This window comes from Rhinatrema bivittatum, chromosome 9 (genome assembly GCF_901001135.1).
Source record: "Rhinatrema bivittatum chromosome 9, aRhiBiv1.1, whole genome shotgun sequence".
NCBI classification, from domain to species: Eukaryota; Metazoa; Chordata; class Amphibia; order Gymnophiona; family Rhinatrematidae; genus Rhinatrema; species Rhinatrema bivittatum.
Window position 1 is genome coordinate 138,960,236 of NC_042623.1, and position 122,277 is coordinate 139,082,512.

Consider the following 122,277-nt stretch of genomic DNA (forward strand, 5'->3'; position numbering starts at 1 on the left):
CTCAAATTTCTCAGGTTGAGTGCTTGCCCTTACTAAAAGCATACTCTTGGGAAAACAGACATTCCTATTTTCCTTCCACATACTATGCTGGACCGCCTTTCTGGACTTCCCTTTCCCTACCCAAACTGAAGAGTCAGTTAAGGGTTGACAGGATGTCATAGTTCCTCCTTTGTCTCCTTCATTCCCCTACTTTGTTTCCTTTAACTTTGGTTAACCCAGCAATAAGCTGTTGTATTTGAAGCATAGTGTGGACTCTTAGTCGCAGTGGTGATGACTCCTCCCATGGGGAGGGGCCCCGTGAGGAACCACAGTGATAGGCTAGACTCAGAGAGCAGACACTGGAGATGGAAAGCTTTATTGTACTGTTGTAGATAGATGGTAATTGTGCAGGAAGAGATGGCACTGAAGTCGAGCGAGGTGCCAATATGCTCAGACAGCCTCAGATGAAGAAGTCTCACCCAGATGTACAAGGTTGGTAGTGTTCCGCAGAGTGGGATAAGCCGAACCTGGTGGGTGGAAATGGAGAGCTGGATCATAGAGGTACTCACTGAATAGTAGTGCAGGAATCCTCCTGGTAGATGGTGAAGGTGGGACCCGAGGTCCGTGGTGCGGGATACTCTGAGCTGGATAGGCTCTCGAGGAGCGAGTACCTAGGAGTGCAGATGATCCTGAAAAGAGGAGAGACCCCTGAGAAGCAGTTGTCTAATTAATAGTAGAAACCCCGAAGGGTAGTTGGAAGTGAGAGGCCCCTGAGGAGCATGTGCCCAGAGCTTCTTCAGGAGCGAGATACCCCGGAGGGTAGCGAGGATAAGTGTGCAGCTTAGAAGTGGTCAGAGTAGCTAAACTGAAGTCCTTGCTAATTGAGTGGTTCCATCTGAGTTAGAGCCTTAAATACCCCGGCAAGGATGGAGAACATCCGAGGAGTTGTCCAAGGTTTCCCGCGCTAGCCCCTTTAAGAAAGGGGCTGGCTTCGCCGTGCATCTAAGAGATGTCGGGGGCAGGGCTTCAGCAGCAGCAGAATTCCTGCCGTGGAGAGAGGCCTCCTGACACCGGAACATACTTCAGGGAGAGCAGGCATGCCCCCGAGCTCTGCATCGGAGCCCTGGAGAGCAATGGGCCGCGGCTGAGGCAGGTGAGCTCAGTCAACCATGGCCTCAGTGGCCGACCGGTGTAACAGTACCCCCTCTTCAAGAGCCCCCTCCGATGGGTCATCATCATCCATCAGATAGTCCTCCTCATCTTCTGTAATCCAATCCTTCTCATCGTCGTGAGAATCCAAGACGTGTTTGTCCATAGTTGTCAGTACCATTCAGAAGATGGGGTATTGTTGCTGGTCTCCATATAGACATGCAAGTGTCGCTTTCTTCTCATAGTTAAAATACACTGTCTGAGCTAATTCCTTCCTAATGAGTGTTTTGCTGCATCTTGAATCTATCAAGGCTTGCATCGGACAGTCATCCAATTTGACTGGGATCACAAAGTTCAAAAATCCCCCATGTGGACCATTTACCAAATTATACCTTTGCATTTTCACAAAAGAACACATCCATTGTTCTCCTACCCTTCATTCTCCAGTTGAGGACAGTCCTTCATAATGTGCTCTTTTGCTCCATGATGGGACTTGTTCCACTTTGATTTCAACAGTTCCTACAAAGCCTTCATCATTCCCTTCAGTTGACTGCATTTTCTCTTGTGCTGCTCCACTATCTTGTACTCTCATTCTATGTCCTCCAGCCATAGGCAGTTCTCATCAGCATGGTCGACTGTCTTACAGATAGGAACAGGCCTGTGGCACTTGCTCCACTTTAACTTTGCCACGTCTTACAAAAGGTTCTTCCTTTTCTTCTTTGTTAAAGGGACGACACTCTTTCTCATGTCCATCCTGGTACAAAATAAGCAAAAGGAAAAAGTGTCCAGATCCTTGCCATTTGGGTGGGTTAAGTACCTCCAAGATTCCCTTTTTCCTCCTGACTCCTCAGATGTCCCTTCTTTGAGATCCTGCCTTGTCAGTGTACACATTAGCCTCTGAGGTGGGCCATCTGAAGGGAGTCCAGGACTCTGCTCCACATCAGACAGGTTACAATTTCCCACCAATACCTCTCCCATAATGCTTTGGTCTGTAGTTATATCTCTGCTCAGAAATCAGTGCTTGCAGTCTTTAAATAAGCACAGGTCCTTGAGCACATTTAGAAAAGATGCTGAAAGTGCTTGATTTTAATATTCATTTGGAACATAGTTGAAATTCTAAATGTATTTTGGATCTTTTCTTTTATAATTATTTTTTTTACATTAATTGATACTCATTATGTTCAGAACATTATTCTGCCTGGATAGACTTAATTTGCAATTATCAAATAAAAGGCATCCTTGTGCCTGATGTAATTTCTTTTGTGGACCACTCGGCTGTACAACAACACATGCCTATAGCACTACTACTAGTTTGGATTAACAAGAAGACAAGTAAAGTCATATTTTCAGTCCCCAAGATTTCAGGAGAATTTTTAGATTTTCAAAGTTTCTTTTGTATGCAAACTCTTATTTCAAGAGAATGTCATGTATATTTTAGGTTGTTAGTCCTGTCTTTGTAACATAATTGAGAAATATGTGTGCATATTTTGGACACCATGGTAGAAGAATCAGAGGGATTAAATTAGCACAAATTTGAAACTTAAGAGCTGTAGCATCAGTTATCAAGGCTTCAGCCCTAGATGCTGTCCATTTGTACATCTCCTGTAAGCATTCATAAATCATCATAATTCAATTAACCTTAAAGTTCAGAACATCTATCAAAAACAAAAGTAAATCTTTCATTCGTCTCATGCTTGGATCAATAAAAAGAGCTGTGTATGCTGGCTCTGAACTCTTTAATGGCTCCCATTAGGGAATGTAAAGATGAATAAGGAAAGGAGGTTTACAGGGGAATGTGATTGCTGTCTGGACTGAGAATAGAGGAGAATAATTTTTTTTATTGTTAAAAACATAAAGGAACTAGGAAGCTGACTTGGGGGTGAAGCTAAATTCATAACAATATAGGAAGACTCATATATTGCCATAGATTCTGCCATGATCCCTTTCTATATTAATTCTTAAACTTGACTAATTTTGTTCAGACATTTAGATTGTTCAATTTAGGTATATTTACAGATACCCTCTTAGTTAAATGAACATCTCAGCCTGTCAAGGGCTCATTTTCCTTGGATCTGTGAAGAGAGTATCTTTGGCACATATGTAAAATATGTTACACAGAAAAATACATGAATATACAAACATGGTAATATACACAAAAGGGTTGAATTAATAAAGTTTGAAACTTGCGAGCAACAATGTCAATTGTCAGGGCTTCAAATCTAGTTACTGTCTATTCACAAACCTCTAATAAGCATTCATAATTCATAGATCATGTCTTGACAGTAGCTACTAGGGATAAAGCCTTATCAACTGGTGTACTTGCAAGTATCAAACTTGTGCTAATTCAACCCTTTTGTGTATCTCTTAACCTGTGTCAAGTATACTAACGGCCAAATTTTAAATCGGCCATGCACGCAAAAATCGCCACTTACGTGTGTGGCCGGGCCCTATGCGCACCATGCGCATTTTCAAAAGGGCCCGGCTACGCGCGTAAGTGGCGATATGCACTCAAGTGCCGGGCTCTGACAAAGGGGCAGGTCAGAGGGCATGTTCTGGGCAGGGAGGGGTGGGGTGGGGCAGGACAGAGGCCAGCCAGGACAGCGGCCATTAGCCGCTGTCCCGGGGAAGTGCGCGCATAAATTACTTCTGCACCCGAGGAGCAGTAAGTAATAAAATAAAACAATTCAGACAAGGTAGGTCAGCTTTAACGGGTGGGGAGGGGAAGGGGAAGGAAGGTAGGCAGGGGGTTAGGGAAGTTCCTTTCCAGTCTGCTCCTTAACTGGTCACTGTTGGCAACAGGATGCTGGACTCCTTGGGTCTTAATCTGATCCAGCACGGTTTATCTAACATTCTTAGGACCTTTAATTGGCCTCATAGTCTGTAAATCTGATACAACATTCCTGATGAGTAATTAGTAAAAAAAAAAAAAAAAAATGTGATAAAGCAGACATTACCATAATGGATTATTAAACAATTTTAAAAATCTAGCACCATTTCCTTGGACCTGTAAATAAGGTATCATTTGCACATTTGCCTACCCATAATTATATAGAAAAATATGTATACATATAGGGGTAGATTTTAAAACATATGCGTGTGCTTCCATGTGCGCGTGGTTCCCGGACTGGTAGGGAACTGGGGAAGGCCCGATTGTGTCGCCGCACGGACTTTGCAAATTTTCACACACACACACACACACACACCCCTCCTTGCGCACGACGCCCGCACATGTGTGCGCATATTATAAAATCCCTATTTTCAGATCCAAGGAAATGGTGCAAGATTTTTTAAATTGTTTAATAATGCATTATGGTAATGTCTGCTTTATCACATATTTTTTTTACTAATTACTTGTCAGGAATGTTGTATCAGATTTACAGACTGTGAGGCCAATTTAAGGTCCTAAGAATGTTAGATATACCATGCTGGGTCAGATTAAGGAATCCAGCATCCTGTCACCAACAGTGACCAGTTCCGGCCACAAGTCCCTGGAAGATCCTCCCAGGGATAAGCGATGGATTTCCTAAGTCTAGCTGACTAAAAATTGTTTATCGATTTTTCCCCTAGGAACTTGTCCAGACCTCTTTTAAAGCCTGCTATGCTGGTCACCTTGACCACATCATCTGGCAACAGATTCCACAGCTTGATTTGTGCACTGAATGAAAAATACTTTCTATGATTTGTTTTAAATCTGCTGGTTGGTTCTTATTATTTGAAAGTGTAAATAAACATTCCAGTACATCTGCATACTTTACCCAGATGCCTCGACAGTTGGCTTCCTTACGGCCACTTCATGCGTGAGCAAAATTTGACAGCATGTTATTAATTAAAAGTATCCCTAATTATGAAGAAGTAAAGGGAAAGGCAAAAATCAACTGTGGTCTTGGGCATTGCATCAAGGCATAAATTGGACAGATGACCCTTACAGTACATACAGTATCTGCTGTCATATTCTGTTTATTATGATGTTCAGATATCTACAATGAATATTCTTGAGATACATTTGGTCTAAAACAGTTTAATTTGCATATTTTGGTTACCATGAAATCAACCTGCTTGGAGATTTCAGGACCCAGATTTAAGAATCATTTATATAGAATAAGGGATGGACTCAGGAGTAATGTAAAGAAGAATAGTTTCACAGAAATGGTAGTGGATGCATGAAGCAGACTTCTCTGGGAGGTTCTGGGGGAAAGTGACATCAAATTTTAAAAAGGTCCCTAAGAGTGGCAAAGTGAAAGTAACCCCAGAGATAATATAGAATCTCTAGGCAGAGTAGAAGGGCCTTGTGATTATCTGCCCACATAGTCTATGTTTCTATTTAAATGACCATCATATCTACTATACCCGGTTTAATCTTGGATCATCATACCTATTACACCTTAAATTTGGAACTGGAAAAGTATGTTATTGTTTAATTGTTTGATTGTATTGTGTTTGCTTTATTGTAATTTGCTGAGATTCATAGATCAGTGAAATAAACATTTGTAAAATAAATAATACAAAATCAAATCCTCAACCATACTCTTAAAGTGTCTTCCTCTTCTTTAATGACTTCACACTTCCTTTAAAAGAGAAAGGAAAGGAAAAGCCCTTGATCAGACCAGATTTGTTTTTCTAAGTTACAAAAGGTTCTTGTAGTGTTTCATTTTGCTATTCACCAAAACTTATGTTTACAGATACGTTATAAAGTAGATGAATCCTGATAAATTACAAGGCCATTTTCCTTGGCAATTTCTAAGAAATATGTAGCAATACGGATTTAAACATTTCAGAACCATTTCAGGCCCTTAATACTTGTGACAATGGGTCCACTACACATGACTTTATTGTTAACTATAACTGATCCAGTCTCTTATTTATTTATTTATTTATTTATTTATTTATTTATTTAACATTTTTATATACCAGGATTCATGTAGAATATTACATATCATCTCGGTTTACATTATAACAGTAATAAGCATGTAAGGATGCAATTACATTGAAACAAGGGCGTAGAAACTTGGGACAAATACATGGGGAGTAACGGATGAAACGATATAAAGTATAAGAAATGAATAAGATTTTTTTTTTTGAGCTAAGTCTGGTCTGGCTGATGTATAAGATGTATAAGATGTATATAAATGTATAAGAGCTGGTCTGGCTCTTATACATTTTATAGCAGAGGGCAGATTTGCGGCTCTCTGTGTTCCTTCTAATCACTGTGGTTTAATCTTATACTGTGCTTGTACTTCATTCTATTGTAATGTGCTTTAAGATTTCATTTATGGAGGCTGCTGCAATACATAAAAATAAAAGACAGCTTAATTCAATGAAAATGTTAAAGACAGCAAAATATGCTTTACCTGGGGAAAAGAGTTTAGCACCAAAAATCTCAATATTATGGAGGGCTTAAATTTTTAAAACTGATTAACATTTGCTTAGGAGCATTACAGCAGTTTGGTTAACTTTTCAATATATTAGAAACTTAAACTGGTTAGCCCTTGTTGAATCTGAGTAGTAAATTCCTCTACTAATTAAGGTACTGAAAGCTGGGCATTGCTGGCCTTTGCATGAGAAGAGAATAGCAAAATATTTAGACATATCAAAAGACTGGAAAGTGCACATACTCTAAAACCTTCCTTGAAACTCCATTAGCAGATTTAAATCAAATTATAAATTGTAATCTTAGTCATACCTTTTTGGATATTTAGTGTTGACATGTTTAAGTTCCTAAAAATACCAAAACTGTTTTCAGTATGAAGAAATCTGATACAATCATTGTGTGTTGCAGATTGTCAGCAAAGAGCTCTCATTCTCTATTGAATCCTCCCTTTCTATTGATTCTCCTTTATCCCTCTCTTCCATATGAATATTGTATATACTAACTCTGTGAAAGCATAATTCCCATTGTGGTTAAAATTCTTGCTTTAATTGGCATTGAATTACTTTATTTTTGTCCCAGGAGGCCAATTACCACCCTTAATGGTATATTTCATTTTAGCAGTCATCGCGTTTCAGTAATTAAGCTTAGAAAAACATTAGTGTGATTGACATGCCTGTTGTGACTTAAGGTAAAATGAAATATGCTAGTACACTAAAATTTATACTTAGGACTATAACTATGTTACCAAAAAGTAACTATATGCATATTCTTGTCATTCTATAATACTGACAGTGTATGCAATACTGTATGTGGTAAACACAGATAATCAATATAAAGGTATAATGAATAAGAACATAAGATATGCCAAACTGGGTCAGACCAAGGGTCCATCAAGCCCAGCATCCTGGTTGCAACAGTGGCCAATCCAAGTCACAAATACCTGGCAAGTACCCAAACATTAGATAGATCACAAGCTACTACTGCTTATTAATTTCCGTCATAGCAGTTTGTGGATTTATCCTCTAGAAACTTATCCAAACCTTTTTTAAACCCAGTTATACTAACTGCTGCAATCAAATCCTCTGTCTATGAATTCCAGAGCTTAACTATGCACTGAGTGAAAAAGAAATTTCTTTGATTTATTTTAAATGAGCTACTTGCTAACTTCATGGAGTGCCCCCTGGTCCTTCTATTATCTGAGAGAGTAAATAACCAATTTACATTAACTTGTTCAAGTCCTTTCATGATTTTGTAGACCTCTATCATATCCCACCTCAGTCGTCTCTTCTCCAAACTGAACAGCCCTAGCATTTTTACCCTTTCCTCATAGGGCAGCCGTTCCATGCACACACTGTCACCATTGTATGCCAAAATATCGCATGCATATTCATTGTGTATATTCTGAAAACCAGGCTTGTTTGTGGCTCTCAAGGACCAGAGTCGGCCACCCCTGGAATCAGATTTTCTTGAAGACCAATGGAATGTCTCTCTGAAGAAGTCTAGATGTCAGTCTTGATGTTCTTGAGAAAGCGAATGTGGTATGTTGCAAAGAGGAAAGAATTCTAGAAGTAAGAGAAACCAAGGGGAAAGGCTTTGACGAGAGCGTGAGCTAAAAATATACAGGAGGCAGAGACGAGAGAAGCCTGTTACACTTCTTCTATATTAGGTACTGCATGGTTTCCATGCATTTGGAAACCTTATTGAACTTCCTTCCACCCAATGATTAAAAGGAAGTTACCCAATATACAAAAAATTAAAGTCCCTCTGGTCAGCTCCATAAATCCCCCTCCCACATGTCCAATGACTAAAACATAAATTCCCTTGATCCCCCATCCCCTTACCAAACCCTGCTAAAGCTCAATGCTGAGCCAGCAAGGCTTTACCACCTACCGTCCCAATGTCAGAGCAATTCTGGATGCTGGGCCAGTAGGAGGTGGGTGGGAGAAGGTGTCAAGGGGCTTCTTTTTTGTTTTAAATTAGGTGAGAAGGGGAATGGGGAACTTTGTTGATTTGTCATTGGTAGGTGGAAGGGGGGGGGGTTTGAGAAGGAAGATGGGGGAAGTTTATTTTTTGAACATTGGGTGAATGGAAGTTTAAGACAGGGCTTCAGAGGGAGTTGCCTTAAAATAGTAGGAATTTGCTGGGAAATTGGAGATGTCAGTGGTTTGGGAGCATACTTACCCCTGTACCTAGGTAAGGCCAGCCAAGATAGGTGGCTAGTGCTAATTTTCAGCGCTAGCCACTTAACTTTCTTTTCCCCCAACCTAAATCCATTGTCAGCTAGCTAAATTTAGCTGTTGAAGGGGGAAATTCTCATATAAGAACATGCCATGCTGGATCAGACCAAGGTCCATTGAGCCCAGCATTCTGTCTCCAACAGTGGCCATTCTGGGTTATAAGAACCTGCCAGATTCCAAATAGTTGATCTATTTCTTATATCTCACTCCCAAGGATAAGCGCTGGCTTTCCCAAGTCTACCTGGCTAACAGCTGGTTATGGACTTTTCCTTCAGGAATGTGTACAATCCTTGACCACATCCTCCAGCAAGTGATTCCATAGCTTGCTTATGCTTTGAGTGAAAAAAATATGATTTAAATTTGTCACCTACTACTTTTTTTGGAATGTCTTCTAGTCCTATTGTTGTTTGAACTGATAAATAACCATTGCCTATTTACCCGTTCCATGCCACTCATGATTTTATAAATTTCAATCATATCCCCTCTCAGTTGTCTCTTTTCCAAGCTAAAAAGCACTAATCTGTTTAGTCTTTCTGCATAAGGGAGCTTTTCCATCCCCTTTATCATTTTTGTCGCCCATCCTCTATACCTTTTCAACGTCCGCTTTGTCTTTTTTGAGATGAGACAACCAGAACTTGGGTAAATCTAGCTAGCTGGTTCCCTTTGAAACTGCACCCCTTAGATCTATAAATATAATTAGCAAAATTAACTTTTATTTTAGCCATTGAATGCATCCCAGAACCAAACTTTATGCATTATAGTTTCTGATTGTATATATTTTTATTTTTTGTCTTCCTTTACAAAATAGTAAGCTTGTACAAACGTTTCAAAGCAAGGTTAAATAGCCTCCAACAGTTTTTTATAATAGAAATTACAATGTTTTATGATGTGATATTCAGGAGGTTTCCTGAGCAGTTTAATTTTTCTTCTTAAATACTTGTTGGCACACCTGATCTTCACAGGTCAGCTCCTGTAATGAGAAAACAATGGGTGACTAGAAAATTACAATAGGTCACAGTTTTACTGTTTACATAGCAACTGATGAAAAAATATTTGTAGTACTTGCTACACAGCACGCAGAAACACCATCATTATAACATGTTATGTAAGTGTGCAACATCACTGTGATAGTTACTTTTAAACAAGTGCATGGGTGCACATGTGCTCATGTTCGTCGGCCCACATCCAGGGACACAACCATTTTATAACATACATGCGTACATGCACGAATTCTATAAAATAGCCTGACCGCATGCACATGTGCGCAGAATTTTAAGTGGACCCATTGCTATTCGCACAAATGCTGCTCATACCGCATAAGTGGGGGGATTTTAAAAGGGATGTGCGCCAACGCGTTTGCCACTTTTATCAGTTCGTTTCCCGTTCACTCAGGTAAGGAATAGGATTTCCAAACCCCCCTAGTTTAATAGCCTCCCTTCTCCTCTGTTAGCCCTGGCCCTTAAAACCCCGCCAAGCTGTCTCTTTATCTTTATTTTATAACTTGCGCAAGATCCATAGCAAAAGTAGAGTTATGTAGTTGGGGACCCCAGTGCGCGCCTGTGCGCGTATTTGCGTGCTAATTTCAAGTTACAATCCAGAAACGCCCATGTCCTGCTCAGACCATGCCCCACCCCTTTTTTGAATGTTTCATTTGTGCATGTAGAGGCGAATCCGTGCATATCTAGGCAGCTTTTAAAATCCACTCAGCGTGCGCAGCCCAACTTGTGCGCATATCTCCTGGGGTTTGGTGCTTGCTGGGTTTTTAAAATTCAGCTTTTTAGGCCCTGAAACAAAATTTAAATTAACTTGTGGGCCTATTGCACTGCAGAATAAGTTCCACTTTCCATATCATTGGTGATCTTGGCCTTGCTTTAGGTAAATCATTGTAAGCGAAAACTTTCAAAAGTGACAAAACAATTGGAAAGGCCAGAGCTACTGCAGAAGGCTGTCCTGCCAGTCTAAAAGTTATCATACCAGTATGGAAGCTCTGTCTAGATTATTTATTTATTTATTCATTTAGTTATTTGATTTATATTCCAACTTTCAGATTACACTTCTGCATATAAATCGGGGTTTTGCAAGTTATATTTTTTTTCATGGGTAAAATTTATGCGTGTATGCATATAAAACAGAAATAGCACTTTCAGTGCATTACTGATATTCGCACATAATCAGACATATGCGCTTATGTTGGGGGGGGGGGCGACATACACATATTTTATAATTTGCACGGATCAGATATGCACAGGTTATAAAATACTGTAGTAGATCTCTGCATTGTCACATACATGCATATATAGGGCCGTGCAAATTTGTTTTAAAGTTATCCTCAAGGACTGCATTTTCAACTCTACTTGTGTACTTTTTCCAGCAAAATTCTACTTTCAGAAAGAAACTGTTGCAAGTGGCCGCACATGACAGCAAGTTTCAAAATGAAAGAACGCTATATGCTTTCACTTTGAAAATTGTGATAAAGTCCCTGGATAAAAAGTATGCATGGTTTTTGTCCCAATGCTGAGAATTTCGAAGTTAGCCCTATTAATTGTTCCTTCCTGTTCGGCCTCGGAGGGAACTCTCTTTCACCCTTCCCTCACCTTCCCCTCCCTTCCTCTACCTAACCCACCCCCCCGGCCCTATCTAAACCCCCCCCCCCTACCTTTATCCATGGATTTACGCCTCCCGGAAGGAGATGTAAATCCACGCGCGCCAGCGGCCTGCTGGCGCGCCGAGACCCAACCCGGGGGCGGTTCCGGAGGGCGCGGCCACGCCCCCGGAATGCCCCAGCCTGAAACCACGCCCCCAGGCCCGCCCCCAAAACGCTGCGTCCCGCCCCCAAAACGCCGCGTCGTTCGGCCCCGCTCCCGACACGCCCCCGACCAAAAACCCCGGGACCTACGCGCGTCCTGGGGTTCTGCGCGTGCCGGTGGCCTATGGAAAATAGGCGCGCCAGCGCACAAGGACCTGCTCGCATAAATCCGGGCGGATTTACGTGAGCAGGGCTTTTAAAATCCGCCTGTATGTGAAGAGCTAAGTTACTGCAAATTGTATAATATTTTTGGTATTTCCTACATATAACCACTGGGGGAACCATGTTTATAAGAGAGAGAGAGAGAACAAACCTAGCCATAATTCCCTGCCCCTAGATTGGTATTATATCTCTATGGGAGGCCCACCAAGTAACTCGAGGTGAGGTTTAGGTATGAGTGTAAGGGTTAGGGGCCACTTTGACATTCAATGTGAGACATACGAACAGAACAGTGCTCTCTTGTGAAGATTTGATGACCCTCCTTGCACAAATCTCATCTTTGGGTGAGTTTCCTCACTCCGAGGGTCATCAAATCTTCACAAGAGAGCACTGTTCTGTTCGTATGTCTCACATTGAATGTCAAAGTGGCCCCTAACCCCCTACACTAATACCTAAACCTCACCTCGAGTTACTAGGTGGGCCTCCCATAGAAATATAAATACCTATCTAGGATGATGCTACTATGGCTAGTCTCTCTCTCATCCTTCACAAAGTGCTGCTGGGCCTGTTTACCAGGTAGACATACCTATTTTTTCCAGGAGAAACAGGACAAAGCAGAAGCTGGGAAATGCTGGCTACAAGCAGCAATTGGGAGGTCAGATAACCACAAAAAGGACATTGAACATAGAGTTTGAAGGGATTAATAGACCTAGACCTAGCCTAGCCCTCAACAGTGAGGGAACTACTGGTTGTATGGGCAGAATTCAATTAAGGTCAGGAATTGTTTGGTTCTGTTTTTTTATTCTATAATGTGTGCTATCTTCCCTCGACTTCTGTATCTTGTAAATAAACCGCATTAATATAGAGAACTGTATTTAGGTATATTTATACTCTAAAGAGGCCTAATCCCTCCGTCTTCTGTCTGAGTGCAGCAAGCCTTTGCCAGACCCCCAGTATGATACTATCCCTTCTTCAGATGTGTCCACAATAGTCTGCAAAACTGAGAAATACCTGTACAGCAAGCACTTTCACTCATCCATTTTTTATTTCTACGTCTTTGCTATATGTTATTTCAATGCAATTTATATCATTAATGCTCCCTGTTTGCCTGATATTCAAATATTACTCCCTTGGATCTAAATAGAGTGATATTATCACCTACAATTCCTCATGGGAATTTGAGGGTCCTGGAATTTGAAGTGGCCATGTCTACTTTCCATATGATATCTATAAGGTGCCAAAAACTGACTATTATAGAGACCCCAAACAAAGTCTCAGAGCTGTTGCTTGATGCTTTCTGTTTGATTCCATCCCTTTGATCCCTGGCAGAGCAATGGCTTTACTAGTAAAAGTGGTACATCACACAACTAATCAATAAAAAGCATTGCAGAATGGTGTATTTCCTCTGTGACACTTCAATTGAACCATGCAAAACTATAAAAATGAAAATGCAATCAAATTGCCCATGAATGGTGTAATTTTACATACTCTCTGATTAAAGCTGCACATCATAATTTCTTAGAAGAACAATTTCGTAGAAGAACAGAGGCAACAAGGGAACTGATAAAAGGACAGGCCAGAAAATATCATAAAACAGCAGGAAGGTAGACAGTATGTTTGTGTAAAAATAAATTGGTGCTCCCTTTGGTTGCCAGATAGTAACTATGATATCTAGGGTCTAATAATTTGGAATTTTCAGCAGCAGAATTCTTGACAACTTTAGTGTGATTCAACTTTCCTATTGTCATGGGATCCCAGTTTAGTCTTATATACTGTTTATAGGGGCTAATATTCAGTCACAGGGTGGCTAGTTAAGTTAGCCGGATACACCTATCCAACTAACTTAAATGGGATATGCTGTGCCACTGAATATACCCAGCTATCTTAAAGTTAGCCAGATAAGTATATCCGGCTAACTTTGGGACAGCCCTATGGTGCTACCAAATGCTTCCCGCCCACCTGCAGCCCACCCTCAATTTATGCGGCTACATTCTAGCCATATAACTTGTTAGTAAACTCGTTTGGCAGCTAGAATGTAGCCGCATGTGGCAATGAATATCGCCATTTTGCCATTTATCCATCCAAATGGCTTTTGAATATTGCCCTCATAGTGTTTTATCTTAGTTTCCCTTCCACATGTGACAAGGCTTTGCCAGTTACTAGCAATTTTACTCAATATTTTTCCATTCTGGGCAGTGGGAGGGAGTTTAGATGTTTTTAGAATCCTCTTCTGGATGTAGCCCCACCTTTTGGGGTAGAAACCACCTGGAGCATGCACGGTGATTCAGTGGAAAGGAGCTAGAGGATTAGAGATAAGTGGGAAGGCGACTGGAGAAGGAGTAGGAGTTTGGCTGTTTGGTCATTGCCTCATCCCTGGGAGCCTTGATCTGCAGTGAAGAGCTGTGATTAGAGTAGAAGAGTTTTTTGAGAAGATTGATTCAGTCTGGAGGGAAGGACATCCCTTCACCCCCCCCCCCCCCCCCCCCCCCCCAGATCCTGAAAGGCTGCATCAAAGATCTATTTGCCTAAGCGATCAGAGAAAAGAAAGCATGAGAATAATTGTGGACTCTTGACCAAAGAACTCAAGAGACCTGGAAATTTTTGAGCTTGCAGTTGGATATTTTTGTACTTGTTGGAATTTTATATGTTGGAAGTACACACCAATTATCCTACCATACAAGGGGAGGATATCTTTAACATGGATGCTCATGCAGGAGAAAGGAGACCAGCAAGGAGCTCTAGAATGGGAGGAAACTAATATTTTTTATGCTGTTTCTAATTTTCTCAATTTTGGCCTGGAATCTTATCTTTAAGTTGAACAGTTTATTTTGGACACCACCAAGGACTCTATTGTTTATTTTTTCTGTTTTCCTTGGGTTGAATGGATGGCGACTGGACTGACTGTTTCTTTGATCTTTCTTGCTCCTTTTTTCGGTTCTATTGTACCTGATGGGCCTTATCCAGCTGGAATGTGAACAATTGGAATTAAGAAATATTGACCATGCCAGAGGCCCAGGAAGCTAACTGCCTTCCTCTCCCCACTGTACTTGAACCCCAGTATTGTAGTATAGGGAGATATCTCATGTTTACCAATGAAACACCAAATATGAATTATAATAGCCATGTACAGGCCTAATTCTGACAGGCCCCAAAAGGCACTGTCACAGCAAGAAAGAAGAAGGACCTTTGCCCAGGTGAACTTTAAAACCTTATTTCTGTGGAAAATGAAGAGGCCTTGTCTTGATACACTGAAGGATACCTTATCAGATGTGCCTGTTTGTAGGGGCCTGTTTAAATAAAGAAACCAGATAGAAGGACAATATGACTAAAGCATAAGCAAGAGTCCTGGTTTTGCCAAAGCAGAGTGCAGAGGTCATAAAGCCCCCCATGCTTAGAAGGAAGAGGTGGGGCAGCCTGAGATGGAGAAAAACATTCTGACATACAGCTTGGCATACAGATGTGGCAGTTCTCTCCTCGAAGGAATGGGAGGGGAAAGAAGACCTGCAACATGGCAGGACCCCCCCCCCCCCCCCCAAAGTAATGTGGAGGGAGAAAAAGACCTGCAATGCGGCAAAAGACCCTCCTTACACCTCGAGGTTATATATGAGCTTATACATATTTATCAGCTGAAAAGTATAAGACAGGGGGGCAAGGAAGAAAAAAGGAAGGCAAAAACCCTGAACGCAAACCCTGGGAGAAAACCCAGAGAGCAACCCTGAAACCTGTGCCAAAGCATCCCTGAAAGTGAAAGAGGGGCCAGAAGCAGACCAACACTCCCTGCTATGGAGAAGGGACCAGACTAGGTATGGCCAGATGTTCAGAGAGAGGAGACCTTGGCTCAGGTACAGAGAGTGACACTGAGTCATAGACAGTGAAGGGTGAGAACAAGCCCAGAGAACCGGCAAGCACCAGAGCCAGAAGCTATTCTCCTTCCTGGACAGCCTGCCTATTCTTCCAGTACCAAGCTCAGGAAGCAAGCCTCTCCCCTTCCCACATTCTCCAGCTTTCCAGACAGAGCCTGTTTTAGAGGTGAACAGAATTATTGCCTGAAATTGGGATCCAGGGTGAGTAAGTTAGCCTTAAGTATTAACATATTAAGCAGGCTAAGGTTTATGGCATGTTTTGTTACAGGCAAAAGCACAGAGCAAGGGCGGAGTAAACAGCACATATATATGGATAAATACAACAAGAAAATAATGTGCAGCAAGCAATGCAATGGACAATAACCATTAACAAAATGATTTTATTTATAAGTAAGCACACATCAGTTGTGCATAGTTCTAAACAAACAGTTCAAATGTGGTGGTCCTTGTTTGTACACCCAATCAAATCAAACAAAAGAATGTGCAACATAAATTTATATAGCATTGCATGCCTATACGTTGCCAATTTTGAAGATCAGTTTATATATCCCTCTTCTTGGTGGTCTAATATCTACTTTTGGGTTCACTACATTGACGATGTCTTCATGATTTGGTTGGGCACAGACATCCAGTTCTTTATGTTTTTAGATTGGTTAAACAGCTGCAACCCCAACCTACAGTTTAACTTTAACATACACCCCTCTAAGATCTCTTTCCTTGAGATCAGTATCTCTTATGACTCCCATAGTTTTGTGACATCTATCTTTAGAAAAGCGACTAACCGCAATATACTTCTATCTTTTGACAGCCACCACCCCCAAGTTTTGAAAAACAATATCCCATCTGGACAATTTCTAAGGCTTAGACGTCTCTGCACTTCAAAATCTGACTATATTTCAAAAACCCAGGAAACGATGACTCATTTTAAGGAAAGGGGGTACCCCATACGCTCTTGAAAAAAGCTTTCAAAAGACCTTTATTTGCTAATTGAGATTTACTCTTCATACCTCAACCCAGATCCTCTGATGGTGTTATAAATTGCATTTTACCTTACTCAGTTCATAGTAAAACAGTGGTATCCATCATTCGCCATTACTGGCCTTTGTTATATATACACAATACTTTCAAATACCCTATTCATTTTACCTTTCATAGAGGTAAGAATCTACGAGATTTACTAGTCCACTCAGAATTACATCCACTAAGCAGTACTCCTTCCACTTACAATGGTCACAATCCTTGTGAAGGATGTTCAGTTTGCTCTCTATAGCTGTCTTTAACTTCTTTCACCCACCCTCAGTCTAAAAAAACCTATGTACTAAATTTCAACTCGAAATGCTTGACATCTGGTGTAATTTACAATATTTTTGTCCGTGTCAGAAAATTTATGTTGGAAAAACAACGAGGGCAATCAAAACTAGGATAATTCAGCACAGATCTAGTCTTCGCAATCTCCGGGAAAATGCTCCATTAGAGCCACATTGGACTGACCATTCACAAAACATCTCTGATCTCTGATTTTTTGTAATCGATGTGATCTTTCCCCCACATCGTGGGGGCAACTTCTTAGAAATCCTAATTCGAGGAGAACAGAGGTGGATTTTTAATTTGAATAATTTAATACCTCATGGTCTAAATAAAGAAATTGAATGGCGCTATTTTACCTAGTCCTCCCCTAGGTCCTCTCCTTCTGTTTCCACCTTGCTATGAGAGTTCTCTTTCACGTCTGATTTGCAGTGTCTTCTTCTGATTGGTTGCTGAATTTTCATGCCAAAAATGTTCATGTTAAATGGCTACTAGTTACATGTTATTATTGCACTCCCAGTGACGCTGAATGTTGAATTCTACACAGGTATGCTTTGAAGTTTTTTTACATTTTAAAATATGCCACTTCCATCTACCTTGTTGTCCACCGTGTTTAACTATTGGCTTTTAGTACATTTTCTGTTTTACTTTTTAGAATAACTAAAGTTCTGTCTGTCCCTCCCGACGCAGCCTTGCAGCGAAACTCGGGTCTGTGTCGGGGGACTCGCTTTATACACAAATTTGTTATGATAACACTGTAGAGTTGCCGTTTTGAATGAATACACTCTACTATTGAACTTTGTGTGGACATTGAATTTATGTTGCACATTCTTTTGTTTGAATTGATTGTTTGCGTGCAGCAGTGCTCCTTTTTTGTTTTTTGGAATTGTTCCTTCTTTGTACACCACATTTGAACTGTTTGTTTAGAATTATGCACAACTGATGTGTGCTTACTTATAAATAAAATCCTTTTGTTAATGGTTATTGTCCAGTGCATTGCTTTCCGCACATTATTTTCTTGTTATGTTTTGTTACCACCCATGATACAGAACTTTCTTTAGGGAAAACTGGTGCTTAGTGACCAGGATGTTAGAGATAAGAATTGTTATTTTCTAAATACTATGTCTTGCCAAATCTGATAAATAAAAATCTATTTCTGAGGAGAATCACGCCTTTTCCCTGATTTAGGATCGCAAATAAGGTGGGAAGGCAGCTGGCAATGACTTGCAGCAGACAGATCCCTGCACCCCTAAACCTGCTTATAGTAGCACCCGTAGATGATGTTCATAGTATAAACGGGGGACTAGCTATTTATTTATTTTAAACCTTTATATACCGTTATTTCGTGTACTATCACAACAGTTTACATTAAAAAGAAATAAAGATACACTACAATATAAAACAAAAAGGTGAAATTATAAATACAGACTTAAAATATCATTAAAAATATCAAATTAATAATAGTGGAGACATAGTAAAAAAATAATTTAAAATAAATGAAGATAAAAACACAATAAAATAAAGTGAATAAAAACAGCCTCCTGTCACAAAACGTGTCCGGCATATCATTAGAAACTCCTTCAAATCTCACATACTTATCAGCAACAAATTTAATGAGTGAACACATCGGTCATATCAAGTAAGCGTAGCCTAGTTCAAAAGCCTTTTTAAAAAGCCATGTTTTAAGATTTTTTTAAAAGATTTAAAATCAGCCTGCAATTTCAGGTCAGGTGGTAAAGAGTTCCAAACCTTTGGCCCTGCAATTGAAATAGTTGTATCTCTTACCTCACTCAAATGGGCTGATCGAATAGAGGGGACAGCCAAAAGGCCTTTATTGGCTGATCTGAGATTTCGTTGTGGGGTCTACAATGTAGGGCAGCATTAAGCCATTCAGTATTTTTCCATAAATAAACTTATGTAAGAGACAGAGTACTTTAAAGTCAATTCTGAATTTCACAGGAAGCCAATGTAAAGAGCTTAAGATTGGAGTAATATGGTCAAACTTTGTGCCACCTGTTAATACTCTCACTGCTGCATTTTGTAATAGTTGTAATGGCCTTAAGTACAACCTGGGAGGCCTAGTAAAAGAGAGTTGCAATAATCCAGATCTGAGAATAGTAACGATTGTAAAACCGTACGGAAGTTATCCAAAGTAGGAAGTGGTTTTAGTTGTCTTAAGACAAGGAGTTTATTATAACCATCTTTAATTTTTTTACTAATATGTTTTCTCAGATTTCAATTGCTGTCAATAATTACCCCCCAAATCTCTAGCGTGGCTGGCTATTTCAATTTCAGAATTATCTATTTTAAAAGAAAGAGAATCAGTGAGGATTGTTTTTCTATTTAATAGTATAATTTCAGTTTTATTTAGGTTGAAAACTAATTTCATATGGGTTAGTAACTGTCTGATAGCAGAAAGATAAAGTTGGATTAATTTTAAGGCATTATCGATAGTGTCTTTAATTGGAACAAGAAATTGAATGTGTGTAAACCCTAAACCAGCCAGGAATTGACACAAAGGCGACATGTATCTGTAAAAAGAGTGACGGATAAAGAAGATCCCTGAGGTACACAGAGGCTGATTTACTAAGCCATGCTAAAAGTTGGCCAGCATAATGTGCATTTAAGTACATTAGCAGCCACTTGAAACACAGCTTACATAACAGAGAATGAAGCCTATTTACTAAAGTGTGTTAACACACAGTAATGCAGTAGTGCACTTTAGTCAATCAACTCCATAGTTTTCAGTTGTATATTTGGACTGAGTTTCAGTACAGTTTATAATAAGCAAATTCAATTTCAGTTTGTTTTCATATGGCTACCCTTTGGACCAATTCTAAATATAGCAGAGGAACTGGTCAGTTTTGTCTTTGCAGGTAAAACACTACTACATTTAGCCATAATTTTAACATTTAAAAATTAATTAGCTAATGTGCCAACTGTACAAAATCAATCCATATGAAGAAAAATCCCAGGTCTGGCAGGCCACATAATTAGTTACATTCAAAGAAAGCCAGTCGGGCAGGCTGAATGCACCTTACAATCCTTTTCAGCTGTCATAGTCTGTGCTCCTCCAGAAGAAAGAGTACAATACTGCATATTAGTTTCCAGGTCAGCTGTAGTAGTGAAAGCAGTCATTCCCAGTCCCAAACATGGCAATCAGCACAAGATCCTGAATCAGAATTTTTCCCTAGAGTTTAATTATATCATTATATTATATGTTGTATGTTTTGTTGCTTGCTTAGAGCCCCTAGTGGATAAGCGGTTTTATAAATGTAAGAAGATAAATATTATTCAATTTCCTTCAAAAATGTGTCCAGTATTACTTTGAATCTGTATAGTGCTTTGAAGTTATTCACTGGTTGTGTATAGGGAATTTATTTTTCTATGTAATTATAACTAAAAAAAAAGTAGTTTTTAAATAAAGCCATAATCTGTACTGTCTATTAATACTGTTTAAAAAATGTGCATGGAAAATGGTAGTACTTATTGTTTTATAGTTAGTTTAGGTTGAAATGAAGATCAGGACCCATTGAGTTCAGCTTTTATCTGCTTGCCTGACAACATTTTCTACATGGTAATTCAGGGGAAAATTACCCCACCCACTGTGCATCTATAGTAAATGCTACAGGAATAGAAACAAATGGCTTCCCTAATGCTAAATATGACAGTCAGCTCATACTGCATAAAGTTAGAAGGTTACTGCTGCCATTGTTTTGAAATTACTCAGTCATTTCCTTGGCACTTCTCCTGAGCCCTTGGAATAGTATTACAAGTTGTTTCACATGGACCAGTCCAATGAGTCTAAAATTATTTGCACCTCGCTTGCTAAAATGGCTTTTCCCAGAAGTTCAGGAAAACTATACTTTAGCTGATTCGAGTATTAACAGCTAAATATTTCATGGATGCAGGGTATCAGTTCTCTTGAGTACTTTTGAAACACTGAGCTGTGCACAAAGGGCACAGCTTTGTTTTTAGCGTCTTCTAACCTTTTGCTATAGCCTTAACACAGTTTCTACAATACTGCTACACATTTGAAATACCTTTGTTATACTAGTTTTAGTGCATTGAGGTGAGTGTGCTATACAAAGAGAAATAACATTTATTGAAGGCTTTGTGGAGTATCTAGAAATCTATATATCCTTCCTCCCTGTAATTCCTGCACTATGTGCAGTTTTGAAATAAAAAAAAAGTTGAACAGCAAGCAAGCAGTTTTGTCTCTATGTCTTCTTTGAACAAATTGTAGAACACTAGTAGCATGGTAAATACTGTTGCCTAAGGTGACAAATCTGAAGCATTACCAAATGTCTATATTACCAATAGTACAAAAATGTGAAAGTAATATATATTTAAAAGCAAGCTATTGTTCAAAATACACACACATATATATATATATTTCATATATTAATTATCAGATTATTTTCAGAATAAGTTATCTTTTTTTTCGGTTAAGGACAGACAATGTGCATCTGTAGGCAAGAGAAGTACAATGTCTTTACTTGGCTTCTGCCAGTTCCCTGCTGGCATCTCTGATTGTCTTTGTCAGGCCTCTAGTATCCTTGTGTATCCCCTCATTTATTTGTTCCTAACACCAAAACCACTTTTATTTCCACCGCAAGCCATAACAGTGTTTCTCTTCAGATCGCCATTTTGTAATATATCTTTTTTTTTGTCTCAGTGTAGCAGAACTAAGACTCTGCAATCTTGGAACAATTTTCTGGTCTGGCCTTTGCTTATTGAACCATCCCTACTAAAGCTGTATTTATTTTAGAGGACTGAAGCTAGGATTCTGTCTAAGATATCTTTCTTAATAGATTTTTATTACAGTGAATACCCCTGGTTTCCATACCCTATGACTAAGAGAAAATGTGCACATATAGAGCCTGAAATAGCTAACAGCCATAATATGTCCCATGCATTTTAATTTTAGTATGCAATGGAATACCAAGAGTTACTTATCCTAATTTGACATGAGCAGAATATATTGCATCTGGACAGAAATTCCGGGCATAGAGCAATAAATTGAGCATAATTAGGCTTTGAGTTAATACTACAGTGCAAGAGATCGCAGCAAGCAATTTACCTATTTAACGGTAATATGTGATATAAATTGTATGCTACAAGCAGTTGCTCAGCAGATGTTGAACATACAACCATAATAAAATGTGTTGGGTAATATACTACAACTATATAAAACTGACAGGATAGATGTCTGAAGTGTGTCCTGAAATTTGTCTAGCCAAAGTAGGCACATGTTCAAAATGCATACATGCAGAATGGACTACTGAAAATCATCAAAATTGATTTTCTGTGGTTCTATCCTTGTAAACTTCATTAACTATTTAACATCCTTGCACAGTTTATAAGAAAGAAAGGGTAACAACCAATTTAAGAGACATTCATATATATGGTGATTTAATATAGCACTGAAGAGGATAGACTGATACAGACAATCAGAAAGTGGATGAATCCAATGGAAATCAGATGTTGCTCAGTAATCACTATACAATCCCCAGGAAAAATCCATGCAAATTGTTTTTGGTTAGTTTTTCACATCTCTCTTCCCCCTCATGACTTTTCCTGCTGTAGTTAATCTGCGGTTTTCTAAATGGTGGATGAACAATGACATTTAGTAGAGGCATTTGTGCATATAGTGTTGATAAAGTGATTGTGCTAAATGCACATAACAATAAGTTTGCCCCATGGTGCTTTTTTTTGGTTTCAGGAACTCTGCAAAGGAAAGTTTGTGTCATGACATTCTGAGACATTTTTCCCCACTAGATTTTTAAAATTTGCAATATGTTAAGATAGAAAGAAAACAAAACTCTTACCAGATATAACTTGTCCCCTTCAATCCAGTGTTTCCATCCTCTGTTCTTTTTTTCACCTTTCTGAATGCATATTAAATTATCACCATCCCAGGTCACTATTGACTGCAAAGAGCAAATTAAATTCAACAAACCATAGTAAGGATCCTAGATAATACTAACAACTCCCAAATACTGAAGCATTATGAGAAATATAATTGCAGAGTATATCCAGTGTATATAACCCCTGTGAAAGAAGGAGTATTGAAAAGGGACAGATTAATGCATACGAGTAGTAATTTCTGGCTGTAACCTTTTCTTTCAATGGTAATGACAGACAACAGCCAAGAAAAGAAACAGCTCATCCTTCCCAATGTCTTAATTTGAATTTACATGTATATCTTCCATTTTCTGGAATTTTTGAGCCAATATTAAATATTCTTTGATGAGTATGGGTTCCATTCTGCCAACTTTCTGAACTATTTACATACTAGGATTTCATTTATTTTCACATTCAACCAAATAATTATTTGCGATATCTCAGTGAATAATTGACTGTAGAACACAGAGATTTACTGCTGCTGTGTAGTGAAGGAGAAGAGGCGACCTTTACAGAAATTCCATATACTGTACATTGTAGCACCTGCACCATTTATTTAAACAATATAACATGGGAAGAAGACTCCGTCCCAGCTTGGAGAGAACATTTCTCACAACACGTACATCCATTTATAACAATCTCCATAGTCCCAGCTAAATGGGCTAATTACATGCATTCTCCTATTGAATGCATGCTAATAGCCATTTTAGCATGTGATGCTGAATTTGTGAATTTAGTACATTGGCATCCAGATGGAATTCAGCCTGGTTCCAGTGCAATTAAATTTGCAGATTTTCTATGGGTCCACCGAGGAGAATTGCTATTATGGATGGACCTATGAAAAAATGTTTTAAATACTTTGGATTTCTTCAGAAAGGTTTGATTAGCCAGTTTGATGAATCTTTGAACATTTTCCTGTTTTGGAACATTTTCCACCTTTGTGTGCCTGACCTTTTTTAACACTTTGCCATCCATTTCCATCTTCCTTCCCCTGCCCTTCGTGCATGAGCACGCACACACACACACACACACACACACACACTTACTTTTGAAACACAATAGTTCTAAAATCATGTCCCTAAAGGAAAAATGATCTTAATGAAAACTTTAGCCTGGTGTGTCTCTTCAAAAATATTTGGAGAGAAATATCATTCTTGGCCCTACTTTCAGAATAGTTTTGTTAAAGACACAGAACAGAAGAAGCAACTTTGAATGTAGGCCTTACTGAAGTCATTTGTGTTTTGTTAACCCTGCTCCTTATTTGCTAAACATAATGCTAAACAAATATGATAACTTACTTGATTGACAAAGTTAAGATATTATGTTCCTGAATGTTTTATAGAACATATGCCATATAAACTGCAATACATACAATGCTTAAACCATTATATTGCTACATTTCCAGTTAATCAGATGACTCAGTTTACAAAATTCCAAACCATCATCAGAAGTGGGTGAATCACAGACAATGCAAATCCTAAAAAAAAGACTTGCGAAACTCAAAATGTATTTGCTGAAGGAAAGAAGGGAAATATTAAAATATTTTCACAGACTTCAATAAATAATGGCAAGGGGAAATTTTCCATTGAAAAAGAATTTCAAAGACAAGGGGTCATGATATGAAGTTGGAGGGAGTGAAGTTGAGACGAAATATGAGAATTCATTGAGAGGGTGATAGATTCCTGGAATTATGTGTTCAGTTATGAGTTGGTTTAGTTCATATCTCAATAGCAGGTCTCAACTGGTTTGTGTGGGGGTATGGGGTAGCTGAGTAAACTTCCTAGGCTGGAGATATAGGCCATTCTGATTCCACCTCCTTTCTTAAAGATTTCACTTTATTATATACAGAAACAGAGTTCACAACATGTCAACTGTTTACTTTCAGCAGTATAACTCACATAACTCATTTCAGGACAAAGATATGTCAAGAGCTGCCTTCTCCTGGATCCACACCCTCAGTCTTGCTTAGCAGGGTCCTGCCCTCACTCTCTCTCTGGCTTTTAAGGTAGACCAGGCTCGATACCTGGTCCTGTACAGGTTAAGGAGTGGTTTTAGGGACACTCCTTCACATATCCTCCTTCTTAGCTTGCACCTGTCGGGGTGAGTGCCTCTACTCAATCCCTTTCAAGGAAGTAACTTTTCATCCCCAGTGCTCCTTCTGGCCTCTTGCCACAAACTCCAGGATGGGAATACAGGGTCATGCTCTCCCCCACCTATTAGGGTTATCCTTATCCAAGCCCTAATTACCACTACTTCCCACTGTGCCCTTTGTCCAATGTCCACCCATAGTCCTTTATGAGTCCACCTGCAGCTCTGAATTCCAATCCTCCTCCAGCAGGACTCTCGTCTACACTTGGGCATTCCTGTTGTGACTTCCCTTCACTTGCTCTATAGCTTGAATTTCTTCTTCTTTCATTGTTACAGTTACTACTTCTTTTCCAGTTTTACCATGACATCTTCTGATTCCTTTGCATTGTCTCCATCTGTAGCACCTCCCTCTGGCCAGTCTGCAGTGCCTCCTTCTGGCCATTCTGTTGTGCTCCATCTGACTATTCTGCAGCATCTTCATTTGCTACTCTCTGCTGACTTCCTCAGGCCAGTCTATAAAACTCCATCATAAGCTCCCTTGCATATAAGCCAAAGTCCCTGCAGGTTCATTCACTTGGCTTTCATTCTCTTTTCTTGTTATCAGCTGTGTTTGTTCCTGCAACTCTGGCTCTTCTCCAGATTTTCCTGTAGCAGTGTCCACAGGCTTCTCTCTGGCCCTAGCACATTAGATATTATTAACTTCCTCTGCTCTCTTGTCCCTCTGGAGGGTAAAGCACCAGTCAGGTGATTCATATGGCTGCTGTGCTTCTTCTACTTCCAGGTGAACTGAGCACTTCCCTGGTCTTACATCTGGCAGTCTGGAATTGTTTTGCAATTTCTTCTATAGTGTTCTCTCTGTCAAGGTGCCTTAGCTCACTCTCTGCCACAGTCCCTTGTATCTCAGCCACCAGCTGTAGCCATTCACTTCTCTGCTTGGTCTGGATTCTTGGGAGTGGGTTCTCTGGCTCCACTACCTTGGCTGGCTTTTCTGGCTGCATTATCTCTTCACTTGTGTTGGGCCGCCTCTGGTTCTACCTCCGTGCCTGCTCCTGAACTACTACCACAGAAAAAGTACATAGCTGCTTGTTTCTTTCAAGCATGCACTCTGGCAGCAGAGCTTTTCTTCAAGGCTCACGCCCTGTTCAAACACACACAAGCCCATTTAGGGGAGACCAGAGATTGTGCTTGTCTGGTAGCTGGCCAAACCTCTGGAACACCATGCCAGATCAATTAAGGACAATGACAGACTTTAAAACTCAAGAGGGCTCTTAAAACATGGCTGTTCTGGCAGGAATATGAAACATGCTAAAGCACAGTCTCCCAAAGCATCATGAAGCAACACTGCTAAGCTAAACTTGGTAGTCAGATATTTTCCTAATTAAACTAGCAGAACAGGACATAGGATCAGTTCACCATTTACAGGATAGTCAAAACACACAGAAACAGTGATGCTGACGAGATTTATTGTTTTTGTTTTCATGTTGTATTTAAGTTTTATGATGTAAACCGCCATGATCATGTGAGCGTGTGGTATAAAAATAAATAAATAATCTACCAACAAAAGAAATATAAACTGATACTGTGACCAAATTCAAGCATGCTTAGAACAGATATAGAGAACAGTGGTAGGAACAGGATTGAGTAGATGCAGTAGGGCAAACAACCGAGCCTTCAAACCTTCAAGAGCAAAGAGTAGGGGAGAGGTAATAAGGTGAAAATAAAGAGCAGATAAAAGAAGCACAATCTAGTGGCACAGCAGGCCATTGGATATCTGAGTTGGTACCAACTGGCTATAACGCCCCATAAACCAATCAGCTCAGTGTGGGCAAGTTGGTAGTATCTAGTTACTATTCAATAAGGGCCAGATTTTAAAAGCCCTACGTGTGTAAATCCAGAGGATTTATGTGTGTAGGGGGGGTTACACGCACCGGGCCTATTTTATAAAGGTCCGGCGATGTGTGTAAAGCCCTGGGACGTTAAGTCCCGGGGTTTTACAAAAGGGACAGTCCGGGGAGTGGGGTGGGGCAGTCCGGGGGCAGGGCGGGAGTGGGTCCAGAGGCCTCCGACATAGCGGCCATTTGCCACTGTGTTGGAGGATCGCGTGCCAGCAGGCTGCCGGCGTGCGCAACTTGCACCTGAAAGGTCGGGGGGGGGGGGGGGGAGGTTAGAATAGGGGGAAGGGAACGGGGACTCCTGCTGGACCACCAGGGACTTTTGGCAAGTCTTGTGGGGGTCAGGAGGGTCCCTCAAGATGCCAAAAGTCCCTGGTGGTCCAGCGGGGGTCCGGGAGCGATCTCCTCCACTTGGGCCGTCGGCTGCCAGTAATCAAAATGGCGCCGATAGCCTTTGCCCTTACTATATCACAGGGGCTATCGGCGCCATTTTGAATACCGGCAGCAGACGGCGTGAGTGCAGTAGATGGCTCCCAAACCCCGGCTGGACCACCAGGGAGGTTTGGCAAGTCTTAGGGGGATCAGGAGGCTGGGGGTTTTGTTTAAATTCGCTCCTTTAGACGGCCAAATAATTCTGTGAAGATTTGTTGTATTCGTGGGGAAGCGAAACGTATCGCGATTCCCACGAATACAACAAATATGGCCCTATACGTTGCAGATTGCCAATACTTTGCAAACGAATGCACACCCCTAGTGGCTGGGTACTTTCCAGCAAGGCCACAAGACCTGAGCAGGTTGAATGATAGAGCAACAGCCTTACTAGTTTTGGTAGCTGTTTAGATTATTAGAAAGCTTAGTGGTAAGACATAGGCATAGGGGGTAGGTGGTGGATTAAATATGGGAACTTCTATGCTCATTTAGCTAAGATGGTAGAAAACTAAATGGGAAAATTGACTTGAATAAGGAATGATATCCTATTATCCTACAAGTACTCCTGTTTCTATGGCTAGCAGCTGAGATATATCATTAGCAGTGTGGCTAGGAATACCTGGGCAGAATGAATGGGCAAATTAGTCTTTTCCTGTTTTCATCTGCCATGTTACTATGTATATTATTATGCTATTATTAATGTTTGTAATAAAATATAAAGACTGTATCTGGCTTTATTGATCAGGCTATAGCATTGAAGGTTTTGTGGTTTTGCCCAGTGAAGGAGGGAAGATGGTTGTCACTTTTATGGTGGTCCCTGCTGATCTTAGATGCTGAAGGTGCATATTGGAGGAGGCATCCTCCAGCCCTCCGGGTAGCACAGGTCACTTATTACTCATTCCCCCCGCCCCCACAAAACCGGTCAAGGCAATTATTAAAATAGCATTTGCCAGTTTACCTTCTGTCTTTAGGAAGGGGTGGGGGATCAAGAACGGTAGGAAAACAAAGAATATGTAACAATCTAAAACATTACAGATAAAAAGCTCTTTTGACTTTTAGTTGAATAATAAATGCTTTTACTTTAGAGACAGGGATATCAAATTTCTGTCTCTTAAGAGCTGAAACTGAATTGATTTTCAGGATATTCACAATGAATACTCATGAGATCTATCTGCATACAGTAGATCAAATTTCCAGTTACATATTTTGTTACTCTTGTCCTTGAGGATTAGAATTTGACACTCTTGCATAAGCATTTAATTATATTTTAAATAATATTAGTTTCATTCCTTTCTAATCATTATTAATCTTATTAGTTCTATGCCTATTTAATACTTCAGTAAACTATAGTGTTGGTAGGAAGCTTCTTTCTTGATATTTACTTAAAATTTAGGGACACTGGGGATATCTGATACCTGTTAGTATTCACAGATTGTTCTCTATTGTTTCTACAGCAAAATATAAAAAATATTACGAACATCAAAGCATTATTAATTGCTTTAACAGATAAAAATGAGCTGCTGTGGCACTAAATTGTCAAAATTCAGCTTGTGTGAAAAAATATTTGTAATAATGCATTCAGTTTTTTGCTTTAACATTTTATACTGCAAATTAAACACAGCTAAACATTTATGAATAGTTCTTTCTCTATTTCTTTCATCACATCTCCTGCAGGTACAGTGTGAGCCCTGATATTAACCACTGTGTAAATGGAAAAGTTAATCATAGGTTTTTTACCTGTACCACTCTATTGTCAAGTCCTTTAGTTTTCTCTTCAAATTCCACTCCGACCGTGAAATTCAACTCATAGTTTCTGAAAGTACTTAAAGTTTTCGTCTGAAAGTTGTTTCCGTCTTGAACAAATTCTTTGGTTTGTTTCAGATGCAGTGCAATTTTGCGTGTGGCAAAGTCTATGTCTTAAAAAAAAATCAATAAAAATGTAACATAATTTAGTTATCCAGTATCCGACCTGAGATATTCAATAGCAAGGCATAGTTAATTTTTACTTGAGTGTAATGGATGTCAGAAATTCTTATTCATATCACTAGAAGACTAAAGCACTCAAAACTACTGTTTGAAGGTCCCATATGTTAACCATGAATATTTAAACAAAAATAAAGGTGGAGAGAATGAGTGGTACACTCAATGGAAAACGTCCAAATGCAGAAGGTGTAGAGCTATGCACATTAGGATCCACAAAGTGACAAGAAGATTCAGTTAATTACTTTTATTAATTAACATGTATCAGAAGGAGTTGATTTCAGTCCCCTGAAATGGACCGGGTTTTGCCACTCTGGCTGTGTCGGGAGAAACAGAAGCCCAAACCAATGAATAACAAAGTATTGAAAAACAGTAGATCCCAAAACAAAAAAACACAGGAGATGCAAAAAACAGTCAGCTTCTCCAGACTCACAGTAGAATATCACAATAGAGTACCCAATCCCTCTAGAAAGTATGTAAACAGCATAAATATGCAGGACCCCATCAGGGAATTGTCAGGAAATCTGTGAATAGGGAGTGCGTCAAAGGAATTCTAAAATAAATTTGAGATGCTCATCGGGGCATCCTAGCATCAGATGTCCACTTCAATAACAAAGGGAAGGGGGAGAGAGAAGCCGTCAGATCCCTCACAATCAGAACTCCTCTGGTTCAGCCATCAAGGTTATTCCCTATGATCTCTACCTTTCCTGTCAGGTACCCTATTACATCCTAAGGAATCAGAGTGAAGCCTAGGGGTTCAATTCAATCAAAACCTCCCGATGGAAACTCATATCTCAAAGGGGATGATAATCTCCTTTATGCATCTGAACCAGCTTTGCCAACTAAGGGCAGGATTCATCATTCCTCGAGGAATGATGAACCCCGCGAAAAAGGGGGCAGAGGGTGAAGGGGGTGCGGGCCTGCGATAGGCCGCAGCCGTTCGCAGCGCGGTGGTGCGATTTCACCGGCCGCAATGTGGCTGGCTGCAGCCTTTCACACACATAGTGCCACCGTAAAATGTTCCTCACATTATCGCCGGCTGCGGTGCCACAGCCGACTCCTCCCCCCTCCCTGCCCCGACTCCTCCCCTCCCGGTCATTTACATCCTATCGCACACAAAAAGGTCCTTTTCACATGCGATAGGCTCTAATACACACGATAAACTTTTAGAAAATAACCTCCTAAGCAACTACCTTGATGAATACAAACTTGCTACCATGATAGCATTAATCATCCACCAAATTGACTATTCTCTGTTTAATGGCATCTCACAATACAGTATGAAGCATCTCCAACTCTTACACAATATAGCCACTAGAATTTTTGTAGGGGCCAAAGCAACTGACCACATAGAACCAATTCTACATCAGCTGCTCTGGCTCCTAGTTGAATACAAGATAAAATTCAAAACAGGCTCTTGAATATCTCTTCCAACTACTTTTATTTTACACTTCCACAAGAGAACTCTGATCCTACCAAATGGCACTACTTTCTTCCTCCTCTAGCTTTTTCCAGATTATCCTTTTCAAGACTTTGTGCTTTTAGCTTTTATGCACCTACAATTTTGAACACAGTACTCCTACCCTTATGCTTTGAGCTGTGTTGCCTCACTTCCACATAAAAAGCTAAGGCATGGCTTTTCAGCCAGAACTTCCCTCAGATTCCCCAGCAGAGGCCCTCAGTCTTTCTGACTTAACTACTAGGGATGTGCAGCCAGAAAAATGTTATTTCTTTTTTGGTTCATTTAGGTTTATATCTTTTGTTTTGTTGGGTATTTTTGTTTTTGTATAATTTTTTGATTTAGTGTTCACTAAAAATTAGGAGGTAATTTTCAAAGGAGCTTTATGCGTAAATGTAAATACTCTTAAAGCAATTTTCAAAAGCCATTGATTCGAGTAAAGTGCACATACGCAAGTAAAGCCTATGGACAATTCAATGACATATATTGTAGCAATTTTCAAAAAGCCCACTTACTTGAGCAAAGTGCATTTGCACTTGCAAAACCCAATTTTAAAGTGTGTAAATGCTTTAAATCAAGTCCTATGTGCGTACTAAATCCCAAAAAACAAATAAAATGAATGCACATCTCTATTAACTGTATGAATTTTCGAGTAAGGACTTTAAATCATATACCCCTGGATTCTCACAAGAACTTAAGAACATAAGAAATGCCATACTGGGTCAGACCAAGGGTCCATCAAGCCCAGTATTCTGTTTCCAACAGTGGCCAATCCAAGTCACAAGTACCTGGCAAGTAGCCAAACATTAAATAAATCACAAGCTACTATTGCTTATTAATTAATAGAAGTTTATGGATTTTTCCCCTAGAAAACTTATCCCAGTGTTCTTTAAACCCAGTTACACTAACTGCTGTAACCATATCCTCTGGCAATGAATGCCAAAGCATAAATATGCACCGAATGAAAAATAATTTTCTTTGATTTGTTTTAAATGAGCTACTTGCTAACTTCTTGGACCCTTCTATTATCTGAGAGAATAAATAACTGATTTACATTAACTTGTTCAAGTCCTTTCATGATTTTGTAGACCTTTGTCATATCTCCCCTCAGTCATCTCTTCTCCAAACTGAACAGCCCTAACTTCTTTAGCCTTTCCTCATTGGGAGCTGTTCCATGTCCCTTATCATTTTTGTCACCCTTTTCTGCACTTTCTCCAACGCAACTATATCTTTTTTGAGATGCGGTGACCAGAATTGCACACAGTTTTCAAGGTACGGTTTCACCATGGAGCGATACAGAGGTATTATGACATCCATCCTTTTATTCGCCATTCCCTTCTTAATAATTCCTAACATTCTATTTGCTTTTTTGATCGCCACAGCACACGGAGCCAATGATTTCAATGTATTACCCAGTCCACTATTTCGCCTAGATCTCCTAAAATAGAACCTAACATTGTATAACTATAGCAAGGGTTATTTTTCCCTATATGCATCACTTTGCACTTGTCCACATTAAATTTCATCTGCCATTTGGAAGCCCAATCTTCCAGTCTCACAAGGTCCTCTTGCAATTCATCACAATCTGCTTGAAATTTAACTACTTTGCATAATTTTGTGTCATCTGCAAATTTGATCACCTCACTCATCCCCTTTCCAGATTATTCATAAACATATTAAAAAGCAAGGGTCCAAGTATAGATCCCTGTTTACCTTTTTCCACTGAGAAAATTGACCATTTAATCCTACTCTGTTTCCTGTCTTTTAACCAGTTTGTAATCCACGAAAGGACATCGCCTCCTATTCCATGACTTCTTAGTTTTCCTAGAAGTCTCTCAAGAGGAACTTTGTCAAACGCCTTCTGAAAATCTAAATAACCACATCTACTGGTTCACCTTTATCCACATGTTTATTAAATCCTTAAAAAAAATGCTATTCTAACTGTAAACTTTACTCAGTTATGATTGTAAGTGATCTTCAACCAAGGTACTGTGACTGATTAAAATTTGTTGTAATCCACCTTGGGGCCATTCTTGGAAAAAGGAGGGATATCAAATGTCTATAAATAAATAAATAAAAATAAATGAATAAGAGGGTTGGGACCCTGGATCCAAACAAACCATGGCAGTGGACTGACTTGTTTATTGTCAACATGATAAAATGATTTTGTATATAAAACATTCTTTTGAAATCACAGTTACAGTATGCTCATTAAAAAAGGAGTGATCCAAACTCTTTTGATTTGACCCTGCAGTATAGTGTTTCTGTGGAACAAGAAGACTACTGAATCACAATATTATTGACTGAACTCTGGTGTGTCCTTATTGAACTCCATTATTTCTTGGTGTTAGGACATCAGGCAACTAGGAGAGGACAATTTTGAAAGTCATATATGTGTATAGTGATTTACCTGAGTAAAATAGTTTGGCTGAAACTTTCCCTCTTCTGCCCATCAAGAAGTATGTGTGGGCTTCCATAGAGAGCATCCTCTGGACAGGGTTAAACAAAAGGCATTTCTGGGGGTTATAACCTGGGGGTTATACTCGATAACCAACTTACCTTCAAACCATACATCAAATCTATTCTTAGCAGCTGCTACTTCAAACTACAAACCCTCAAAAAACTCAAACCCCTTCTCTACTTCTCTGATTTCCGCACAGTACTTCAATCTATAATTTTCTCAAAGATTGATTACTGTAACGCACTCCTACTTGGTCTCCCTGCTTCCCACATCAAACCTCTACAACTCCTTCAAAATGCCACTACACGCATCCTCACTAATGCCAATAAGAAAGACCACATTACTCCCACCCTCTGTAATCTCCACTGGCTACCCATTCACTCACGAATTATTTACAAGACCCTTACCCTCATTCACAAAAGTATTACCAACGAACATTACAACTGGCTAAACCCTCCCTTCCTCCCACGTACCTCCACCAGACCCACCCGGTCCTCGTCCCGTGGAACCCTTATTCCCCCTTCCATAAAATCCACAAGACTCATTTCCACCACCAAAAGGGCCCTCTCCCTAGCAGGCCCTTCCCTTTGGAACTCCATGCCCCTTGACCTTCATACCGAAACCGCCACACCCACTTTCAAAAAGAAACTCAAAACCTGGCTCTTCCTCCAAGCATACCCCCAATCACAATCATAATCATCATCATCCTTTCCTAACACCCTAATCCAACTACCCACCCTCACCAACACCCCCCCCAGGACCCACACCCTGCACCCCACCCCCCCAAAGAACTACAAACCTAAAATGTTAGTTAGCACAAACGCCTCTCTCCCTCAATCATTGCTCCTCTGCGCTTATACTACTTTGTATATAATCTATGTGCTTATCACTTTTTCCTCAAACCCCTGTACATATCTTTTCCTTATGTATCCCTCTCACCCTCCCCCCGCCCCCTCCTTTGTCTCGTCTACCCATATCCATCCCTCCCCTATTTATTTATCTTGTTTTTTGCTATGTTACTGAGTTTTATGTTACAAAATGTTCCTTGTAAAGGCTTTGCCTATATATCCTTGGTTGTAAGTTATCTGTAAACCGGCACGATGTGCAAACGGCTGCCGGTATATAAAATAAAATAAATAAATAAAATAAATAAGTGGGTTTAGAGCTGAAAGGGGGGGGGGGGGTAGTGTGCATACATTTGATTTTCAACTATACACTTGTTATTATGCCCCTTTGACCACCTGCACAGAGCAGATGCAAAGTACACTGCAGGTAGAGTACATGGTGGCTTTTGGTACATGTAATTTACAGCTGCTAAGTTTCAAAGGTAAGCAACACAAATGGTTTCCTTTTTAAAAATGTGTTGCCATGTACTCAGACTGAAAGTGCCTGCACACAGGCCTGGCATGACCGGGCCTGCATTTGTACAGGGCAGTGGTGGCAGCAACAGAAGAGACCGCAGGGCTACCAGTGGAGTCAAACCCACCGGCGGCTGAAGAGGAAGAGAGGCCGCTGGCAAATTCAACCCACCCGTGGCTGAAGAGGAAAAGAGTCTGCCAGCTGCAGCAAAGTCCAACCCGTTGGCAGGTTGAACAATCGTGCACCACAGTAGCTCAATACCGCGCCACTGCAGTGTGTTCCCTTCTAATTCAGCGCCCCCGGGGCCGATGAGAAAAGGAGCCCGAAGAGAAGAGGAGCCCGAAGAGAAGAGGAGCCCGCGGGGCCGTGGTGGAGCTCATCCCACTGTGGCCCAAAGAGAAGAGGAGCCCGTGAAGCTGTGGTGGAGCTCATCCCACCATGGCCCATGGCCCATGCACTAATAATGTCTAGTACTGTTGTTTTGGTTTCTGTGAAACTAACACTTGTCTGCAATGTATGGTTTTATGTTGTAATATGTATGTACTTTTGTATATCGCCTAGGCCTTTTTAAGTGTTAGGCGATTAATAAATTTTAATAAATTTTAATAAATGAAAAAAAATGAAATGAAAATGAAAGAGGAGCCAGCAGGGCCGTGGTGGAGTTCATCCCACTAGGCCCAAAGAGAACTGGAGGCTGTGTATGAGTGTGCCTGAGTCTATGTAGGTGTGTATGTCTGTGTGCGAGCCTGTCTGTGTCTGTGTGAAAGTTTGTGTGTGGTGTGACAGTCTTATAAAATCCGTCATACTTTTGTTCGCGCCGGTTGCGCGAACAAAAGTACGCGCGCGCATACTTTTTAAAGATCTACTTCATTATGTGTCTGAGGCAGAGAGGGAGTATTTGTGAGAGCATAGGTGTGTATATGAGACAGGGAGTGTGTGAGAGAATAAATGTGTTATTGTGTGTATGTGAGAGAGAAGATAAAGTTTGTGCAGCCCTATCTCCCTGAATCCATGAAAATCTCAGGGTGACTGGAAATGAAAAGATCCCAGGTATGGAGAGCAGGAGATATTTTAATCCTTAGTAGTTTTAATTATTAGGTGTAATTTGATGTTTCTGCTGTTTTGAAACATTTTATTGTTTTTTTTGGGAAATATTAGAACACTTTTTAATTATTGGATTTTTTGAAATACTGTATTGGTGTTTGGGAAATTTTGGATATTCTGTTCATTAACTGGTTTGAAATATTTATTCTTTTTATGAATATGATTTTACTAATATTATTTTTTATAATTCTCAATTTTATTATTTAATGTTTTATGAAGAATGTTTATGTTTTCCATTGTTGCTCTGCATATAGAGGCTGGCTTGTTATGGGTTCCAGTTCAGTTCTTCTAAGCATGTTTCTATTTATACTTTCTGGACTCTTTATTCTGTATTTGGTCAGGGCCTGTCTGTATTCTGCATATTGTACTGAGGTGAGCTATTTTGCTGGCATGTGGCTTCTGAGTAGGGATCTATAGCAGCCTGGCTTGTTTTGTTTTCCCAATAGGAGGTGAATTGGTGTTCTAGGGCCTGGTGTAATATTTGCAGTGTTGCTTTTTCATAGGTAAGATTGCTACTGTTTGAGTGCTTATAGTTAGGATTGTTTTGATATGGGAGGTTTAATATATTGTAATGGTAATTATGTTTTTTTATGGCTTTCTGAGGTGCCATTATAAATTCCATAAGAGTTCCAAGTGTCTTTTTTGCAGTTTTCTGGTTGGCACCACAGCAGTGCATGTAAATATAATATATACGTTATAAGTGATATTTTGCCTCAGAAGACTGTACTTGTGAGTGTTCTTTTTCATGTAAAATTTGTTACAAATGCATAATTACATTTTGTGTGGCTATAGAGAGTGTGGGAGTGGTGAATGTGCAAGGCTGTAAGGTTTCCCTAGGCTATGTAATTCTCTTCCCTTGACCATGGGAGGGAGCTGGGCTTTATTTGACCGGCCTGGGTCAGAGACTGAATGAATCGTGTGTGTGTGTGTGTGTGTGTGTGGGGGGGGGGGGGGGGGAGAGGAGCACAGTAATTGTTTGCACAGGGCAGCAACAAAGCTAGCACCGGCCCTGCCTGCACACATTGCAAACAATGCAGGCTATTCCAAATTGCCCCTTTAATGACTCCAAAGCTCTGATAAAAACTAGAGATGTGCATTCGTTTTTGCTGAATTGGAAAATTGCAACAAAATTGTCCAATTCGGCATGTTTCAGGGAGCCCGAAAAAAATCAGGATTTTCCTGTTTTTTCGCAAAAATTCGTTTTTCCGATTAGTGCGCACTAACGGGAGTCAGTGCACGCTAACTCCTCGTTAGTGCGCGCTGTCCTGTTAGTGCGCACTAATAAAAACTAACAAAAACTAACAAAAACTAACAAAATCTAACGGTTTTTGTTAGTGCGCACTAACAGGAGTTAGCGCGCACTAACGGGGAGTTAGCGCGCACTAACAGGAGTTAGCGCGCACTAACGGGGAGTTAGCGCGCACTAACTGGGAGTTAGCGCGCACTAACTAAAAATCGATTTTTCGCGAAAAAAAAGACCCGAACCGAAAAAAAACGACATTTTCCATGGCGGCCGAAAAACGAAGAACGACACGAACACAAAAAACTATGCACATCTCTAATAAAAACCCCTTGGAGGAAACTGAAATTTTGCATTAAAAATCCTGTGAGGTAAACTTTCAAACAACTCCATCCAGCCCCATATATATGAGTATATGGCTGTGTGGAGACCTAAGATAATATTTTATAACCCGCACATATTGGATATGCATGTTTTATAAAATATGAGCAATTCTACCCTGCAGCATATAAGCATATGTATGCTTATGTGTGAATACATGCAGTGCATTGAGAATGAGTATTTCAAAGCATTGAATACGCATACTTTTGTTGCCAATTTTAAAAATCTACTCACAGATATTTTATGCATGAAAATAAAGTTGGACTTGCTAGTGGAAGTCTGTATATTTTAAAACATGCACGAAATTGAAATTACCAATTTCCATTTCCTCCCCTAGATCTCCCAGTCCTTCTCCAGGTCATCGAGACCAGCCTAGTTCTTCAGCCTGAACTCCCCCCAGTTCACACAGGCCTCCCGCCCAGCCAACAGTACATAATAAACAATTCTGATATCATTTACACAAGATAATTAGCAAGTCTAAAATTACTGGAGTAAGTTGCTAAACGTATGCATGCAAGTCTGTTATAACAATTTACATGCATAAATGTTGGCCCTATCCCAGAACACCCCTAGACGGACCCTTACATTGCACGTGTATGTGTACTTGATACCAAAAGTACACATATACTTTTGATGCTTATAAAATGGCAATTACATGAGTACATGTTACTTATGGACAAACATCCTAATTTTTATGTGCATAACTCTTTAAAAATTCACCACACGGTTTTTATGCTAGCCTATTTTATTATAATATAAATATAAATTGTTTTGGAATAATATAATATGTAAAGAAATGGTTTTGTTTATTTACATATTTACCAACGCATGTGGTGAAAGTTCCAGGATGGAACCATATCTTGGAGTCTTGAAGTTGTGGTAAATATAGTGGAACTAATTTTCAATGGAGTTATGCGCATAAATCATAGCAATTTGCAAAAGCCCTTTTACGCGTATGGAAGTGGCAGATGGGCATACGTCTAGCACATGTGCGTGTCCACCCAATTTTATAAAGAGGGGAGATGTGTACCCACGTGCCTATGTGCACACATCTCACATTGGAGAAAAAAAAGAACATGGTGTGGGCGGGGCATGGGCATTCCAGGGTGTGGCCAAGAGATTTGTGTGTTTGTACCTACGCTTCTGGGCACATACCCAGGTCCAGTGCTGCGTAGGTTTACTTCTGCTATAGAGGAGGTATAAGTTAAAAAAAAAATACAGGCATCCCTGAGGGGTTTAAAGGGTCTGGGGTAACTGGGGGGAGAGCGAGCTAAAGAAGCACAGAGGCTTGGAAAACCTAGCTCTGGACTGGGAGAAATGGTGGATGAAATTGTGAAACTGGTCATGGTGTGAACATGTGTTATAAAATTCCATCACTTGCATGGCCCAAAGCCAACATTATGCAGCTATGCATGCCCACTTGCAAAATGAGGTACACATAAACGCGCTCCTAGGGTATTTTTTTTTTTTAATTTATATTTTTTCAAATTATAACATTTACAATAAATGAAATAATCAAGTATTACATATTTCTTATATCTCAATTTAAACAAGAAAAAACAAATCTTTTCTAGCCCACATTATTGGAGGAGAAGAGAGTCATTAGCACTGCAACTTTGACAATTTTCTTATACAATCATATATTCCCTTACCCTTTCATACAGCTTGGGTTTTATCCAAGATAAAGCGTTGCAGGTGGGCTGGATCGACAAAAATAAACTTATTATTTTGAAACAATATCTGGCATTTACACGGAAATTTTAGGAAAAAACTAGCCCCAATATTTAACACAGATTGTTTCATTGATAGGAAAAGTTTCCTCCGTGCCTGCGTTGCACGGGAGACATCCGGGAAGACCTGTATTTTTTGTCCACAAAAGGTGCGGTCTTTATTTAGAAAATATTTTTGAAAAAACAGGTCTTTATCCCGTCTTAAGGAAAAAGTAATGAGCAAAGTTGCTCTAGAATTTATCAAGTCCAGGGAATCTTCCAAAAAAGTGGAAATCCCTGGGCTTTCTAAATTATCTACTCCACCCTCCTGATTCTGCTCTATCTTTCTAATGGGCAGATAGTATAGTCTAGAGAATAAAGGTATTTTCTCTACCTCAAGCTGCAATATTTCTATTGCATATTTTTTATATAACTCCTCTGCTGACATATAACTCCTCTGCTGAAATAGGAAAATTTAGCAACCTTAAGTTGCCAGATCTCAATTCGTTCTCTAGACTCTCTACTCTACTATGTAATATGATATTATCTTTAATAGATGCAACATTTACAGCCTGCAACTTATTCAACAACGGGTTCAATTTTGCAACTTCCTGTTCTAGTCTCTCTGATCTTTTATCCAGTTCTACAAATTTTTCCCTCGCTTCTACTGAGAAGGTCTGTACATTTGTCATAAATCCTGACATTTTCTTATCTATCTTAGCGGATAATTTCCACACATCTAACAGTGTTACCTTATCTGGTTCCACATTACTATCTTCACCTTCATTTCTTAATACTGGTATAACAGAAGGGCATTTAACCTTGACAAAAACATCAGTTGCCTCGCCACCCAGATTTATATTTGTATGTATGGTCCGTTCCGGTGGTGATTCACTACCATTTAAGGTTTGTATCACTCCTCCCGTTTGGGCCATAACTTCATTGGCTGCATTTGTTGTTTCTGGTACAAAGGTTAGAGAAGATTGTAAGGCCATGGGGGTATGAGAGGTTCCTAAAGACGGTTCCCTCTCATATACTCCCCCAACAGCGGACTCACCGGTAAACACCACATGGGAGTCCATTGGGCCGTGTCTCTTAGTCATGGGAGTGGTGGTAGGGGAGGAGGCGTATGTTTTTGATTTTCTTTTTCTTCCCATAATTTCCTCCAGGGGCGCGCCCCTTTGGCGCGCGACTTCGGCAGCGCGCGCCGGCGGCTGCGCGCCGCTGTGCCCTCTTTTTGTAGCTGTCCCGGGGCACTGATGACGTCAAAAGGGGCGGGGTTCCGCCTCCCTCTCGTCCGGAAGAAGATCTTTCAATTACCACTACTCCAGGTAAACCGGGTAGAATCGGGCGAGGTCCCGGCTTGCAGGCCTCTCTCTCCACTCCTCGCCTGTACGCCGCTGTGCCCTCTTTTTGTAGCTGTCCCGGGGCACTGATGACGTCAAAAGGGGCGGGGTTCCGCCTCCCTCTCGTCCGGAAGAAGATCTTTCAATTACCACTACTCCAGGTAAACCGGGTAGAATCGGGCGAGGTCCCGGCTTGCAGGCCTCTCTCTCCACTCCTCACCTGTACGCCGCTGTGCCCTCTTTTTGTAGCTGTCCCGGGGCACTGATGACGTCAAAAGGGGCGGGGTTCCGCCTCCCTCTCGTCCGGAAGAAGATCTTTCAATTACCACTACTCCAGGTAAACCGGGTAGAATCGGGCGAGGTCCCGGCTTGCAGGCCTCTCTCTCCACTCCTCCTCCTAGGGTATTTTATAACATGCGCGCATACATTATAAAATTGCTGTGTCTCTGAGTGCGCGCTGATGTGCACCTGCATGTCCATTTGAAAGCTATCATCTAGGGTCCAATTTTAAAAAGCATTTACATGCTTAAAATTGGGTTTTACATGTGTAAAATGTACTTCACTTGTTTAAGTGGGCTTTTGAGAATTGCTACAATATATACCATTGAATTATTCATAGGATATTCATGTCAAATGCACTTTACGCATAAAATCAGTTTAAGCGTGTAAATCCTTTTGAAAACTACCTCCTAATATAACAGATATTCCATTTTAGAGTGCTTGAACGTCCTGTGAAAATTTGAATATGTTATACCAAACCAATATAGGTGCGGCGCTGGGCTGGTGCATGCATGCCGCTGATAACCCGACGCTACGCCTGGAGCAGGAGGAGGAGGGGGATTGCGGTGCTTGCCCTTTGCACATCAGCGTCATCATCGCAGGCTAGAGCAGCATCGGTGCCGTGCGATGATGTCGCTGATGCACCGTCACCCCCGCGGCGCAGGCATGTGCGGCCGAGCGCTGTGAGGCCGGCAGCAAGGAGAGAGAAAGGGGATGGCTCTGATGAAGGAACGGGCCCTGAGGGGCGTGTTGGGACATCCTGGGGGCAGTCCTGGGGGGGCAGAGGCAGCAGTGCATGCTGTTTGCCTTCGGTGGTTCTGGACCATTTCGAGCCGGTCTTGTTCTGAGTTGCCTTTTGCATTGCATTCTTTGCCACATGTCGCGTGAGCGAATTAGTTGCCGCAGCCAGTTGTAGACATGGCCACTCTGGTCTTTAAGTTTGTGATGTTTCCATCAGTGGCGGAAAACTGACTCTTCAGATACGGAGATCAAAGACTGGCCAGCTCAGCTGGAGGGCATCGGTCACGCTTGCTGAAGTACCGGGTATGGTTACATGTCCCGTTACCAATGCGGCATGCCACGGGGCACTCAGGCCCTCTAGGGGGATACAGTTTCTATTGCATGTCAACTCACTCCCTCTGAGCAAGTATCAATTTAAGTTTTTTTTATTTTTTATTTATGCATTTTACAATTTAAACACCAAGAAAATATCTTGTGTAGAAAGCATTTACAATAATCAAATATATATTGTGAAAAACAATCATATTACTCCCCTAAACATTACACATATATAGAACATAGATATTATTCCCCTAATCATTTATGCTTTTAAAGTCCTCTTTATGAAGGGGGGTTACTTACACAACCTAAAGCAATAACCAATATCCTTCAATTGAATGACAAGACCTTATTCGGGATATACATTTTTCTAACGGATCCAGCCATAAACTCTTAGTACTTTTAGCCTTCCTACAGGGGAGATGATGTTATAATCTCGGGAGAGTACTTTTTAATAAAATTCTCTAATTGGTCGGGGTGGAAAAACATATATGAAATATTTTTATACTTTATACAACACTTGCATGGGTACTTAAGTATGTACATAGCCCCCAATTTTAAAACCTGTGGTCTTAAATTCAGAAAAAGCTTCCTTCTAAGCTGTGTGGCTCGCGCCAAGTCTGGAAATATTCCAACTTTTAAGCCCAGAAATATTTCAGTTCTATTTCGAAGGTATGTTCTTAAGATCCAGTTCTTATCGGATTCAAGAAGAAACGTCACTATCAATGTAGCTGGTTTAACTTGGGCAGTTTGCGTCGTTTCTATTAAATTTGTTATATCCTGTTTTGAAGTATCTGGAATTGTAGATGTTATTGGAGTCAAAACTTGATATTCATTTTCACCTTCTTTTTCCTTTTTCCTAAAGAATGGTATGTAATATATTTTAGATGCTGGGGGGATCGCCGCTTCAGGAACCTTTAATATCTGTAAAAGATATTGTCTCCACATATCACGTGGGGTCACCATAGGGTCTTTAGGAAAATTAATTAAATGTAAATGTATCCCTCTAATTTGATTTTCCATATTTTCCATGCGATTCTCCAATATTGTATTTTCTTTAATGATACAACTTTGAAGGTTTCTCATTTCTTTTATATCGGTTTCAACCTTAGCAAATTTAATTGCTTGTGTTCTCATCTCTTCCTCAACTTTTCCAACTCTTTCCGTAATGTTATTTATCAATGAAGCCAAGGGATTAATCTGATTAAAAAGATTATCATTTACAGTCTGCACAGCTTCCCATATTTAATTTTAATGCTATCCTTAAGTGATGATGAGGATTTGCACATCATCGGCATAGATGTAGTGGGGGAGGCCAAGGTCTGATAGGAGTTGGCAGAGAGGAAGGAGGTATATATTGAAGAGGGTGGAGGAAAGCGAGGATCCTTGGGGAATGCCTTGGTTAAGTTGGGTGGGTGTGGATTCTGAGTTACCAATCTTCACTGTGTAGTGTTGTCTTCGAGGTAGGACTTGAACCAATGTAAGGCTGTTCCTAAAATGCCGATTTCTGAGAGGCAGCTGATAAGGATGTTGTGGTTAACGGTATCGAAGGCAGAGGAGATGTTGAGTAAGGTGAGGATGTAAGACTGACCGTGGTCAAGACCTTTGAGAATGGTATCAGTAAGGGAGAAAAACTTACGGAAACCGAATTGTGAGGCGGATAAGATGTGGTTTTCTAAGTGTGCTGTGAGTTGTGTGTTGACAATTTTTTCCATGACTTTGGCAATGAAAGGGAGATTAGATATGGGCCGATAGTTTGATGAGTCAGTGGGGTCATGATTAGGTTTTTTTAGGATAGGTTTTATTACTGCTTGCTTTAAGTCTTGGGGGATTTTACCGCGTGAAAGGGAGCAGTTGATTATCTCAGCCAAGGGTTTGGCGATTGTACTGGGGATGGATAGGAGGGACTTGGTGGGAATGGTGTCGGATGGGTATGAGGAGGGCTTTAGTTTTTTTAGAATGGATTCAATTTCTGGTGTAGATGTTGAGTCAAGAGTATCTAGGATGGTGATCTGATTGCTTGGAATAGCTAGCGGAAGGGAGGAGGGTGTGGGGAAGTGAATGAGTATTTTTGCGATTTTGTCATGGAAGAACTGGGCAAGTTCCTCACATTTGAATTTGGAGTCTTCATCAGTGGTGGGGGGAGTTGACATTTTGGTGAGTGCAGCCACATATGTGAATAGGGCTTTGGGATTGTATTGGTAGTTATGGATTTTGGCTGCGTAGTTTTGGCGTTTAGTTTTGAGCACTTAGTTTTGAGAATTGTGGTTCTATAATTATAGAGTACAGATTTGTATGAAGACAATTGGGAGGGGGAGGGGTCTTTGCGCCATTGTTTTTCTTTTAGTCTAAGGTTGTGTTTAAGTTTTTTTAATTCAGGAGTGTACCAGGGCTTTTTGGCGTTATGTGAGTAATTTATCTTTTTGGATGAGAGGGGGCAGAGGTTATTAGCAATATTGTTTGTGAGGGTGTTCCAGGTGGAGAGCACAATGTCGGGGTTTATTACGTGTAAGTGTTAGTGATAGTGGTGATTAATTCTTCTTTGTTACAGGGTTTTCTGAAGGTGTTGTGTTTAGAAGGGGGAGAGGGGAATTGCTTGATGGATAGGAGTGCTTTTATGAGTGTGTGGTCTAACCACGGGACTGGTGTGCTGGATGGTGGGTTGGAGGAATGTAAGTGGGCATTGATAAAGATCAGGTCTAGCGAATGTCCTGCTTTGTGTGTGGGGGGGAGGTGATACGTTGTGTGAAACCTAGTGCGGAGAGGGAGTTAAGTATGGATTTGCAGGAAGAAGAGAGGAGGATGGCGTTCACATGGAGATTAAAGTCACCCAGAATGATAGCTGGGATGTCTATGTTCAGGTTGTATGTTAAGTATTCTATAAGTGGTGAGGGATTGTGTTCTAGTAGGCTGGGAGGGGCATATATTAAATATATTTGTAGATCTTGAGACTTGAATAAGCCAATTTCGAGTCTAGGTGGGGAGTCAGTGTGTAGGAGTTTTAGTTTAAGGTCTTTTTTGGTGGCAAGTTGAAGCCCTCCGCCTCTCTTTTTGGGTCTTGGGATGGAGAAGAGGTCATATGAGTGGGTAGGGAGCTGGTGGGGGTTTTTTTTTATACTTTATTGAGATTTTAAACAAATTACATTGTTAAAAATTGAAAAAGAAAAAAGTTTGCAAAACAGGTATTTATAAAGGAAATACATTTTTCTTCCGTCTAATACATCAAAATTTCTAGTCCCCTAAATGGGAGGATTCTGCGAAAGCAAATAACCAGGAGAAATGTAAATAATCAACTTACAAAATCAGGAGATACATTTTTTTTTTTGCAGCCATTTTTATACTCAATATTTATATTATTCTTATCCATCAGAAAGGATTCCAAGTGAGCGGGGTCCTGAAATATAAATTTGTTCTTCTGGAATACAACTGAGCATTTGCAGGGACATTTTAAAAAGAATGTTGCCCCTAAAGATATAGAGGCGGATTTTAAAAGAGCCGCGCACATAAAGCCGCCGGCGCGCATAAAGCCCCGGGGCTTTCGAAAAGGGGCGGGAGGGGGCATGCCACGGTGTTTCGGGGGCGGGCCCGGGGGCATGGCGCCGGCCCGGGGGCGTATTTTATAAAATCCAGCGTACTTTTGTTCGCGCCTGGTGCACGAACAAAAGTACGCGCTCGCGTATTTTTTAAAAATCTGCCCCTTAACTCTTGGTTTCAAAATCAAGAATTGTTTCCTCCATAACTGTGTACTACGTGCCACATCAGGGAAAACTTGATCCTTTGTCCACAAAACAAGAAATCCTTTATTAAATTTTTATCACTTTGTCTACAGAAAGTAACCAACAAAGTTGCTCTTTGAGGAATATCATCTAATGATGATTCTAAAAAGGAAGTTAAATTAGGAGATTCCTGTTGGACCTGATCCATTCCTTCCTCGCTCTCCTGAATCCTTAATCTGGTGTTAGGAATATACTATATCTTAGATATACTCTTGTCATCCACAATAGTAATAGACAAAACTTCTAATAGATATTTTTTTAACAACTCATTGGCAGAAATTAATCTGGACACCGGAAAATTTAAAAATCTTAAGTTTCTCACCCTATTAACATTTTCCAGATTTTCCAACTGCCTCTGAGTTATTAAACTATCTTTAATAAAAGAATTATTTGCAGTCTGTAACGCAGTTATTTGTACCGACACTGTTTTACCAGTTTCCTCTAAATGAGTTAAACGATTACTATGTAATTCAAGAACTTTTTAAATCTCTTCATATGTCTTATTATTCTGAATTGTAGAACCCGACATAGTTTTCTGTAACACAATAATTGCCCTCCACACATCTCCCATTGTAACGTTTTGGGGGTCTATGGGCTCTGGTACTAGATCCTGTATACCAGAACCCCCCTGTTCCCCCATAACGTCTGTATCCCCACTAAAAGCGGGTTGTAAAGAATTAATTTTGATTGAGGTTGCTGCATCAGGCGGGGACTCTCAAAGGATCCTGATGAGAACAATATATCTGGAATTGAGTTTCAGGCAGTTTGACTTACCCTCCTCGTAACATGGGAGTCCATGGGTCCTCTAGCCACAGAAACAGCCGGTGATGATGTCCAAACTTTTGTTTTTCTTTTCCTCCCCATACAAATTAAGGAGAGGAATTAAGGAAAAAAAATCTGGATAAGGGGCGCGCGGCTTCGGCTGTGCGCCGCACTTCCCCCAAATTTAATCAGTGTTTAGTCTCCACTTGATGATGTCATGAAGGGGACGTGGCCTCAGATTGAGCTCTATATTGCAGGCTCCCAGGTGGTAAAGGAAACTTCAGGTTCAGTCCCTTTTAGCCTTCCCTCTCCTCAGAGAGGTCTCTCCTGCCGAACACCTCCGGGATTGTGGGCTGCACTTCCCCCAAATTTATTCAGCATTTAGTCTCCACTTGATGATGTCACGAAGGGGGTGTGGCCTCAGGTCAAACTCGATGTTGCAGGCTCTCAGGTGGTAAAGGATACCTCAGGTTCAGTCCCTTTTTGCCTTCCCTCTCCTCAGAGAAGTCTCTCCTGCCGAACACCTCTGAGGGAGCAGGTTTAAGAAGACTTTGAATGAGTGTTTAATCCAGGTTTCAGTGATGGCACAGATGTCCAGTTTGCAGTCCAGGATGAGGTCATTGAGTATGGGGGTTTTTTTTACCTAGGGATTGGGCGTTAAATAGAATGATGGATAGAGCTGTAAGGCCAAGGAGCTGTGTGAGTGGTGAGATCATGATTGGTATGAGAGATTTGCATGGTGCAGTTGGATAAGTGATGGTGTGTTGTGTGTCGGTGGGTGAGGTGTTTGAAGATGGGGATGGGGTAGGCTGACATGGTGGATAATGTGGAGGGGGAGAGGGGAGAGGGGATGCAGAGGGAAGGTGGATGGAGGGGTGGGCGAGCAGGGGAAGAGTTTTAGGAGGCGAGGGGGAGGGAAGAGAGTAGCAACTTAAAGCAAGGTGGGTATGGTGGGTAGAAGACTGTGGAGGATGGATTTTCTAAGGAGGGGGGATTAAGAGAGTTGTGGGAGGGGAGGGGGTAGGGGACACAGCTGGAGAACAGGTGTTTTTTTGGGGGGTGAGGGGAGAATGGAGTCTAGAGATAAGAGGGAAATAAGGAATAGTTAATGGCTAGGGGGAGTTGTGTGCTGGAGAGAGTAAATCGTGTGTGTAGTAAAAGAGGGGAAGGGGAAGGGTGGCGACTTGAGGGTGACATGAAAGGGCGCACAAAGGGGCAGGCCCCTTAGTTGCGCTCTTTTGGTGTATGACGCAGGCGCGCGGCGCCAAAGGCTCACCATCACAAGTTTTATCAGTCCGGTCCCACGACATCACTGTCCCGTGTCATCACTTTGAAGACATAGGAGGGCGGAGGAATGTTGCAGGCCAGAAAGGGGCGGGTCCGTCCTCAGGCCTGGGTGGCTGTCGGCGGGTTTCCTCACTGTGTTGGAGCTGCGGCACTGGATCAGAGGTAGGCCGGGAAAGTGGAAAGCAGATGGGCCAGAGGGCTTGGCGAAAGCAGCAGCTCTGCAGGCGATTGGGGTTCACTGGGTCCGTAGGGCAGGCATTGATGTGGCCAAGTTGGGAACCAGATGCTGCCTCGTGGCAGGGGCGGCTCAGAGAGGGCTTCTTCACAATCGGGTTAGCATCTCAGGCGCAAAAGGAATTAGAGGGCTCACCGTCGCAAGTTTTATCAGTCTGGTCCCACAACATCACTGTCCCGTGTCATCACTTTGAGATCGTAGGAGGGCAGAGGAACAGTGCAGGCCAGAAAGGGGCGGGTCTGTCCGCGGGCCTGGGTGGTTGTCGGTGGGTTTCCTCACCTTGTTGGAGGTGTGGCACTGGATCAGAGGTAGGCTGGGAAAGAGCCGCCACTTTTGCCAGGCTATTGGGGTTCGCTGGGTCCATAGGGCGGGCGTCAATGTGGCAGAGTTGGGAACCGGACGCTGCCTCGTGGCAAGGGTGGCACAGAGGGGACCTCTTTGCGATCGGGTCAGCATCTCAGGCACAAAAGATGCATGACATCTTTGCCATAAAGGCCAGGACAAACATCCCAGGACCACACATGTGTAACATGAAAACCCCCATGTGCGATTAACCAATCACCAATCTGCCTATTCAATTTAGCCCTACTGCGACCCCAGATTTTAGAACCTCCACACACTGGCCTAGGAATAATATCTGACCAACCCAAAATCGTGTTCAGGCAACCAAGACATTAGAGCAGAAAGGTCCTTTTGAACCAAAACTAAAAAGCGGTGACAAGACCAATCGCCCAGATCGTTGCTACCTAAGTGAATCAGCAAAACTGCCGGGGGTGTCCATTTGGATAAGAAGGATCGCACAAATGAGAGCAACTGGTCCCAGCACATTCCTCGATGCCCTAGTCATCTCACTCGCATTCCGCGCCAAGCCATACCCAGATGAGGGCCATATGGTCGCTTCACAGCAATGAGACCATACCACATAGGAATGACCAACTAGCCAAACACTTCACTCACATGGATGTGGACCTGGAAAACAAAGAAATTAACATAGCAAACAAACCAAGGCAAAGAACACCTAGCCACCATTACAATATATCTATACACACATAAGTTGCAAATGCCCCAGATTTCCAATGGCCAATGCGATGGATGACCCCACTGGTTAAACCAGAATCTACCGCAGAAGTGGCTGCCCCAATACGGAAGGAATGGATCCTGTATTTCCCATCCCTCAAGTCCAAAGTTCCCAATACCTTCTGTAACACCATGGCAAACTGTATCTGGTAAGAGGAGCACCGTTAACATGAACAAAAAAGGGGATACCCCCAAGTGGACGTAAGAATAAATACCTCAACCATGCGCCTTGAAAAAGGACAAACCTGCAATATGAGCAGACATTGCAGATCTCAACAAACCTAAAGCTTTATAGAAAGTAACATAATCTGATAGTAACTCATCCAAACAGGCCCCCAAGATCAAACATTAGCAAACAGAAATCGCAGTACTTTAGAACACCCACTGGTATAGGAAGTCCATATTGATGCTGCCACTGATGCCCTCAACAAGTTCCACACCTTGGCATTCCGAAATGCCAAAGGAAGTCTAGGACCACTGCCTCCTCTGGGTCCACATTCAGCACCAGCCCCGAAACAGCTCCCACTTGATATGAGAGAGAGAATCAGCAATTTTATTATCCACCCCTGGGATATGACCCGCTGAAACCAAATAATTTAACTGCAAGCAGCATAGTACAAACTCACTCAATAAATCAACTACCAGAACACACTTAGCTGACAGTTTTTTAATGACCTGCATGACTCCCAATAGACTACCTTTCTATCCCACAATCTCAAAGCAACCACAATAGGAAAGAGCTCCAGAAATGTAATATTCCGGTTGAACCATCTGCGACCCAAGCTTCAGGCCAGGCAGAGGCACATCAAGCCCTCTGACAGTAGACACCGTAACTGATGCCACCAGCTGCATCAGAAAATAACTCCAAATTATGGTTGGAGAGAGGCTTCACTTGCTAGACTGAGACACCATTAAAACCACTCAGGAAGGTGTCCCAAATCCTCAGATCCTCGCGGATCCAACGGGTAATCCTAATACGGTGATGCCGTTTCTGAACACCAGACATCGCTGAGGCTAAGCACCGCAAGAAAACACGACCAATAGGGATAACCCTGCAGGCGAAATTGAGGCTGTTGACCAACAACTGCATCTGCCAAAGGGTAATTTTCTTTGCCCATAACACACCTGCCACCAGGAATTTCAATTGCTCACCCTTAGCTGATGGCAAACGAGACACCATAGCCATCGAATCCAGTTAATGGCCAAAAATACCAAGCATGTAGTAGGACTCTCAAATCTATTTTGAGCAATAGGAATACAAAAGCTATGGGCCATGTGGAAATAACCTTCCATAATACTAGCTCAAACTACGGAGCCAGCCGGACCTACAAATAAAATATCATCCAAATAATGTATGATGCCACTAAAGCCAGCAATCTGTTCTGTCACCCAATGCACAAAAGAACTAAACATCTCAAAATAAGAGCAAGAAACAGAACAGCTCATAGGCATACACTTGTCAAAATAATACTGATTATGAAACTGAAAACCCAATAAAGGGAAACTGTCAGGATGTACCGGAAGGAGATGGAAGGTGGAATCGAATTTGACCTTAGCCATTAAGGCCTCTGGACCACAACACCTAACCAACTGCACAGTAGAATCAAAAGACGCATAACACACAGTATAAAACTCCTAAGGGATGAAATCATTCACTGACGACCCTTCTGTAAAAATAAATTATGAATCAACCTAAATTTTCCTTGCTCTTTCTTGGGGACCACAGCCAAAAGATAGAGAATCATCTTAGAAAATGGGGGCTCAGAAAAGGGACCAGCAATCCTATCCAAGGAAAGCTCCTCCCTCAACTTCTGATAAACCACCGATTCTAACATACCCCAGAAACCGAGTTGGAACCCCCACCCTCCATATTACCAACAAAAGGAATCCAAAAACTGAACATAAAACCAAAATGCAAAACACCAGCCACCTCACAGTTAGGATATATGGTCAGCCACGAAGCCCTAGCAGATATGATAATAGGCGTAGGAACCCTAGTCATACTTAAATTATTTGGTTGTGGAAGAAGATCTGGAGCATGCCTTATGGGGGCATTTGGTAGCTGGGTGACCGGAAGCACACACTGAGCAGAGGTATTTAAACTTACAATCAGGGAAAACCCAGGCCGGTTAAAGTGCCAACAGACATCCGATGCTCCACCCGCAGACTTCCCCCTGTGCAACTCCAGGACCTTCCCCACGAAAGGGCCGACTCTGCTGAGAAGGGGCTGCCTGTGCCGTTCACCCAGGCTGACCTGAAATGGGTGGACGTGCCGCATGCACTTTGATTGTCATCTGTTTTAACCAGAGACTCACATCTTGTGTACCCCAACACATCGACTTATTACCAGCCATCCTGTCCCGAAAACATTCATCATAGTTAAGCCAAGCCCAACCTTCGTAGTCCTTGTGAGCACCTAAGTGTCAGCATAAGTCAACAATGAGCCATATTGTGATGGATCATAATGACCCAACACACTAGCCAACCTGAGGAAACACTGGACCCAGTTCAAAATTGTTCTAGGGACCTTCCCTTCCATACCTGGAAGGCAATCAGCCTTACCTTTCCTTTTACCCTGATGCTTACCCCTCCTACTCTCTAATAAGCAAAATATATCGATGTACTTTTGCTTCCTATTTGCTTCCTATGAGTGAGAAATCTCTTCCCACAACTCGGTAAGAGTGGTCAACGCAGGAACACCCTTATCCACCCCATGAGCCAATTGAACTGCACCCGCATTATCCCTGGATGAGGAGGAGGAAGAAGAAGAACTAGAAGAAGAACTAGAGTCAGAGCTACTAGACCTCCTGCAGCTCCCGTGATGCTTACCCTTCTTTTTTCTACCTTTAACCTTATCCTTCCCTTTATTAATGGACTGCGCCTTCTCACTAGCATCCTTCGCACCCGACATACCAAGGACAACATTGCTCACAACGAATTTGGCCCCCGACCCAGAAGGTCCTGGATCCCCAATACCACAGGAAACACATCAAGGCCTCCACTTCCATCCCACTCAAACCAGATGCACCCGAACCCATAACATTTTCACCCCTAGCTCCCTATACTCACCAGTGGCAACATTGTACTATGAAAAGGGGAGTCCTGCAGACTGATGGGTACCAATATGACTTGCGCAGAAGGATTAAAATTCAGAAGATGGCAAATCCTGGACCTCCGATGAAGCACCTGTCAGGCGTACTGCCGTGGCCTGTTGGTTCCTCCAACTTTCCAACCGAGAGGGACCAGGATGATAGAGAATATCAGTACCAGTGCTGTTGCGACTCTTCAGCTGAAAATCAAAATCAGAACCCCCCCCCCCCCCGAGACCCTGCAATCTGTCCCCCACCAGGAACAACAACCTGAGACTGCCCAGCAACAGAAGCCTCAGAAGAACCATGAGCAACAGAAAAAGGCAAGGAACCTGGAACAGAAAAATTAGTGTCTCATCTCAGCGAAGGAAAGCCCACAGGAACACTAGAGACCCATTCCCAGAAGGGACCCCCTGGAATCCAAGACTGACACCAGAAAAATTACCCACACCCCTAAGATTGGACAGATGCAGCAAACCTGAATTCCAACCCAAACCTGAAGGCCCAGAGCCGGTGTGGGCCCCGTGCCCACCAGTGCAGAAAAAAACCCATCCCAGGATTACCAGCGAGGCCAGAAACAACAGGAAAAGGGCCTTCCCCCAGAAACCCCTAAATAATTACCCTAAGATGCAGAGGAAAAAGGCTGGGCTGAGGTAAAAACAGACCAGAATTAACTGACCTAATAGAACCAGGCAAGGCCATCATCCCACCAATACCAGGAGCATCTGCCCCAATAGTGGCTGACCCCCATCATCAACGAGGACCCTGGATCCACGGCTAATATTAACTTCCTGCTCGGGAAGAGAAATGGCAGCAGAGGCGCGCAAAGGGAGCACACCCGACATAGCCTGCACCACAGGAAAAATTGGTGAGATTCCCAGCCCCGAAATAGTGTGTGATGTCGGCTGCAGTGCGGCAGCGCCACACAGTCCCTCCTGCTCGCGCCGGTCAACCAGCAAAATCGAATCCGGAACACGCAACACTGCCAAGGGAAAAACACTTTGCACATGATCAGGGCGGCCTAGGCTGCTCCCCTCACTGCAACTCCATCCCTTCCCCAATCATCCTGGAGGAGCCCCGCCCACAATGCTAGGAAGAGGGAATCTACCCTCCACCACATGCCAGGGATGAGCATCATCGCCTTCACCGACAGGAGCTTGTACCACCGCTCCTGAACGAGCTCTACCCCATGCAGGCAAGAGTAGGCCAACCCCGGAGGAACGATGAAAATGAACTGAGCAGGAGCCAGCAAGAAGCTGCGCTGGAAGAAAAAGGGGCGGCACTAGAAGGCACCACCCCTTTTTATGCATCCCCCCCCCCCAGACACATCCCTAATTCCTTTGGTGCTCTGGGGCCAACCAACCAGGACACAAGAGTGTCCTGGAAGATTCAAACCCAGAGCACCAATTCAAAATTAGCCCCCCACCCCCATCACCTGCCTAACAGTCACCTACGCAGGAAGAACAAGCTTGGTGCCTATATTATCATGGGCATCCAGATCTGGCTCCTCCTGCCCTCCCATTAACAATGGATTTAAATGGAGGAGAACTAATTTGAGCACACAATTTTACATTTTTTGCTGTCAAGAGTAAAGTCTGCCCACAAAAAAAAGTATGCACATTCACAGTTAAAACTGTGTGCATGGCCTACTGTACCTTATTACAGCTGTCCTTTCATTGTTTGTTTGTTTTTTTTTCTATTATGTTTGCAAGGAGTTCTCTAGGGTTGATTTTTTTGCTCTCTGTTTTATAATTAAATATTTTTGCTCATCACTGGGGCAATGAAGTAAACCTTTCTGTCCTGTCTGATACTTCTACCAACTGTAGGGTTTAAACTAAGATCTAGACTGGCAAGAGATTTTATAATGCTGGGTTGGTATGAGCTTGTCATTCAGTTGGCTGCTATGGCAAATATTTGTTTGAATAGCTATTGGCTCTGCTTCAGAGGAGCAAGATTACAAGCATTGGATACATTTCCACTGCCACAGTATTGAGGCTGCAGTTTGGCATCAGTCATGAAGTAAAGATGATTATGTAAAAAAAAAAAACCACACCAACCGAAGGCTAAACTGTACAAGAAAAGCTGTTTGTGGATATATTGCATATATTAAATCTGAATGTATCATCAAGAAGTAATTAAATGAAGTGTTATTTTTCAGATGGTGAATGGGATCAAAAGGTACTTTATTTAACACATCCTTTTCCAAATGTAACCAATCAGTATATACAAGATACAATTTACCTTGTTGTATAATGCTGCTTCAAGACTTACAAGGCTCAGAGTGTGCAAGTTTAAGGCTGCAGCAACCTTCAGCTCGCTAGCTAACAGAGCAGCAATAATGAGACTGCACAACTCATTAGCATACAGTAGCAGAGAAGGTTACTATAAATTCAAACCCAACTCAGTTACTTGGTTTTAACAGACAAAACAAAAGCTTTCCAGGTTGACACAATCACTTTACCTAACTAGTAATTAGCAAGCAAATGGCAGCTGGAATGCATGCACAGCTATATTTTAGATGCTGGCAAGTCCTTTCCCTGAAATCAACAATGCATCAGTTCAGTGCCCTGCTGTGTGGCTGATCTGAATTTCAAGATGGTAGAAAGGGAGTAGCCGCTCCCCAGGCTGGCTGCTCAAATTCCAGTGCTGCAACCACCTGCGGGAAGACTCTGCATCTGAGAGATCAGCCACTCCGGATCCCCTCAATGCAGGCTCCTTAAGATACAAGAACAATATCTTCCTTTACACGGCAGCAGAACAGAGTCTGCCTAGTCCTGGCTAATGGAGCCAGGTATTTGCCTGGACATGCCTTGTGTGTCTAATCTCCACAGTGCATTTGCAGCCCTTAAAGTAACTGCACATAATTTCCAGCCCTGCAGCAAACATTCCACTGACTCTTACTTATAGTAGTGTGGCCCCTGGGTGCCACAGAAACAATTGCAGAGTGCATGGTGTAGACTGTAGAGAGTGTATTGTAGCAAATGTGATTTCCCCCTATGGGAAGTCCGAAATAGTGCAAAAGAGCAGGGAAGGTTCCAGCTAGTAAAAGGCTATCTGTTGGTCGAGGTGGTTCTGAATCTCTTGACAGACAGACAGACTAGTTCAGCCCCTAGGTGCTGGGTTTGGGCATGAAATATAACCCTGCTCAGAGCAAGGGCAGGGGCTTCCCCAGTGTCTCCATGTGAAGAGAAGGCAGCAGCTGGAACCCTCTCCAGGGGTTTCAAGGGGAGAAGGGGGAGAGAGAGTTTGGCAGAGATTGTCCTAGGGAGCCAGTATGAAGCATCTGGACATTGTATTTAAGAATTAAAAGTACTGGAAAGGAAAGTGCCTGTGAAGGGACCAGAAAAGAAAACCCTGTGCCCAGTTGGATCCTGGAAACAGGGTTGAAAGCCTTCCTTTGCCTCCTGCAACAAGGGGAAGTGAGTAGCTTGAAGCCATCCAAGATCTAGCACAGGCTGAAGAGTGGTGTATATAGACCGTAACATAAATTGTTTGAGGCTGGCTGGGAGGCAGAGAGAAAAATCTTAGATTTGCTGAGAAGCTGAAAGCTGTACAGTAACCAAAGATACTTTAATACACGATCTTTTCTCTTTGGAACACAATTTTGGATGTGGACAGTGTTGGGTTTTTTTTTTAAGTGCATGTGTGTGTCTCCTGCCCCCAATTTGGCCTTGCAGTTTAGCTGCCCCCAACCCATCACCCAAATGAAATTAATGTCCTCACTTTGGGAGAGTTACCCCAGAATTCCCAAAACAGAAAAGGTGACCCTCAATGGACAGAGGGTCACTATATGGTCCCCCTCTCCTATAAAACCTGATGTCCCCAACAGGTGCTTTAGTCTACAGCTTACATGTTAACTCTGCTTACTTACCATATATACTTGTTTATAAGTCGAGAAATTTATGCCAGAAAAAAGGCACAAAAAAGCTGGCTCAATTTATATACGTGAATTACGGATAGCCCCCCATCCCCGACCCCCCCCCCAAAAAGGGGGGCCCGAGAACAACCTTATGCTGCCAGTAAATACCTCCCTCCTTCCTCCCCCCATGGCTGCCCTCCCTTTTCAATTCCGCCCTCCCTCCTGACCCCCCAAGACACACCAAAAGTCCCTGGTGGTTCAGCGGGGGCCTGGGAGCGATCTCCTGCTCCTGTGCCATCAGCTGCCAGTAATCAAAATGGCACTGGCAGCCCTTAGCATTTGACAGGGGCTACCGGTGCATTTGGCCGGTCCCTGTTACATTGCTCCTTTCTTATTCCCTTGACTGTTTGCCAGTCCCATCAACAGATTATTGAGTGGCTTCACTAGGCATGAATATTGATTCATGACTCTTCGGTAGTAGCCCACAAATCTCATGAAGGATCACAGTTCCTGAATGTTCTTAGTTTGTGGACATTTGGTAATGCTTTCAATTTTTTTCTTTGTCTGGGAGTATTCCCTTCTCAGAGATATGATGACCCAAATACTTCACTTCTGGAAGAATTTACATTTAGATGGAGAAAGCTTCAACCCACATTTCAAAAGTGGCTGCAACACTCTCATCAACCATTCCTCATGCTGCTCCAGGGTGTCAGAGAATATTATACGATTATAAAAACATAAGAACATTCCATACTGGGTCAGACCAAGGGTCCATCAAGCCCAGTATCCTGTTTCCAACAGTGGCCTATCCAGGCCATAAGAACCTGGCAAGTACCCAAAAATGAAGTCTATCACAGGCTACTGATGCTAGTAATAGCAGTGGCTATTTTCTAAGTCAACTTAATTAATAGCCGGTAATGGACTTTTCCAAGAACTTGTCCACTCCTTTTTTAAACCCAGCTACACTAACTGCACTAACCACATCCTCTGGCAACAAATTCCAGAGTTTAATTGTGCACAGTGAAAAAACATATCTCTGATTAGTTTTAAATGTGCCACATGCTAACTTCATGGAGTACCCCCTAATCCTTCTATTGTCCGAAAGAATAAATAACAGATTTACAATTACCTGTTCTAGAACTCTCATGATTTTAAATACCTCTATCATATCCCCCTCAGCCATCTCTCCTACAAGCTGAACAGCCCTAACCTCTTTAGTCTTTCCTCATAGAGGAGCAGTTCTTTCCCCTTTATCATTTTGGTCACCCTTCTCTATCAAAACTATATCTTTCTTGAGATGCGGCAACCAGAATTGTACACAGTACTCAAGGTGTGGTCTTACCATGGAGCGATACAGAGGCATTATGACATCTTCCGTTTTATTCACCATTCCCTTCCTAATAATTCCTAATATTCTGTTTGCTTTTTTGACTGACATAGCACACTGAGCTGATGATTTCAAAGGATTATCCACTATGACGCTTAGACCTCTTTCCTGGGCGGTAGCTCCTAATATGGAACCTAACATCGTGCAACTACAGTATGGGTTATTTTTCCCTATATGCATCACCACACCTTGCACTTATCCACATTAAATTTAATCTGCCATTTGGATGCCCCAGTTTTCAGTCTCACAAGGTCCTCCTGCAATTTATCACAATCCGCTTGTGATTTAACTACTCTGAATAATTTTATATCATCTGCAAATTTGATTACCTCACTCATTGTATTCCTTTCCATATCATTTATAAATATATATTGAAAAGCATGGGTCCTAGTACAGATCCTTGAGGCACTCCACTATATACCCTTTTCCACGGAGAAAATTGTCCATTTAATCATACTCTCTGTTTCCTTTTAACAGGTTTGTAATCCATGAAAGTACATCGCCACCTATTGCATGACATTTTACTTTTCTTAGAATCCTCTCATGAGGAATTTTGTCAAATGCCTTCTGAAAATCCAAGTATACTACATTCATCAGTTCACCTTTATCCACATGTTTAACCCCTTCATAAAAATGAAGCAGATTTGTTAGGCAAGACTTCCCCTGGAGTTAATCCATGTTGACTGTGTTCCATTAAACCATGTCTTTCTATATGTTGTGTGATTTTGATATTTAGAACATGTTCCACTATTTTTCCTGGCACTGAAGTCAGGCTAACTGGTCTGTAGTTTTCCAGATCACCCCTGGAATCCTTTTTAAACACTGGGGTTATATTAGCCACCCTCCAGTCTTCAGGTACAATTGGTGATTTTAGTGATAAGTTACAAATTTTAACTAATAGATCTGAAATTTCATTTTTTAGTTCCTTCAAAACCCTGAGGTGTATACCGTCCAGTCTAGGTGATTTACTACTCTTCAGTTTGTTAATCAGGCCTACCACATCTTCTAGATTCACCATGATTTCGTTCAGTTCATCTCAGTCATTACCCATGAAAACCTTCTCCAGAACGGGTATCTCCCCAAGTTCCTCTTCAGTAAACACCGACCCAAAGAAATTGTTTAATCTTTCTGCGATGGCCTTATCTTCTCTAAGTGCCCCTTTAACTCCTTGATCATCTAACGGTCCAACTGACTCCCTCACAGGCTTTCTGCTTCAGATATATTTTAAAATGTTTTTACTGTGAGATTTTGCCTCTATGGCCAACTTCTTTTTAAATTCTCTCTTAGTCTGTCTTATCAATGTCTTACATTTAACTTGCCAGCACTTATGCTTTATCCTATTTTCTTCTGTTGGATCCTTCTTCCAATTTTTTAATGAAGATTTTTTGGCTAAAATAGCCTCTTTCACCTCACCTTTTAACCATGCCAGTACTCGTTTTGCCTTCTTTCCACCTATCTTAATGTGTAGAATACATCTGGACTGTGCCTCTAAGATGGTATTTTTTTTTAACAATGTCCATGCCTCTTGCACACTTTTTACCTTTGTAGCTGTTCCTTTCAGTTTTTTCTATTTTTCTCATTTTATCAAAGTTTCCCTTTTGAAAGTTTAGCACTAGAGCCGTAGATTTACTTACTGTCCCCCTTGCAGTCATTAAATCAAATTTGATCATATTATGATCACTATTGCCAAGCGGCCCCACCACCATTACCTCTCTCATGGATAACTTGCTAGTGTGGCAGTTACTACCCTTCACCTATAAGCCTTGATACTATTGATGCAACTCTATCATTGTTCTCTGCTTCAATGGCAGGAGGAAAAGAAGAATTGGATTCATAGAGTAACCAACAAAGGCCCCAACTAATACAGTCTGAGGAAACAAGCATGAGGATAACTTGCTGTTGCGGCAATTACTACCCTTAACCAATAAGCCTTGATACTGTTGATGCAATTCTAATATTGCTTTCTGCTTCAATGGCAAGGTATAACAGGGAATTGGATTCAAACACCAACCAAAGAGGACCCTGTCTTTTACGGTGTGGGAGACTGATAAGCATGGCAACCTACAGGGCGCAGCAGATATTACAATAAGCTTACTGGGCAGACTGGATGGACCATTTGGTCCTTTTCTGCTGACATTTCTATGCTTCTATGTATAGCATATGATCCAGATTATCTCTTCTCCATTCTGATTGACTGAACATGCTTGAGTATCTCATAATAACCTGTTAATCATTTACAGCTGCTAAATTAATCACCCTTAAAATGATAAATACCTCTTCCTTTTACATACTATTATCATGACATTTTGTACAGTGTAGACCATCTTTGAACATTTCTTACTTTATTCATGATTAAGACTAACGTTCATAAAAAGTGACTTGCAGCCACTCAATGCTTTAAAAGATTGCAAAAGAGAGTTGTAAATTCTTACCCATGCCACATTCAACCCTGAACCCAGTTACATTAGTAGTGCCTCTGACCATAAATATTTTTGACCAATTGAGAGTGAATATTATTATGGTGCTGTTTGCAAATATAATAACATGTTGCTAATAGACATTGAAAAATGGTCCATCTTCTTAACTGTCCTTTGACTTTTTCTGTATTTGAGTTAATCACTGTCACCATAGCAAAGCACTGTCTTTAGGTGAATCCATTATATTGCTACTGACTCACTAATCAAACTGTAGAAACTAGCTACTAGTAAAAGCCTAAAACTTAACATGTGCTTACGAGACATTTTTTCAATCACATACTGGAGAAATATTTTTAATCTGACTAGATAAATCATAACTGCTATTTGAATTATAACGGAGTGACATGATATGGATAATTCTTAGAGAGAAAAGTTCCAGAATCAGCCTTTTAAAGCAGATATTTTACTACTAAAGTGTTAGTTGCAATATATTTTTGAATGAATGGAGGTTTATGAAAATGCCACTTTCATCATCACTGTATCTATCACATAAAAGCAATGATGTTCGTGTTCTGCTAATATTTGTGGAATGTTCATTCTAAGAAAAGGCCAGTGTTTCTAGCTAAAGGGCAAAACTGATCACTCATGACTGTAGGATTGCATATAGTATGTATTAATTTTAAGGATGGCTGACCCTCTTGAAGGTCTGCCTGAGGGAGCAGTAATTCACTACGGCTGAAATTTTAGATGAAACTTTCTAAGTCTGGTTCCTCAAGCACAGATTGAGAGAAAATCATTAATGAACTGGACTTTACAGTATTTGCCTAAGTGGTATGCTGTTTATGCATGCATATAATACTTTTTAAGTAATTTTGCAAACATTGCAATTTCTAATTATTCTTAAAAGCTTTGAGAATTTTTGTAATACCAATTTGAATGTCTTCCTAATTGCTCTCTACTATTTCAGACTTCATCTAACAACATTGGGCCGAATTTTCAAAGCTCTACGCGTGTAGAGGGGTTACGCGCGCCAGGCCTATTTTATAAAGGCCCGGCGATGCACATAAAGGGGCAGATTTTCAAAGGGTTACGCGTGTAACATATGCGTGTAACCCCCGAAAAGCTGCCCCTGTGCTGCCCCTGCGCGCGCCGACTCTATTTTGCATAGGCTCGGCAGTGTGCCCAAGCCCCAGGATGTGCGTATGTCCCGGGGCTTTCCAAAATGGGTGGTATGGGGGCGTGGCAGCAGTCCAGGGGCAGTCCGGGGGTGTGGCCGGGGCCGTGATGACGGTCCGGGGGTGGTCCGGGGGCGGGGTCGAGTGCTCCGGCACAGCGGCCTGTGCTGGCACTTGATGCATCGGCAGCCGGCCGGTGTGTGCATGTTACGCCTGCCGGGCGTAACATGCACACACCGGCCTTGGGCAGGCGTAACTTTTGGAGCAAAGGTGGGGGGGGGATTTAGTTAGGGATGGGGAGGTGGGTTAGATAGGGGAAGGTAGGTGAAGGTGGGGGGGGCTGGAAAAAAGTTCCCTCCAAGGCCGCTCCAATTTCAGAGCAGCCTTGGAGGGAATGGGGAAAGCTATTGGGGCTCCTCTCGGGCTCGGTGCTTGCAAGGTGCACATGTGTGCACCCCCTTGCGTGCACCGAGCCTGGATTTTATAACATGCGCACGGCAGCGCACACATGTTATAAAATCGGGCGTAGATTTGTTCACGCCAGGTTGCGCGAACAAATCTATGCCCGCGCGTATCTTTTAAGATATGGCCCAAAGCCCCAGGAAGCGTCTAAGTCCCGGGGCTTTAAAAAAGGGGCAGTCCGGGGGCAGGGCAGGGCCAGAGGCCACTTCTTTGAAAATCTACTCCATATTGTAATAGTACTCACTTTCCTGCAGCAATTCATGGGTAAATTCATCAATAAGAGTTTGAAGTGTGTCAAAGTTTCTGAAATTCTGTGGTAATTATTTGGCATTTTTGCATAAATGTCCATCTTTACATATATTAAATAATGTATATTTTATGTAACATTACAAAAGTAACTTGCCAACTTTATTGTATGTCTGTATAACTGTATATTTTAAGGGGGGAGAACAGTAAAAAAGGATCTCAGCTATCAGTACAGTGGTGAGAGAGAAAGGTGGGGATTGGCAAAGGATGGAGATATAGAGAGGAACTTATCGATCAGGAATGGAAAGAGAGAGAGGTGATTTGGGGGAGAATGAGAAAGGAACAGGGATGGGAGGAGGAGAAGAAGAGGGAGGAGGAAGCAAGATGGAGTGGAGGAAGTGGAGGAAGGATTGGTATAGGGAGGGGAGAAGGAAGAAGCTTAGAGATTCTGAGCTTGGTGGGAGGGAAGGGAGAAAGTAGAAGGATTTGGGATCAAGAAGGTGGGAGAAGGGCAAGAGGGAATTGGAGATGGAGAAGGAAATGAAAGAGAAAGTCTGGGATCAGGGATGGAAGTGTCCTTCCCCAGGTTCCAGTCTTGCTTCTTCTGACATCTTCACACCTTGATCAGTCCTCCTTCTTTTCTTTATCCCAGATTCCCTCTTCGTGCATTCCATGAGCCCTATCTGTCTCACTCACTTGAATTTGTGTGTTTTAATTGCAATACAAAAATTTCAAAATAATGAGGCAAGTACCTACAGACCCATGATTTTACTTGCAGACGCAGCCCTAATGGGATTTATAATACTCTGCCAATGAGTGTGAGTCAGCATCTTTCAATGTATTAAAGTCATTTAAATATTCAACAGTTTGCATGATATGGTTCAAATGTTTTGAAATCTTAATTTTTGTATCAAGAATCAGTGGAGGGATAGCTCACTTTGTTTTTCATCTTGCTGGATTCATTTAGCATTAGGATTTTAGTTCGAGCAAGAGCCTATGCTCACAATTCACCAATTCTAAATTGGGTATCCATTTACTGGAGGATTTTTTCAAAGTGCTATCAATTGGAAGCAGGCGTAACTTTGCGCGCGTCGGCCGGCAGCCCCGCTCCGTCCTCCGGTCCCGGGGGCTGGTCCGGAGGCCTCGACCACGCCCCCGGGCCAGCGCCATGCCCCTGGGCCCGCCCCGAAAAGCCGCGTCAGTAGGCCCCGCCCCCGACACGCCCCGACACGCCCCCTTACAAAAGCCCCGGGGCTTATGCGTGTCCCGGGGCTTTATGCGCGCCGGCGGCCTATGCAAAATAGGCGCGCCGGCGCGCGCGGGCCTTTAAAAATCCGTCCCTAACTGCACTAACCACATCCTCTGGCAACAAATTCCAGAGCTTAATTGTGCACTGAGTGAAAAAGAATTTTCTCCGATTAGTCTTAAATGTGCTACTTGCTAACTTCATGGAATGCCCCTAGTCCTTCTATTATCCAAATCTATTATCCTTCTATTATTCAAATCACCGGAGTGATTTGTATTCCCTACAAGAACCTCGATATATAAAAATAATAAATAAATAAATAAATAAAATGTAAATAACCGATTCACATCTACTCGTTCAAGACCTCTCATGATTATAAAGACCTCTATCAGATCCCCCCCTCAGTTACGTGGTATATATATATATTTTTTTTTCTCCTGAACAACTGCAAGAGTTCTTGAATGCTAGAGCGACAGTTCCTGCAATTAATTTGTAGATTAACAGCCTGATTTAAAAAAAACCCTGCACGTAAAAAACGAGGGTTACGCTTGTGGCTGGGCTGAGCACGCTGCATGTATTTTAGAAGAAGCCCAGCCGCACGCGTAACTCCCGTTATGCGCACAAGAGCCAGCCCTCTGTGAAGGGGCGGGGTGGGGCGGGCCTGGATAGTGCCCTGAAGTAACTTGCTGATTAAAAGGTTTTAAAAAAAAGGGTTTTAGAGGGTGGGGAGGAGAGGGGAAGGGGAAGGGAGGTTAGGTTAGGGAATAGGAAAGTTCCTTAGTTGGAGCGGCCTGGGAGAGAACTGCTGAAGGCCGCAACGTGTCGCAGCGCGAAAGTTGCCAAATTCTACCTCCCCTTGCGTGCGCTGCCCCCGATTTTATAACATGTGTGCACCAGCGCGCGCATGTTATAAAATCGCATGTCCATGTGCTCGCGCCGGGTAGCACGCACACATAGATGCGTGCGTATGTTTTAAAAATCTACCCCTAAGTGTATTGGGTCACATTGTAATGTGTACGAGGTAACTCAAGTAGCATTTCCGAAATTATGTGTTCTCATTGCTCTCTTTTTTCTTTCCTTCTCCCCCTTCCCCTTTTTTCCCTATGATAAATGAGAGATTGCTATGTTTTCTTTCTTAGATATTATTTGCTTTAAGAGATTTATTTAATGTTGTCTCTTGTTTCTATTTATAAAGACTAATAAATAAAAAGTTAAAAAAAAAAAAGATTAAGGAGGTGCAAAAAGGGGCAGGGAATGGGCGGGACATGGATGTTTAAGGGCGGGGCCAAGACTTATGCGCATAATTCTGAATTTTGCAAAAGATGATCATGGCGGGTGTCGGCATGTTATCCAAGTAACTTTATTACTGGTCCCGATGAGGTGCAAGTCTGGAGATCTCAAGTATTAAGAATTTCAGTACAACATGAGGGTTCAGGCTGAAGTGGGAGGGCTTACAGGATGAAGAACCAGAGGGGTCTTGAAGACTTCAATATCAACTGGACAAACTGGTGGACTAATTGGAAAAGCTGTTTTTTCGCTCACGCGAGCATGTTTTAAAATCCGCCTGCTTATGCGCGTAAAAGCTGCTAAAGCCCTAGAGGAAATATGCGTGGGACATTTACCTGAGCCACCTCTTAAGATTCCACGCACAAATATGCATGGCAGGGAGATTTTAAATGATAAGCACGTACATGCGCGCATGACATCAAATTGCAGTGTATCTCAGCTCGTGCACCGATACACGGTGTTTATGGGTACATGCGCGTTCCTTTTAAAATTATCCAGATAGCTTTTAGGCGTTGTGCACCAGATCTATGGAATCGGTTTCTTGATATTTAGGGTGAATCCCATTAACTTCCTTTCTGCAAAATACTGAAATCTTGTTTTTTCACTCAAGCTTTTCCTGATTTGGTCTTGAGTCTTGGGCCATTTGCTTTGTGATAATTAAGTAAACTAGATCTTTACTAGATTGACGTCAGTGATGAAAGGGGATATATCTGTATGGTCTTAGAATTATCATTTGGTTTAGTGAGAGAATAATTGAGGATTTTTAAATTTCATTTTATTTCATTTTATTTATTTATTTGCCATGTTTATTGATCACTTCCTCAATTTCATCCACAACTGCCTAAGCAGTGGCTCAGGGTAGGAAGACTGACTTGAGAGGCTGTTAGGTTTTATATGTTTTACTTATGGTCCCATTATTTTTTTACATCATTTTTGTATATTTTATTGTTATATGCAGTTCTTCTTTGTAATACGCTTTGTGATATATAATGCTATGGCAGAATATCAAGTCACAAAAAATAAATAAATAAGGAGAGACAGAAGACAATATCTTTGCATTCCCCCTCCCACACAATGATCATTCTTTTATTCTCTTCCTTTCCTTCCCCTTTCTCCTCTCCCTCTCCTCTCTCTCCTTGATCCTTTCTCTCCCTCCTTCTTGCTCTGATCTTCTCAGCTAGAGGAGGAGAGCAACAGTGGTTTGGTCTACTTGCTCCTTCTTTGCCACCGGGGCCCAACTTGTGCTTTGAACTGTACAGCACACTGTAGTTCTGCGTAGAGCTCACAGCATATGTCAGTCCCCAGTGGCAGCAGAGAAGGATGTGAACAAAGGTGCCACCACGCTCCTGTTTTCCATGTTGGCTGTATTGGGGGGGGGGGGGATTACAAAGGGAAGAGAATAAAGGAGGGGATCAATAGGGGTGGAGGCAGGATCAGGAGCAAGATGTGTTCCTGGTTTGTTTGTTTTTTCTATTTTAAATAAATAAAAAGAAATGAAACAAAAAAAAGCAGATTGAAAAAAGGAATACAAAAAAATGAAGCTTGCTGTTGATTGACAGACAAGACGCACCCTCTCCAATAGGAGCTCTCTAATTTTACTATTGATGGACAGACAGACGCACCCTCCACAACAATAGGAGCTCTCTAATTTTACTATTGATGGACAGACAGACGCACCCTCCCCAACAATAGGAGCTCTCTAATTTTACTATTGATGGACAGACAGATGCACCCTCCCCAACAATAGGAGCTCTCTAATTTTACTATTGATGGACAGACAGACACACCCTCCCCAATAGGAGCTCTCTAATTTTACTGTTGATGGACAGACAGACACATCCTCTCCAATAGGTGCTTTCCAAATTTACTGTTGATGGACAGAAAGATGCACCCACCCCAGTAGGTGGTCTCTAAAACTGAAAATGTCCCTTAATATTTGTAAGCTCAAGACTCTTTATAATCAATTACTTCACTTTCAGTGATATAAACCTGCCCAATATTATTAGGTTCATTGACTGATTTAGGCTATTTATATTGCCATTCTTTCTTCAGCCCTGTAGAATAGTTCAGTCAGAAAGTAGACCCAAAAGATAAACTACAAACAGAGAGAAAATGTTATTTTAAATAAGTCTTATGCTATTTTAAAAATTGGTATTTTCTAAATGTAAAGGGTGGCATGGTGCTCATCATCAGAAAAGTAAATTACTTTGCTTAGCTAATCTTTGATGAAATAGAGCACTGATTTGGTTTTTAAAAGTCACCTAGATATTGTGGTCATAACAATATTTTAAAAATATACATATACAATTCTTGCTGAATTATAATTTAATATACCTTACTTTAGTTTTCTATGATTATTGAATTGTAAGAATGTTTTGCACATTTTTCTGGTGTAGTGTCACCAAATAAAAGATGTCACTAACTGCAAAAAATTCAGTTTTCTTCAGGATAGCTACAACTACTAGACCTCTGCATTAAAAGAAAATAGAGATGTTTTCATGCTATTAATAGTATGATGTTAGGCACTGTTCCGCAGAATGATAAAAACTCCTTTCTTTTGTATTTCAAGCTTCTAATGAAGCATCTTATGTCCAAAGAAGATCCAGAGTGGGTGCTTAGCCTTCATTTGCATATTACTTTCAATGACTGAAACAAACATTTTAAAAGGAACAAGATGCAGTATGTACTATCCAATTTTAATTAGGGTAAAGAAAGAGAAAGAGAAGAAAAATAACTTTCTCATGGTTATACAGTGCATTAGAACCCAGGAGTCCTGATTGCCAGTAATTTGCTTAGCAACCTTTCTTCTGTCATATTAAAAATAATGCCTTGAATAGGCCAATTACTATACAGTTTTACAAGTTACCCACTAGGAGAAATTAATGTCCACTTGAAAGCACCAATTACCAGTGATGTCTTAGTTTAGCCATCTGGAAACTGTAGAAAGACACATCTGTATATAGGCAACATGTAAATATAAAGCTTTTATCAATCTTATTTTTTCAATTTACCTAAAGCTTTCATATAGCCTTCAAAGTTGTCATTAGATTCCATTTCCCAGGTTCCATTGTAATCAGCAGGCATTGTGGCAGAGAGTTAGGTGTGGATAGGATAGCTTAGATGTTGTGTCTAGAAGAAAGAGCTGCAGAAAGAACAGGTTTTGTCCTGCTTTATATATTTTTTAGATAAGATTTATTGTTTTTGTGATAATAACAGTTTAAAAGTCAGAGAGATAACCCGGAGACCTTTGTCTTTATTAATAAAGGCACAATTCAGGAGTAAGGCAATTAGAATGGTACAACTAAAGGTTCTTTGGCAACTGAAGTCAGAGAGGAGGTGTGGTGATGACTGTACCCTTTGCGCTTTAGAGTTTGTGCATTTATCAACCCTTCTGATTGTATTCATTTTTTTGCCTTCTACAAGCTATAACATTTCAAATTCTGTAGTCATTATGGTTTACCTCGCGTATATACTGATGCATCCAAGTGAGCTATAGAACTTTTGTCCTTATTAAAACAGTCTTGTGAATTTTAGGGTTAGAGATCAACAAAGTGATTCTTAATGCCACCAGTCACTGGCTGGTGGCATTAAGTTGTGGCTGTGTACCTGACCAACTCCAGGTTGCAGAGCAGGAGTGAGCATAATACAGTTCAATATTTAAGTCTGAGAAGAAAGAGCAGCTGTTTAGTAGGAGAATGTGGTTTAGGCCTGTAATTAGCCCATATCTTAAATAAAGGAATACGTTGATTTAGCACACCCCTCAGGGTTCGTCATTGAGAACCCTATGTATTAAGAAATAAGTAAAAAATGTGTGTGGGCAGTGCAAGTAAGGATATCTTCCTGGCCTCTGTTTTCAGTCTTCAGCTGATCTTGTCTTGCCGTGGGGAAGATCCTGCTCCTCTCAGTTGGCATCTGATGTCACTCACTAGCGCTGACTGAGGAAGATAAAGGCAGTGCAACGCACAGTCACCGGCACACAGTTTCACATGCATGCCAAAGGGGCAAGCCGCTAGTGTGGAATTTGGTGGAAGAAGACTTCGGAAGATTTCTTAAGCTACCCTCAATTCAATTCTTATGGAGAGACGAGGAAGGGGGGTCTATCAGGTCCTACCCTTCTAGAGCTGGGGCCTTCCCTCCCCTTAGGTCAGCCAGCAATTGAAAAGTTCATGCTTTCTATGAATGTTTGGGACTCCGTTGGGGTCTGAGAAACGTGATGCTTTTAGCAGGCTTCAGATGGAGCCCCAGTTCCTTGTTCTCCTCTCAATGTGGGCACCAAATGTATTTTAGAGAGCCGGGGGGGGGGGGGGGGGGGGCGGGGTTTCTTCAATCTTGACTGAAAATGATAGGGTCTGAACGCCTAGAAAGGAGCAGGGTGCTGCAGAGGTGGCATCATCAGCCCCTGGAATGTACACGTTGATGTCATCCCATGATTTGTTGCTAGTTTCCTCCTTATCATGTACACTCAGATGCCATTTTCTATCAAAATTGGAGACCCTATGGATTGCATTAAGGGTCTAGAAAAATATGTGACTGATAGAATTGACAATGTTCTGTCAGTCTTTGGGGAATTGCAGATGCAGGTCAGTTCCCATCAGCAATCAGATTGCATAGTATAAAGATAGTTGTTAATCTGTACACACAATGCAAAGTGTCTAATAAATCGAATATGACTCTTGTTAAGGATGTAGAAGTATTTCATTGTAAGGGTTTCAATATTTTGATGATAATTATTCTAGGAAGGTTACATTTTTTTTAACATAGTAACATAGTAATGACGGCAGATAAAGACCACATGGTCCATCCAGCCTGCCCAGCAATTTGCTTATGGTGGTAACTGCAACTCTGTGCAGGTTACCCCCATGTGTTCTGTTAAAGGTAGTAACTGCTGCTCTGTGCAGGTTACCCCATGCATTCTGTTAAGGGTAGTAACTGCCACTCTGTGCAGGTTACCCCATGCTTTCTGTTGAGAGTAGTAACTGCCTCGCTGTGCAGTTACCATATGCATTCTGTTAAGGGTAGTAACTGCCACTCCAGCAGGTTGCCCCCATGCATTCTGTTAAGGGTAGTAACTGCCGCTCTGTGCAGGTTACCCCATGCTTTCTGTTAAGGGTAGTAACTGCCGCTCTGTGCAGGTTACCCCATGCTTTCTGTTAAGGGTAGTAACTGCCGCTCCGTGCAGGTTACCCCCATTCATTCTGTTGAGGGTAGTAACTGCCGCTCCATGCAGTTTATCCCATGCATTCTGTTGAGGGTAGTAACTGCCGCTCCATGCAGCTTATCCCATGCATTCTGTTGAGGGTAGTAACTGCCGCTCCATGCAGCTTATCCCATGCATTCTGTTGAGGGTAGTAACTGCCGCTCCATGCAGTTTATCCCATGCATTCTGTTGAGGGTAGTAACTGCCGCTCCATGCAGCTTACCCCATGCATTCTATTAAGGGTAGAGCAGCATGGGACAACAGTGTTGCACAGTTGTACATATAAGAGGTAATTTTAAAAGGAGTTATACGTTTAAATGTAATGTACTTTCGTAGCAATTTTAAAAATCCATTTACATATGTAAAGTGCACTTGCACATGAATATTCTATGGACAATTCAATGGCATATATTGTAGCAATTTCAAAACTGCATTACACATGTAACACCCATTTTTAAGCATGAAAAATGTTTTTAAAATCAGGCTCAACAGTGAACACTGCACAATGATGGCAATTGAGCTACTATAGTGCCTGCCCCAAAGAACTTACATATAATAGACCTTTGCTTGATTTATTTTTGTTTGTTTCATTTTAACATTTTGCTGCCAACATAAAAAATAAAAACACTTCCCAGAGTTCCACTTCAATCCCCCCCCCCTCCCGCCACCACTGTCAAACCCTCTTACTATATTTTTCTTTTTCTTCACTAGGCAGGAGCAATCCTGCCCTGCTAGTGGTATGCTTAGAAATACCCCCAGCAAAAAAAAAAAACCCCTGTCATCACTGATAATTTCTTCCATACAAATGGCATATGTCAGGGTACATACCTAGGGACCTGGAACACCTTAAGAACAAGGTTTAGATCTCTGGACCAGGTCAACCTTAAGACAGGGAATTCTGGGTACAGGCTACCTTCTCTGCCCCAGGGATATAATACAGGCTGAGAGGAGAGCAAATGGACTCCAGGAGAGAACAGTTTATGGATTGACTGAGTAAAAAGGGAAAGGTAGCCTCTTCAGTACAGCTGTCTGAGTTTGTATTACTGAGTTAGAATGTGAAATGTTGTTTATTTGCACTGTAAATAAAAGACACAAAAAGAAAAAGCCTTGACTGCTCATGTCTGTGCCATACATGGTGATATCAGTGGGACTTTTTGCGCTAAGCAATAGTCAAAAATCCATGCATCAAGAGGGAAACTCTGATTTATACAGAAGATTAAGAGGAAAACATTTTTTTTGTATATAGAACCAGAAGTCCAGGCCTCAAGGCAGAAAATAAGTGTTTGGTGCTTGGTAAAGGCTGTGTTATAGAAAACACTGTGGAATATAGCAACACAGAGCAGTGTTCATGAAAAAAAAATATTTTTAGGTTTGCTGACTTAACGCAGCAGCCTAGGGGTTTTTATAGAGCGGGCTAAAGGGCTAGTCCTGCCTGACATAGTCAGGTGACCATTGAGTGAGTTAGTCAAATAGGCAGAAGTTTATTTTGTGTATGAAATGGGACGAGGTTTCTTCCCCTCCCCTTACCTGCTGTGAACATTTTGAAAAACTGAGTGGATGATTCAGACCCTTGCTGAGGGACACATACAGTTACATACCATTATATAGGGTCAGGGAGTGGAACAACAGAGTCTCCTAGAAAATTTGAGCACCCTATAAGCAACATTGTTTGTACTGCAGGAGATTGCAGCCAAGCATACATGTCATTTACCAAAGCTTTTCAAGCTATAGCTGGCAGCTCCTATAATCCCCGGGTTAGGACCAGGAGAAAATCCAGAAGCTTTTCTAGTAAACTTTGTGCAGCAGACCACTGGACTGGCTGGGTGGCATGAGGCTGACTGAACCATATATCTGGGAAATCTGTTGATTGGCCCCCAACCAAGTGGTGTATCAGTCTGAAAACCTGCACAGGTGGGCTAGTTATTTAGACATCAAGGCAGCTGTACTTGAAAGGGCTGGGTATAATCCAGAGACACATCTACTGCGGTTCCAGAAAGGAACCCTCTGCTTTGAAGAAAGCCCTAGGAATCTTATCCATCATCTCAATGACCTTGAGTGGAAATAGCTACAGCTTAATCTGAAGTCAGACCAAGAAGTGGCTAACTTAGTCTTGCTTGAACAATTCATAGAGAGCTTCTGTCCATCCATAAGGTGATAGGTACGCCAACATAATAAGCTTATCCTAGAAACCTTATCCTAGAAGGCTGACACTTTCCATCAAGCCAGCTCGCAATGGGATATCCTAGGATACAACTGAGGAAGAAGGATTCCCTCTCCAGATGCGAGATTCTAACAAGGAGAATAGGGGGAACCAGCAACTGCCCTCAGGGCAGTGAGATCCCTCCTTGACATTCAGAGAAAAGCCGGTAAGCTCCTCAAATTGTTTCACTTGTGACAGGCAAAACCATTTTTCCAGATTGTCAGTTTGCAGGAGGTGAGGCTATGGATGTTGGCCTGGTATTCCAGCCTAAATGAGAGGCTATAGAGCATGTTAACCAGAAAGAACCTTTAAAGAAGAGATGATGAGGAAAAAGAGAAAAGAAATGGGTAAGGAAAGTACCTCTCTACCTGAGTGGTGATGGTACAGATCATTTTTCCTTTTGTGCCCTCTATGTGGGAAATGGATATGGAGAAAACTGTTGCCCCTATGGTAAGGAAAGTCTTGGGGGTATGTACAAGAAAAGCAATAAGAGTTAAAGGAAAGTAGGCCCCTGGGAATGCTCTTATTGCAACACTACAGACCATACAGTCAAGGAATGCCTATAGCTGGAAGATAGGGAACAGGAGCACTGCCTATTAAAGCAGACCAAAAGAGACACTAATCAACCAAGGGAAGGGACGGTTGAACCTTGATGGGCACAGTTGGATATAAAGCAAATAAGCAAATTGGCAAGAATGACTCCCACCTCAAGAATGAAGAATGGGAACAGGAGTGGGCCCATAACTTTGCAAAGCTGCAAATTTGCAACCTGGTGGATGGCCCATATCTGGGACTGGTGGACTTCATAGTCTCAGTCACATGTGCAGCAAGACACTTGTGAGAAAGGAGCTATGCAGAAGATATTGGGTTAGTCAGAGAGAGGCAACTCTTGCATGTGTATACGGTGATCAATAACAGTATCCCACTGGCCAGATGGTACTGAAAAAAACTGCAGGACAGGCCTGAATGGAAGCAGAATACTGTCTGAGCTCCCATATCCAGAGGTAATAGCATGGGTCTATCTACAATTTGACCACTTTAGGACTAGCCCAAACAGAACACAATATACAGTATACTTCAAACAAAAAAGGATGATTGGATCATGGAAGAACCAAGAAAGGAGGAGCCCCAACCTAATCCAGGGTTCAAGATCTGTGGGGAGTAAGACTCCAGGAAGAGGGACAAAGAGCCTCACTTGGTTAGGGATAAGGGGTTAAGCCATACTGTAGGTGGAGGAAAAGGGCTTTCTTACCCCAGGAAGGTAGCCCTGGCACAGGCAAGTGCTCAACCCTATAAGGGTAAGCTGAGGGGAAGGGGAAGTGACAGGATATATACCCAGGGACCTCAGAACATCTTAAGAATAGGGCTTAGCTCTCTTGACCAGGTCCACCTTAAGACAAGGAATTCTGGGTAAAGGCTGTCGCCTCTGCCCTAGGGATATAATGTAGACTGAGAAGAGAGCAAATGGAGGCCTCAGACTTTAGGAGTGAATAGCTTGTTGACTGACCGTGTATAAAAAGGGAAAGGCGGCCCTTTTAAGATAGCTGTCTTGTTTGAGTTTATATTACTGAATCGAATGGTGAATGGGGAATACTGTTGCACCGTAAATAAAACACACAAAGAGAAAAAGCCTTGACCACTCATTTCTGTGTCACATAGCAACATCTTGGATCTGAGCCTGACAAGTGCAATTTTATATAATACAACTTAAGAAAGACACTGACCTTAGTTTGCTGACGCCATTTCTAAGCAGCACTGGCAGGGCAGGAGCAACCAGAGATCACTCTTGAAAAATATAGCAAGAATGTTTATTTGATTGAAGAGGATTGGAGGGAAGGCCCAGGAGGGGTTTTTTTTCCCCTTCTTCAAGAGATCCCAACATTATTTTATTATTTTGTTTCCTTTTCTTTTTTTCCTTCATTTTTAAAATTAATTAAATAAAAAGAAATGAAACAACAAAACAAAAAGTTGTGCACTTCCCTACTATGTTATGTTACTATGACATTATTGAACATTGTTGAATTCACTGTTAAAAATATTTTGGGACTTGTTAAATTGCACTAGAATGTGCAGGGACTCCATTCTTGTGTGAGAATATAATGTTTGACTAGAGTGAAGAATTATTCCTGCCAGCAAGTCTAAAGCTCATATCCTTGAACCTTGAGATTTACCCAGATTTAAAAAAAGTAAGTACTCCTGAAGGCATTCAAGCCCTGCCATCTAAACTAAGGCTACACAGTTATTGCACAAGTTATAGAGTAAGATTAAATACTGCTATCTTATTTGCTGATTGTTTAGACCAACATTATAAACCTGATAAGAATAAATTACAGTATTGTAACGGTTGTGAGCCCTTTGTGCTATGGCATGGTTGAAGCAGCCTAGTAGGCGAATCTACTAGTCCCACACCAACACCAACATTGCTGGGACAGAGCTGAACCTTCACCTATACCAGAGCCGTTCCCCACTGGATGAGCCCTTGGGTTCCAGGGGCTGGCAGGACTTAGGTGAAAATCCCCAAGGGTGATCAGAAAGAACGTTCTGAGCTGGGTTGAGGTCAGGACAGGCAGTGATAGGACAGTTACCAGGTGCAGGCCGAGTGACAGGGCAGGCAGCGAGCAAGATGTTGTCGGGGTCTGTAGCAAAGGTCAGTACCAGGTGGCAGGCAAAGGTCAGAACTAGGTGTTCAGGCAGGCGGAGGACTGGAGACTGGGCATGCAAGGAGCCGGAACGAGGCAAGAAGGGGACTGGAGCGAGACAGGCTGGAGGAATCAGGAGCAAGACTGGCAGGCAGGAGTAAGACTCAGGGGAATCAGGAATAAGCATCACACACTGCAAGGTTGCAGGAGGACATGTTGCTGAGGCAGTATGCTGGTATCGTGGCTGGGTTTAAATACCCAGCCAAATAATGTCATCCAAAGGCACCAATGAAGAGAGTTCCTGCTGCGGAGCCAGTACAAGGGGGAGACAGCATGGTGGTGCACTTGCCTTGAGCAGCTCATGGTGTTGGGTAGTGAGTGTGGCCAGTCGCAGCATATCCCGTGGCTGGCCGAAAATGTTACAGTCCCCCCCCCCCCCCTTCTAAGCCAATTATCCAGGCCTCTCTGATTAGGCTTTTGAGGGAAGCATCAAGGAACTCCATTACCATTTGGGGGGGGCTTAGAGATTGGATGCAGGCTCCCACGAGTTCTCCTCTGGGCCGAACCCCCTGTAGAAGATGAGATATTGCCGTTTATTATTGACTCTGCTGGAATCTAAGAGGTCCTGAATGTTGTATATCATGTCCTCTTCTGAAATCACTTCTGCAGGTTTGAGATGACACCTCGAACGCCATGACATGATCCCTGGCTTGAGAAGAGAGACATGAAAATCATTGTGTATCTTGAGGATAGTTGGAAGTTTCAGCTGGTAGGCCACTGGTCCTACCTGGTGAGTAATGGGGAATGACCCCACGAATCTCAGGGCAACTTTTTTTTTTTCAATCATAGTTTATTAAAGTCAAACCAAACACAAGACAAATACAGCCCTGTATATATGTAACATCTAAATAAAGATATATAATACTAACCAAACTTGATATTATTCCCTGGGGCGGATTGGCCTATCGGGGGATCGGGCATCCCCCGGTGGACCTATCGCTCCAGTCACATGGTCTGCCATGCGCGGCCGTGACAGAGCCGCGCTCGGCAGACCACGTGATGTGACCTGGGTGGCGAATACCCAGGCCAGTCAGACATCGTGAATCCGCCGCTGATTATTCCCCTCCCTTTCCTACCCTCCCTCCCCTTTTGATCATCCATCACTTTTTATATAATGATATCGAGGCTCAGTCTGTAAGAGAAAGTTATAATATGGAATATTAAACATATGATCTTCATAATCTCTTAAACTCTTATTGCATTCAATATCCTTTCTTATCCAGTCCTCGTATGGTTGCCAGATTTTAATGAAGTTGCCCACAGTATCCAATCGGAGTGCTGTCAGTTTGTTTAAATAGTAAACAATGGATAACTTCTGTAAAATCTCTGCAACTCCTGGACTCGTCTCTTTCCAGGCCGTGGCTATTAGTAGACGGGTAGCTATGATCACTTGAATTACCGACAACTGCTAATATTTGTTAAAGTTTAGAAGTGGGAAAGTAAGCAGGCAACAAATAAGCCTGATACTTCACTTTCAATGCATATCCAGCATAGCTCTCTGCTTCAACGGCAGGGGAGAAGAAAAACTGATACTTCACGCATATCCAGCATAGCTCTCTGCTTCAACGGCAGGGGAGAAGAAAAACTGATACTTCACGCATATCCAGCATAGCTCTCTGCTTCAACAGCAGGGGAGAAGAAAAACTGATACTTCACACATATCCAGCATAGCTCTCTGCTTCAACGGCAGGGGAGAAGAAAAAAGGATTCGCACTCACAAAGCAGGGAGTAGCTGGCTTGTTACGGCGGTTACTACCCCAAACCAAATAAGCCTGATACTTCACTTTCAATGCATATCCTGCTTCAACGGCAGGGGAGAAGAAAAACTGATACTTCACGCATATCCAGCATAGCTCTCTGCTTCAACGGCAGGAGAGAAGAAAAATTGATACTACACGCATATCCAGCATAGCTCCCTGCTTCAACGGCAGGGGAGAAGAAAAACAACCAATAAGGGCTGAATAACACAGTCTGGGTAAAACAAATAAGCATGGGTGTAGCTTGCTTATTGCGGCGGTTACTTCCCCTACTACCCATAACTAATCAAGCTTGATATTTCACTTGGTTGCAGCTCCATCACTGCTCTCTACATTAATGGTGGGGGTGGAAGGGAAATAGAACCAAAGAGCTAAGAGAAACGGATAAGTATGAGAAAAAAAAATGTGAAGCTTGCTGGGCAGACTGGATGGGCCGTTTGGTCTTCTTCTGCCGTGATTTCTATGTTTCTATGTTTCTATAACATTTAAGATCTTTGGCAACTCATTGCCCCAACAGTTCAGAGAGAAATTGAAAGATGAAATCCCAAAGTCCAGAAATATCTGAGCACGACCACCAGATATGAAGCATTGTGCCTTCATGACCGCAGTTCCTCCAGCATTTATTAGACACTGTGGAGTATATCTTATGCAACCTGGTCGGTGTGAGGTACTAATAATATAGTAGTTTATAACCATTTTCCATGAGTGCAGCTGATATAGAGCTTAGTTTAATCATAGCGTAACATATGTCCCATTCCTCCTCCTCCTCCAATACCTCCCCTATATCTGTTTCCCAAGCTTTGATATGTGGTATAGGAGCATTCAATTTGCCCAATAAAAATAAGTATAACCCAGATATTTGTTTTTGATGTTTCTTTGTTGACAAACATAAGCCCTCAAACAAAGATTTTTCCAATCATAGTTGTGGCCGTATGTGAGGGGAATTCATGCAGACGATATTCAACTAATTTTACCAATTGAGGACACACTAGAGAAAACGTTAACCTTAGCAAACATGTACCTAGACGTTATAAAACAACTGCTAAACTGAATGGAACTTCTGATCAATATTGAAAAAACAGAATTTCTACACTTAGAACGGGAAAATATGGAAATCATCCAAACTCCAATTATCCTCAAAGACAACCAGAAAATTGAACTAGCTGAAAAAGTACGAAACCTTGGAATAATAATGGACCCAGAAATCAACCTAAAACAACACATATCCCTAAAAGTAAAAGAAGGTTATGGAAAACTCATGATACTCAGAAAACTATAACTATTACTAACACTAACTGATTTCAGAACAGTACTGCAGGCACTAATTTTCTCCAGCACGGACAACTGTAATGCCCTTTTACTAGGACTCCCGAATACAACATTAAGGCCACTTCAAATACTTCAAAACACAGCAGCTAGAATACTAACAGGAAAAAGGAGGAGGGACCATATAACCGAAACCCTGGCAGAATTACATTGGCTACCTAATGAACACAAAATTAAATACAAAGCCCTATGTACCATACATTAACTAATACATGATGGAAAATCGGACTGGCTAAATACAGCATTACAAGTGCACGTCCCACACAGAAACCTTCGATCAGCAAATAAAGCACTTTTAACCATTCCTTCAGTAAAGACAGTGAGACTAACTCAAGTGAGAGAAAGGGCCTTATCTTTAGCAGGCCCCACACTTTGGAACACAATGCCCCTAGAGATCAGGTTGCAAAGAGATCTCAAAACCTTTAAGAAAAGTTTAAAAATATGGCTTCTTAAACAAGCATTTCATAAAGAGGCTGGAGAATGAGAATGAAAATATACAGGAATAGGCAGAAGAAGAACACCAGCACACAGCACTATTCTAAGAATGCGCATCTCAATAATCTATGAAATCTACCTCACAAAAATAATTGTAAACACTATATATATGATTTTTACCTGTGAACAATACCTTACAGGTACACCTGGTCATGACCTACTTCACTAAACAAGTGATTGTCCTTAACAATTTATTGTAACTGAACCTTTTGTGGCACCTGTTAGAATGTACGATAGTCTGCACCCACTTACATTAATTTATGTGCCTACATGTAAACCGTTGCGATGGTTTATTACTTAGCGACGGTATAGAAAAGATTTTAAATAAATAAATAAATTAACTGTATATATGCAAATTGATCCTCCACCAATAAATGAAATCTATCTTGGAGTGTACTAAATTGCACTATTTGACCCTGTTCTCACAGTTGTTCCAGTACCCATAAATCAGATCTATGCCACTGAGACAATCTTCCTGTAACAAGGCCTGGTGGGAAACTCTTATTATGGCATATGGGTGTGCCTGCTGAAATTGTTTGATCTCCTATTAGCACCATTTTTCATTTATCCTGAATTTTGATGGTGTGTATGGTATATGATAATATGGTGCTCTTGAGAATCCTAAAACATCGACGTAACCATATCTGGCCTGCTAGGGGAAAAATTCGTCAGACTCTGTTTTTTGCCACTCATTGTTTAGCGCCTTCTATGACATGCCATTCGACAATGGCTTTCAGTTGGGCGGCTAAATAATGCTTTTTAATATCTGGGACGCCCAAACCCCCTTGAAGTTTTGGCTGGTATAGAACCCTCCTGGAAACCCATGGTGGTCTCCTTCTCCAAATAAAGTAAAACATGTGTTTTTTGAGCAGTTTCAAGTATGTATCAGGTAATTCTATAGGTATAGTTTAGAAAAGGAATAGTAGTCTAGGTAGAATATTCATTTTAATAGTCACTATTCTTCCCATCCAAGTTAAATTATAAGCATGCCATACGTCTAAGTCTAAGAATATCCTGTCTAATGGTTTAAAATTTAGGGGAAATAAATCCCTTCCCGTACCACTCAAATTCACCCCAAGTAGCAAATAGCTATCTTCGCCCACTTAAAAGGAATTTTTTATTTTACCTGTTTTTGAAAATTATATTTCAATACAAATTTAACAGAAGGCATCTTGAGATGGAGATTCCATGTGCTTAGCCACGCCAGTTTTCCTGGTTTGAACTGTGGAGCCGGGCAGCATTTTTTGTCTGCTTGTTTCTTGAACTGATTAACCACTGCAGTCAGAAGCTGGTGTGTTTTCTGCTATAAATCTCTGAGGTCAAGCCACAAGGCAGGAGACTGACACTGGAGCTGGGAGTGGTACCTTTGGATGTTGACCAAAGACCATTTGGAAGGGTTATTATCCAGATGAACCTCTCACATGGTTGTTGTAGCAGAACTCTGAGCCAGGGAGGAGAGAAGCCAAGTCTTCTTGACATTCATTTTTGTATGCCCTCAAGAAGGCCTTGAACGTCTGGTTGACTGTTTCCATCTGTCCATTGCTTTGCAGGTGATACACAGAGGTGAAGTCCAATGTGATAACAAATTTCTTACAGAGGCTTCTCCAAAAGCAGGCTGTAAACTGCATCCCTCGGTCCAAGAGGATATGGGAGGGGAGTCCGTGTAACTGAAAAATATGTTGGACAAAAAGATGTGTCAACTCTGATGCAGATGGTAGGCTGAGAAGTGCATGAAATGGGCCATCTTAGAAAAGTGATCCACCACTACCCAGCTAGTGGTGTAGCCATTAGAAAGGGAAAGGTCAGTGACAAAATCAGTGGCCAGGTGGGTCCAGGGCTCCTCAGGGGCTGGCAATGGCTGCAACAGCCCCCACAGGCAAGCAAGAGAGCTCTTATGTACCACACAGGTGGGGCAAGATTCCCTTGAGGCCACCAGTAATGGCAAAGGATTAGTTCCAGAATTGTCATGATGCCCTGCCATGCAGGAATCCTGGGCCCATTTGAGTACCTTTTTCTTCAGTTGTTTGGGAACTACAGTCTTCCTGGGTGGCACAGGTACTGCAGAAGTAACCACTATTCTTGTTGAGTCAATGATGTGGTGAGGGAGTTCTGGGAAGTCTTCTATTTCAAAAGACCAGGAAAGGGCATCAGCCCATTGGTTCTTCTCTGATAGGCAATATCACAGTTCAAAGTCAAAGCAGTTGAAGAAAAATGATCATCTGGTCTGTCGAGGGTTCAACCATTTTGAGCTTGCGTAAGATATTCCAAGTTCTTGTGATCCATATAAATTGCGATTAGGTGACTATCTCCCTCCAACAGATGACACCACTCTTCCAGCATCATCTGTTGAAGGGAGCTAGACACCACCGGAAGCTCCTTGTCCCCAATTGTATAGTTCATTTCCGGCAGAGTGATTTTCTTGGAAAAGTAAGAACATGGTGTTACGGTCCCAGGCCGTGACCAGGGACCTTCACTCACCTTGCGTCCAGGCCGGGCCATGGGAACTCTTCCCTGGCCGTCTAAGTCTGAAATCCAGCCTGCTGCAGCATCCCCTCCTTGAGGGAGACGCCGTCTACCTCCCGTCGTTGGCCCTGCCACCTAGGTGCTCGCGCGCTGGGGCTCCGGATTTAAAGGGGCCAGCGCGGGAAATGGAGGACAGCCCCAATGATGATGTCAGACGCTGCCAGGTTATTTAAACCCTGCAGCCACCTCTAGACCTCACCTTGCAACGAGGTTCACTCTTAGGATTTGTTAGTTGCTGTCCCCAGACTCCCGCCTATCTTAGCTTCGGACTTCTGACTTCTGGCTTCTGACCCTGCTTCGTCCATTGACTCCGACGTCAGCTTCCTCGTTGTCTACAGGTATCCAGTTCTTGCTTGCCCGGAGGATTCTCCTAAGTCCCAGCGGCTCGGGGTTTCACGGGCTCCTCCCGGGGGAGCCACATGCTTCCAAGGGTGAAGACTCTTCTGGCCTCCGGGGCCCAACCGCTCCCATCGACCATCTCTTCTGCTGCTTCCTTGATCCTTGGTCGCATAGTGTCACACCTAAGTCCAAGAGGCCTGGGTCCCTACGGGCTCCTCCTGGGGGGACCTCGGGCTTCCAGTGGTGAAGCCTTCTTCGGAACACTTCTTCAGCGCCACCTCCCGGCTGCGACGCCCACTGTGCGCCCCCACAGTGCAACACCTGCAGTCTCAGCCAGCCCAAGGGTCCACTAGCCTAACACATGGCAATAGAGTTCCTTGATCTTGTGTTGAAAGAGAACAGCCCCTACCCCAATGGCTGAAGCATCTACCTCCACAATGAAAGGCTTGAATAGATCTGGATGGTGGATGCGGGGGTCCCTTAGAAACTCCTTCTTGAGGCGAGTACAGCTTCGCCGGTTCAGTGACTGTTGTCAGCATTCCTTTTGATAAGGGTTGTGAGAGAAGCTGCCAGAGAAGTGTACCCAGGTACAAATTGTCGATAATAATTGGCAAAGCCAAGAAAGCATTGCAAAGCCTTGAGGCCATCAGATGGGGGCCAGTCCTGGATGGTCTTTACTTTCTCTGGGTCCATGCGCAGCCTGTCCCAAGAAACAATGTAGCCCAAGAATGGCAGCTCTGGCTGCTCAAAGGTGCACTTCTTTAACTTGGCATATACAGTAAGTAGTGTTCACAAAGTCTTTGCAGCAGTTGTCTTACATGCTCAGAGAGTGTGAGAAGATAAGGATGTCATCCAGGTAAACTATCATTTTGAAGTACAGGAAGTTCTGAAAGATCTTGTTGACCGTGTTGGAAAACGGCAGGGATGTTATAGAGACCAAATGGCATGACCAGATATTGATAATGGCCGTCCCTGGTATTGAATGCCATCTTCTATTCATCACCTTCTCGGATACATATAAGGTTATAAGCCCCATGGAGATAGTTTCATGAAAATTTGTGCTCTTCGGAGGCATTCAAACAACTCAGTAATGGGAGGCAGTAGGTAATGGTTCTTACTAGAGATGTGAATCGGAACCGGAATCGGTTCTGATTCCGGTTCCGATTCACATCGTGGGTTTTTTTTCGTCCGACCTGATGTCGGTTTTGTTTATCGGCTGCGCCCGAGCTGATAAACAAAAAACCACCCCGACCCTTTAAAACTAATCCCTTAGCTTCCCCCACCCTCCCGACCCCCCTAAAAAACTTTTTACAGGTACCTGGTGGCCAGTGGGGGTCCCGGGAGCAATCTCCCGCTGTCCGGCTGCCACTAAGAAAAATGGCGCTGATGGCCTTTGCCCTTACCATGTGACAGGGTATCCGTGCCATTGGCCGGCCCCTGTCACATGGTAGGAGCACTGGATGGCCCGCGCCGGCGCGCCATCCCCCAGCACAATGGCTGTTCTGGAGGCCTCAGTCCTGCCCCCGGGCCGGCGCCCCGCCCATGGCCCTGCCCCAGGACATACGCGCATCCTGGGGCTTGCGCGCCCAGCCCATGGCCCTGCCCCAGGACATACACGCATCCCGGGGCTTGCGCGCCCCGCCGAGCCTATGCAAGATAGGCTCGGCGCGTGCAGGGGAAGCTTTTCGGGGGTTATATGTTACACACGTAACCCTTTGAAAATCTGCCCCAATATGTCCAAGACCAATGGCCACGACCTGTACTATTGGTGCTTGGGTCCAAAACACAACCTGCCCAACTGTGCTGCATAGGTCGCATGTCTCCTTGTCCAGAGCAGCTACCACTGACAGGTTGGAATCCAGAAGCCTCCTCTCTTCTTCCTTTTCCAAGAGCAGCCACAATAAGGATTCTGGAGTAAGATCCTCCAGCGAGAAAGACCTGGACTGGACAGACCATGATGCATGGAGCCCATAGAGACCAAAATCATCAGGCTCTGTAGCAAATTTGACAAGACCAAAGTATTGTGGCTCATTGATGCACGGCACAATTGACCCCAGAGGCATTGAAAAAGATGAAGACTTTGATTCAACATTGAAAAAAGACTCCTGTTGCATCAGTTACCTCGAAGCACTTGATGCACAGAGCGGAAGGTGCGACTAAGATAAAGGCAGCATCAGACACTCCAATGCAGATCATGTCGGATCGAAAAGACACAATAAACTAACACACCCCAGTCACTTGATGTAAGATGCATCAATGCATCTGATGCAGAACACAACGATGCTGGTGATGCATGCTATACCAGAAGGTTCTATGCATGCTGTGTTGAGACCCTTGATGCATGCATCATCAAAACACTCAATGTAACAGGCATCCTCAACTAAAAGACTTGATATCTTCAAGCTCTTGAATCCTAAAAGTCATTTCACAATGAAATACCAGCCAAGTTTGCAGCATTGACTAAAGTGACCCAAGATGAGCAGTTGAGCAAAACTCCAAAGTCAATGCTTCCGTCGATATAAGTACTCACAGAAGCCTTCCCTCTGACACAATCACAGATAGAGTTGCTATCAGAGGAAGAACCTGTTCCCCCGCAACAATCTCCACGGTTTGCTGTATCTGACAAGTCCCAGGAAGGTCATCCTTTACTTTCTTTTTTTTTTTAAGTATATCTTAATTAATTATGTCATTTACATATAATGAAATAACAGGAAAATCTCATATTAAACATTACAATATTAAGGAAACAAGTCCAGAAAGTACTATACATTTCTTATTCGACCCAGCCTGCAATATTAGTGAGGATAAGGAGCATTAAAAAAAAATTATAAAAAGTAAATAACATCAAAAGAAATCATCAAGACAAAGAAATCAGCCCAAAAACTTATTTAAGCCTCTTCATCTAGTCATTCTGCTTAACATTGCAAAGGATAGAAGCTCTCAGAGTTTTATTACTTAAGAGACTGTCTAGATGTAATGGATCACAAAAAATAAATCTATTGTCTTGGTAAATTACCAAGCATTTGCATGGAATTTTAAGGAAAAAATAGCTCCAATATTGCCAGCTCCACTGGTGAAAGATATCTGCAGAATATTCTGAGGGCTGGGTTTTCAATGCTGCTATTTGCAGCTTATAGTGCCTTGCTGAGAGAGGCACAACTACGTCTCCCACCTCCCATCACCTTGGCCCAGTTGCTTTCTCACACTCCATCTTGATTCACCAGAACCTCTATGTTTAATTTTTCCAATAGCATCTAATTTTCCACCATTAAGGGAAAGAGATCCCATTCTCATCTCTGAAGAGGATGTCCTACCTCTCACATCAGATATCCCAACAGGCCATTGACCTGATTATGGATATTGTGAGTTTTTTTTCTTCCTTCATATTGCCAAAGGAACAGTCTTTTCCCCCAGCCTATTTTATTTTCCCAGTTTCTCCTGGAAGGCCCATGCCAGGCTGTCCTCCTCTACCAATGTCTTCTTTGTTGGATCACAAATGATTTTCATCCTTCAAGCATCCTCACCTTCGTCCAGTTCTGTCTGAAGGTCTCAGGCCTCCTCATTCTCCACAATCAGACTGGTCCAGTTACCATTCCTCAGGAGAGTCCCTAAGCAGCTCCATAGGCATCCTGTCAGATCCGTCTCCAAGCTACTGGATCACACATCTTCACCAGAGAACCTATTCTAAATTCATGGAGAAAATGGACACATTTCTGAACATTGCAGTTCAAAAAGACCCTGACCCCAGAGCTGAGGTAATGAGACTTCTAAAAATTTTAGAGATTCCTGCAGAGCAGTTAGCATTATCTACACATGCCATTTAGACTCTGTTCTAATGAAGATGTGAGAGACCCCAAACTAGGGATCCGAAAACTGGACCTGAAATTCAGGATAAGAAAATCACCAAAGTGTGGTGTAGTACAATTTTCCCATAATTCTGAAGTGATGAAGAGTGCAATGAAAAAAGCCAAGAAAGCCAGGCTCCATTCAAGCACACCCCCAGGGAAAGATCAACGTATCCTAGATGATTTCAGGAAGAAAATCTTTCAGAGAATGATGTTGGCTACAAGAATCAGGCAACATCAATTTCATATATTTCAATACATCTGTGATTTTATTCAAAGCTTGAAACCTTTCATTAAAAAAGACACAGGAGAACAGTTTTTGCTACCCTCTCTCTACGACTTGGAAAAAGCAGTATGGCACCTTCTACAAACAGTATATGAGTCTTTCGATATAACAGCAAGAACAATGGCTGCATCCATAGAGGCATGTCGCATGGCCTGATTAAGAGCCAGCTTGAGCAGAGATGACATTCATGAAAAACTTGCTAACCTTCCATATTTAGGAGATAACTTATTCAGGGAAAAGCTAAGGGAAATAGTTGTTCAGATAAAGGAACAAAATGTAGCCATTCAGTCATTATCCACTTCAGCTGAACTACATTCCTCAGTGTCTTATATGTCTTATAAATGACTCTACTACCCTAGGAGGCCATATAGATCTTATCAGCAGTCTGCCACCTCAGCAGGCCCACTGACCACAGCAACAACTGGCACTCACTAGAGGATGCCCCAGGGAGCACAGACAAAAAACACAACCACCACCACCACCGGCTAAGCTAGGACAAAGTGTTGATCAACAGAAATACAGCATCCAGAGATCAAGTGGGATCCAGAGTTCAACAATTTCTACCACATCGGTCACTCATATTGACAGACCGTTGGGTTTTAAAGATCATCCATATGGTTATTGTCTCCATTTCAAAACACTTCCAAGACTCCCACACATAGCATTGCCACCTCCTGACTTAGCACATCTACTGTTCCTGAAGTAGGAAGTAAACCATCTACTGCAGGAGAATACAGTACCTGCTACCCTTTACAATCAGGGATTCTATTTTCAATATTTTTTTATTCCCAAAAAGACAGGCAGAATCTGACCAATTCTAGATCTTCAGAACCTCAATCAAAACCTCTTAAAAGAGAAGTTCAAGATGAATACCTTGAATACTGTGTACAATTCTGGTTGCCACATCTTAAAAAAGATATAGTTGCAATGGAGAAGGTACAGAGAAGGGCAACCAAAATGATAAAGGGGATGGAACAGCTCCCCTATGAGGAAAGGCTGAAGAGGTTAGGGCTGTTCAGCTTGGAGAAGAGAAGGCTGAGGGGGGATATGATAGAGGTCTTTAAGATCATGAGAGGTCTTGAACGAGTAGATGTGAATTGGTTATTTACACTTTTGGATAATGGAAGGATTAGGGGGCATTCCATGAAATTAGCAAGTAGCACATTTAAGACTAATTAGAGAAAATTCTTTTTCACTCAACGTACAATTAAGCTCTGGAATTTGTTGCCAGAGGATGTGGTTAGTGCAGTTAGTGTAGCTGGGTTCAAAAAAGGTTTGGATAAGTTCTTGGAGGAAAAGTCCATTAACGGCTATTAATCAAGTTTACTTAGTGTTGCGACCGTTGCTGCCCGATGTCTCCACTCCACCCACCTTACCTCTTTGGCTACTCTCTCTTTGCTTGATGGAAGTTTGGCTGCCACGGCGTCCCCAGACCAGCTCGATGCTGCCTTCCGTCATGTTCTCCTGAAGCCTAAGGGCGCGTGAGCGACTCGGCCCCGACTCAAGTACCAGCAGTGGCGCGAACCTCAGGGGCGTCCCCCTGAGATGATGTCATCATCGCCAGATATTTAAGGTCTCTTGTTTTGCTAGCCTCCAGGTATCGCTGCGGATGGGATTCACTCTCCGCTTACCTTGCTACTCTGCCTCCTCGGACTTTAGCAGGGGTACCCGCTCCTCGTTGGCCTCGCTCTCTCTTTTGCTTTTTAGGTCGCAGTCTGGAACCGGTACTCGCTCCTCGAGGGCCCATGTTCCCGGACCTGCTACTGAACATAACCTGCCAGGAAGTCATCATTGAGTTACCATCTCTCTCTCAGAGCTTTCCCTCAAACCAGGTACTCGCTCCTCAAGGGCCTACTTCATTCCAGCTGCCGGGCTGTTCTAAGAGGATATCGTGTGAGTGTACCATCAAGGTTCTGTTCCTGAACTCTGCATACTCTGCCTACTCACTATCTCAGTTTCTCTACAGCTCAGCCTTCCTGGGATCGCTGTCCAGTGCCTAAGGGACTACAGCCCAGCCGGGCTTCTCCAGCTCACTACTGCCACCTCTGGTGGTTCTCAAAAACAGTTTAATAAAAGAACTTGTGTGTGTCTGTCTCCCAACTCTGAGCCTGACCGGTGGTCCCTCTTGGGATCTTCCCCCGTGGGCATGGTCATCTGCCACCGGCCAAGGATCTACCCACAACTATCACAAATAACACTTAGGGAATTGCCACTGATATTAATTGCATTAGTAGCATGGGATCTTCTTGGTTTTTGGGTAATTGCCAGGTTCTTGTGGCCTGGTTTGGCCTCTGTCGGAAACAGGATGCTGGGCTTGATGGACGCTTTGTCTGACCCAGCATAGCAATTTCTTATGTTCTTATGATATCACTAAAGACTATTCTCCCTTTCATCCATCCAAATGACTGGATATACTCCCTAGATCTCAAAGATTCTTATGCCCATATCCAGATCCACCCTTCTTGCTAGTGGTAACTCTGTTTCAAAGTGGTACAAAGCACTATTAGTACAAGGTTCTACCATTTGGACTCTCTATAGCCTCATGAAATGAGTTGCAGTGGTAGTGGCTCATCTATGACACTAGGGAACACTAGTCTTCCCTTACTTGGATGACTGGCTCCTTGTAGCCCCATCAAGGGACACACTCCTATCTCACCTTCTGATTTCAATCAATACCCTTCAATCACTTGGATTCATAATAAATTTCCAGTACTACATAATAATAAAAGTCATTACTACAACCTGTGCAGAGGCTCCAATTTATTTATTTATTTATTTGTTTGGTTATTTATTTATTTAAAATCTTTTCTATACCATTCAGTAATATACCGTCACAACGGTTTACATGGAGGCACAATTAGTAAATTGTACATGTAGCTGTTCCTATTATTGGTAATGGAGGTGCCTTTTAAGCTCGGTAACATAGTTTCATAATAATAGCTAATTGTTCAGTGTTGTCTAATCTGTCCTTTAACTACAATTTATAGGAACCATTATAGACACAGTCCAGAAATGGGTGTTCCTATTTCCAGAAAGAACCCAAAACTTGTACAAAATAGCCAATGTACTGTTGAAAATGATGGAAACAACAATTTTGTCATTTTCATTTTCTTCTGGGACACCTGGCTACAGCAAGTCGTGGTTCTTCTCATGTGACTATATATGAGACATCTCCAGTGGGGACTATGATCTAAATGGAACCAACTCTTACAACTGCTTTGCTTGAAAAGTTCTCTTATCTACCAAATGAAAGAAGAAAATATACTGGTTACACCTCTCTATAATACAGGAAGCTGCTCCCCTTCAACCACTCCCATATCAAGTGGTATTGGTCATGAATGCCTCAGCAGTAAGTGGGGAAGCTGACACTGGACAGTTCACCTGAGAGGAATTTTCTGATCAACCTGCTAGAATTCAGAGCGATGTACTAATGCTTTGAGAGCATTCAGTCACATTCTCAAAGAAAAGAACATAATGATTTAAATGGACAACCAAGTAGATATGTTCTATGCGAACAAGCAAGGAGGAACTGGATCATGGATACTGTGCCAGGAAGCCTTACATATATGGAACTTGGCAGTTCAGAACACAGAAACTCTTCAGGTCTCTTACCTACCAAGAATTTGCAACACTATGGCATGCAAACTCAGCAAAATTTTCCGCTCTCACGAGTGGTCATTAAACCAAGAAATAGCAAATTGCATTTTCAGGTTATGGGGTTGGCCCTTGGATCGACCTCTTCACGACCAATTCTGCTCCATTCATCCCAGTCTACTATGTGAAGCTCTAGATGTCTTTTTGATACCCTGGAACACAGGCCTTGTATACGCATTCTGCCTATATCACTCATATTGAGACCAATTCTGAAGATGGTATGGGAACGAGCCGCAATTATTCTAATCACACTAGCATGACCAAGATAAGCCTGGTATGCATGTCTCATTCAGTTTTCCATAAGATCTCCAAGACAGCTGGGAGAAGATCTCTCCCTTCTATCTCAGGAAGATGGGGATCTATGGCACCCCATGTTCCCATCCCTGCACCTGACAGCATGGACATAGAGCATGTGGTCTTAAAACAGTGGTCCCTTTCACAGCAACTCCAAGAAGTGATTCTTTCAGCTAGAAAGCCATCTACTAGACACAATTATGCTTTCAAATGGAAATGTTACTTAGTCTGATGTACTACAAACCACATTGGTCCCTTCCACTGTGAACCTAGACATCTACAGAAGATGGTAAATTAATTTCTACTCACCTACTAGTTTCAAATTTTATGAAGGGGCTCTTGCAGTTGCACCCACCAGTTAAAAAACGGCTGGTGCCCTGGGACATATAGTATTAACTCACCTGACACAACCTCCGTTTGAGCATCTATATTCAGCTCCATTGAAATTCCTAACCTAGAAAGTCCTCTTCTTAGTAGCAGTTACATCTACTCATGACAAAGTGGTACTTAGAACACACCCAGAATTTCTACCAAAATTCTGTGTTCTATTTGAACCAGTCCATAGTATTTCCTATCTTTTTTCAGAGGTCTCATGCTCATGAATATAAAAAAGACCCTATACTCTTTTGACTATAAGAGAGCTCTAGCATATTACAAACCATGAACTCAGTCTGATTGGAAAACTTCCCAACTTTTCATAACCTATGACCCCAGAGGCTAGGAACAAGGGATACTAAGAGAACCCTTTCTAATTGGATAATAAGCTGTATTCAACATTGCTACTCTGTGGCTGGTCTCCAGCTCACCAGATTAGACAGAGCCCTCCAGGTATGGATGACAGCTTCATCCATTGCACATATCAGGTTCCAATTGAAAAATTCTTCAAGACAGCTACCTGGTCATTGGTGCACACCTTCAGCTCCCACTACTGCCTGGATTCCATGGCCTCTATAGACACAGTGCTATGAGAAAAGCTGTGCTGCACCACTTGCTACAGGAATAGTCTGCTGTCTATGGGGAAGTCTGGGTTGCAAAAAAAAAAATGTTTTTTTTGGATTGCAGTATGCCTACACAAGTAATTAAACATAGATACAGATTTTTCTGCAACCCTCAGCTTGGGACTCCCCATAGATCATGGCTAATTCAGCCCTGCTTATCGATAGGAAAAAGCAGGTTTGCTTACAGTAAATGGTGTTTTCCGTAGATAGCAGAATGAATTAAACATGAGATGCCCACTCTCCTCCCTGTTCAGGTAATAATATAAAGTACGTACACCTCTGTTATTAAGTACAACCATACAACCTGTAACAGAGGACTCGGCACAAATATAATGCCAGTAAATATTCCAATAATTTTTATTCAAAAAAATTTTTCACCTTTAATTAGAACCAACATGTGCTAAAGAACATCACATATTAAAACCATCAACGACGCATCATCACTCTATCATCATACATCCCATTCATTCATACACCCATACCCCAATACCCTAAAATTATGCCAATGACCCTTAAATATACCGATACCATACAATGTTGACATGCCCAACATATAGCTTTTTAGTAATGTAACATGTATATTTACAAAATGTTATAAAGTGGCTAAATAGCCTACACACAGGATATTGTTAATTATACAATCATATGCTATGTGTGAGTATATATTGTTGTTATTATGCACCCAACAGAATACCTGTTTCGCCCAAAATTAGGGCTTCCTCAGGGAGAAAAATATATATTATTATAACAGCGAGCTGTACTGTCGTCACTTGATTGTCACTTCCATGATGCAGAAAATGTATAACATTGATGGCAACCCATCCCAAGATTATCAATTGCACATGATCCCGGTCTCTATACCTGTAAAAAATAATAAACAACAACTCCTATTTTAAATAACCAGATGCTTTATAACCGGGTGCGTACACCCTGTGCACCACCACCTTTAAAACAGTACCAACCATTCCGTTAACTTTATTTATATGCATAGTCATTATCAACTTAAAAACTTCCAGGAATCCAAAAAAACCTTTCGGGTAACTCCACTGAACCGCCAGTCATAGATAAAATCAGCCACGATTGTTATCTTCAGACTTCATGAATTGTCCTCCTATATTGCAACCATAACACAAAACATAAAAATGTCTACCAATAGAATGCATTCTTACTACATATCAAGCGAATGAGCATTTAATACGCATACCATGCACTAACTTCAGAGAAACACTACGCTCTGTACACCCAAAAAACAACTTAATATCTGATACATATACCGCTAGATTCAGATTAAATGCACATAACTGTCTTACCAGTATCATCATAAGCCGAATCGCCATGGGTATAAAGATGTTCTAATTCATTCTTCTTCCTGGAAAGCACATTATTCAACAGTGCTAGACAAACGCCACCAACTGCGTAAAATACCTGCCTCCTATACGCACCGTAAAGCGTTATTTAAACTATCCAAGAGCCAATCACTTTACCAATGCAGCCACGCCCGAACACTTGATGACGTGCTACGTTCACGCTTCCGTAACATACTGCTATTCTTGTTACCAGCGCGATTGCGCAATTACACGACTACAGGGACAGTAGAATATCCTATTCTATCAGCTTTGTAGCAGACTGAGGAGATGGCACAGAAGCCCGCATGTGGGAACTAGGGATGTGAACCGTTTATCTGACGATTGAAAATATCGTCCGATAATTTCAATATCGTCAGATATCGGGGGGTCCCCGATAGCGATAGGAAACCCCACGATTAATTTAGTGGGTTTTCTTATTGTTATGGGGGGGGGGGGCGGGAAGAAAGGACACAACCTAAAAACACAACCTGACCCTTTAAAATGAGTTTGTTAGTATCCCTCCACCCTCTGGACCCCCCCAAAATTTTTTTAAATACCTGGTGGTCCAGTGGGGGTCCCGGGAGCATTCTCCCGCACTCGGGCTGTCGGCTGCCACTAATCAAAATGGCGCCGATGGCCCTTTGCTCTTACCATGTGACAGGGGCTATCGGTGCCATTGGTCAGCCCCTGTCACATGGTAGGTGCACTGGATGGCCCACGCCATTTTTAAAGATGGCCCCGGCCATCCATTGCTCCTACCATGTGACAGGGACCGGCCAATGGCTCGGATACCCTGTCACATGCTAAGGGCAAAGGGCCATCGGCGCCATTTTGTTTACTGTCAGCCGACGGCCCGAGCGCGGGAGTATGCTCCTGGGACCCCCGCTGGACCACCAGGTATTTAAAAAATTTTTTGGGGGGTCCGGAGGGTGGGGGGATACTAACAAACTCATTTTAAAGAGTCGACTGTATTTTTTGGTTATCGGCTTGGGCGCAGCCAATAAAAAAACAAACAAACCCGATAGGACTGCAAGATAAAAATTTCACAATGTGAATCGGAACCAGAATCCGAACCGATACCGGTTCCGATTCACATCTCTAGTGGGAACTCCTGCACATGCCCAGTAGAGCTCAAAAGCTCTACTAGGAATGTCATCCAAGAACATATCTAATTCATCCTGCTATCTACGGAAAGCACAGTTTATGATAAGCAAACTAGCTATATCTGATAATCTTGCTTCTACTGATATGCTAAAACAAACAACCATGATGTACTAGTGCACTTGGTAATAATTTATCCATTCAAATGAATTCACCATTACTCTTAACAAAAAAAACCCTTGCTGTTTGGCAGGCAGTAGGGATGGGCATTTGTCTAAAATGACACAGACAATATCAATGACATTGTCTGTCATTTCATGTAGTTTTTTAGATGTTTTTTGTGTGCACTATTTGCAAACAGTGTCACCAGTTCTCCCAACAGACATCGAAATCTCCTGTCCCCTGTCCCTGGAGGTGGCTGAAGTTGCCCCAGAAATATAATGTCTATGTAAAAATGTCCCACCCCAACCCCTCCCCTTTGTTAAAAAATAATAGTCCTCCTGGCTGTCGCCCCCCCCCCCATTGTTCACCCTAGCCTACCATCCTGACCCCCCACAAGACTTACTATCTCCACCCTGGTGGTCTAGTGGAGGCCCAGAGTGACTCCACTGCTCAGAGGACCTGGCACCACTAGCCCCTGTCATATGATAGGAGCAAAGGGCTGGCTGGGGCCATTTTGGAAAATGGTCACTGCCGGGTCCGTGAGCGGAGGAGTTGCTCTGGGTTCCCATTAGACCACCAGGGTGGAGATGGTAAGTCTAGGGAGGCTGGAAGGATAGTGTGTGTGTGTGGGGGGGGGGGGTGCTATTTTTTAACAAAGGGCCCAAAATATGTGAACTGGAGTTTTTCTATAAATATTACCTTTCTGGGGGAACTTCGGCTGCCTCCAAGAGGAGTGGGACAAGGGTCTCTAGAGACCCCCAGGGTCTGACTCTGGCTTTTTCTTTTTTTTCACTTATTTTAGGTATTTCTAAATAGTGTGCACTATTTGCAAATAGCACTCAGTATTTTCCGAAACAAAAAACAAAATGAAAAAAAAAAAGGCACTAAAAAAAGGAAATATTTTCAAACAAAAGAAAAAAAATTACATTTTTTCTCTGCATACTGCTTGCAGACAGTGATGTTACCACCAATACTCTAAGGTCTAGTCAACTAATATAAGAAATATTTTGATCCTTGTGCAAATGGAGTGTCCATAGGTATACAAGTGGAATGAAATGTCTGTTAGCATTTATCAGTGTACTTTAACATGTTGACATTGGAAAAGAAGTAATCCATTTCTGGCAGATAGTATGTGTGGATTTTCTTTTGCACATTGAGGCATATTGACCCCAAGAAGCTTTCTTTCCATTTCAGAGAGAGAAGCTAATTTTTTTTCATAATCATCTTTCATTTTTTTCTCTGCAGAGACAGATTTAGGGACCTATTTTATCAATTTGTGCTAACATACATGAATACATATCATTAGTCAATAGACCTCATTAACTACAATGGTGCTTACTGACTATGCCTGCACTTTAACCCTTTTAACCTTGTACTTCCTGTTAACCCCTCTCTTTCCTTTCCTCTGCAACGCCCATCAGGCCATCCTAATCCCTGCTCATGTATTCTCTTGGGCAGTGGGAGAAGATGGTGGGGCTAATACAGGGATCATAAACATGTGCTGGCTTACAGTCCCAGTACTGAGTGAGTATGCAGCTGGAGGAGCTGTGCTACCCACAGTAGCTGCCAGTAGACTTGTAATGAGGGGGCAGAGAAGATAAGAGGTAGGTGTACACACAGAGCGGTGAGGGGTGGGGAAGGAAGGAGAGGTACAGGGCAAGGGGACAGATTGTTACTGGGGAGTTGGGTACTCAACAGATAGCTGCCAGTGATATTGCTGGTTTAAAGACTTTACCATTCTCCTTTAGTATAAACCAGCCATGCTAGTCAAATACTGGCTGTCTGGCCACTCTAGATTTAGTACAGATGTAATGCATAAAACACCAAGAAGAGATTAACTGAGAGATAAGAGTTTTAGTTTTGCTTTTGTGCAAATTCTGTTCACTTCACTATGGAAAATGAAATACTTCTGCCCATGGATATCAAAAGAATACTGTATTTATCAGCCACTCTCAATTATGCATGACATTTCTCAATGTTGTTTTTCTTTAAATATCAGTTTGTAACTATTGTTCTAATTATTGTAAATTAACTATCACCTTAATTATGTTACAATAGTTTTATAATTTAACCTGTTAACATTTAAATATAGAAATTAATTTCTGGATAGCTACAGTACAGAGTAGTAACAGATTTACAAAAAGTGCCTCTATGCCAAATAAATCCATTGAAACTTACTGACAGACCAGTTAAATGGAATAGTTTGCTGTCCTCCCTAAGACAACAGTTCTTTCCTGCAGAACATGTGCTTCGCTCAGAAGCGCCATTGTGGACTCACCATGGCAGAATTTATCCAAGTTGGCTGATGCTGCTTCCAGCTTGAATAAATGGATTCTCTGAAAATGCTTCTAAACATGTAAATCTTTTCTGAATTTTGTAACATGTTCAATAGTTGGTGTTTTAATTGCACTATAATAACCTGCAAGGATTTGCACACCTGCCAGATTTCATCATTGCCTCTGCCAGTTGTTATCTCCAGCTGATAAAGCATGTTGGGACATTGAACAGGAGGACTCATTGATCTTGTTTTGAAAGTTGTTCTGTAGATTGTCACTGCTGTTTTTGCACTACAGTGTTTTAACTTTATAAAAGCTCATGCTGCTTTCTCAGTTAATAACCATTTTTACCACTCTTTCATGTTTATATATCTTCTTTAAAACATGCATTCAGAGGTAGAAATCATTTTGTTTTGGGTTTGTTTGGTTTACATTGTGTGAAATATTTGTTTTCATTTACAGCTTCTATTTAGCTGTTTGCATAGATAAACATCCATTTTTTAACATTCACCTGTTTACTTTGCAATAAGCTACTGCATAGAGAAAATGCCTTATGAAAATTTTTTATTACATCATTAGCAATCTAATTCCAAGGACTGCAATAATTTATCTGATGGCTTGATGCAGAAAATAACGTATTTTATCATCTCATCTATATTCTTTGTCGCGCTACACATCCATAGTGAAAGTGAATTAAAATACAGAAATTTATAACAACCCATGTTATAATTGAACCAGCTCATGCCACTGAAACGAAGGCATATTTTTCTGTTCATAGGACATCACGATATGCAAAGCTATCTTTGGGCTACAGAAGGGAAACGAGGGAGGAGGTTGATTGTGTGGAGACTATTGCAATTGACCCAGAGATCATGCTAGTGTATATACCTGCCTGCTCCTCTCTCTCTCCATCTCCCCCATCTTATATCCCTCTCCATGCATTTCATTTTCTTCGCATATTCTCCATTCTTTCTCCTTTGCCCCATTCTCTCTCGCTTCTGTTGGCTCACAGCACTATCTTCCTCTTCCCAGCAGCCCGTTGGGAAGGACTCTGCCAGGCTATGCCAGCACTGCTTCCAAGCCTCGTGAAGGTGCATCAACTTTGCAGCATTGTGACCCATTTGTCAGATTAGAGGCCTCTTTGAGCTACAGGGATGTGCATTCATTTGAAACAAATGAGGCTATTTTCAATTCATGCTGAGTGGAATGTACCGAAAATGGCCTCCTAAGAAAATATCTGAACATTTTAAAGTATTTTTGTGTGGCACCACCACGCCACAGAGTGTGTAAGATTTAATATTTACAAGAGGCGTTGCATGTGAAGTGGAGCATTTCCCCTTATAAGAAGTCTGTAAAGGTCGCAGTGCAGTGAGGTGAGAAGTTTCTAGTGTAAGGGAGTTCATCTTTTGGTTTGAGGATGTTAAGTACACTTTTTGACAGACAGTGAGGTGCAGCCACTGTGGGCTTGGTTTAAGGAGAAGGTTATAAAAACCCTGACTATACTTAGTCTGGGGGCTTCTTCAGATCGAACAGACAAATATGAGGATGCAGCCGTGACCGTCTCCTAGGGTTACAAGGGAGAAGCAGGATTTCAGGCAGAGATTCTCACCCGGAGTCTCAGGAAGCCCGAAGGGAACACATCAAATTGTGTGATGCTGTTTTGAAGTTAGAAAGAAACTTGTAGCCTGTGGTGGGAACTTGCTTGGACCAGGAGACAAACAATGCCAGCAGGAACTTGCTACAGGGCTCGGTGGATTCCTGGCTGCAGAACCAGAGGGATTTCTTCCTTGAGCTGATCAGGACATTAAGTTACTCACAATCTGTATACGGAAAGGAAAAGAGGGCCAGACGAGTAGGCCGAAGCAAAGACTGAGTAAAGGGAAAGGAGTTTTTTATGTTGTGAGGCGAGAAGGCTTCATTAAGAAATGTGATTTCTCTTGGCTACTGTAATTTTTTTTTTAGCTGTTTCAATATGTCTTATTTTGAAGCTACAGCTGTAATTTGTTTTTATGTTGGAGTACAATTATTGAGTGGGCATTGGTTTATTTCTTGGAAGTGTCCTTGGTCCAGTACTGGCCCTGCAGGTAATCCTGCCCCCAGCCTATGCCCCAGAGATTTTTTTCCCCACCTTGGAAGAACAACCCCAGTGCTCCCAAGGCTGGGAAAGTGACCCCAGGTGGAAATGGGATTACATTTGTATTTATGGCATTTAAAAAAAAAAAAGATGCCTTCCATGGAACATAAACCCAAGGACTGGGCCTTCCCATTTGGACCACCCTGGGCACCTCCAACCCCCACTCCTGGCTCAAAATATTAATCTGGGCCTAGCCTGCCCCGAGCTAGCCCTGAACTTGCTTGGAACCAGTCCAAGGCCTGCTTGGTGCCCTCCCCCACCTTTTAAATGTGCTGGGGCTGGACACCTCCTATCCCCACCTCTACCCCTACTTATCTCCATCCTGGATCCTGAGTATTAAAAAAAGAAGGAATGATGCTCATTCGCTCCTTTCCGGATCCTGATCCTTTAAAAGTGGCACATCCTCCTGGATTATGGTGCTGAAGTGAAGCTTCTTTGGCACCTGCCACTGGTGTGTTGGCACAATGTTTGTGTAGGGCCATATCTTTGTATGGTCACACATCATAATGGGTACCGGCCACAATGGAGAAAAGGTGCCATCCTCCAGGCAGATGGTGCCATTTCTAAAGGATCAGGATGTGGGCGGGAGCACGTGGACATCATTGCTGACCTTTTTTTTACTCAGGATCTGGGAAGACGGTAAGGGGAGGGCCAAAGAAGAAGCTCCCTGGCCACAACATGTTTAAACAGGAGATAGGCTCGAAGCTGTCCCCAGGCAGGCTCACTGTCCTTCAGAAATGGCACCATCCATCTGGGAGGACAGCACCAAAGTGATATCACTTTAGTGACCTTCCACAAGAACGGCTGGCACCATTTTGGTGTATGGTTATACGTGGTGATGTCACTTCAGCGCCATCCTCCAGGCAGTCTGTGTCATTTTTAAAGGACCAGAACTCAGCTGGGAGCAGGTGGGCATTGCTCCTAACCTTTTGTAAGCAGGATCCGAGAAGGGGGTACCTGGGGGCTGCATTGGGAGCTCTCTGGCCCTGGCACATTTAAATGGGGAAAAGGCCATGCCAAGTCTCCAGCCTAGCTCCAGTAAGGCACAGTTCTGGCTCTGAGCAGGCTGGATTAGTTTTTTGGGCTAGGAATAGGAGTTGGAGGTGTCTTCGGAGGCCCAGCCAGGCAGGCCAGGGCTGAGTGAAAAGGGGTTTCCAGGGTTGTAGGAAGCGTATGGGTTTTTTTTCCCCCGGATTTAAAATTTTTTTCAGTTTGGAAAATAAACTGAACCGAAAAACAACCCCCCAATCTCCTGAAATGAAAATATGAACCAAAATGAAAAATCAAGGGCTGCACATCCCTATTGGACTGTAAAAGCACTGCTTCTTTTCCTCAGATTGGTGTCTACATCAGGCGCATCACTTCTGCTCCTTATTTTGGCAGACCAGCTGTTACCTCTCTATGTACACTTTTACATGGGAATCTCCCGAGCCCTAGCACTTGGCCCTGTGTAGTTATACCAGTCCCACTGGTGTAAAGATGACTGTGTTTATATCCACACTTAGATTTGGCAATTCCTATTGTCTTCATACATTATCGGGAGTGATTTACTGTCTTCCATAGATTAAATATTCACAACTAAAAGAGTAGGAGCAAAGGTTATATTACTGCGTGGCAGTGAAACATTCCCTAAATCACAAAGATGCAGAGCCTTTATTATAAGCAGCTATAAACGGAAAAGTCAAGTCAAGGTTGAACTGATAACTTCAAGTCTTTTCAACTTCATAATGAAAGGGATGTTACATGTCCAGTCTGAAAGCAGATAAGACAAGTCTGATTGTGCTCATTTAAACCACATGGACATTGCAAGGTTATTTTTGATGCTTGTTTTGATGGAAAAAAAAAAAAAAAGCCTTGATTTAAGGAGTGAATTAATAAATCCAATTATTTTTATTTTTGAGGTTTATTTTTGATTTATATGATGTTTTTGACATGAGAGACTGAGCCATTTTATTTATCTACACAAGAGGCTTGTCACCGATAATTGCAGAATAAGATTTGGCATGCTCCATCACCAATCTGCATCATTCCAGTTTTTTGAGAGGCAAACGCTGATGGAAGTAGTTAGGTCAGCATCTAAGGCAGTTCAGCACTTGGCCTCCTTCTGCTGCACTGAATCAGTAGTTCCACATTGTTTTCGCCGTATTGGGACAAATCAGCCAGCATTGTAAAATCAACAAAAACCTCCCAGTGTTGTGCTGTTCAAACAAGGCCTCTGGTAACTCACTGTGAAAAGTGCTGTCGCGGTCTGGTGAAACCTGTCCTACCAGCCTACCCACATTAGGCACTATTGGTGAGGAAAGAGGTATTGGGGCCTGACACAGCACTTCCTACAGATCTGCAAAGTCCTGCAGTCATGGGTCTGTTCTGTATGTCCCACACTCCCAGTAGAGCAATCCAAGCTCCCATCCATTTACAGAGCCCAGCACTCACCCATGTCTCCTGTTTTTCCATTTACTGTGTATGCTTTTACTGCTACATGCGCAGGCAGTCCTTCTGTTTTTGTCTGCTTCCAATCAGTCTGTTCCTGGGGACACTGCATGTCTGTCAGGCTATAGTGTGAGGGAGAGGTTGCAGTCCCAGAAAAAGCACCGCAGTTCATGCAGCGATGCGTGAATTGCGCCAGGGAAGGGGAGGTATTGAAGTGTTGCCAGATCAGATAACCTGTTCTGGGGGAAGGGAAGAAGGGAGGCAGGCCCGAGTTGCTATTGGGGGGAGGGGACGGGGGGGGGGGGGGGGGCGGGAGAGAGGGAGGATGAATTGCCCTAAGCTGCATAAAACATCTTTTAGTCCCCTTAAAGAGACAGCATATGCACACTGGCCACCATTGTGAATATACCTAACATAATAAATGATGGAAGATAAAGACCCAAATGGTCCATCCATTCTGCCCAGCAAGTGCTGCTCCATGCAGGTTACCCTCCTACCTATGTCTTCTGTTAAAGATAGTAACTGCTGCTCAATGCAAGTTACCCCTAATCAGAAATGTTACATCTACAGCTAGCAATAGGTTACTTCTTTTCTTCTTTTCCATCTGCTAGCCATTAAGGATCCTCTGTGTTTAACATATGCCCTTTTGAATTCCACCGTTCCTGTCTTCATCACCTCATCACCTTTTCCATGAAGAAATATTTTCTGACGTTGTTCTGAGTCTGCCCCATTGGCGTTTCAGATCATGACCCCTTGTTCTACAGCTTCCTTTCCAATGGAAAAGGTTTGTTTCTTGTGCATCATGCATACCTTTCAGGTATTTGAAATTCTGTAGCATATGTCCCCTATCTCTCCCTCTGCCAGGATATACATATTTAGGTTCTCCAGTCTCCTCTCATAAATCTTCTGATGTAGATCCTATACCATTTTGGTTTACTTTCTCTGGACCACTTCCATCATATCTCTATCCTTTTTGAGATATAATCTCTAAAACTGAACATAATACTCCAGGTGAGGTCTCACCAAAGACCTGTACAAGGGCATTATCACCTCCTTTTTCAATTGGTTGTGTCTTTCTCTATGTAGCCCAACATAACTCTGGCTTTAGCCACCAACTTGTCACATTGCTTCGCTATCTTCAAATCATCATAAACTATCACTCCAAAATCTCTCATCTACCATCACATACAGTTCCTTTGGATTATTGCACCCAAATGCATGACCACACTTTTTGGCATTGAATACCAACTGCCAGACCTTCAAGCAAACTCAAGTTTTTTAGTTCATTTCCACTCTGTTGCAGATATTGCTATCATCTGCAAAAAGACAAACTTTACCTTCTAAATCCTCTGCAATATCTCTCACAAAGATGTTGAATGGAATAGGTCCTAGAACCGATCCTTGGGGCATTTTACTTACCACCGTTATCGCTTTAGAGTAGATTCTATTTACCATCACATGCTGTCATCTTTGTCAACAAGTTTGTAATCCATTCTACCACTTTGGGACCCACTTCCAGGCTTTTCATTTTATTCATGAGCCTCCGATGTGGAACCCTGTCAAAAGCTTTGTGGAAAGACAAGTAAACCACATCATTAGAACATAAGAAATTGCCATACTGGTGTTACAGGTTCAGACTGTGCATATTGGTATCCTGCCAAGGGGCTCTGACCTGGGGGGCTACTCTCATATAAACACACAGAATCTCTGGGATTATACCTGGGGGCTTGAACCCAGGAGCTTATCCCCTATACAAATAGCCAAATGTAATTATTGGGATTATACCTGGGGGCTTGAACCCAGGAGCTAATTCCCAACACAAAGAGCCACACGCAGACTTTAATTCAATACTTCCAGGTAAGCAAATAAGTTTATTTGAGCAATAGGAGGATAGAACAAATAAAATCAGATCATATAGAAGTCATGGTACATAATAACAATTGCTACATAGATATAAAAAGCTTACATTTCCAAAGGATCGGCCGTACCATCACGTACGGCTCTCTCTCTCCCCTCTCTTTCTCACTGTCTCTCCTTATACACTACTAATGCTTGTGAAAGCAGTGGCAATCCCTCCCTCTGAGTTCTTATCCGATTTCAGACACAGCTGTGTGGCCTTCACTTTCTCTCTCAGGCTTTAGTATAAGTTAATTGCTAGTTTTCTCATCATAGACTTAGTGGAATAACTAAATAAACAGTCTCTTGCCTGTTTGTAAACATTTCACAGTGGATGACAGTAAACAGTTCATAAGAAGATAAGAAATTGCCATGCTGGATCAGACCAAGGATCCATCAAGCCCAGCATCCTGTTTCCAACAGAGGCCAAACCAGGTCACAAGAACCTGGCAAGTACCCAAACACCAAGAAGATCGCATGCTACTGATGCAATTAATAGCAGTGGCTAATAGCTAAGTAAACTTGATTAATAGCAGTTAGTGGACTTCTCTTGCAAGAACGTAGCCAAACCTTTTTTGAATCCAGCTACACTAACTGCACTAACCACGTCCTCTGGCAACAAATTCCAGAACTTAATTGTGCATTAAGTGAAGAAGAATTTTCTCCGATTAGTCTTAAATGTGCTACTTGCTAATTTCATGGAATGCGCCCTGGTCCTTTTATTATCTGAAAGTGTAAATAACTGATTCATATCTACTCATTCAAGACCTCTCATGATCTTAAAGACTTCTATCATATCCCCCCTCAGCCATCTCTTCTCCAAGCTGAACAGCCCAAACTTCTTCAGCCTTTTCCCATAGGGGAGTCTGTACCTCCAGTGCAACTATATCTTTTTTGAGATGTGGCCACCAGAATTATACACAGAATCCAAGGTGTGGTCTCACTATGGAGTAATACAGAGGCATTATGACATTTTCGGTTTTATTTCCAACCATTCTGTTTGCTTTTTTGACTGCTGCAGCATACTGAGTGGACAATTTCAAAGTATTATCCACTATGATGCCTAGATCTTTTTCCTGGGTGAGAATTCACCAATCAAATGTTGCGCTTACGCTGAAATTGTGGCAATGCTATTTTTCTGGGTCAAAGAGGTTCTTCTTCACTCAGAATGCGCGATGTATGCTGTATTCTTATCGCTGCTGTGGCATTGCCACAATTTCAGCGTAAGCACAACATTTGATTGGTGAATTCTCACAGCCTAGACATATGGATACCATCCATGCTTAAAAGTCATTCCCTGATGAAGAGAGTCCACTCGAAACATTGCAGTGTTGGGATTAAAAGACTTATTGCATGAAGTTTTCGATTCAGCATCTTTGCGACAGAACTGTGAGTTGTGAAGTGGTATAACATCATTTAGTTGTATACCACCCAAGTTACACTGGACTGCTGGGGTTTTCCAATGATTATAAGCTTTCTCCAACAACCTGCACATTGGAGTTGGATTAAGTAGCCATAAGAGGCTTCTTTATATAGCCCAGTATTGGCACTTTATGAGGTTTCCCCAGTTCAAAATACATAATTTCATTTTCTAGCCAGACTTTTTCATAATTTTGCAATTAACTTGCCCATGCTTATGCTGTTTCCTATTTTCTTCATTCAGATCTTTTTTCCATTTTTTGAAAGATTTTTCAATTGGCTAGAATAGCCTCTCTCACGTCATCTTTTAACCATGTCAGTAGTTATTTGGCCTTTTTTCCACCTAATCTGGCCTTCCAAGATGGTATTTTTAAACAACGTTCATGCCTAATGTAAACTCTTAACCTTTGCAGTTGTTCCTTTCAGTTTTTTCCTAACCATTTTTCACATTTTATCATAGTCTCCATTTTGAAAGTTAAATGCTATCATGGTAGATTTCCTTAGTACCCTTCCTCCAGATCTCAAGTCAAATTTAATCATGTTATAATCACTATTGCTAAATGACCCCAACACAGTTACCTCTCACACCAAATTAAGCATTCCATTAAGAATTAGGTCTGAAATAGTTCCCTCTCCTGTCAGCTGCTCCATGAAGGTCATTTATTTCATCTAGATACTTTACCTCCTTAGCAAATAAGAACATAAAAACATGCCATATTGGGTCAGACCAAGGGTCCACCAAGCCCAGCATCCTGTTTCCAACAGTGGCCAATCCAGGCCATAAGAACCTGGCAGGTACCCAAAAATCCTGATGTGACAATAACCCAGTCAATACTGGGGTAATTGAAATCACCCATTATTACTGAAATTGCTAACTTTGTTAGCCCCCTAATTTGTTAGCATTTCATTGTTTGTCTGTTCATTCTGGCCAGCTGGATGGCAGTACACCCCAATGCTATTCTATTCTCTTTCTCACATGCAATTTCTATCCATAAAGATTCTACAGTACATTTTGTTTCCTGCATAAATTTTATCCTGTTTCACTCTATGCCCTCTTTAACATATAGTGCCATCCTTCCATCAATCCTATCATTGCAATATAATTTGTACTCTGGTATCACAGTGTCCTATTGATTATACTCCTTCTACCAGGTATCTGAGATGTTAATTATATCTACCTCTTCATTCAATGCCAAACATTCTGACTCTCCCATCTTATTATTTTAAACTTTTAGCATTTGCATTTGTATTAACAACGTGCTTATCAGTTGACAGGATAATTTGGAATCTTTCTGCTCTGTCTGCTCTTTCCTTAAAGGCACCTGGTCTACTTTAGCATTTATTACAACCTCTTTATCAGGATGCCTAACTTCTCTGTTTTATTAGTATCCTTCAATGATACATCATTCCAAATCATGCACTTCTGAGTGAATGTTGGCTTTCCACCATCATCTAGTTTAAAAGCTTCTCTATATCCTTTTTAAAGGTTAGTGCCAACAGCCTGGCTTAATTCTGGTTAAGGTGGAGCCCCTCCCATTGGAATAGGCTCCCCCTTCCCCAGAATGTTCCCCGGTTCCTAACAAATCTGAACCCCTCTTCCTTGTACTATTGTCTCATCCACATATTGGAGCTCAGCCTGCCTCTGGCATCCTGCACGTGGAACAGAAAGCATTTCTGAGAATGCAACCCTGGAGGTTCTGGATTTCAGTTTCCTACCTATGAACCTAAATTCAGCTTTCAGAAGCGCACTCCTGCAGCTTCCTATGTCATTAGTACCTACATGTACCCAAATAGTTAGCTCCTCCCCAGCACTCTCTAAAAACACTGTCTAGGTCTACTATCTTCACACAGGGCAGGCAAATTACCAAGTGATTCTCAGGGATACCAGACACCCATTTATCTGCATTTCTAATGATCAAATCACCCATTATAACAGCCATCCTAATCTTTCCTTCCTGGGAACACAGCCCTAGAAACACATCCTCAGTGCAAAAGTATAAGGTATCACTTGAAGGGCAAGTCCTAAGTGCAGGATCACTTCCTGCCACACCACGGTGATGGTCTTCTGCCCGGTGACCTTGTTTCTCCAAAGCAGCACAAAGATGTTTTGACTGGAGTTGGAATCGCTCTACTATGTCCCTGAAGGCCTCCTCTATATAACTCTCTGCCTGCCTTCTCCTCCTCCTTTCAAACAAAAGTGGAAAAAGGTAGGGGGGGGGGTGGGAGATAAGGTAAGGGAAGGTGGAGTGGGGGGTAGGGAACGGGGGAAGGCAGTGCAGCTCGGCGCGTGCAAGGGGATGCACAATTGTGCACGCTGACCCCCGATTTTATAACATGCACACACCTGCGTGCACATGTTAGAAAACCGGGCATACTTGTGTGCACACTGGGTAGCGTGCGCACATGTACGCACACACACACATTTTAAAATCTACCCCTAGGGGGTCCATCTACAACTCAGGAAGACCCTCCTGGCTCTTTAGCCTAAAGTCCCCCCCATTTTACTCAGACCTCACTCTGTCATTTTTTCACTTTTAAGAACATAAGAAATTGCCATGCTGGGTCAGACCAAGGGTCCATCAAGCCCAGCATCCTGTTTCCAACAGAGGCCGAACTAGGCCACAAGAACCTGACAATTACCCAAACACCAAGAAAATCCCATGCTACTGATGCAATTAATAGCAGTGGCTATTAACTAAGTAAACTTGATTAATAGCAGTTAATGGACTTCTCCTCCAAGAACTTATCCAAACCTTTTTTGAACCCAGCTACACTAACTGCACTAACCACATCCTCTGGCAACAAATTCCAGAGCTTAATTGTGCATTGAGTGAAAAATAATTTTCTCCGATTAGTCTTAAATGTGCTACTTGCTAACTTCATGGAATGCCCTCTAGTCCTTCTATTATCTGAAAGTGTAAATAACCGATTCACATCTACTCGTTCAAGACCTCTCATGATCTTAAAGACCTCTATCATATCCCCCCTCAGCCGTCTCTTCTCTAAGCTGAACAGCCCTAACCTCTTCAGCCTTTCCTTATAGGGGAGCTGTTCCATCCCCTTTATCATTTTGGTTGCCCTTCTCTGTACCTTCTCCATTGCAACTATATCTTTTTTGAGATGCAGTGAGCAGAATTGTACACAGTATTCAAGGTGCGGTCTCACCATGGAGCGATACAGAGGCATTATGACATTTTCTGTTTTATTAACCATTCCCTTCCTAATAATTCCTAACATTCTGTTTGCTTTTTTGACTGCTGCAGCACACTGAGCCGATGATTTTAAAGTTTTATCCACTATGATGCCTAGATCTTTTTCCTGGGTGGTAGCTCCCAATATGGAACCTAACATCGTGTAACTACAGCAAGGATTATTTTTCCCTATATGCAACACCTTGCACTTGTCCACATTAAATTTCATCTGCCATTTGGATGTCCAATCTTCCAGTCTAGCAAGGTCCTCCTGTAATGTATAATAATCCACTTGTGATTTAACTACTCTGAATAATTTTGTATCGTCCACAAATTTGATAATCGTATTCCTTTTCATATCATTTATATATATATTGAATAGCAGTGGTCCAAGTACAGATCCCTGAGGCACTCCACTGTTTACCCTTCTTTGCTGAGAAAATTGACCATTTAATCCTACTCTCTGTTTCCTGTCTTTTAATCAGTTTGTAATCCATGAAAGGGCATCACCTCCTATCCCATGACTTTTTAGTTTTCTTAGAAGACTCTCATGAGGGAGTTGGTCAAACGCCTTCTGAAAATCGAAATACAATACATCTACTGGTTCACTTTTATCCACATGTTTATTAACCCCTTCAAAAAAATGAAGCAGATTTGTTAGGCAAGACTTCCCTTGGGTAAATCCATGTTGACTGTGTTTCATTAAACCATGTCTTTCTATGATTTTGATCTTTAGAATAGTTTCTACTATTTTTCCCGGCACTGAAGTTAGGCTCACTGTTGTATAGTTACCCAGATCGCCCCTGGAGCCCTTTTTAAATATTGGGGTTACGTTGGCCACCCTCCAGTCTTCAGATACAATGGATAATTTTAATGATAGGTTACAAATTTTAATGAATAGATCAGAAATTTTTAATTTTTGAGTTCCTTCAGTACCCTAGGATGCATACTATGCAGTCCAGGTGATTTGCTACTCTTTAGTTTGTCAATCTGGCCTACTACATCTTCCAGGTTCACAGTGATTTGGTTCAGTTGTTCTGACTCATCACCCTTGAAAACCATCTCCGGAACTGGTATCTCCCCAACATCCTCATTAGTAAACATGGAAGCAAAGAATTCATTTATTCTTCTGCAATGGCCTTATCTTCCCTAAGAGCCCCTTTAATCCCCTCAGTCATCTAATGGTCCAACCGACTCCCTCACAGGTTTCTTGCTTCAGATATATCTTTAAAAGTTTTTATTATGCATTCTTGCCTATAAGGCCGACTTCATTTCAAATTCTCTCTTCGTCTGTCTTATCAATGTTTTACACTTAACTTGACAGTGCTTATGTTTTATCCTATTTTCTTCAGATGGATCCTTCTTCCAATTTTGGAAGGATGTTTTTTGGCTAAAATAACCTCTTTTACCTCACCTTTTAACCATGACCATAATCGTTTTGCCTTCCTTCCACCTTTCTTAATGTGTGGAATACATCTGGACTGCGCCTCTAGGATTGTATTTTTAAACAATGTCCATGCCTGTTCAACACTTTTAACTTTTTTGCAGCTGCACCTTTCAGTTTTTTTCTATTTTCCTCATTTTATCAAAGTTTCCCTTTTGAAAGTTTAGTGTTAGAGCTGTAGATTTACTTATTGTCCCCCTACCAGTTATTTGTTTAAATGTGATCATGTTATTATCAATATTGCCAAGTGGCCCCACCACCGTTACCTCTCTCACCAAATCCTGCGTTCCACTAAGAATTAAATCTAAAATATCTCCCTCTCTTGTTGGTTCCTGAACCAAGTGCTCCATGAAGCAGTCATTTATTACATCCAGGAACTTTGTCTGTTATTATTTGTGATAATTGTGGGTGGATCCTTGGGCCGGTGGCAGATGACCACGCCCATAGGGGAAGATCCCGAGAGGGACCACCGGTCAGGCTCAGAGTTGGGAGACAGACACACACTAGTTCTTTTATTAAACTGTTTTAGAGAACCACCAGAGGTGGCAGTAGTGAGCTGAAAGAGCCCGGATGGGCTGTAGTCCCTCAGGCAATGGAACAGCGATCCCAGGATGGCTGAGCTGTAGAGAAACTAAGATAGTGAGTAGGCAGAGTATGCAGAGTTCAGGAACAGAACCTTGATGGTAACACTCACACAATAGTCTCTTGGAACAGCCCAGGAGCTGGAATGAAGTAGGCCCTCGAGGAGCGAGTACCTGGTTCCAGGAAAAGCTCTGAGAGAGAGATGGTAACTCTCTGGTGTTGTAGGCAGTGGTGACTTCCTGGCAGAAGTTATATTCAGTAGCAGGTCCGGGAATGTGAGCCCTCGAGGAGCGAGTACTGGTTCCAGACTGCGATCTGAAAAGCAAAAGAGAGAGCGAGGCCCCCCGAGGAGCGGGTACCCCTGGTAAAGTCCAAGGAGACAGAGTAGCAAGGTAAGTGGAGAGCGAATCCCATCCGCAGAGATACCTGGAGGCAGCTAGGTAGGAAACCCTTTGCTAACTCGATTAGCTAGCAAAACAAGAGACTTTAAATATCTGGCGATGATGATGTCATCTCAGGGGGACCCCCCTGAAGTTCACGCCACAGCTGGTACTTGAGTTGGGGCCGCGCTGCGTGTGCGCCCTTAGGCCTCAGGAGAACATGGTGGAAAATGTCATAATGCCTCTGTATCGCTCCATGGTGAGACCGCACCTTGAATACTGTGTACAATTCTGGTCGCCGCATCTCAAAAAAGATATAATTGCGATGGAGAAGGTGCAGAGAAGGGGTACCAAAATGATAAGGGGACTGGAACAGCTCCCCTATGAGGAAAGACTAAAGAGGTTAGGACTTTTCAGCTTGGAGAAGAGACGGCTGAGGGGGGATATGATAGAGGTCTTTAAGATCATGAGAGGTCTTGAATGAGTAGATGTGACTCGGTTATTTACACTTTCGAATAATAGAAGGACTAGGGGGCATTCCATGAAGTTAGCAAGTAGCACATTTAAGACTAACCGGAGAAAATTCTTTTTCACTCAATGCACAATAAAGCTCTGGAATTTGTTGCCAGAGGATGTGGTTAGTGCAGTTAGTGTAGCTGGGTTCAAAAAAGGTTTGGATAAGTTCTTGGAGGAGAAGTCCATTAATGGCTATTAATCAATTATACTTAGGGAATAGCCACTGCTATTAATTGCACCAGTAGCATAGGTTCTTCTTAGTGTTTGGGTAATTGCCAGGTTCTTGTGGCCTGGTTTTGGCCTCTGTTGGAAACAGGATGCTGGGCTTGATGGACCCTTGGTCTGACCCAACATGGCCATTTCTTATGTTCTTAAGGCAGCGTCCAGCTGGTCTGGGGATGCCGGAGGAGGTTGTTAAAATGACGCCGCGGCAGCCAAACTTATCAACCAAAGAGGGAGTTGCCAAAGAGGTAAGGTGGGTGGAGTGGAGACGTCGGGCAGTGACGGTCGCAACAATATCTCTAGCAAGCCCTGATGTTACATTTACCCAGACAATATTGGGGTAATTGAAATCTCCCATTATTATTGCACTGCCAAATTGGTTAGCTTCCCTGAGTTCTCTTAGCATTTCATCATCTGCCTGTCCATTTAGTCCAGGTGGACGATAGTATACTCCTATCACTATATGCTTACCCAACAGACATGGGATTTCTACCCATATAGATTCTACTGAGCATTTAGTCTCTTTTTTGATCTTTATCCTGTTGGACTCTATACCCTCCTGGAAATAAAGTGCCACACCCCCACCAAGTTGATCCTCCCTATCATTGCGATATAATTTGTACCCTGATATAGCACTGTCCCATTGGTTATCCTCCTTCCTCCAAGTCTCTGTGATGCCAATTATGTCAATCTCATCATTTACTGCTCTACACTCTAACTCTCCCATCTTTCTCCAGATATTAAGCTGGAGTAAATATATGCAAATAAGGTGCCTAATTTACATACATAAATTGCTTATAAATTAGCAACTTACTCATGTTAAGTTTGGCCCCTCCCTTGAATGACCCTGACCCTCCTTTTTTATATGTGCAAATTTACTCATGGACCCTGATTTATGCATTTATGTTGAGGTTTCTTAATGCCTATGTGCTATTTTTTACATGCACAACTTTTGAAAATTCACCTTTATGATTTTTAAATTGATAAACTAGGTAACTTATATTAGTATGTGAATGACCAGCAAGAAGACTGAAATTAGTCAATCATTAAAATCAGGGTTAATTGCATATTATTCAAAATTGCTAATTGACTCCTATTTGAAGATTTTTCTTCAACAGGGAGAGGGGAATATCTATTTAAGAGAAAAAGAGCCTGGGGTGGGTGGGACTCAAACAAATAACTAGTTGCACAGGAACTATATTCACACATCAAGTAACTGACCTTTGCAAACTCATAGTTCTAATACTTACAAAGACTAACTTATACAATCTCACAAAATTAACCCATATTCCTATTATCTCTAACCTCTCAGAATTCTTAACACTTACATACAAATACTAATCTTAAAAACTAACACACAATAAACACAGCCAATAATAGTTTAACCCTTTTAAGAATTTTTTTTTAAGATTTCAAGTGTTCTTTCCCAGCAAGTCCAATTTATCACCAGCAGATGAAGGTTCTGTAGTCAGCACTCCCTCTGGACTGTGGATATGTGTTTGCATTGAAAGATCTGGATCAAGGAAAATGCTCATATTATGCACTTGCTGAGCAATGGGCAAAACTCATCCTTCAAATGACAAAGTACTAGGAGGATGAGCCATAGAAATCCTATTCAGGATCATCAACTCTGTTTTAGTATAGGTTTGTTCTGTTGTGATACAGCCACTGCTTAATAGCAGATAGATCACAAAAAACTTCAAAGTAGTATGCCAAGAAGATTGAACAGGTACCAAGAACTGTATATCATCTGCATTGATTTTAAAGCTGACACTCAGGCCAGCAAAAAACTGGCTGCTCCTCTTGACCGGAACTGTGCTTCGACTCTTCATCCATGGCTGCGTGGTTCTCCGATGAGTGGTTTGAACCATATGAATGCAGAAAGAGGAGGTGCCAACACCACAGAGGAAAGAGCAGCTGTGTTAGAAGCAACTGGCAGAGCATGAATGCAGGGTGGTATTTTCCAAATTGTTGCATGGAAATAAAGGTTAATAAACAAAAACAAAAAATATATATACATAGGGGGCAGATTTTAAAAGCCTTACGTGTGCAGGGGGGTTACGCGCGCCGAGCCTATTTTGCATAGGCTCAGCGACACTCGCAAGCCCCAGGACACGCGTATGTCCCAGGGCTTGAAAAAGGGCAGGGTGTGGGCAGTCTGGGGTGGGGCGGGGTTGTGGCCAGAGGCCTTTGTGGGGCCGCTAGGCCGGGGGATCGTGCGCCGGCACTTGGCCAGCGCGCGCAACCTACGCCTGCCCAGAGGCAGGCGCAACTTGTAAAACAAAGGTGAGGGGGCTTTTTTAGGTAGGGCTGGGGAGCGGGTTAGGTAGGGAAAGGAAAGGGAAGGTGGGGGGGCGGAAGGAAAGTTCCCTCCGAGGCCCCTCCAATTTCAGAGCGGCCTTGGAGGGATCGAGGAAAGCCATCGGGGCTCCCCTAGGGCTTGGCACGCGCAAGGTGCACTAGTGTGCACCCCCTTGTGCGCGCCGACCCCGGATTTTATAACATGCGTGCGGCTGCGCGCATGTTATAAAATTGGGTGCACATTTGTGCGCGCCGGGTTGCGCGCACAAATGTGCACCCGTGCGTACCTCTTAAAATCCGGCCCATACTGTATATATATCAGGTGATACCTTTTTAGTGAATTAAATACATTTCTTGACTAGATTTCAGGAGCTATTCCCTTCTTTAGGTCAGAAATGTATAAAGTTAGTCTAAATGGTTGTGGGTCTGACTGCCTGTGGAGCATATTATTATACCTGCAAATCTTGAACCACATTGTAAGAAAAGGCAGAATAGAAATGATTTTAAATGAATAAATCTGCATAAGTTTGTTGAGGAGCAAGAGAGGAAATGGGAATGCTGTTTGGTCCAAGTTAAATGCTAAGAGGTGAATTTTAAAAGCCAGATGTGCATTAGTTAGAGGATGCACAAAGAAATCGGGCTCACGCACACAGAGCGGATTTTAAAAGCCACCGAGTTATGCAGGTATCTCCTGGCCAAATGCACGTGTCATATTAAAAGTTCAATAAAAGTGTTAATAAAAAAAAAAAACACTTTTAAAAAGGGGACGGGGAATGAACCTAAGATGTGCGCGCAAATACTGACACGACCCGGTGTATGCAGAGGCCCCCTGTCACATAACTTTACTTCTGCTATGGATGAAGTGTAACAAAAAAGAAAGACAAGTAGACAGATAGGCTGGGTTGTTTTGTTTTTAAATTAACACTTTTATTGAACTTTTAATATGACAGTGCTATTACAATAGCAATATGAACACAGAATCCATCCCCAAAGTCCCCCCACCCTCCCCAGATTAGTGGAGCTATAGCTCCTCTGCCACAGAATCCAGGAGCATTAATGACATGTAATGGTTGTTCACTTTCATACCACAAAGTGCACACACCCAATACTTAATAAAAACATATTGAAATACCAAGGAAAAGAGGACACTCTCGCTCAGATTGTTATAGATCGATGCATTTCCCCAAATGGCACCTAATCTCTTAACCCAATATGAGATTACATTTGAAAAACATATTCCATAAACGGTTTTTAAGGGTCAGGGCTAACTGGGGGGGGAGTGAAGGCTATTAAAGTAGGGGGATTTGGAGGACCTATCTCAACTGGGTGAACTGGGGCGAGGACTGGTAAAACTGGGAATAGCATCTGGTTTACAACGTGCACATGTGTTATAAAATGGGTGCATCTCTGGGGGTGGGATGACAAATGTGCACACGTATGCCAGCTTGAAAGTTACTGACCCATGGTTTTTGTAGCTTGCTCTTTTTTTTTTTTTTGGGGGGGGGGAGGTGTTTCATAATTTCATAGCGGTCAAAGACCAAATCCATGCTGGATGAATAATCTATAAATATACATGGACAGAATTACTCAGATAAGTTTGTTCATGCAACCCTGCCCAGAAAAAATGAAACCATACCCAGAAATGACTGCAGTACCACTTATTTGTTTTGCAGGTAAATTTGCCTGGATACATTTTAACCGGGAGTAGGGAGGAAAAATTTATACCTAGGGATTTGTCCAGCTAACTCCAAACGTTCTGGGCAAACCATTTGAATACCGACCTCAGATCATCCACGTTTTCCAAGTGTGCTAAATTCTTTAAAAGTAATCTCCAGAAGAAAACTGAAAAACCTGTTAAAACACACAGCTCTCTGTTTTGGAGATCTGTCGGTGAGATGTTTTGTTGCTTGAATGGTCTGCAAAGTTAAAACATTAACATTCTCTAGATAATGCAGAAAAATATGTATACAATGATAGTAAATTTAAAACAAGCACGCGAGCGGACAAACGCTGGAATTTTAAATCATGCACAGTGCGTGTGCTCCTAATTTTAAGCAGTTACTAGAGCAAACATGCTTCGCATATCTTCCTTAAGATTTTTTCATTTTAAACGCACACAGATCAGCGGATTTTAAAACATGCTCGCATGAAGGACATTGCCAGTTTTACCAAATAATCCAGCAGTAAGCCCAGTCTATCTCAAGGTCATCCAGAACCCTCTGGTTCTACAGCCTGCACTCCCCCAGTTGACCCAGATCCCTCACCCTGGCAAAGGCCTACAAAGTGATTTCTGCAGACTTTCACCTCATCAGGAGCAGCAATAAATATTCGTGGCTAACAAGCCATCATGCACTCTGGCCACCCGATTTAAAATATGGATTTACACAAGTAACTATTGGGCCCACCCCAGAACGCCCCCAACATGCCCTAGCTCCACCCCCTTTTTTAAAACTCATGTCCGTGTATACATGCATGTAATTTTCGGCTTTTAAAATATGTGTTGCTCTCATGTGGCCCAGATACTTGCGTATGTGGGCCTTTTAGAGTAAGCAATATTTTTAAAATTCACCCCAAAGGGTACAAATACATAACCATATAATACATGACAAACAAATTACTATAATACAAACATATCAGTCACACAAACATGGCTTAACTTGTAAAACTTTTTTTTTTCATTTAATTTTCCAAGTTGATTCTACTGGCTTTCCTCAAAAGAAATACTTGAATGATGACTTGAGATTGCACTGTGAAAGGGAAAATATTATATAATCGATCATATCATGTAATTACTATGACTGACCATTGTTATGAATGCCTCTAATTTTTTTTGTTAAACCACACAGAACCTGCCTAGGTTTAAAATGCAAGGAATGGTTGGGTGGGGAAGTTGACAGGTAAAGTAATAACCGGTTACTTGACCTAATGAAAGGAAGGGTGGAGTTGATTTCTTGACCTTACCCCTCCTCTCCCCCCTCCCCCCCCCATGTCTGTATACTGAGAACCCCCCCCCCAAAAAAAAAAAAAGAGTTTAGAATTGGTGTTAAGCTTCAGGCAAACACTAGGAACAGTACCATGGAAGAATGGATTGGACCCTGGAGCAAGAATAAGGGATCTCTGGGGACAATATCTTGTTCTCGACAATTGAAGACTGATTCACAGTGCTGGGTAGAACACAAATGAGATCAGAGACCAGCGAAGTTAAATAATTAGTGTGTGTACCTGTATAGGTATATGTGGAAGTGAACCTAAATAGACTGACCTTGGAATTGGACTTGTTATTAAGGACTGTAGTTTGTCCTTGTTCTATACCCTAAAGGAGGGTTTATTTAATGTTGAAATTTCTGAAGGTGAAGGTGAAGTTGACCCGTGTACTATTTCTGCTAATCAGAAACAGAGAGGGTTTAACAGAGAGTTTAAGAATAAACTCTCTGTAAAACCCAAAAGAAAGAACTGCGTTTAAATAATTTGCAGCCTGCAATAAGCATAGTATAGTTTTTGGCCAGCCTTTATTTCTAGTTACTTGCTGTTTAAGAATAAACTCTCTGTTAAACCCAAAAGAAAGAACTGCGTTTAAATAATTTGCAGCCTGCAATAAGCATAGTATAGTTTTTGGCCAGCCTTTATTTCTAGTTACTAATTTTAGATGTAGCCTTCTTCTGTGTGGTTGTAAGCAACTGACCACTACCTTTCACGCTCAAAGTGAAGCAGAGGGAAAGGAGCTACAGTAGGGCTCACTACTTTCACCCCTACGAATCCTACTCCCAAATCCCTCTCTGTGCAGTAAGTTCTATTCACCTACCACACCTTCCCCACCGAGCCACTACAAGCTACCCCCACACCTGAAGCACATTCAACACCCATGCAGGAAACAAAGTAAAAAAGAAAATGCTCTTTAAAGTTAGGGTGCAACTCTAAACTTCTCTTTTTGGGGGGGTTTCTTTGCATAATCTGGATTTAACAGTGCCATCCAGTGGCTCCAGAGGAAGGCCTCCTGTCTTTTCCCACGTAAGCTCCTGGTTCAAAAGTTAACAGGAGGAGAGCTGTAAAACACAGAAGCAATGTATGATAGTTTTGACGATAGCTAAGTGAGAAGACAAAAATAAGCCTTACAAGGGAGGGCAAACAGAAAGAGAATAATGTTAAAAAAATTAATGGTCATATGGGCATTGATTTTCACAAAAAGTTCAATGCTTCATATAGATGCCTAAATTTAGGTCTGCAATATGCCTAGGTTTAGGGACCTAAGTTTCCTAGTGCCAAAAATAAGTGCAACGTGCCTAACTTAATCTCCCCCCCATCTGAACTCCACCCCATAGGTGCCTATTTAAATAAGCCTCCTAGCCCTGGCTGATTTTCAAAAACCTTCATTTAGATGACTAGCTTTGAAAAGTGGTTCCATGCTATTTATGTCTTTGAACTTGGTCGGTCTCACTCATGCTGGTTTGGATTTGATTGTAGAAATCACTGCTTTTTTATGCTACACTCATTTTATTCGTTCAACAGTTTCTGAGTTACATTTCAAAAATCAGTAGAATCACGTCTGAAAGCTCAAGTTTTACTCAGCTGCAGTTATGCCTGGCTGTGCTACAGGTTAGATAAGTGTATAACGATTCTGGGTGATGATTAGCAATAATTCAGTACCAGATTATTAGGGTGAGCCTGTGATGATATAACAAAAAATGAATTGGTCATGTGACAGGCTGAAGCCGATGAATGTTAAGGTGTCAGTAAGTCAGTCTCGTCTGCTGTATATTTAAGCAGTAACAGATTATGCTGGGAAGTGCAGGAGGTAATAAATGACTCTTTGTACAATATGTGTAGAGAGCAGCAGGCAGTCTCAGAATAAGAGAAATAGTGCATGAATAAGAGGCAGTTCCTGCTGAAGTAGCTTATTTTGCCCCTGAGAAAGGGATGTGAACCACAATTAATGTGTCAGGTACTTGATTCATTTTCTAACACACCAGCTCATAGGGGAAAAAAAGGAGAGGGTAAAACAGAAGGAATTAAAAAGGGTACAATTTGATAATATTTGACCCATACACTATAAATTTTCAGATAATTGTGACCAGATTGGCTAAAAGAAGTGCTTGATCAAATGAAAAGAAAACCATTGTATTTTTTGTGGGATGGATTGGGGGCATATGAGGGTCATTGACAGTATTAATGACCATTCTGTACCTTTTCGTAGCATTCTATAGTACAAGGTTTTGGCAGTTGTATCAGTCACAGGGAAAAATGGATTTTTTTTTTTGCAAGCTGTGGTACCTTTTACCATATGTGCTCATGAAAGTTCATGTAGCATCGCATCAGCTTTGGATAATTCTAACAGTGGTGCAGTAAAAGCTATCACAATCTGCAAAGGTCCTGGGGCGATCCAAGATGGCGACTGTAGTGCTTGCAGCATGATCTTTGTTTCTTTTCCTAAATTACCTTGTTAAAATGCCACATACAGGTCAAAAATGAAGGGCTAAAGAGAGGACTTACCTTGCAGCCTCGATGGATCCCCCCCAATGGACGCATAGATTGTGCCAGGGTGCGATTGGGAGCACAGCCTTTGGAGGAGGAGGCTGGAGAAGATGTGCAGGCCTCGCCTCCGAGACTTTCCATCTTACTTTCTCCAATCATGAGGACTCCACCAGCTAACCCACCTCCAGAGACCTGAATGTCCTGATGCTGTCGGAGGAGGGGCACATGCTGACAACGCTGTTTCCCTGTGACTCCGTGCAGCGTCAGTGCCCCTTGGGAGAGATGGAGCAGATGCCGGTGAGGACTCCATTGTTGGGTCTGCTGGCTTGCCGACGGAGGGAAGCTTTCAGCCTAAGGCAGAGTTAATTTCTACTCCGGCTGCTGAACCTCAACAAATTTTCATGCAATCATTGTTTGTAAGACCTAAACAGATTACCCTTGAAACAATATGGGGGCCTCACTGTCAATACAATTGAATCCTTTGGTGGTGAAAGTTAATGAAAGTGAAAATAGAATATCTTTAGAAGCTTCTAATGAGATTCTTACATAAAAGATTGAAGAAGAAGTTAAACAGGAAGTCCAAGGATTGAGGGCTACTCAGGAACTTTTGATAAATAAATTAGAAAATCTGGAAAATGCTATTTGTGGGAAAAATCTTTGATTTATTAATTCTCCACATCTTTCAGGTAAGGATATGTTTAAGAAATATCTTATGGAAATACTTAAGGTTCCAGAGCAAGCGAGTCCCCTTTTATCCAAGTCTTACTATTTGGCCCCCCTTTAAAAAGGGCAAAGAATTTCAAGTGGTTCTCAAGATAAGGAACCTTTGAGGCCATCGACTATGGATATTTCTAAGCTTCTAGAAAAGTCAGACAGTACCCTTGCGGAAACGGCCACCATGTTGGTCTCGGTTGTGCTGGAACCTGACCATGACTGGGTAGTAAGGTTATTCTTTAACCACGCTTTGAGCTCTCTTTGCATTTTAAAGTTAGGGTATACCCTGATGTTTCCAGAAGAAAACTCAGAAGAAAAGGAAACAGTTTTTGCTGATGAGACCTAGAGTGCTGCAAATTGGGGCTTTTTTTCTTTTAAAGTTTCCATGTCCTGTAAAATTCAAGGGCCTTTCTGCTGTTTTTTTTCATATTCCCTCTCAATTATCCTTGTTTCTTAGTGATAAATTGGTTCAGCAATCAGAGGCCATTGGAACATCTTTGCCCGACTCCCTCCATCGTCGGCGGAGTGTCCTGAAGGACTAAATCTCTGTTTATGGTTACTGCTTTGTTTCCTTGTTATTTCCAATTGGGATTTTCCTTGAATTGTGTTACTGGACCTCCTCTTGTGGACTTTTTGCAATTGTAAGTGCTTGTATTTCTTGTTATTCTTTGAGTGTAAGGTTGAAATTTCATTCTTTTTCTTTACTGTGCAAGATGTAATATAAATGAAAAATGCATAAATAAAAAAAAACCTCTACAAAGGTTCTAGGAGAATGAATAAAGAGGAAGTGAAGCTAGTATAGTGCATAAATGAGTCATGAAGGATACAAATTTTAGGTAACAAATTAGTTCTACTGATTTCCCTAATTTATATTAATCAAACCCTGGTGCACCAGATTATACAACTCAGATACTAAATAAACACAGAAGTGACTGTGCTACTAGGTAGGCTCTGCCTATACACTTTCTACAGAACTACAGCTGCCCTTGCAGTAAGTAATGAAGCTAAGGAGCAAGATTTTCACACTTAAAATAGGACTACATGATAAATTGCTATACAACAAAATGATAGATGCTGATTAATCCAACATATCGGTCACCTTTAACAAAAGTCTTTGGGAAAACTACACATGATTTTAAAAGTCATGAAAAAAATGTTCAGTGGAATAAAGGCTATGTATGAACGATGTTACTTTCTTTAAAAGATATCCATGAGTTTTGAAAATTCAACATCAATGCTACATTAAAAAAAAAAAATGCAGTTCTTGTTGGCCTTTCACTGACAACTGAAGGGCCAGTTCCCATGCAGAACTAAGTTCAGCTATCGAATACATAAGGGATGGGTGCTCTCAGAGGTATGGGCACCTATATATTAAGCCCATAAGAAGAGGAAGGGTGGGATCAGCCATGCCTAACTCCATACATTTTAAAAGGGGGAAGAGCTTCATCTTAAATCATTGACTATTTTAAAGAAATTGTTTGTGGACGAAATCAGCCATGACTCGGCTGCTCAATTTGTTTTACAATGTATATTCAGTAAACCAGGGAGTGGCACAGTTACCCAGCTATCCTGATTCTGCTGAGTATATTCAGCAGGAGACTTGTACCCCTAAATATACCCGTTAATGTTACCCAGTTAATTTTAACTAGGGCCCTTGTTACTCACAGGCTTACTATATATGGATTCCCTTAGTTTTTAGTGTGGCCCAGCTCTTGAAACCCTTTTTTTTTTTTACACTAGCGTCTTACCATTGAAGAGCTAACAAGCATGCCCTGGCCAGAGCAGATGCAACTGTTACCCGTCCCCTCTTATCCCCATCTATGTGGGGAACAGGAAGAGCTACTACAGACTCAGCCACTGCTTGCACCTCTCTGTGCTCAAAGAAGTCAGGAATCTGCTGAGGACAGAGGATGAAGGAGTAGCCTAGTGGGCTATGAACCAGGTAAGCCAAAGTTCACATCCCACTGCGGGGCCATGGGACCTTGGGCAAGTCACTTTATCCTCCATTACCTCAGGTACAAACTTAAGGTTTTCTCCCATTTTGTGTCTGGGAAAAAATGCTTAGTAAATGTCCCTGTTAGATTGCAAGCCCTCTGGGGAGAGGGAAATACCTCCAAGTTCCTGAATGTAATCTGCTCTGAAGTGCCCCAAAAAATGGAATATGAATCTACCCCCTAGAACACGAGTCCGGGAGCTGTGAATGATTTAGCAGGAGAAACAAGAAGTAAAAATGTTGAAAGGGGGTGAATGCTTGAAGAGGGAGTGGTGCAAGAGGGGCTGCATGTTCAGAGGTAACACAAGGTGAATTATTTGGGAGGGGGGGGTGCGGGGGGACACAAAGGGGTGAATGATAAGGAGGTGAGGAGGACTGAATGCTGAGGGGAATACAAGGAGTATGAGAAGAGGTGAATGTGGTCCTATCTCCCCCCTCTCTTTGAAATGAGCGATGCAAACGTGGGCTGTCTGGGTGGATGAGAGAAACTCAAGGTAGAGAGCTGCCAGAGAACTAGACGGAGGCGGTGAGGTCTGTTTTATGAAAGAATGCAGGGAGAATTCAGGGGCACCAGACCTGGGAAGGGAATGCAAGAGAGCTAATGGAAATGGGATGAGGGGATACAAGAGAGATGGAGGGGCAGGGTTTGGGTATGTGGGAGCCAGAGGTGGTGAAGTGGGGGAGGTTTGCAGCTAGAGCTGGTGAGGGGGAGGGAAGTGAGCCAGAGCTGTGAAGAAGGGTCTGGGGGGGGGGGGGGGGGGGGGGCGACAGGGAGATAGGCAGAAGGGGTGTAGGACAGAGTCAGAAAGGATATTAGGGCAAGAGAAAAGGCAAAAGTGTGTAGGGGGTTGATTGGAGGTGAGAGGGAATAAAAAACTGGGAGAGGGGGAGCATGAGGACGGAGAATTGGCTGTGAGAGAATTTGAGCTGGGATGATGGGATATGGTGAAAGAGGTGGGGGAGATAATAGGAGATTGATAGGGAGCACCTAGTGAGAGGGGAAAAGGAGGGAGAAATCAGCTATGAGTGGATAGAGAGGCAGGGAAACGAGAAATGGAGAAAAATAAGACAAAGAAGGAAAGATCAATATCAGAGACAGAGTAGAGAAGGAAGGGAGGAAAGAGAAGACATGGAAATGGCAAGGATATCCTGAAAAAGAAATTAGGAGATTTATCAACAAAAGGAAAGTGGAAAAATGAGACTGGGACCAAATTGATTAGAAAAATCAAATGCCCAGACACTAAAGGTAGAAAAACATTTTTATTTTCAATTTAGGTATTGTAATATGTTAGCTGTGAGAATGACTCTCTCTTTTATCTTTGATATTGTACTGGAAGAAATGCATTTCTATTTCTCTTTGTGTTGCACTGCATGCAGAGTCACGCGTCTTGGGATTCCCAGTTCAGTTTTTGTCTGCATATTTCTAGTTATAATCTGTGATCACTTATTCTGTATTTGGCAAGAGTCATTGTGTATTCTGCTTGTGTCATGTAGGTGAGGTTTGCTGCTAGTCTGTAGTGTCTATGTAGGTAGCTGTTGCAGTCCAGCTTATTCTATTTTCTGAATAGGTGATAGAGTAGCGTTCCAGGGCCTGGTGTAATGTTTGCAGCAGGCCCCATCATTGGACAGCTGCAGCAGTGCTGACAAGGATGCCTTTTGTGTCCCCACTGTAGGTGAAGATTGGGACTCTAAATTGGCAAGCCACTCGTTCTGGAGGAGTGAGAGAAGGCTCAGGCGGAGAGGCTCTGGCCTATAGGAATCTTTTTTGGGGGGTAGGGGAGTTCAGATCAGATCATTGGAGCTTCTTTGAGCAGGTTGCTTGGATTTGGCTCAGAGGGGTTGAAAAGAGGGAGTGTTGGTGGGGGAAAATTGGGGCCCTGATCTTGCTCAGGGGATTGGTAGAAAGTTGAAATCTCTGTGACGAGTGGCTCTTTCACTGCATGGGGGATTCTGAAACTTTGTGTGCACCCACATGTTGACACCTGCTTTGAGACAGCTGTTTCCATTTAATTTAGTTTCAGGTAATTCTCTTTCTTTTCTATCTCATTCCATGTGAACCGACATGATGTGACAACGAATGTCGGTATATAAAAACCTTTAAATAAATAAATACATAAAATACATTTAGGCCTTAGCAAGCATACCCAAACCAGTGCATGGAGCAAAGCATGTCATGGTATTTTACTTGTGTCTGCTAAAGCCTTATTTGCACATGTCAAAATCTAATTTACACTCGTGTATGTGTTAATATTAGTTGGTGGGGATCGTGTCAGTGTGCACACTGTGCCCTTAGTGCATTTTGTTTAGCATGTGAAATGGCCTTAGTGTGCATGCTAAGCTTTAGTGTCGAGGAGGACTTCCTAAATTTGTCCTGGGGACCCCCTAGCCAGTCTGGGTTTCAGAATATCCACAACAAATATAAATAAGATAAATTTGCATACCATGGAGATGCAGTATATGCATATTCATTGTAAATATTCTGAAAACAAGACTGGCCATGGGGTCCCCTGGACAAATTTGGGAAGTCCTGGTGTATAGTATTTACAGTGTATATTTAAACAATTAAAAGTGTACAGAACATTTTTATATATTCCAGTAAAGAAAAATAGATTTTATGTTTGGTATAACTTTGCATTCAAAATACTTTTTTTCATTATAAGTTTTAGCTTTCTCTTATATATCCTTTCCTGGTTTTCTTTCCATTTCACCTTTTCTTATCTCCTTCTTTCTTCACCCCTCCCATTCTTCTCTCTCTCTTTTGCCAGAATTCTCACATCTCAATGTATTCTTCTCCACCTGTTTCTTTCTGCTGGCCATCACCTTTTCACTTACCTCCTTCTCACCCATTATTCATCTTTGTCTCACACCCATCCAGCTTCCCTCTCAGCCTCTAACTTCCAGCTCCCTATCTCTTCTCCTCAAGCTCTTGCTTGCATTTCAAACTCCGCTCTGGCTCTAAGCTACATCTAAGCTCTATACTTTGTCTTCCCCTTGCATTAAAACAGTGCTCCACCTTCCCCCTGTCTGTTTCTCCTTAGTTTCTCTTCATCTACCTCCTCCGTCTCACTGATCCTCCCCTACTGCTACTGATTTTCAGCCTACCCAGTCTCACTTATGCTCCCATGTTCCCACCTCATCTTCTCAAAGTGTTTTCTCTCCCCCACAGTTTCACTCTTCTTCCAGTATGTCCCTGTAACTGGCAGCCTCAATAATCCTACTCCACT

At 42.1% G+C, this 122,277-nt stretch overlaps 1 protein-coding gene across 2 annotated transcripts; it reads right to left on the bottom strand.

The window, feature by feature from the left end:
- Positions 1 to 9,523: 9,523 nt before the first annotated feature.
- On the bottom strand, positions 9,524 to 94,398 carry RBP2 (retinol binding protein 2). Of its 2 annotated transcripts, XM_029616485.1 has the most exons (6): positions 94,365 to 94,398; positions 74,407 to 74,609; positions 66,876 to 67,006; positions 28,920 to 29,098; positions 22,698 to 22,799; positions 9,524 to 9,703 (listed from the first exon to the last, which is right to left on the bottom strand). In XM_029616485.1, the coding sequence occupies exons 3-6, from the start codon at positions 66,946 to 66,948 to the stop codon at positions 9,650 to 9,652; spliced, it is 408 nt and encodes a 135-aa protein (XP_029472345.1). In that variant the 5' UTR covers positions 66,949 to 67,006; positions 74,407 to 74,609; positions 94,365 to 94,398; the 3' UTR covers positions 9,524 to 9,649. The 2 variants fall into 2 exon arrangements, with proteins under 2 accessions (XP_029472345.1, XP_029472344.1); XM_029616484.1 differs by lacking the exons at positions 66,876 to 67,006; positions 74,407 to 74,609; positions 94,365 to 94,398 and adding an exon at positions 33,032 to 33,112.
- Between the last annotated feature and the right edge of the window lie 27,879 nt (positions 94,399 to 122,277).

Coding starts and splice junctions, on each gene's coding strand:
- RBP2 (XM_029616484.1), bottom strand. CDS start 33,107: ATGCTCTCTATGGAAGCCCACACATACTTCTTGATGGGCAGAAGAGGG. Junction 29,099..33,031: donor AGCCAAACTATTTTACTCAG/GTAAATCACTAT, acceptor TTTTTTTTTAAG/ACATAGACTTTGCCACACGC. Junction 9,704..22,697: donor AAGGGGACAAGTTATATCTG/GTAAGAGTTTTG, acceptor TTCTCATTACAG/GAGCTGACCTGTGAAGATCA.